The following is a 144,179-nucleotide window of genomic DNA, read 5'->3' as shown; positions in this document are numbered from 1 at the left end:
CCTCACCTCTGATCTCTAACCTCAGAAATCTTCCTTCTTTTCCGTTTGTTTATTTGTTTAGGGGACTAGTAAGGGCTGGAAATCTGGATAGAAATGGAGATAGATGGAAAGTTAGAGGGAGGACTGATGAGCCTTTGTTTCCAGACACTCCTAAGGAGATTGTTCTCTTTTTCTCCCCAATCTACACCATCAGTCAATTGGAATGAAATATCTGCCTTCAGTGAAAGGAGCTCTAATACACACACACACACACACACACACACACACACACACACACACACACACACCCCATCCCCCATACAAAGTGCTGAAATGCCAGCAAGTCAACAACTCAGAAGAGGAGGAGCCCATTGACACACAACCATTTTTAAGGCCACATGAGGCCAAATGATATGCAATAGGATAAGGTGTGTGGGGGCGGGGCACAGTTCACTACACTATTGAGGATGCGGCTCAAAGTGATGGATTACAGGACCTCATTTCCTTTGGTTGGAAAACAAAAAAGTTTGTATTCAATAAAAGCCGGAGGCATGACGCAATCCGGCCCTCGAACACTCAGAGTGTAGCTGTTAATAGCTTCCTTCCCCAGGACACTGGTTTACCCACTCACTTAGTGACTTTGATGCATTAGTAAAAGAAAGTATCAGCCCCTCATAACTCTCAGAAATGATACAATACATCACTTGAAAGTAAGCTAGGATCAACACATTGTTAACTGTTTGATCTCTCAAGTCAGAATTAATGATAGGTATTTTGCACAAAAAAAAAATGAATGTTAAAAGCCTATTTAAGTTAACTAAAGACATCCCTATAACATCAGGGTTGAATTGGAGGTGATTTCCTGCGGCACAGCTGTTGTAAGTTTGTTAGTCTGCGGGTGGCAGAAACCAGTAATCATAACCAGATTGCATGGGGGTGGGGGGAGGGAGAAGAGGAGAGGACTAGAAGATTGGGGGGAGACATGGGGCAGAGTTGGGTGGTGGTGAGGAAAAAGAATCATCTTTAAAACAAAAATCTAAGTCACTTGCTAGCAGAAGTGGGATATGTACTTAGGGTTTGGAGTCAACCTTCTTAGATCTTTGGAAAGAGCTGATGCTCTTCTTGGCACATTCTTCCTGGAAGCTGGCGGTATAATAGCTAACTGTTGGCTACTGGAGAAGCCAAAGGCAAAATGATTTAGAGTAACCTTTCCTCTCTCCTACCATTTCCATACCAACAGTGAGATGAGGAATGACACATGACATAGAGTTCCATTTTCTTCACCGGGCCAGAGCCACCAGTCGCCAATGAACTTTCAAAGCACTATCCATTGCCGTGAAGGTGTTGAAGTTGAAATTGGGCAAGGATTTAAGATAGAAAAGAGATTGGGAGAGTTAGAAAGTACCAAATTTAAGGAGAAACATGTTAAATTGCCCAACTGGTTCCCCAGAGAGTTACAGTCCATGAAAATCAAACACACTTCTCAAATTGCTTCATTCCTCAGTTAATCTGACCGCGAGGAACACTCACTTGGAGGACCCTTTAATTTCTCTGATACATCAAATTTGCAATATCCGCCAGAGCAAATAACATGTTTTCTGGATGGAATTAGAGAACGCCAGAGAGGGCTTCAAAGCTGGGTCAGCTTTCTTGTGTTAGGGGTAATTTTCTAGTCCAACAGAAAGCCGTGGAATTCATTTAGGGTCATCCAATCCAGTCAGCTCCAAAGACTGGCAGAGACAGGAACTAAAAGACCTATCGAGTCACCTGAAACAAAACTGATAGTCATAGACATTGGGGGCAGAATCAAGGCAAGTTTCATGTCAGAATCCTTCAAGTTTCATCTTAAACTCATTTTAAACTTGTTAAATTCTAGGAATTCATGAGATCATAGATTTAGAGTCAAAGGATATATTAGGAACAGGAAGACCTGAGCCTCTCATTTTATAAAAGAGTACATTGAGGCCCAGAGAAGTTTAGTAACTTGCCCAAGGTCACACAGGTAGTAAAATGGCAGAATTATTACCCAGCTCCTCTGGTACCAAGTTTAGTGCACCATACTGTTTCTATCACTAGGTGCACTGTTTATTTCTGAGCCTGTTATTATACTATATTGTGCTCATTATCTTATATCATATTTGTAGGTCAACCAGTATAGCTAAGCAATGAGGAAGATAACTGGTTTAGATAAAACACAGTCCTTTCCCAGTGATGAGTGCAAATAGGCCACAGCATGTTGTTGTTGTTTGTCTTTCATTCTCAAAGATGACCATGACATTGGGGTGATGTCATGACTTGCACTGAATTAAATTTAAGTGAGGGAGGGCTGTGCAAGGTCACCAACTTCACTCTCTCCTCCAGAGCCATCTGGGTCCAGTGGCAAGATATATATCAGAACACCTGAAGATAGCCCCAGAAGTTTAAGGCAATTGGGGTTAAGTGACTTGCCCAAGGTCCCAAAGCTAGTAAGTGTCTGAGGCGAGATTTTTAACTGAGATCCCCCTGATTCCAGGGCCACTGCTTTATCCACTCTCCCACCTGGCTGCCCCCATTAATACTAATAGCAATGCTACTGACAGACTCAAATGTTTACAAGAATTTTGAGGTACGTCACTGAAGATTCAATAAGGAAATGTACAAGAGAAGCCATATAGACTTTATCATCAGAGAAACATATGACTCCATTAAGGGAGGTGGGCTGGTCATATGGCAAGAGGGAAGGCTGACTGGTGTGTTCCATTGATACTCGTGCGAAGGCAGGAGATCTAGAGGAAGGTTGCCATGACATTGGTTAGATACCTGCTCCCCAAGAGGATTTACTGAAGGCCATGGACAAAGTCTTACAAGATGAGTAGTCATGGATGAGTTGTCATCTGTATCACTGAAGGGAGTATCTGTATCAATGACCTAACAGAACTGGCAAAGTATAGAAGCCTAATGATGGAGTGGAGTAAGGTGGAAGAGAATACAATATGATATTATATTGAATTGGATAACACTACATTTATATGGTGCTTTGTTTCTATGGCCATACGTTCACATACCTTATCTCATTTTCTCAATGAAGGCTCTGATGCCTTAGACTCCTTATCTGACGGAGGGGACAGCTGGCCAAAAGCTCCGATGAGACCCTTGAAAGAGAAAAAGCTGAGCAATGTGTTGGCTGTTCAAGGACCTTAGCCTAGCTAAGTGTGCAATGGCTTATCACTAGAGGGCTAGCCAGGAGAGGATGATTTGTAGAGGAGAACCACACCAATTCATGAAAACTGCTGACCAAGGCAAGGAGGTTCCATGTTCTATGTCAGTAGAGGGAGTGTCTACACTGTTGAAATAATGGGTCTTTCAGAAGTATTAAAGAAGTTGATTGTCACAACAATCCTATAAGGTGCTGGATACAGGTAGTGTTATCTCCATTTGGCAGATCAGGAAACCCAGACATAGAGGGATTAACAGATCAGATTGCTAGTTAGTGGCAGAGCTGGCACTAGAAATCAGATTTAACTTTCAGTACAAGGCTTCCCACCACCACCACCACCACCATTTTGAGAGATATACACTCAGGGGTGTGCTAGTAACAACCTGCTTCCTAGTGGGGAAAATGCATGGCCCACACTGCCTTATTGATATTTTCTTCATCACTTTTAAAAGTCTGGACAATGGGCAGCTAGATGGCGCAGTGGATAGAGCACCGGCCCTGGAGTCAGGAGGACCTGAGTTCAAATCCAGCCTCAGACACTTAACACTTACTAGCTGTGTGACCCTGGGCAAGTCACTTAACCCCAATTGCCTCACTAAAAAAAAAAAAAAGTCTGGACAATCAACAAAACAGAAAATAAAGCACTGATTTTGTAGTATTTGTTGATTTCCCAAATATAAAATATTCACACTGATAATTTAATGATTAGTTTTCCCAAGCAGATTTCTACCTCTGTATCCAGCTTAAAATTTACCTTCTTAAACTTGTGGTGTTTTTTCCTCTTTTAGTCCTAGAAGACATTGAATCTAAGCTCCTTAAGGACTGGCTCTATGGTCAAAGGACCTGGTTTTAAATCCCGCTTCTGACACTTACTACCTGTGTGATTCTGGACAAGTCATTTAACTTTTCTGGGCCAGAATTCCCTAGGCTCTAAAATGAAGGAGTTAGATTAAATGGCCTTTGAAGTCCCTTTCACCTCTCAAAGCTATGATCCTATGAATATTTGGCTATTTCTGTTCTGTCTTTGTAACCTGGTGATTAGTCCAGTTCTGGCACAGAAGAGAATTGAAATAAATTATACAAATAACGAATAACAATAGGATTTAGAGCTAGAAAGGACCTTAGAGATAATTAAACCCAGTTCTTTCATTTTATAAAAGAAAACTCAAGCCCAGAAAGATGAAGCCTTTTTGGTATCTCCTCCTTTAGAATCCAAATGGAAAAGTACCAGCCAGGGCCCCATTCAGCTCTCCATCACCAAGTGAGCATTTTTCTATTTAATCCCAATGTTGTTAGTCCTTGTTGTTTTGTCAATTAGTCATGTCTGACTCCTCATGACCCTATTTGGGGTTTTCTTGGCAGAGCCACTGGAGTGGTTTACCATTTCCTTCTCCAGCTCATTTTACAGAAGAGGAAACTGAGGCAAACAAGGTTAAGTGCCTTGCTTAGGGTCACCCAGCTAGTAAGTGTGTGAGGCCAGATTTGAACTCAGGAAGATACAGTTTCCTAATCCCAGACACAGGGCTCTATCCACTGCACCACTTACCTGCCTAGTTGGCAGTGCCCTTGGTTCTAAACTATTCTGTAATAGCAGAGGTTCCTCAATATTGCTTTTGTTTAGCTTTCTGGACTCAAGGCAGATAAATTTTTGTCTAAGCAAAGTTTTCTTGATTATAGTAAACAAAAGTATGTTTGAGTTGTACAATTCTTGCATTTCATCATGAGATAAATACATTTTCCCATGGTAATAGCTTTGATCAAGCCAAAACCTTATTTACACAATTAGCCTGTAGGATAAACATTTTTTTAAAAATTAATAAATTTGCTAGTTATTCTTTCTTCTCTTTAAACTTAAGCCAGTATAATGAACCAAAGACTTCTCATCTTCCTGATCTCTTTGACCTCACTATGTAAAAATGTTCTGTGTATTCCTCTTTCACCTTCAGAAAAGTCTGCTGAGGAAGTGAGCAGGTTTCAGAGTATAACCTCCCAGGATAACCAGATTCCCAACTGGTGATTACAGGACAAGAACCACATAAATTGGAATACTGAACCTCACTCCTTCCTTTTGGAAAGCCAATTAGGCACGCTAAGTAGATTAGTGCCCTTCAGGATGTAAAATTCCCGGGAGATAACCACAGCTCCTAGAAGTTGGCTGTCCAGCAAAGGGTCTTATTCTAAGTCCCAGGAATGTGGTTATCTTATACCAACCTCACAAGCCAGAGCGTGTTATTGCTCCCTGGGAGCTCTGATGTTATTGGCTCATGACCTCTGTTACTCTTGGCAAATCTGAATGGCTACCAGGGGCATTGGAGCCATGTTTGCTGGGTTCAGTAGCAATCCTGCCCTGTCTTGGCCACATTACATATATTGCATGTTAGAATCACAAGCATTCCCTTCTTGTAGGAAGGGTGTAACTTTAAAAAAAAAAAAAAGATGGTTGAAGTTGTTCAACTTTAGGTATTGATATTCTGGGTGATTTATAATCATAGTAGTCTTAGATATAGTATCATTTTTGATACCCTTTGAAATAGTTTAGAAAACATATCTCCTCCTTTAATTGATCTAAATCGCTGGAGCAAAAGTTCCATCATGAACCTTTTTCTTAGAGTCTCTGAGTTAGAAGAGACCTTAAAGGTCATGTAGTCCCATATCCATGAGCATCTAGGTGGTACAATGGATAGAGTGCTAGGCCTGGAGCCAGGAAGATAAGTCTTCCTCAGTTCTAATACAGCCTCAAACACTTACTAGCTAGGTCACCCTGGATAAGTCACTCAACCCTATTTGTCTCAGTTTCCTCACCTATAAAATGAGCTAGAGAAAGAAATGGCCAACTACTCCAGTATCCTTGCCAAGAAAACCTCAAATAGGGTTACAAAGAGTCAAACACAACTGAACAACGACAACAAAGTTCCAAAGCTCAACTAATTTGGGGGTCCTTTCTACAATGTGCTTTAAAGATGATCATCTAGTTCCTATTTAAATAGTTCCAGTAATAGGAGACTACTTTCTAATGCAGCCATTCCTGTTTCTAGAGCATTCCAATTTTTTAAATTTAGGGTTGTTTTTGTTGCTGTTGGTTTTCAACATTGAGCTGACTATGTATTTCTCTCTTTTTTCTTGGATTCTCTTTGGGAGTAGGGGAAAGGAGAAAAGGAGATGTCAGAGGCCCAAGTGGAGTCCTGAGTCCTTCACAAATGCATCTGTCTTTGACTACTTTAGCTCAGACTGATTATTCCCCTCTTTGAAGTCCTCTTACATGTGGGGAACAATTTCATGATAAGTTGTGGGGTCTTGACTGTTTTCTCCTCCATTAAATTTTGTCTCCTCGCCTCAAGGATATGTTGAAGCCAGTTCAAGTCTTCTTTCAAGAGCTGATTGTTAAATTTTTAGTGTGAGCATTTATACCTCAAAAATCAGTAAATGCTATGAATCTTCAAGGGTTAATATATTGTGTCGTTAATTGTCTAAAAAATGATGGAGAAAATCTTAATGTAGAGTAAAACTAAAAGTGTGTCAAGCACTCATTTTTTATGTCAAAGACCAGGTTGTTAAAAATTTCCCAGGACACTACTTCTTCACCTCGTCTGAAAGGCCATTGTAGACAGAAACCATGTCCAATACACTATAACCCCCATAGAGCTAGGGCAGAGTTACTGGCTTATTGACTGGTTAATTGAATTACTGGAACCATTCAGTCAAATTCCCTGTGGCTGCATCTCTATAGGTGCAACAAGATGAAGAAAGGGCCCATTTCCTGTTGAAATGATATACTGAGATAACCAGTTGGGATCATTCAGCCTCTCCCCACCCTCTTCCTAGTGTCTTCCCAGTACCACTTTTTACTCAGCAGCAGGCCTAAGTTTCCACAATAATTACCTAAACTCCTACTTCCTAGGAGTCACACACAGCCTGAGAGGTAACTTGATGTAACAGAAAGATAGCTAGGTTTGTAGACCGAAATGTAGGTTTTTTCGTTTCAGTTCTGTTGAGTATTCACTGTCTGGACAAGTCCTTTAAGTGATTTAAGTCTCAGTTTTCCCCCAAGTGGAAATAATATCACTAGTATTACCTACCTCACAGGTTTGTTAGGAAAAAGGCATTTTGTAAACTTGAAAGCACTGTAAAAAATGTGAGTAATTGAGTTACTGTCACTCCAAGACACACCATCATCAGAGTCACAGATACAAACTGGTAGAGCCAAAACCAGTGTCAATGATCTAGAAAATATTTGAATCGGGAGGAAAACTTAGGCAAGTATCAGATGAAGCTTCCTGGAGACCAGGAGGAGCCTGGTGCACAGTTGACGAAGGCATCCACAACCCAAGCAAGCAGCCTGCACACTCTCAGGGCTCTTACCACCAACCTCCTCAATGTGGACTCCAGATGCAAGCATAATGGAGCCCACATCAAAGTGGATAGAATCACACATGCTCAGAGCTGGAGAAAAAAGCTAGGAAGTGTAGAGGCCAGTGGTTTCTTTTTAAGCTCATGAAAACAGAGAACCTAAGGAGGAAAGAAAAGAAGAGACAACCTGTGTACTATCACACTTTCCTGGCCCTCCAAGATCATACTCAAGGGAAGAAATGGTCAGATCGGTCCTTAGAGTTGTGTAAATTCATAGAATCCTAAAATGGCTGAGCCAGAAAGGGACCAAAGAACACAAGATATGGTATGAAGTGTCAGAATTGAAAAAAAAAAAAACATTTACATAGCCTAAACTTTTGGTGGGGGGCAGGGATAAGGGATGAGGCAATTGGGGTTAAGTGACTTGCCCAGAGTCACACAGCTAGTGTCAAGTGTCTGAGTCTGAATTTGAACTCAGGTCCTCCTGAGTCCAGAGCCTGTGCTCCATCCACTGCACCACCTAGCTGCTCCCTATAGCCTAGACTTTGTCAGAGGTTGGACAGATTTTTAAAATAGAACACAGAATACTAAAGTTTGAAGGGACCTTAGAACACAGAATATTAGAACCTGAAGATACCTTGGAACATAGGACAAGCAATGTCAGAACAAGAAAGAATCTAGACATAAAATGTTAAAGATGGAAAGAATTTTAAAACACTGAGCAGGAAATGTCAGATCTAGAAGAGACTTTGAAGATCATCTAGCTCAGGAGTCTGTGAATTTATTCTTTTTTCATATTATGATAACTGAATTCCAATAGAATAGGTTTCTTTTGTTATCCTACACATTTTATTTTATGCATTTAAAAACATTATTCTGAGAAGGTCTCCACAGGTTTCATCAGATTGCCAAAGGTGTCCAAGATACAAAAAAGGTTAAGAACCCCTACACATTGTCTCTGAAATATCATGAAGCTTGAAATCAGAGGGGGTGGGGGGGAAGGGAGAGAGGAAAAAGAGAAGAGAGGCAGAGAGAGAAAAAAGAGAGGAGAGAAAGAGGGAGGGAGAGTGAAAAAGAGGGAGAGAGCTATTGCTATTTTATTTATGACACCCCAAATCATATTACCTGACTGAAATTCATAAATTTAGAACTCAAAGGAAGGACCCATGGAAGCTACTTACTACAACTCTTCATTTTACAGCTGAGAAAGGAAATAATGTGACCTGAGAGAGAAGTCTGGAATTAGTACAATCTTAGAGCGCAAGAGATTTACCTCTTCTTTTCTTTTGCCCACCCTAGCCTTGGAGTCAGGGTACCTGAGTTTTCACCCCATCTTTTCACTACTTAGCTTTGTGATCTGGTGAAATTCATTTAAACTCTATAGGCCTCAGTTACTTTATCTATAAAATAAGGACATTGTACCAATTGTCCTCTATGGTTCTTTCCAGATCTAAGATTTTATGAACTTCTGACTAAGGAAGGGAAGATGACTTGCCCAAGGACACCCAGGGAGGTAGTGTCAGAGCCAAGTTCCCAGCACCATGGACTGTTTACAGGACTATCTATGAGACAAATGTTCTTGATGGTTTTGGAAAAGGTGAGTCAGATGGTAAGGATTTGTGACAGAAGACATCTTTCATTCCCAAATCCCCTAAAAGTTTTCACCCCAGTTCTCCTGTTTCCCCCAATCTCTGCAATTCAGCACCTGTGAGGGCCAAACCTGGAGGCTACGTAAGAGAACCCCATGTCCTGGATTCCCTGTGTTTATTTGTTGTACTTAGGAAAACATACCCACTGCCAAGACCTCTGGGCACAAGCACAGAATCAACACATCAACAAATAGGAAGCCAAAAACTAGCACTTGGAACAGGCCTCTCCTCACCCAGGCCTCTCCTCTCTGTCACTCAGAGAAGAAAACAGAGGCAAAAAAAGGTTCTTCAAGGTTCTCATCCACAATATCTTCTACATCTGGCCCCTCCTCTCCAAAACCCCCACAACGTTTCCAGCTCAGTCCCTTACCATCTTTCCCTTGGAATAGAAATCAGAGGACCTTCATGGATTGAGTTGTAGGATTATAGATGTGCAACTGGATGAGAGCTCAGAGGACATCTAATCCAACTCCACTCATTTTAAGGAGGAGGAAATTGAGGCACAGAAATAGGAAGCGAGTTGTATAAGATCTCTCAGAGAATGTAGCAGAGTCGGGATTTGAACCCTAGCCTTCTGACTGCCATCATTCTCTCCCACTATACCACACTGGCTCTTACAATGGCCTCCTAAATGGTATCCTTGCTCTGTCTCTCCCCTTCTCCAATCCATCCTTTGTGCTCTGTCTAATGTACTCTACTGCTCCACTATACTGCTCCTGACATGTCTCTCTTCAAAAGCCCATTATCTACTTAGTGAAGTATGCAATACTGATTGGCTATCAAGACCCTCCACAATCTGGCTCAAATCTATCTTTCTAACCTTGTCTCAATAGTGCTTCTCTTCATATTCGTTTTTGTTCCAAACAAATTGAATGTCTCTATCCCCCTATTCTTATCCTCTTCTCTCCCAGTTCTGTGCCATGCTCATACTATCTCCATGCCTAGAATGTATTCCTTTCTGTTGTTTTTGTTGTTGAGTCATTTTAGTCATGTCCAACTTTTCATTTGCAGTTTTCTTGGCAAAGATACTAAAGTGGGTTTCCATTTCCTTTTCCAGCTCATTTTAAAGTAAGGAAACTGAGGCAAATAAGTGACTTGCCCAGGGTCTCATGGCTAGTGGATATCTGAGGTCAAATTTGAACTCAGGTCTTTCTGACTCTAGGTCCAGCACCACCTAACTGCCTAAAACCAAGGAAACCAGAATTCCTTTCTACTTTCATCTTAATGTTTAGAAGTCCATCTTTTCCTCCAAGGCACAACTTAGGTGTCACCTTCTCCTGGAAACTTTCCTTGACCCTTGAGCTGAAAGTGATCTCTCCCTTCTAAAATTTCTACTATCACTTAGCCGGGACTTCTCTTTTGCAGAGTTAGGATTAGGTTAATTCTATAAACTAAATTCTACCTTCAAATCCTATGACCTGGCGATCTTTTCCATTTCTCAACTTCTATGATTTTAAGGATCTGTAATTCTTTTTTATCTTAAAAGTATTTTATTATTTTCCAGTTACATGTAAAAATAGTTTTCAACATTTGTTTTTATAACATTTTGAGTTCCAAATTTTTCTCCTTCCCTCATTCCCTCCCCCTCCCCAAGACAGAAGGCAATCTGATATAGGTTACATATGTACAATCACATTAAACATATTTCTGCACAACTCATGTTGTGAAAGAGGAATAAGAACAAAGGGGAAAAAACTCAAAAAGGAAAAGAAAAAAGAAAAAAGTAGGAACATTACAGTTCAATGTGCATTCAGATTCCACAGTTCTTTTTTCTGGATTTGGAGAGCATTTCCTTCATGAGTCCTTTGAAATTATCTTGGATCATGTTATTGCTGAGAAGAGCTAAGTCTATCACAGTTCATCAACATACAATGTTGCCATTACTGTGTACAATGTTCTCCTGATTCTGCTCACTTCATTCAGTATCAGTCTGCTTAAGTCTTTCTAGGTTTTTCTGAAATCTGCCTGCTCATCATTTCTTATAGCACAATAGTATTCCATTACATTCACATACCACAACTTGTTCAGCCATTCCCCAATTGATGGGCATCCCCTCAATTTCCAATTCTTTGCCACCGCAAAAAGAGCAGCTATAAATATTTTTGTACATGTGGGTCTTTATCCCATTTTTATGATCTCTTTGGGATACAGACCTGGTAGTGGTATTACTGGGTGAAAGGGTATACACAGTTTTATAGCCCTTTGGGCATAGTTCCAAATTGCTCTCCAGAATGGTTTGATCAGTTCACAACTCCACCAACAATGTGGAGTGTTCCAATTTTTCCACAGTTACTACCACATTTATTATTTTCTTTTTTTGTTATATTAGCCAATCTGATAGGAATGAGGTGATACCTCAGAGTTGTTTTAATTTGCATTTCTCTAATTAATGGTGATTTATAGAACATTTTTATATGGCAATAGATAGCTTTGATTTCTTCATCTGAAAACTGCCTGTTCATATCTTTTGACCATTTCTCAATTAGGGAATGACTTGCATTCTTTTAAATTTGATTTAGTTCCCTATATATTTTAGAAATTAGCCTTTTATCAGAAACACTGGCTGTAAAAATTATTTCCAGGGAAGCTAGGTGATGCAGTAGATAGAGCACCGTCTCTGGATTCAGGAGGACCTGAGTTCAAATCCAGCCTCAGACACTTAACAATTACTAGCTGTGTGACCCGGGGCAAGTCACTTAACCCCAATTGCCTCACCAAAAAAAAAAAAAATTTCCCAGCTTTCTGCTTCTATTCTAATTTTGGTTGCATTACTTCTGTTTGTACAAAACCTTTTTAATTTAATATCATTAAATCATCCATGTTGTATTTCATAACATTCTCTGGAGGCAGCTAGGTGGCGCAGTGGATAGAGTACCAGCCGTGGAGTCAGGAGGACCTGAGTTCAAAGCCAGCCTCAGACACTTGACACTTACTAGCTGTGTGACCCTGGGCAAGTCACTTAATCCCAATTGCCTCACCAAAAAAACAAACAAACAAACAAACAAATAATATTCTCTGTCTCTTGTTTGGTCATAAATTCTTCTTTTCTTCATAGATATGAGAGGTAAACTATTCCTTCCTTTCCTAATTTACCTATGGTATCACCCTTTATGTCTAAATCATGTGCCCATTTTGACCTTATTTTGGGATACAATGTAAGATGTTGGTCTATGCCTAGTTTCTGCCATACTATCTTCCAGTTTTCCCAGAAATTTTTTTCAGAATGTGAGTTATTATCCCAGAAGCTGGAGTTTTTGTTTGGGGTTTATCAAACAGTAGCTTACTATAATCATTTACTACTGTGTCTCCTGTGCCTAATCTATTCCATTGAAGATTCTATAATTCTATAAATTTTAAGCGTCTCCTGGGGGCAGCTAGGTGGCGCAGTGGATAGAGCACCGGCCCTGGATTCAGGAGGACCTGAGTTCAAATCCGGCCTCAGACACTTAACACTTACTAGCTGTGTGACCTTGGGTAAGTCATTAACCCCAATTGCCTCACTTAAAAAAAAAAAAGAGTATCTTTAGTGGTTGTGAAAAGTAAAGTCAGCCAAAGTTAACCCAATTTCAGTAGATTGAATCAATAGTTATATGCATGGTGTAATTTAAATGGTAGCAAAACAACCTTCCTATAGACTTTTAATGGATGTCTAAAATTTCTCCATTAAAGACTGATTCCTTTTAACTATTAAACCATTATTAATCATTCACCCTTCAATGCAAATGAGTTTATCAGATCATTTGCAGAGTGAAAGTTGAGTTAAAAACATTTTCAATGGAGGGGACTCCTGGAGAAGTTGCTCAGACCTGGTTAGGAGAACCTAGGGAGGTATGGTGAGATGAAAAGATACTGAAGGGGAGATAAAAGAGTTTGTCACAGATTGCCACAGATGGGCAACCTTCCTCCATGATAGGAGACTGTGCTAAACCATAAAGGGCCAGATATAGAACTTAAGCCAAATCTTATGGACACATCATTGGCCCTCACAACTCCTTTTAGGTGTCCTTTTCCTAGTGTCTCCAGAGACACAAGGGACCTGATCACAAAAAACACTAAGACTTTGTCTCGGTTTCCCTTAATGTTCAAACATAATAGTTGCCCTGAAATGTCCTTGGCCATTGTCTGCAGAGCTCTGTGTTATGGAACCATGGGAGACACAATGATGAAAGATACTTAGTCCTTGCAGTCATGTAACGTAGTCTAGTAGGGGACATGAGACCATATAAACCAATAACTAGAATAAAAGAAAATAGCTGCCTAATAAGGAACATAAATGATTGCTTGTGAATTTATAAAAGGGAGATATCATTTCCAGTGGGAAAAAGAGGGAGGGATCAGCAGTATTATTTGAGGACATTTCATGGAGAAGGTGATATTTGAGTTGGACCTTGGAGTGTTTTCCATTGTCAGAGATAGGAAGAGAGGTAGAGCAATACTATCAATATCACAGAAGAGTCCTTAGGGATCATCTGGTCCAAACTCCTCATTTCCCAGAAAAGCAAAGCTAGGCTCAGAGAAGTTAAGCATTGTGTCTGATGTTACAGCAGAGCAAGGGTTTGAAGTCAGGCTCTTCAGGTACAAATTCAGGTCTCTTCTGTACTACAGTATAGAACAGGAGTTCTCCCCCCCCACCACCACTTAATAGTATTTTATTTTTTCCAATTGCATGTAAAGATAGTTTTCAACATTCATTTATTTTGATGGAGCAATGAGAGTTAAATGACTTGCCCAGGGTCACATAGCTAGCTCCTGAATCCAGAGCCAGTGCTTTATCCACTGTGCTACCTAGCTGCCTCTCAACATTCATTTTTATAAGATATTGAGTTCCAAATTTTTCTTCCTCCTTCTGTCCCCTCCCTCCTCCCTAAGGCAGCCAGCAATCTGTATATCAGGGGTTCTTAACCTTTTTTTGTGACATGGGTCCCTTTGGAAGTCTTGTAGTCCCCTTCTCAGAATAATATTTTTGATGCATAAAATGAAATACATCGAATTACAAAGGAAACCAATTATATTAACTTATGGTCATCAAAAAAAAATTAGAATCCATGGAGTTCCTGCTGCAGACCAAGCAAAGGGGTTCATAAGCAAGAAAGGACAGTGGAGATTCAGAGAATGACACATAGTCCTTTGAGTACTTTCTTTGGTTCTCAAAAGTAAGATCATAGAATCTAGAAGGCATCTAAATCAAATTCCTCATTTTATAGATGAGAAAACTGAGGGCCAGAGTGGGGAAGGACTCAGCCAAAGTAACACAGCTAGTTAGTAACAGAGTCAGGACCTTATACTCCCATTCTCTTCAAAGTCAATGCTCTTTCCACTCCATAGCCTCCTAAGAGTGTGTGATTCTAAGAGCCCAAGATTCTGTGATTCCCAGATTCCAGCTCATTCTGAGTTTCTAAGATTCTCTGAGTAAGATTTTTCATTGAAACTGTTCTCTCTTTCTTTTCCCATTTCTAGACACAGAAACAAGCAACAGCTGTCCTGTCAGGCGGATTACAGATAAGGATAAGTATCATCTAGTTTGACAATGTTTGGAGATTAGCTTTCATAACATGGTGGGAGGACAGCTGAGCATTCAAACCAATAAAGCAAATCTTGCTCTCCATGCCTATGCCTGTCACGCTCACTGCCTGCAAAGGGAACTCCATCGTGTTAGGAGAAGTTACTAAGGATTGAATGAGGGGGAGGGAAGGACAGAGAAGGGAGAAGTAGAGAGTTGTGTTCTCAGTAAGAAGTGTTTCTGGTTTCTTCTTTCTCTCGTATGGGATAGGCTTTTCTTTCTAGCAGGTTCTGCTATTCCCTCCAAAAAAAGTATAGGAATAAATGACAGCATCTTTTTATATTCCCCAATCTCCATTCCTGTGCCTCCTGTCTCACCTGCCTTCATACACACACACACACACACACACACACACACACACACACACACACACACACACACACACACCTCTGTCAAATTATTACTTATCTGGTAAAGCTCAACTCAAATGTCACCTCCTCCATGAAGACTTCTCTGATTCCTGATGCATGGTAGAATGAAAACAATAGTGGGTTTGGAGTTAGAGGACATAGGTTCAAATCTTGGGCAAATCATTTAACACCTCAGGGTCTCAGTTTCCTCATTTGTAAAATGAAAGGGTTGGACAAGGTGTCCACCAAGGTCACTTCCAACTCTAGATTTATGATCCCATGACTTTACAGAGCACCTTTTTCTGAAACTTTCCAAATGCACTTATCAAGTGTTATTGGGTATTGTTGTGATGTATGCTTGTGTTTATCCCCTTCATAGTCATTCATGGTGTATGACTGTGGTGCAGGTATGCTGGCACACTTCATGGAGGTATGTGTGTGTGAGAGAGAGAAAGAGAAAGAGAAAGAGAGAGAGAGAGAGAGAGAGAGAGAGAGAGAGAGAGAGAGAGAGAGAGAGAGAGAGAGATCCCTATTAGCCCTTCCCTTGCAGAAAGGCCCTCAAAGTGTGCTGGCACACCCCACACCCCACCCATGCTCTACATGTGCCTATGATCCCCTCTTAGATGACATGCTCCACACTAGCCAAGAATGTGTCTTATCTAAATTTTGTACCTCTCCCCAGTGCCCAGCCCAGAACTCTGCCCAAGCACTTTATAAATGTGTGTTGAATGAATGAATGATTGAATGGATGAAATAGAATGCTAGAGGCTGGAGACACTAAGCCATCACCATTCCAAGGAGGTCTTGCATATTGGATGAGGGTTGAAAGAACCATTTCCTCTGGAGCCAAAGTCTAAGCTTTATTTTCCATCTTAAGGTGCCAAAGAGACAACCGAAGTCAGGCCAATTGACCAGCCTCTGGACTGGAAGAATAGTGGAGCCTTTTTTCCTTGTCTCACTGAGGTAACCCAGAACAAGAGGGAAATCAGGAGGGATGAGAAGACCTGCCATTCCAATCTTTCATCTTGGGTGCCAGGTGGTCAGTGGAGGTGGTGGGTGGGACGTCATCCTCTAGCTCCACTGCTCAGTGGTGAGTAACTTGTTCCGTGTACTTCCATGTCTGTCATTAATCTCCAGCCCTAATGACCATCCTAGTTCTTTCCATTTCCAGGTCTTGTTTGAACTGGCACTATTTAAAATGCTGGTTGTAATTACAGTGGTTTCTGCAGGCTGGGACTTAAACAGCTCAGATTCTATTGTGAGTGGATTTTTCTTCTTTGCTTAGCAATTTCAGTAATGATAGTCATTCATGTCATTTATCATTGGGGTTTTCAGAAACACAAAGACTTTTTCAGACACTTGACCCCATAATGAGAGTTGAGGGTGGGATTCTAACCCAGATCTGAGCTGGCCTGATTCTAAGTCTAATACTTCCCATGATATTATATGCCAGCTATCATAGAGTAAAGCCATCTAGGGAGTGTAGAAGATATATTGTGTATATAGGCTCCCTCCATTCCAAATATCATGCCTCAAAAATGTCACACATTATTGCCAAGTCAAGCTCTAACACAAAGAAACCCTGTCCTAAGTAACATAGTTCAGGCAATCACCAGAGACATGTCATAACTGGGACTGCCACTTAACATCAATTTGTGTGACACCTGCTAATGATATTAGATGGGATGTCTCAGAATTATGGGAAGTTGGCAATTATCCAGATATCTGAAGACAGCCAAGTCAAAGTGAATTTTTTTTGGCCCCAATTATCAGGTTTGGGCAAATTCAGGGATCAGATGAAGTATATAATTCTCAGATCTCCACTTCAGTTCACGTTACAGAGATGGTTTCAATATACCCCTTACAAAACAGTTCTCTCAGAGACTTTGTACAGTGTATATCATATACACACTAGGCAGAACAAGGAAATCAGCATGAGATGCTGGTTTGCCAGGATTCAGTCCAAAGCCCTGCCATCGTGATTTCTAAGTGATTGACCCCCTCCCCAGTGTCACTTGACTCTGGCCATCAGTGTAGTAGAATAGAACAGGGCAAAAAGGTCCAAGGGTCAAAAGACCCAGGTTCTCATTCCACTTCGGTTTCTAACTGTGACCTTGGGAAGCCATTTCCCTTCTCTATGATTTAATTCTCATGTCTGTAAAGTAAGGAGGGTGAACCAGATGATGTCAAAAATCCCTCTGATCCATGACATTCCTATGTGGACATTGTTAATCCATAGAGTTTGCAACAGTCACTTCAGGGCAAATTCATACTTCTGACTCACCAACTAGCCTGTGAGGAGCAGGGGCAAATGTGGCTAAGTGGAACTCAAGGAAAGAAGGTGAGGGCCAAGTTTAGTTACAAGAGGAGAGATTTTGTATTCTCCCAGAGCCTACCGAGCTCACCCTTCATCAGCAGGAGAGTCCAGAGGACAGCCATTCCTGATTTATAGGCTAATCTTTCATCCCATATGTTACATCCCATACAGAGGCTTTCAAAAGCAGCATTGTGTATCTTCCTCTGAACATAGTATGCAGAAGATGTATTATTTTCTTTGATTAAAAGCCAAGGGAGGCAGGAAAAGGAGATTTAGAAGCACACTAGACACATGGTTTTACAACAGGGGCCCAAAGAAAATGGTGATTATCAGTTGGAGAAAGAGAGGGGGGGTGGAAGGCAAACTGAGCAAAAGAAAACCTTAAACTAAGAGGTGAGGAGGAGTTTGGGGGTGGGGTGGGGTTCAATTTCTCTTCATTGTATTGATTTGGTAATAACCCTTCATCTCCCTAGTGTAACTCTCACCTATCTCAGCTTGGAAAAGGACTTGACAACAGAGGAGGTGGGAAAATATGCCCTGTTGTTTCTTTGCTCACAGACAAAAAAGTTTTACAAAGTCTGTGAGTCATTAGCTGAGAAGCCCACACCTGGATCCCAAGAGTTTGGGTTTGGATTTTAGAAGCCTACATAAAAGAACTAAGAGACCTTAGATTGTAGAGTGTCAGAATTGGATTGAATCTCAGAACAAAAAACACAGAATGTCAAAGGAGAAAATGTCTTTAGATCAAAGAACATTAAATGTCAGAGCTAAAAGGGACCTTAGACCATGGCATGTCAGAGATGGAGGAACCTTAAAACACAGAATGTAGAACTAGAACTGAACCTTAGCAATTATCTAGACCTACTTTCTCATTTTACAGATCAAGAAACTGAGGTTCAGAGTAGTGATTTGCCCAGTGGAAGAACTAGAATTTGAGCCCACTTCCTCTGCTCCAATTCTCTATTCTCTTTATAACACCACTTCTAGATGAAATGTATGGTAACTAGAGAACTTGGCTTTGTATATGGGTGTATGTGTGGAATAGTTGATGTTACTGTATTAAACATTACATTCTAGGCATCTCCAGGAACACTTACACGGGGCATTTGTTATTCAGTCATATCCCACTCTCCATGACCCCATTTGGGGTTTTCTCGGCTTACCATTTCCTTCTCCAGATCATTTTAGATGAAGAAACTGAGGCAAACAGGGTAAAGTGACTTGCTCGGGACCACACAGCTAATAAGTGTCTGAGGTCAGATTCGAACTCAGGAAGACTTATCTTCCTTACTCCAGGCCCAGCACTCTATCCACTGTGCCACTTAGCCACTCTCTACATAGGACTAGAATATTCTAAACATGTGAATTCATATTCCCTAGATATCCTTTTTACCACTACCCACTTCAGGGTTTGGCAAACTACTATGGCCCAGGGGCCAAATCCAGCCAGATACTGAAATGTTTTGTACAATCCCAAAGATAAGAATGCTTTTTACATTTTTAAAATAAAGTTTTATTGTATTTTTAAAACATAAAAACCATTCTTAGCTCTCAGGCTAGAACTAAAACAATGGCAACCCCTGCACCACATCCAGAGCTATATTTCAAAATGTGAAAAACCATTCTTAGCAGAGAGGCCATATGAAAACATGCAGAGAGCCACCTTTGTCCCTCAGCACATAGTTTGCTGACCTCTGCTCTAGTCCAGTCTATCATGCTTGGTAAAAAATCCTTTCTATAACATGCCTAATAAGCAGTCATCTCATTTTTTCTTGAAACCCCACAATGAAGAGAAACTCATTACTTTTGGAGACGGTCCATTCTATTGTTGCATGGCTCAGATTATAAAGATGTTTGTTTTTTTCTGACATCAAGCCTACCTTTACCTTTGGGGAACTTTCATCCAGTGCTCTTAGTTCTTCTTTCTGGGGCCCTAGAGGAAAGGTCTAATTCCTTTTCTGGATGAAAGTGCTTCACATACATGACAACTTCTCTTACGCTGTCCACTCCTGCCCCTCACACAAAGTTTTCTCTTTTTCAGGCCAAACATTCCCACTTCCTTCAATCAGGACTCATGAGGACTGGATTTGGCTCTTGGGCCATAATCACTGAAGTCCCTTCCAATTAAAAAATTCTGCATTTGTGACTGTATAAGCTCTTCCATCTCTAAATATCTTGAACCTGTGAACAAAAGACCTTAATAGGAATGAGGTGGGGCAGCTAGATGGTGCAGTGGATAGAACACCGGCCCTGGAGTCAGGAGTACCTGAGTTCAAATCTGCCCTCAGACACTTAACACTTACTAGCTGTGTGACCCTGGGCAAGTCACTTAACCCCAATTGCCTCATCAAAAAAAAAAAAAAAAAAAAGGAATGAGGAAGATGGAATCAATCCCCATAGAAACTGCATAGTACATAGTACATTATTGATGGAACCATGACTTGGTCCAACTTTTATGCAAAATAATTTGGAATTATGCAAGAAAAGTTACTAAACTGTCCATATCATTTGACACAATGATGCCACTTTTTCTAGGCATGCCCCAAGGAAGTTAAATGCAAAAATAAAAGTCTCATATGTACCAAAATAATCAAAGTAGGTCTTTTTAAGGTAACAAAAAACTGGAAACAAAGTAGGTGCCACTGGCTGGGGGATCGTTACACAAACTGTGGTATTGAATGTAATGAACATCATTGTGCCATAAGAAACCATGGAAAAAGTTTTATGAATGGATGCAGAATAAAGAAAGGACTAGGAGAATAATATAACAAAGATGAGAATGATGTAAATTAAAACACTGGAAAAGGACAACTGAATTCAGATTCAATTCAATGACCAATATTGATTCCAAAAGACAGGTGAAGAAACACACCCTCTCCTTTAAGTAGAAACACCAAATTGTCAAGTGCAAAAAGTTGTGGTTCCTGTACTGTTTAGTCTTACTTGACAGTTTAATATCACAAGGGAGAGTTGAACGGTAGTCCTGGAGAAAGTACTGAAATGATGATGTTGTTAAAAAATAGACATCAGGAAAAAATGAAAAGGGAAGGAAAGGACAGTAAGGAGGAAGAGAGAAAAAAGGAAGAGGGAAAAGAGAAAGGAAGGAAAGAAGGAAGGGAGTGAGGGAGGAGGGAGGAAGGAAGGAAGGAAACAAGGAAGGAAGGAAACTAGGAAGGAAGGAAACAAGGAAGGAAGGAAGGAAGGGAGGAAGGAAGGAAGGGAGGAAGGGAGGAAGGGAGGAAGGGAGGAAGGAAGGAAGGAAGGAAGGAAGGAAGGAAGGAAGGAAGGAAGGAAGGAAGGAAGGAAGGAAGGAAGGAAGGAAGGAAGGAAGGAAGGAAGGAAGGAAGGAAGGAAGGAAAGATACCTACACTTAAGAGGAACCCAGGCAAAGGCCCTTCTGTTCAATTGCTGCCTTCTTACTCTCCACAAAGAGAGGTGGTTAAGTGGTTTTCAGAAGGGAACTGAGAGTTGGATCCTCTTGGCTTCTGGCTAAGTGGTCAAGTCACCACATTTTTAAATACAGCAGGCCTCCAAGTGTGCCCACACCACATGGGTGGTTAGGACTGGCCACAGTATCTAGCACTCCAGAAAATCCTCTGGCAGCAGAACAAGGAGATGAGGAACAGAGAGAGAGAATCTTGCAGACATTCATAGAATATTGAAGGTGGGAGGGCCCTTACACATCATCTTGTCCAGTGCACACTTCCCTCTCATTTTTACAGAAGTAGAAACTAAGGCCTGGAGATGAGGGTAATTTATCCAAGGTCACAGAGCAACTCAATGACAGATCCAATCTGGAACTCATGGATCTTAATTTCTGGTTTGGATAAATAGCAAAAAGCAAAGGGTTTAAGCTCTTTTTTATCTTTCTTCTTGGTCTTTACTAGTACTGCCTCCTCTTTCCTACCTCTGAAACTCCCAAGATTTTCCTTCAAGAAGAGGTTTCTCAAAGATTTTGCCATCTACCTACATGTCACTCTTTTGCACAAAATCCTATTGCACACTAAATAAAATTTGAATAACTTTGCTTGGAGTTCCAGGTTTTCCACATCCAAGCATTGCCCAACCTTTCCAGTCTTAGCTCATATTACTTTCCTCTATGCTCTCTATTCTTCGGGTAAACTCAATTACTGCCCCTAAACATATACTGCCTCCCCTGGTTTCCTTGACTTTGCTTCTGCTGTTCCCAGGCCTGAAGTATCTTCTCCTCTACTCCCATGTCCAGCCCTTCACTTCTTGTCCATAAAACCCAGCTACAAAGTTCCCTCCTCCAGGAAGCTTTCACTATTCTCCAATAGCTAGTAAAGCTCTTCTCTCAAACTTCACAAAACACTTTGTTTTACTACTCTCTGATGGACTGGTCAGGCGCTATTGTGCATTTTTAATCAAAGAAAATATATCCATCTGTGTTAATTATTACCTTACTCCCTTCCTGTGCTAGAGACTCCTTGAGGGGGGGGGGGACTATATCTTCTCTAATTGTTTTATCCCCACTAATACAGTGTTCTATACAAAGTAGAAATCTGTTGTATGATGGGAAAGAGGAGAGTTCCTCTATTTTGGGGAATGGGAACAACTGGCTCTGTGATGTTTTGGTTCCTTACCTTGAGAGGCCCCTAGGCAGGATTTGCCCATATGCTCCCCAAAGATGGGTGCAACCACTTAGCTGGGTAAGTCTAGGATTGGCCTTCACCACAATAGTTTCCAGCTGGCAAATGAGTTGGCCTCAGAATTGAGTTTCTTTATGGGGCCTTGCATCCATTCTCCTACTCACCATATCCTTTGGCATCTTGGTCCTCCTTATCCCCTTTCATCAAAGGTTCCATGAATTCAGTCCCCTATCCTTCACTCTCAGACCTACTTCATTCTTTAAGGTCTGAATTTCTTGCTCCAGAAGGGGAAATCTAAGAGCTGGGGCTTGTTGAAGAAGGAATTCTCAGAATAACCCTCTGGGAACCAGATGCCAATGCCATTTAAAAGAGAAACATGCAAATGTAGAAAAGGCCATTTAAAATACCATATAGAATGTTAATTTTATGGCCTGAGATTTAAATCCCAGTAATTCCTCCAGTCAGATAATAGACATGTATTAAGCATGTAATATGTGCTGGGCATTACATTAAGCACTAAAGATACTAAAAGGCACAGCAGACAGTCCCTGCTCTCAAGGACCTTTCAATAGAATGGAGGAGACAACATGTAAACAAATATATGCAAACGAACTATATCCAGGAAAAACAGGAAATAATTAAAAAGAAGAAAAGGCACTAAAATTAAGAGGCTTCTTATAGAAGGTGGGATTTTAGTTGGGACTTGAAGGAACTCAGGGAAGGTGGTAGGTAGATATGAGAAGGAAGAGAACTCCAGGAATAGGGCACCCCCTGAGAAAATGCCTAGATCACAGAGATGGAATGTCTTGTTCATGCAACAGCAAGGTCAGTGTAACTGGATGGATTATAGAGTAGATGGGAAAGTATAAGGTATAATACTGGAAAGGTGGAGAGAGGGAGAATAGGTTCTTGTGGTAAAAATTATTTGTGGTAAAGATTAATATTCCCATTTTTAGCTAACTCATTTATCAGGGGCCACACCTAGCCCACCCTGAGGTTACATATGCTACTGAGCTCAGAAAGGCAGCTTTTGAAGGACCTCCCCTTTTGGGGGAGGAGAGATTGAACATTTGCTGAAGGGAGGCTAGGCTGCTTCCGGAATGCTAGGTGTGTTCTGGGACTTGGTCTTTTTCCTGCTGGGCCCTTGAGCTGTTCATGCTCTGTCTTGGTGTGGTGACTGCGGTCTGGGTGGCACGTGAGCAACTTTAGACTGGTGGGCTGTTCAGGTGTTTGGTGAGTTTAATTACGGAAAACCCTAATAGGCTAAGTTTAGAATTAAGAGCATTTCTCTGTATTTCTATTTTCCTATTTCCTTAGCTTTGATTTTTATTAGTTTCACCTTTGTTGTTTAATTAATTCCCAAGTAATAAAATCTGATCCTTTTGTGAACCAAAGCTTAGAGGCTCCTTTCTTATTGGCCTGGGAGAAATATCTAAAAAGGGCAGTTCAGAGTGGAGGTTAAATCTAAAAGGGTCCCTCATATTTCCAGGACCCCAATATTAAGGCAAGTCATCCAAATAATGCTCCATATATCTAATTTTGGCCCTCACATTCTGAAAGGCTTTGAAGGCCAAGCAGAGAGTTTTAAAATTTATACTGGAGGCAGTAGAAAGCCACTGGAGTTTATAGACTACAAGGGTGATGTAATAGGGCCTAAGCTTTAGGAAAATCAGTTTGGCAATTGAATGGACGTTGCGCCGGTGTGTAGAGAGACTTGAGTCAGGCAGAACTATCAGCAGGCTATTGCAATAGTCCAAGTGTAAGGTTATGAGGGCCTACACCATGATGGTGGCAGTACCAGAGAAGAGAAAGAGATGTTTTAAGAGATGTTTTAAATGTGAAATCAATAGGCCTTGGCAACCAATTGGATATGGGAAGTAAGAATAGTGAGGAGTTGAGGATGACACCTAAGTCATAAACCTAAGGGACTAGGAGGATGGTGTTGCCCTCATCATTAATAGGGACCTTTGGAAAGGGTGAGGATTTAGAGGGAAAGACAATGACTTCAGTTTTGGATGTACTGCATGTAAGATGTCTAGTGGATATCCAGTTTGAGATGTCTGAAAGGCATCTTGACAAAAGCAATAGAAGATGCAAAGCTGGAAGTCAGCAAAGAGATTAGGGCAGGATAGGTAGATTTGAGAATCATCAGCATAGAGTTGATAATTAAATAAATTGGAACTGATGACATTACCAAGTGAAGTAGTACAGAGGAAGAAGAGAAGAGGGCCTAGGACAGAACCCTAACCTACAGTTAGAAAGCACGACCTGTATGAGGATCCAGCAAAGAAACTGAGGAGGGGCCTGCCTGAGAGGTAGGAAGAGAACCAGGAGAGAGTGGGTACTCAACGAATTGTTGACTCAAGGAAGTGAGGTCTCTCTTTTAAATCCAAAACTTAATATATTTTTAAAATTTTCCTTCTAATTTAGTGCTAACTTTTAAAGGACCCAACTAATTTTTATTTAATTTGGTACACTATTAATGGTTTAAAGTGACATTTTTACTTTGATTTATGGTAGAAAAAATGGCAGCCAATAAAAGTTTTGCAATGAGTTTATCATCAATCATTTTAAAACTTTGATTCCAATTAATGGATAGAGGATAGAGAGGAATTTTTTAAAATAAATTCTTAAAATTGATCTTTTAGTAGCCAAATTCAATCTTTTCTCTTTTTTCCTTTTTTTTTTTTTTTTTTAGTGAGGCAATTGGGGTTAAGTGACTTGCCCAGGGTCGCACAGCTAGTAAGTGTGTGTTAAGTGTCTGAGGCCGGATTTGAACTCAGGTACTCCTGACTTCAGGGCCGGTGCTCTATCCACTGTGCCACCTAGCTGCCCCCAATCTTTTCTCAATCTTCATTCTCCTTGATCTCTTTGCAGCCCTTAGCACTATTGATCAAGGCTGCATTAATACTGTACCAAATTAAATCAAAATCAGTTGAATCTTTTGAAAGTTAGCACTAAATTAGAAGGAAATTTTTTTAAATATTAAGCTTTGGATATGAGACCTCACTTCCTTGAGTCAACAATTGGTCAAGAGTACCCATCTTTTTCAGCCCTCCCTTTGTGAAAACAGACTTAGACTTCTATTGATGGTAAGGCCCTACTGCTACAGTCAGGTGCACTATCTGTGTGTGTTTTTTTAATATGGTCATACTCTGTTTTAAACAAACATACACGAAAATATGGAGTTACCAAACAGACAAACCAAAGGGTGTGATTATTCATTCTTTTAAAAAGGACTTCTATTTCATACAAGATGCTTCCTTTTGGCCTTTTAAATGGGATTATATATAGAAAATAGAGACATGACTTTTCAGAAGCATATGTACCTTGTAAAGTAAAATTTGTCAAAATTCCTCCTCCTAACTGAGGGATACTACCATGAGCAAACCACACCAGAAGGGAGAAGAAAGAGGCAATGTGATTGGAGGAAGGGGAAGGAAGAATAACAAAAGCAGCTAATGAGGCATTCCATCCTAGCTCAGAAGAGAAGCTTATAGGCAGACAACTCTCATCCTCTCTCATTATAGGTCAGAAAGGAAGAGAGGTTGAAGGTTATCACCCTTTTATGAACCCTGTTGACTTAAGTGGGTGTTCAGTCTGAAAAAAAACAAAAACCGACAGGCTGGGCTCCATCCACCATGTATAGTATTGAGCAATTGATATATACAAAAAAGTTAGCCTATTTATATACCCTGGAATGCAACCACTAAAGCTGGGCTTGGGCCAAGGCATGTGTATGGGGGTAGAATTAGATCAGAAATGGAACCCTTTGCCCCCGATTACTGGCTCAGTCAAGTGCTTCTACAGGAATCTGGTCAGTGTTAACAGAAGCCTCATTCCTTAGATTACAAAAGAAAAACCTGCAAAGCTAGACTAATGGTATTATTTTAGGGACAGCTCAGGGAGTGATGGAAGCATTAACTCATCTGTCATCTGTTCCTTTGTCAACACTCAAAATAAATTAAACTGGGCTGAGTTCCCCATCAATTTAAAATTTTAAAGTTTTTCAACTAGGCCAGAAAATACACCCTTTTGGAAAGCACTTTAAGAGACCATAGGATCTATGGCTGGAAAAGACCTTAGTGATCACTCTCATAGATCAAAAGAGAGCAAGCTATGGTAGATCCTAGCATAGTCATAGAGAGATCAGTCATAGCATCCGAGCATCAGATTTAGACTGTAGCCTTAAAGGCAATCCAGTCCATAACCTCACTATTTTACACATGAGGAAACTAAAGCCCAGAGAGGTGTTCACATCAGTAGTACTGGACCTCAGCTGCTTGTTTGTCCTTCAGTTTTGAAAAGGACTGATGACATCAGTCTTGACTTGCTGATGAATTGGATTTACGTGGGGCAGAGCCATCAGCTTCACTCTCTCTTCCTGAGTCATCCAAGTCCAGCAACAGGACAAAAATCAAGATGACTGGTGATGGCCTGGGATGCAGTAGATGACCCTCGCTTCTTTGACGTCTGCCCAAGCTCTAAGCACTCCACAGCACCCACTTCACCACCTTCACGGCCATTGGAACAAATTGTTTTCACCTGCCCATTCTGCTGGGGGAAGTCTTCATATGCTTGGGATAGATATCCTTCTAAGTCACCTATGGCTTTGAGGCCCATTGGTTACCCTCAACCTGATTCAGTGCATCTCCTGAAATGGTTTACCTGCACATGCTACACCTTCTTAGAGCCAAAGGTGAGAGTTGGGTGAATCAGGTGGACACCACAGGTAGATGAGCAGCCCTGAAAAGGGCTCAACGAGCCCTCATACTTGAGGTGCTAGTACTCCTGAATACCCCAGAGACCCAAAGGGAAGGATCAGGCAATGGGAAGGTGACATTTGTTGGGCTTCAAAGAGAGCCCACAGTCTCTAGAAAGAGTGTTAGAGACAAGCCACAAAGCCACCTGACCTCTGGCCTGACTAATGAAGGCTAATTGCTCAGAGTCGGATAAGTTACCACCTTACTTGCCATAGATATGTCAAGCTGGAAGGGGGTGGGGTGAGAGAAAGGATGGTTTCAAATAAAATATCTTGAAATGGAAAGGCCCAGAATCTGGATTTGGTTAGAAAGGGTCAAAGCTCAAATATGTAATTTCTCTGTTCTCTTCAGCAATTGAAACCATTTTATGCAGCCTTTATATAACTTAATTAAATATGATATGCACAAGCAAGGGTAAAATACAAAGATGGTGACCTCTGGGCTTTGTAAATCATGGTCAAAGCCATTTTCCCCCGCCTGAGCAATGAAAGTATTTAGTCTGTTCCTTTGTGAATTGCTTGTGGCATTAAACAATCAGAGTATTCTAGTGTAACAAGGATCTAAGCTCAAATTCATCTTTCCTGACTTCCCAAAACCACTTGTTTTCTTGGAGCAATGAAATAGGAGGAAGCCATTACAAAATCTGGACGACAGGTCATCATTTGCCTCCATGCTTAAAAGGTCTATGATTTAGTTAGTGTACATGCTCTCTCCAGTGACACAGAGAGAGACACCTTCCCACCCCTGCACTATCCCCCTCCCCCCAAGAAAAACATCTTAGCGGGTGGGCTTTGAAATCACTGTGACTGAAAAATTCCTCAGCATGGATCCCACCCAGGACTGGGAATACAAAGACAAAAATAACATAATCCCTGCCCTCAAGGAGATGCCGGTCTGCTGTGAGAGAGAACATGTACCTAATGAGCAGACTGCTTATATATAAAACAGAGCCTCTCTTTGTAGAATCTCCCATACCTTGCCCTCTTCTGACATTTGCTGACATGCTTGAGCACACTTAAGCACAAGTGTTGGGAAGAAGACTTTTGGGGAGGTCTTCAAACTTGTTGTTTGTTCTTCCTTCTCAAAGATGACCATGACATTGGGGTGATGTCATGACTTGCACTGAATTGAATTTAAGTGAGGGAGGGCTGAGTGAGGTTACCAACCTCACTCTCCTCCAGAGCCATCAGAGTCCAAGGGCAAGACATCAAGATGAATGGAGATGGCCCCAGATGTTTAAGGCAATTGGGGTTAAGTGACTTGCTCAGGGTCACACAGCTAGTTAGTGTCTGAGGTGAGATTTGAACTCAGGTCCTTCCAACTTCAGGGCCCATGCTTTACCCACTGCGCCACCTTGCTGCCCCAAAAGGTCTTCAAAGTAGGCCTTTAGAGGCAGAACATCCATATAAGTATACCTGAGAAACTTTCAGCTCGTGATTTCAAAACACAGCTTAAAAATGAAATCAAAATTTTGGGGAGTAGGAAGGGACCTTTGAAAACACAGCTTAAAAATGAAATCAAAATTTTGGGGAGTAGGAAGGGACCTTTGAAGTCACCTAGTGGCCTAAGGGGAACCAGACACCAGGGGGCAAAGAAAACAGCCAGAAGAGTCAGAAAAGAGACAAATTTTTATTGAAGGAAGATTTGGAGCTTGCAGACATCCTAGAGTTTAGTTGGTCCAACCCCCCTCATTTTAAGAATGGGAAAACCAAGGCCAAGTGAGGCCATTTGCCCAAGGACACAAAGAGCAGCATCTCTGAAGACAGAGAATTCAGGTTTAAATCCCTCCTTTGGTGCTTACTACCTGTGTGACATGGGACAAATCACTTAACCTCCCTGGGCCTTGACTTCCTCACTTATAAAATGAGAAAGGTTGGATTAGATGGTCCCAGAGGTCCCTTCTACCTCTAGATGTAGAATTCTATGATCCCATGATTTGCCCAAGGAAGCCATGAGATCAAGAGGCTGAGACTCAAAAATGAGGTTTCTACTTTGGAAGGGACATATTTATTCTGACTAAAAAGACAGGTCGGAAAGCTTTATAAGGATCTGATCTCAAGCAGAATTTTCTATCTTCTCCAGGTACTGACTTGCAAATCCTTTGTACCTATCTCTTCCTTCAGGATTGTAGCAATGGTGATGATGATGATGATGATGATAATAATAATAATAATAATAATAATAGTTAGCATTAATATACTATCTCATTTAATCTTCACAATAACCCTGAGAGGTAGGTGCTATTAATACATTTTTAAAGTTTTTTAAGGGGCAGCTAGGTGGCACAGTGGATAGAGCACTGACCCTAGAGTCAGGAGTACCTGAGTTCAAATCTGACCTCAGACACTTAACACTTACTAGCTGTGTGACCCTGGGCAAGTCACTTAACCCCAATTGCCTCACTAAAAACAAAAAAACAAAACAAAAGTTTTTTAGGTACTGCAGAAGACTGGCCAGAGACTGCTGCAGGAGATACAGAGAGGTATGTTCCCAAGACCAGAGTGACAGGGGAAGTCCAGGGAAGGCAGAACATGAAGGAACGGTCTCAAATTCCTGAAGAATACAGCCTGGCCTAGAATATCCCAAAGGAAGATGGAGATTCCTTTACTTCTCTTAAAAGTTCTGGATTCCAAGCTGCCAAGAAGCTAGCATTGCCTCCTTGCACTGGGAGGATTACTACTCAGGTTAATTGGCTGCATAATTGCCCTTGTGATTGCAATTACTATTGTTTGCTGGATTAAAAAAAAAAATCTCCTGTAATGAGCTGGTAGCAAAAGGGATCGAGTAGGGTTCCAGGAAATTCTAGATTTCCTCATCCTTAGCCCTGAAATACTGAAACCCAGCCCAACCTGAAGGGAAGCAAAAAGAAATCAGAGGTTGTAGGACCTGACAAGGAAATACTTTTTAAAAGCTTTGTTTGTTCTAGATGGAATGCAGAACTGTGGGTACCTTAGTTCACTTTTTTGGCTGGAGGAAAAGTGAACTGGAGTTTATAACGATGGTCCACAATTATCCAGCAGTAACCTAAGCCCCTCCTCCTCCCTCAAGAGGCCCTTAGCTGGCAAAGTGCAGGTGGAATTCATGTTAAAGCAAACCCAATAAATGAAAATTCAGATGCTCATGAAAGATAAATTAAGAAATGATTCTTCCAGTTATAAAATGACCCATTGCAAGTGACCTTTGAAGAGTCAACTCCTTAAGGGCATTTAAAATAACATTCAGTGACCCTGGGCAAGTCACTTAGCCTGTTTGCCTCAGTTCCCTCATCTGTAAAATGAGGGTAATAACAGTACCTACTTTCCAGGGTCGTTCTGAGGAACAAACGAGATAATAATTATAAAGCACTCAGCACAGTGCCTGGCACATAGTAAACGCTATAAATGTTAGCTATTGGTAAATTATTAATTACTGAATTATTCAATTAAATTCTTAATTTACTGAATTAATTGATATTGAATTATTAAATAATGAATTTACATCAGGCTTCCAGGAACACATTTGATGCATAAAGCAAAGCTCACCCTAAATAAAAGACATGCATGAGCCAGTTCGAACCTCAAAACTCACCCCCTCAAAGCCCAGTGTTAAACTTTCAGCACGATCATTTAACCCACACAGAAATTAATTCAATTTAACAATTAATTAAGAACCTACCCTGTGAAAATCACTCTGTTAGGTGCTAGGATATAAAGAGAACAAAATGAACCAGTCTCTGTCATCAAGAGTAATTCTACTAGGAAGGGATATGGGGTCCACACAGATATGTCTACCATAATGCAATCTGAGAAGGGAGAGAACGCTAACAAGGGGTGGGGTGCAGGGGGAATCAGGGAAAGCTTCATAGAGGAGGTAACATCTGAATTAAGCCTTGAAGGATTCAGAGAGAGGGAGGAAAAGAGGAAGTGCACTTCAGGCATACAGTACAGCTGGTACAAATGCAGGACCAAAGGGAGATATGATGTTGAGGTCTAATAGTCCAGTTGGACTGGAATCCATAAGACATGAAGTGAAATAATGTGAAATGAGCCTAGAAATGGAGGGGGGAGTTAAAGAGTGGAGGGTGGTCAATGACAACTTGAGCAGTTTGTGTTTTATGCTTAAGCTAGGAGAGAACCATTGAAGGTTTTGAGCAGGGGAGTGCTTGCTCACACTGTACCTTAGAAAGAGAAATCACACCCATGCTTTATTGGGCAGCTGTGTTGAGAATCTTTTGGAAAAGGGAGAGCTTGGAAGCAGAGATACCAGTCTGGGAGACTGTTACAATAATCCATGAAGTGATTGGACATAAATTAGAATATTGAAGGTCAGAAAGGGGCAGATCTGAAAGCTGTTAACGAAAATCAACTCAACAAGACTTTGATAATTTATCAGATACAGAGTAAAAGAGAAAAAATAGTCCAAGATGACTCAGTTTATGAACCTGAAAAGATGATGGAGCCTTTGACAGAACTAGGGAAGTTTGGAGAAGGGGCAGGTTTAGAGGGAAATGTTATAAATTGTGCTTTGTACATACTGATGCCTGTAGGGTAGCCAAACAAAAGTATCTTGCAAGCATTTTGCATATGTGGAACTGAAGGGAGGGAACAAGCATTTATTAAAAAGAGTCTACTATGTGCCAAGTACTTTTTTTTGTTGTTTTTTTGTTTTGTTTTGTTTTGCTTTGAGTTTGTTTTTTTTTTTTTTTTTGCAGGGCAATGAGGGTTAAGTGACTTGCCCAGGGTCACACAGCTAGTAAGTGTGTCACATGTCTGAGGCCGGATTTGAATTCAGGTTTGAATCCAGGGCCGGTGCTTTATCCACTGCACCACCTAGCTGCCCCCATGCCAAGTACTTTTACAAATATGATCTCATTTTGATCCTCACTACAACCTTGGGAGGTAGGTGCTATTATTATCCCCATTTTATAGATGAGAAAACTGAGGCTGAGAGAGAGGTTAAGTGACCTGCCCAGACTAATAAGTGTCCGAGGCTAGACTAGAGCTTGGGACTTCCTGATTCCAAGCTTGGCTCTATCCACTGCAGCACCTAGATGCCTCTGGAATTGAAGTTCAGAAACCATTTCTACTTCATTCTCTCTGCACCTTGGTCTCACGGTGACCTTATTTGTACTAAGCTCTCTCAAAAACTAATAAATATGGGGCAGCTAGGTGGTGCAGTGGATAGAGCACTGGCCCTGGATTCAGGAGGACCTGAGTTCAAATTCGGCCTCAGACACTTGACACTTACTAGCTGTGTGACCCTGGACAAGTCACTTAACCCCAATTGCCTCACTTAAAAAAAAATTAATAAATATGTAATGAAAATAGATAGGAGAGTGCTGGCTGTCCCATAGAGGGATGCCTGATTGTCACAGACCAATCAGATAGCTAAAAACTGAAGGGCTATGGGTTTTTATTTATCCTCCCACCCAATATCAAAGAGGCAGCTTCCTACCTTTCCAATATTCTCACACTTTACTCCCCCATTCTTCAACCCAGTCATACTGCCCTGTGCAGTTCCTCGAAAATGACACCTCATCTCGGATTGCATGCCTTCCCATCAGCTGTGCCCCATACCTCCAATGCCTTCTCCTCTTACCTCTGATTCTTGGCTTCCCTGACACCTTTTAAGACTCAGCTCAAAGCCCACAAGGGAGGTCTTGCCTGCCCCTCCTACCTGTTAATGCCCTCTTTTAGACTTCTATCAGCCACTCTATATATCTTTTATGTAGTTAGTTATTGGCATGTCCCTCCCCCCATTAAAATATAAGATCTTTAGCAGTAGATTTGGGTTTTGTTTGTTGTTGTTTTGAGGGAGGTGGAATTGGGTGGTTTGCCCTGCATCTGTCTCCACACAGCACAGTTCCTGGTGCTTAGTAAGGGCTGAATAAATGCTTATTGCCTAAAACTGACTACAGTCGTGATTAGTCTTGCAAGTGACATGGGCTCTTCATCTGTAAAAAGAGGGATAAGATCAAATGATTTAAGACCCTTTCAGTTCTATGATTCTATAGAGAAACCAGCTACATACATTAAACTATCAAGTCTATAAAATTAAGGGATTGGACTAGATGAATGATCTTGAAGGTCTCTTTCAGACCTAGATCAGTAAACTTAAGCTTAGACCCAAGTCTTTGGATGCTTGGTATCCAAGGCCCAGTACTCCGTACTCAAAGAATTCACACTCCAGAGCGGAGATGTCAAACACCGGGCCACGCGTGGCCTGCCATACTTCCTAAGTGGACCTGAACCAGATTAAAATGTAATTGGTGTGGGGGGCGCAGTTAGGTGGCACAGTGGATAAAGCACCAGCCCTGGATTCAGGAGGACCTGAATTCAAATCCGAACTCAGACACTTGACACTTACTAGCTGTGTGACCCTGGGCAAGTCACTTAACCCTCATTGCTCTGCCCCCCCCCCAAAAAAAAGTAATTGGGAAATATTCAACAAAATAAAAATAATTATAACAACATAGATAATACTACATGTTAAAACTAAGTCAATATACAGGTTCAGAGATCCTTAGGTACAATTTAGTGGCCCTGCTGTGGGTCTGACACCTCTGATAGAGGAAACAAAACTCACAGGCAAAAATAACTAGAGAATAATTAAATGTAAACTAGGCAATACCCAAAAGGAAGAGATTAGTATATACTAGAAGAGTTGGGGAAGAAGTTGAATAGAGGGAAGGGAAATGTGAGATCATTCCAAGTTGGGGAGGAAGGGAGGGGAGAGATGATAGAATATGAACAAAGGGCAAAGTGGTTAAAGGGGTATATGTGAGGAAGCCAGGCCAGAGAGGCCTGTTCTTCAGGAAAAACGACAAACAAGGCCTCATTGATTCTACAGATAAACAAATGGGAGAAATCAATCCTGAATCTAAATGGCTGGAATTTGTCAGGGAGGATGGTTGGTTCATTTTTGTCAGAGAGAGTCCTTCAACCCAACAACCATTACCCACACTTCTTCAGGTCAGGGATTTTGTTAACATCAATCAGGGGACTTCAACTTACCCTTCAAAGCCTCCGGAAACCCTCAATGTTATTCTATGCCTCAAGTTTTGTCTTAATTCTGTATTTAGACAAGGATTTTTCAGTTGCCTCCATGGAAATGCCTGTTGTGTCCACACAGAGGGAAAGCTTTCTGCCAGCCGCATCTCTAAAATATGCTCTAATGATCCACGTTAGAAAATGTCAGCTCTCTGGCGACGGCTGCTTCAGAGTTGTTGTTGTTGTTGTTGTTTTTTCCTTTCTTGTGCCTCTATAATTTTATTGGGATGACTAAATCTCTGGACTATGTTAGCCGTAAACAGAACTAATTTACCCCCTGCTTCTTTGAAACAGCTGCTGACAGCTGCACTGTAATTCAATCAAGGATCTTTGTAGTTGAACCTACCAAACATTCGGTGTTTTTTGTTGTTTCGTTTTGTTTTGTTCAAGCTCTCCTATACCGAGACTCAAAACAGCTGCATCAGAGACTGTCAAGTGTCCATTCACTCCCTAGGCAGAGTAAAAGAGTCTACTACTGGCAGAATTAAGCACAGGCAGGAATCAGCTATATAAAATATAGCATTTTATAGGAAGAGTTCAAATATTGTAACCTCAAAAATCCATCAGGCAAGTATGGCAATCACCATCATTCCCATTTTACAAATGAGAAAACAAACTGATGTTAAATAACTTACCCAAACGGGAAATTCATGATCTGGGTTTTGTGACTCAATCTAGTGCTCCTGGCACCAACACCTTAGTTTGGGGTACAGATTTTTTAAAAATATTTTGATAACTATTTCGATATGTAGTTTTCTTTGTAATCCCATGTATTTTATTTCATGTATTTAAAATTTTGAGAAGGGGTCTATAGGCTTCTCCAGACTGCCAAAAGGGTGTTAAGGACCCCATATTATTTGGTGAATGATACCACTCTCTTTCACATCACCTACCTCCTAATCCCAAAGGCCAGGTTTAGGGGGGAAATGATCACAAACCAAGCTTCTTTGCAGTAAAAAGTAAAAATGCTTTATTTTTCTATTTTTGTACAAAATTTCTCTAAGGACTGCTCTATTGGAAGGAGGAAAAAAAAACCAGAAGTGTACATATCTGTCCAACTGTTAAAATAAATATTTTCTTAAATAAGGAAACAAAAAAGTGTTTAAAGAGATGAAAATCATTTTCCTGAACAAGTGATTAAAGAGGAAACTGGGATGGAAATAAATAATTTTTCTGTCGTGACAACTATTTACACTTAAACTGTACAAACAAACAATTAAGCTAACCCAGTGGCCACAAGAGCCTGGTCTGGGTAAAGGATTGAGACAGTACTGATTATGGGACTGCTTTTGCCTAGAGTCAACACACTATGACCCTAAAGTCCTCAGTTCAGCCTAACAGAATATTCTGACCACAGTTGATGAAGCATCACAGACTGACCTACTGGGAAGCAGCAGGCGACTGGAAGCCCAATATTCCTGGAAGCCAACTTAGCTAAGGGATGAAAAAAAATTTGTTACCCTTGAAATAAGTATTTTTCAATGTCCCCCCGTGACTCCATCTGAGATAAACTTGTCCTTTGTTCTCACTACTTGGGATATAGGAACCATTGGATAAAGTCATAATATTTTGCAAGTTGACTCAAAACAGTTTTAATAAGGCGCATGGTACAGATTTGGATCATCACTTTGAAGGTTAAAAAGGCACTGAGTCACCCTTCCCCCCACCCCCATTCCATTAACATCAGGAAACTAATCAGAAGAGACAGGCAAAGACTGAGGGACGAAAGCACAGCCTTGACTTCCTTACTTCAGGATAGCATACCACAGTCACAAAGCCATGTTTGATGCGTATGCCACTCCACCCTCAAATGCAAAGGAGGGCCTGGCAGGTTAACCTCAAATCTAGTTTACAGGCTGGAGATTGTTTTAAGCATAAACTAACTATATTGAAACATCTGAGACATTTTCAAAAAAGGTCCTTTGTGGAGATAGGTTCCTAATGGCTGTCATTGGAACCTCATGCTTGGGTAATTGACATACAACATAAAATGGAAGTGGCCTCTCTGAGGTCTGAGATGCATGACACTCACAAGGGCCTTTATTGGACCCCAGATTCAGAAACTATTTTCTAAATCTCAAAAACTTGATGACTCAAAAAGGCAGCTCAGAGGCCACTGCCTTGGGGACCTGGTAGTAGCTTCTCAGAGCTCCTGATTTTTTTAGTTCAAACATTATGTAGCCAGTGTATCACCCAAAGTTCAGATCACATAAGTGATTTGTCACTTAACTCCCTGGCCCCCCTTGATGTCAGACTTAAACATTTTCCCTCCATGATTGCAAATCAGATTTCTGCTGGTATTTAACATGCCTATTTAATCTCTGGCACACACAACACAAATACAGAGAGTGAACACGTCCTTTGGAGTTTATTTACTTTGGATTTTTCCTTCTCCAATCAACGTCAACACATCCCCCAGAGTGGAAATTTATTTTCCCCTCTACCTACTTGTGTTTTGAGTAAGTAAACCCATACATGCTTTCTGTTCTTGTGAGTCAAATGCCAAGACCTTTCTGGGAGTTGAGGGCCCTCTGATACCTGGCCACAGCTTCTGTTTATGAAGTTGGGGTAAATAAAAGAATTGGGATAAATTGTTTAGGAAATGTATCTAACATCCTAACCATTTTTCATTCATTCGTTTTATTGTGACTTTTATTACAGGAATTTCCAAGTCATTCTTACTAAGCACATATAGACGTGCACACGCGCACACACACACAGACATACACACCCCTACCCTACTGGGTGGCCTCGATGAAGGGGTGTTCATAATTACCCCCAGAGAGTGAGTCATCTCTGGGTTGAGACTTAGAAGCCAATCGCCGTGGCCAGGTTTTCAGTAAGACTGTTTCTGTTTTGTTTTTCTTGTGCCAACTTGTAGCATCTTGCTCTTGAGATTTTGCTCAATCATCCCTGCACCTTTTACACACATGCACGCACACACATACACGCTCACATGCATACACCACACCCTTGAAAATGGCAGCACAGTGTGGCTCCTTTCAAAAGGACGTGTTGTGGAAGGCCCCAGTTCTTTGCCAAATGATCCAGAACGGAGTTCCTTCTGCAGCACGAGAAGATCTGAAACCTGAGGCTAAACTGATACAAGCCTAATGGCAACCACAGGCCCGGACGACCATGTTCCTATATTTTTTTAGAATGACATTGGAGCTATCGTCAAAGTAGAGAACGGAGATGGCATTGAGTTGGGTTGGAGCACAGCACGGCTTCGGAACGGTCTCTGGGTTTATAAAATGTACCTAGAAAGGAAGAGAAAGAAAAAGAAGGGTAAAGTGATCTCCTCTTAGAGGTGTTCTTGATTCTTCTCTCTTACAGGCATCATTTACATATAAAATAGGGGAGAACATTAAAAAAAATCCTAGATCTCTACACTGAGAAATATGGGATATCTGTCTTTGGAAAGCATCCAAGACAAGAAAGGTCAAATTCCCTTCTGGTCCAAACCACATCTAGAGTATTGAGATTAGAATTCTGGGTCCCGCCCTCAAAGACAGAAATTTACAAATGGGAACATATTCATAGGAAAGCAAATGGGAGAACTAAAGTCTAGAAGCCACATCATGTAAGAAATGATTAAAGAAACTAAAGATATTCAGAGCTTCTTCAGGAAATGACTAAGGGGCAGAGGGAAAGGGATGAGAGCTGCTTAATATATCTGGAAGGCTAACATTGCCAAAACTCTTCTGTGTGGCTCCAGAAGTCAGAACTAGAGCCAGCAGGGAGACCTTCCAAAAAAAGGCAAATTTCAGTTCGTTAGAAGGAGAAATATCCATTTCAAGTTGTAGAACAAAGGAGTAGGTAGTAATCTCCTACTCACTGGAAATGTTCAAGCCCAGACTGGTTGACTATCAAGATTGTTGTAATAGATGACTACCCTTGAGCGAGGGGTTAGTTGTATTAGATGACCTTCCAGGTCCCTTCCAACTATGACCCTTTGAGAATGATGTCCTAAAGAAGTGGAGCATAAGCCATAAATAGTTCTACTTGTTAGGTTCTTCCCAAAGTCTTGCCCACAAGCTTTGGACCACTAACGCTAACTATCCCTCCATCTTCCATAGGATAAAAGCAGGATTTTTTTAGCAGTAGGGGTAGATCTATACCAATTTATCTATTATTCCTGAATTGGGTTCCCCTTTAGACCAATGACAAAGTCATACTTAGGAAGGAAGAAGAAGAAAGCAGGGAAGCTGGCAATGCAGGAAGTATGTTAGTAAGGTATTAAAAGAAAAACTTGACCCACATTGCAATTTTAGCAACAAAGAGAAGTCATTTCAGACTAACAACTCTTTACTAAGCATTAATATGTGTAAGGGACTATACTAGACACTTAGGAGGTCTCAAGGGCTGAGTATCCACCTCTCCCAGGTAGATTTTATCTAAACACCAATTTTATCACATAGCTTTCCTGCTCAGAACCATTCAATGGCTCCCATTTTCCTATCCCATCAAGACTGAATTCCTCAAACTGGCTTTGAAGACCCTTCACAATTTCATCTCATCCTCATTATCCAAAAAACTCCCATTGCTATCAAATAAGGACTGCAAACTGGTCTTCCAAGAGGAAGAGGTATTTTCTTCTGCTTCCATGTTTTCACTACAGAACATACTTCTTTGTAGCACATAGAATACTAGAATCAGAAAGACCCAAGTTTAGCTCCTGCCTCAGATACCTACTAACTGTGTGATCCTGGACAAAACATTTAACCTTTTTCAGCTTCAGCTTCCACATGTATAAAATAAGGAAAACAATAACACCTCCCAGGGTTGTTGTGAGGATCAAATGAGATAATATACCTAAAGTATTTTGTAGACCTTAAAACACTACATAAAAGTTAGCTCTTCTTATTATTCAAGGCCCAGCCCAAGCTCCATCTTCTCCTTGAAGCCACCCTTCACCACCATGGTCCTTTATGCTAAAACCTCCATGTTGTCTTTGCTTCCTCCTTCTCCCTTACCTTTCATCCACTCAGTCACCAAATCTTCTATTTCCTACCTCAGAAATCTTTTTCATATGCCCCCCATCTTCTCTATTTTTATTGCCAAAATTCTACTAGAGGCTCCATTTCTATCAGTCTGAACTGTTTCATCAACTTCCTAACAGGTCTTCCTTCCTACATCCACTCTCTCCCCTTTCAAATTCTTCCCCCCCCACCCCATCCCCCACCCGAATCATGATCTGAATCATGTAACTAATGTACAGATCTAGTCAAGGCTTTACTTTGTCAATAACAATGATTCATCAGAGGCTGTTAAGCAGGAAAGACTTCAAAGTCCTTAGTTTTGCATTCGGACTCCTACAAATATTTCCAACCTCAGTTCAAAGTATTCCCTTCCATACACTCCATTTTCTAGTCACATTAGACTACTCACCTTCCCCTAAACCTTATAACTATTGAATTCCTATATTTCCTTTCAAGTTCACCCCAACTGTCACCTCCCCTATGAAGTCTTCCCTGGTTGTCACCTCACCACTACTTTGTAATGATCACTGTTCCCTCACACCTCACATAGTTAATTTGTATCTCTCATGTACTTTAACTAAAATGCAAAATAATACATGATATTTATGTATGTATCCTATCCCTTTACTGGACTATCAGCCCAACGATAGGGACCATGCCTTAACTTTGTATCCCTCCCTGTGCCTACAATGATATTTTGCACACCAGGAGTGCTTAATAAATGTCTATTGGGCCGAATCATCCCCTTCCCTGAGTCTTATGAATCAACACAAATCATATAACATTTTTTGTATTCCCTGCTAATCTTTTCATGTGTCTATAATATCTCTCCAGTTAGACCGAGCTCCTAGAGATGTTCTTTGGCTCCCCATGCTCCTAGTATGAAATTAAGTATGCAATAAGCAACCAACATATGTATGACTCATGTTTCTGAAGTTTCAGTGAATCTTAACGACTACAACAGAGCAAATCAGTTTGGGCTAGATACAAGCCTAGGCACACTCTCTGTATTTATCTTCTAGCAAGGGCTGGGAATGCCACTCAGAACCCAAGTTTCCCAGCAGATGCTGTCCACTGGTACAATCTCCAAAGCTGAACTTGAAGCATTTGCCCCCTCACCCCCAGCTCTAACCCACCCACTCACTTAGAACAATGGGTTCTCTTTTCCCCTAATTTGAAAGTCGCCTTCCAGAAGTACTGCATTAGTCTGCTACAGAGTCTTCCCATATGCACTCTCTACCCTTCCACAACATCCTTCAAATACAGCCAGAAGACTATTTCTTAGATGTGGTCCTGTAACTCTTCAGTGGCTCCTTACTGCTTGCTAAGGAAGGTTCAAACTTCTTTGCCTGAAATCTAAGGCTTTCCAAAATCCAGTACCACTAAGCCTTTCTGACTTTATCTCAAATGATTCCCTCTGTCAAATTCTCTCTGCTTTTCTTTCTTTCCTCTTTTGAGGTTTATGATACACAAATTTATCACCTAATCCACATCCTAATGACCTTCATTTACCAATGCCTAAGACATTTTCCTTGCTTTCTCAATGACTTAAGACTGATTCACAGTCTCCTTCTGTATCCCAGTTCTTATCCTCATGCTATAATCTTCTCCATTCTCAGTTCCTCAGTCTATTCAGTTCTCATGTCCTACTTCTTCACTCTGCCTCAATCACACGTGAAACACTTTGTTTTGTTCTTCTCTAATATGTTCATTATAGAATTAATTTATCATTTATGACATAAAATATGATCACATTCAATCTGGAGCTACAAAGAACCTTAGAGGTACTCAAGTCCAAATCTCTGATTTTACAGATGAAGGAACAAAGGTGGAGAGAAGCTTAAATGAAATGGGTAATAAATCGAAAGGCTAGAATACAAATCCAGATCCCCTGACTCAAAATCCAAGGCCCTTTCTATTTTATTCAGTTGTCTGTCACATGTAATATGTACCATAATATTTCTTATTGATGTTTATTATTTACTTAATCTTGTATCCTATCTTTTTCCTAAACTGTATTTCTAAGTCTAAGAATTCACAGTATTACCAACCACTCTCTCTCCCAGTGCTCCACATACTGGTCTAAATCCAGTAGATACTTAATTAATGTTTGTTGAATGAATTAAAGTTCAGACATCTCTACACTGGCTAGGTTGAAACAAAGACCCCAGTCTCTAGAGGCAGATATGGAGTACAGCCATTTATCACTTCCTTTTTTTTTTTTTTTTTTTTTGCAGGGCAATGGGGGTTAAGTGACTTGCCCAGGGTCACACAGCTAGTTAAGTGTCAAGTGTCTGAGGCCGGATTTGAACTCAGGTACTCCTGAATCCAGGGCTGGTGCTTTATCCACTGCGCCACCTAGCCGCCCCCTATCACTTCCTTTTGAACCTTCAAGGCCAAGAGCTCCAAGGACAGGGCAGCAGACATAAGACACTGACTACATGGGCACAACATTGGTAAAGGAGCCACTGCCGTACTTTGACAAGGACATGGCCATCAATTTGATCCTTCCCTGAAAATCTAGACCAGCAGAGGGTCACCTTCCAAGAGTCTACCTAAATTTAGATCCTTCTTAATACCTACAAAAAAGAACATTTAACCCCATGCACATTTTTACTCTAACTCTAACCCTGCATTGACTCAAAGGAGAGCAGACTGTTATTTCCAATACTTTAAAACAAGAGACAAGACAGTTCATCCTCCTAGTGCAAAATTGCAGGCTGATTTTTAGCCAGTTGGGCTTAATCAGGAACAAAGCTCTCAAAACAAACAGGCTTAGGGTGATGGAGACAGGAGGAACTTACCAGTGTCTGAACAATAGCATGGTTTGTGGCGTTCATGTAAGAATTCAAGGGAAAAGCACATTCTCCTTCACAATAGTAGGCTGCATAACCTTCAGGGGCAATTATCCAGTCCTGGAGAAAAGAGTTGCTTGTTTAATAACCCACAGGGAAGATGAAGACAGAGGGAAATAGGGCAATGATATGCACCTTATGTTTGCTAGTCAGAATGAGGAATACACAGGAAGCAAGAGAGATGGTTCCTTGCTTCTCTTAGATCTAACTGGGAAGATAAATTCCAAGGGCATCACAGTGGGGCATTCTGTATCAGTAAGAAAGAGATGCTGAGAAAATGGGTAATCACAGAAGGTGGGGCTGGCCATAGAATGGATTTCAAGCTGTTTCCTCTAACAGAATGGTGTGTTGATCCTCCCTTGGCTTCCACCATTGTAGGACCCTCTCCCCAGCACTAATCTATGAGTGGAACTGCTAGGTGGTGGCATAAAGCATTGGACTTGAAGTCAGAAAGACTTGAGTTCAAGTGCTGCCTTATCTATTTCATAGCTTGTAAAGCTGGAGGAGTCACAACTTTAGTCAGCTTTAATTTCCGCATATGAAAAATGAGGATAATAATAATAGCTAACATTCACGTAGGTTTTCAAAGCACCTCTGCCTATATTATTGCCTTCCAGGGCTATTTTAAGGGTCAAATGAAATTTTGTTATCGTTCAGTTGTTGCAGTCGTGTCTGACTCTTCATTACCCCTTTTGGGTTTTTCTTGGCAGAGATACTGGAATGGCTTGCCATTTCCTTCTCCAGCTCATTCTACAGATAAGGAAACTGAGGCAAAGAGAGTTAAGTCACTTGCCCAGGGTCACACAGCTAGTAAGTATCTGAGGCCAGATTTGAACTCATGAAGATGAGTCTTCCTAACTCCAGGTCCACCACTATCCACTGTACCACCTGGCATTATATAATTCTATATAAATGAAATGTCTTGTAAATCACTTGACAAACTAAAAGCACAATTAACAAATGTTAGCTATTACTATTATGATCCTCATCATTGTTATTACTATGAGGTTCCATCAAGCTACAAATCTACTGGCATCTCATCATAACAAGGAATTCAGTAAAGTCTTGGTCCTTTCTCAAGAGAGCAAATTTCCAAATATTTTCCATCACTACCTTCTTTTACATCTTTTTACATCAGGTAATGTGACCTTGAAGCAGAGAACATGAAGATAACTCTAGGGATGCCTAAGCACCATGATGTGGGTACAGGTTTCTATTGACTAGTTTTGTATATATTTCACGTGCACTTGTTCTGATTCTCCCATTAGATTAGCATCTCCTGGAGGGCAGGGATCACAACCTACTTTTTCCTTGATACTTTTAATGTTTGTTGACTCAGGATTGTTTCTGCCATTACATCAACTGCCAGGAACCTACATTGTCCAGAGGCCTTCCTTTTGTAAAAGATAACACATCCCAGCACAGTGAACAGAAGCCACTTCTCTCAAGTAGAACACAGGCTCAGTATTTTTCTCCCATGGCCACATTTATATAAGTGAGAATCATGGCCCATCCACAATATAAGCTGAAGCCAGAAGACAAAGCCCATACAACTAACCTGCAGAATTATATGATTCCCTTCTATGGGAGTCACAAAAATGCTACCTGTGTCCCCATAATCACTCAGCACAGGGAGCTGGTGGACTTACCTGCCAGCCCAGATCTCGAAAGCTGACATACAGTTCATGTTTCTTGCAGGCTTGTCTCTGGTCACTGCTACTATTTTCTGAATCAGAAAAGGGGACAGAAATAAAATACACATCCTGATATTAACTATATTGCCACAAGCACAAAGTCACATGAACATCTTTAATTACTGGATAGTGGAGTACATGTTTTCCCAAATGAAAATTCAGTCTCTATGGACCCATTAACTGAAAGTCTCCAGCTCCCACTGTTGACACAGTTTGGCCAGAAGGTTCTAGGAAGGGAGGCATTTACATGTCATTACCAACACCTCCAAATCCATTCTATAAAGCACCTGTCAAATCCTCATGTGAATTTCAGTTCATTCATTCATTCATTTCATTTCACCATGTGCATATGTATGTATGTATGTATATATGTATGCATGTATATATGTATGTATGTGGTGAAATCAGGAATGGATTCAATAAAAATAATCAAACCCCCATCTGGCTTCCAGCAGCAGGCTGCAGAAGCCCCTCTCAGTGTAATCTCTTTCAGAAGGATGTGCTTTGTGTGGCCCAGCCAACTTGCAGAGAAACTACTTCCATCCCTTGGAGGGAGTGAGGGGGAATGGAATTACTGTTCTTGTGGGTCCCTCCCCCGCCCCTGCCCTGCCAATGAATCCCCTTCAGAATGTCCTGGAAGAATTTTGAAGGGCCTATGGAGTCAATTACTCTAACATTCCAGAGAGAGAAAAACCAAGGAGGACAGAGAGCTAACTTGATATGGGAGGTTGGGTGAAAGGCCTTGAGGCTTCCCTTGGCTATGTGATTCAAGATTTCTGGGTTGCCAAAAAATTTGGCTTAGAGGTTACAGGGACTTTAGACAAACACTACTGAAACTTGGACTAACAACCCTCCCCAAATCATTCAAATGGGACATCTAAGTCAATACCGATAACTGATATCCATTCCAGGGGATGGTTTAAGAAAGGAAAGGACCATATGTACTTCTAAAGGGAAATGGATAAGTGATCCTTTTGAATAAAAAAAGAAAGGGAAGAGAAGATAGGAAGGAAGGAGGAAAGAAAGACATTAAGTGATAAAAATGCAATAATAGTCAGAAATCTGATTCTATAAATGAGTTCTTCCTTGATCACTAGGTGCTCCTATATCCCCAGGATCATAGGATTTAGAGCTCGAAATGGCCTTAGATGTTGTCTAGTCCAAACCCCTCATTTTACAGATGAAGTAACTCAAGCCCAGAGAATAAGTGACTTGCACATGTAGTACTTAAACATGTAGTAAGAAGCTTCACAAGGTTTTAAAGCCAGGCCTTCTGAATCCAAATCCAGGGTTCTTTCTACTAGACCCAAATGCTTCTAACTCCAGAATCCAACACTTATTTAAGCTCTGTCAGTAAAACTTAGATATTGGGCAAGGGTAGGATGTGAGCTCACTGAGGGCACAGACTAAATAACAACTTATCTTTGTATCCTCAATACACAGTGCCTTGTGCTTCCTCCTCCTCCTCCTCTTCCTTTTCCTCTTCCATCCAGATATGATTTCATTGGTATGAAGAACTCTTAGGTACAGGAACTTCTAGCCACAGAAACTCCAACCACCAATGTGGAAGATTAAATTACTGTAATTTAGGAGTCTTAGAGGGTTTAAGTGACTTGTTCATGACCAAAGAGATAGTTTGTACCAGAGGCACAACTTGAACCCAAGCCTTCTCGACTACAAGACGGGCAAACATCTACAACATGAGACCTGGCCTTTCACATAGCAGGAACTTCATACCTGAATTGAATCTGTCCTCACCTGGCTGACCCCTTGGGAATCAAAAGTACAGTATCCTCCTCCCTAGTGTAGACTTCACTGCTCCTGTGGAGTAGTCAGATGCTGGATATGAGTCCTTCCTTCTCTCAACTCAGAACTACTAGTTCTTAATCAATCAGCCGCAAACTTAGCAAAGTTCTAAGAATCAGATTCATAGCAAAAAATGTTGCTTGCAGGCAAGTTGGTGGTGGTAGCTTTGACTTAAACCAAACTGATTATTTCAGCTTAGGGTAGAGCCCCGTGACACATCCTCCTTGGGTTTAGAGCAGCTTAGGGTAATGTCTGGCTATGTGCTGCAACACTACTTAAGATACCTGGCATATACTAGCAGGACTAGAGCATTTCAGTGGGGACCTTAGCCAATAAAAAGCAACAGGGATGTACCAAGGACTTTCCAACTGAAAGTAATGATGACTAGCTCAAGATTCATGTTTTTCTCCCAGTAGAGATGCCTAATTGACAGCTAAAAGGATGAAGGAGGAAGGAGGAAGCAAGAAGCCTGGCTAATCTGAAACCTGTGTAATCAGCCCCTGGTTAAGTTTACAATCGCTAACTGTAAATCATTATCCTTGAGCAAGATTGCATGAAAAAGGTTTAGTTTTCCAGTGTTAAAAGATGACCATATTATTTATGATTAAACTCAACAGAAATGAAGGAAGAGAAATAGCAACTGAGTCACTCATAGGTATGTAAAAGACAAAATCCAAGAAACCAGGAGTAAAACCCATGGTCTCTAATATCTATATACAAATGTCCAAAGTATAAGCAAGCAGGAGATGCAAATGTCAAAAGACAAATCTGAACACAAAGGTCTCAGGATGAAGGAGAGATAAAAGTGGGGTGGAGTCCACTATACATCAAGAAGGCATAGTTATGTGAGGAAATACACAAACCAGAGCAGAGAAGCATTGTGGAAAGAATTTAGATAAAAATCATATAGAGGAGAGTAGAAGTGAGTTTCCTATTAGAGTACACTACTGCCCACCCAGACAGAAAGAGGAAACAGATGCACTCAGGAAAAGTAATCATAAGCCTAGCACCAAAAAAAAATGATATTGTAGTCATGGGGGTGGAGGGAGGGGGAAGAGGACTTTAACAAGAGGACTTTAATTATCTAGACATTTCCTGAAGTGCGTGCGTGCTCCCTTCCCCTCTCTCTCTCTCTCTCTCTCTCTCTCTCTCTCTCTCTCTCTCTCTCTCTCTCTCCTCTCCCTCCCTCCCTCCCTCTCTCCTCAAAACAGAGAAGCTTTTAACTTCATGACTTGCCTTTTTAAAAATGCATTCTTTTAAAAAATGGAGGAACCAACGAGAAGAGATTCTATTCCAGATCTGATTCTCAATACTTGGGATGGGAGGAGACACATAACAGCACTAGAATTGATGGAAAACTTTGATGTGTTGGGTTCTGAAGGACAGGTAAAAACTCCTGGACTAAAATCTCATAGGCAAAGTCAGCCCAGAAGGAATGGGAAACTCTAAAGAAAGAAAGTCTGAAGACATAAAGGGAAACAATTCCCATGAGAAAGGGAAGAAAATGGGAGTTATATCAAAAGACTACTATAGGGGGCAGCTAGGTGGTGCAGTGGATAAAGCACTGGCCCTGGATTCAGGAGGACCTGAGTTCAAATCCGACCTCAGACACTTGACACTTACTAGCTGTGTGACCTTGGGCAAATCACTTAACCCTCATTGCCCTGCCAAAAACAAACAAACAAAATAAAACAAAAGATTACTGAAGATACACAGAGAATTTACCAACCAACTTAGATTATGAAAAAGATGTACAGAAGGTAGAGGCTATCAACTGCTCAAACAACAAGCATCTAGAAGTGCCTACTGTGTAACAGCTACTGTAGTCACTTAATAAACAAGCAAGAAGAGGAAACAAAGAAGAAATAGAAGAGCACAACACTGTAAAACTGGCATCAGAAGTGCTAAAGCTCAGAATAAGCTGAAGCTAGATAAAGAGAACAAAAAGGAGGAGGATCTTTTAAAAATTGTGTTGGGAGAAAAAGGAGGGTCCAAGGCTGGACTTGAGAGTTGCCTGAGTTGGACAAGAATAAATGATAATGGGGCGGAGGTGGGGGGGGGCGGGGAAGCTGCTGAATTCTTATGTTCTCAACAAGGGTAATGATTTTTTGTACTGGAAATGACACCAAAGAAAAGGCTAACAGATGCTTAAGATAAATAAGGAGAGAATAAGAGAGAACCCAGATGTCATTGATGAATTCAAGTTACTTGACTCAATCATTTTGAAAACCAATTCTGAAAACCGTTTGTAACCTTTGACCCAGAGATCTCATTCCTCTGCATATAGACTAAGGAGGTCAAAGAGAAAAGAAAACACCCATATATACCAAGATATTGATAGTAACACTTTTTTGTGGTAGCAAACCTAGAAATGAAGTAGGCACCCACCAACTCAGCAGTGGCTGAATGACTGTCATATCTGAATGTAATTGCACCCTAAGAAATAATGAATATGAGTAATCCAAAGAAGCAAGGGGAGATGTGCTTGTGGACCTGATATAGGAGAACAATATAACAAGGATTACTAAAGTGTCAACGATGTGTTTGTTGGTTGGTTTTCGTTCACTGTTCTTTTTTTTTTTTCTGTTGAAAAGGAGAATTCAGTGACTGGGCATGAGGGGCAGGGGAAGAAGGGAAGTACACCAGAAAAGAAATGTGACATAAAAACAAAAGACAATATTTTTTAAATAAGTACCATAACTTTAAAAAATCACAGGACTAAATAATTGACCAAGGGATGTCACTAACAGGATTTGGTTAATTCCAGCTCAAATCCAGTTGTCACTTCCTTTCCATGGTCTCACAGTCTCCTGGACCATGGGTTTATAAGAAGCACATGTGTCCTCTTCCTTCTCAAGCCCTGCCTTATATTTTCCACCAAGCCTGATACTCTGCCAGAGAGGGCTCTTGGGGAATGTTTTTGGTCAGTTCAGCTCAGACCTCCAGCACAAGCAGATGTTAATTATAGCCTCAGTTGCTTCCCTACCTTATCACCAGATAAACATTTAAATGAAGTTAAATAGAATTAAATTCTGGGAGGGAAGAAGTCAGGGTATAATGGAGAGATCCTCAGGATAAGAGTCTAAAGATCTGAGTTCTAGTCCCAGTCCTGCCATTTAAAACCTGTGTTATTATGGACAAGTTACCTCCCATTTCTGCATTTCAGTTTCTTCATCAATAAAATGAGAGAATAGGAAGGAGATTAAGCAATCAACAAGAATTTGTTAAGTGCTTAATCTATGCCAGGCACTGGGCTCAGTGTGTGGGGAGAGGGGGTGTAAAAAGAAAGACTAAAACAAGGTCCCTTTTTCTTAATGAACTCATATTCCAATGAGGAAAAGAAAATTAAAATAACTCTCTATAAACAAGATATATACAGTATAAATGGGAAATAATCTAGGAGGGGAGGAACTAGCAACAATTGGGAGGGAGCAGAATAGGAGAAAACTCCTGAAGAAAGAAGCATTTGAACTAAGTCTTTAAAGAAGCTAGTAGTTAGAGGTGAGGAGAGAGAATATTACAGTCAGGGGGCAGACAGGACAAAAGCATGGAGCCAGGACATGGAGTATCATGTATGAAGAGTAGCAAATGGAATAACATGTCTGAATTGGAGAGTCTGTGTAGAGGAGAAAAGTGTCAGATGACTGGAAAGGTAGGAAGGGGCCAGGCTTTAAATATCAGAGGATTTTATATTTGATCCTGGAGGGAGCCAATGGAGTTTATTGAGTTTGGGGGGTGGGAGGGGTTTGGTTTGGAGACCTGGTCAGAACTGTTCTTCAGGAAAATCACTTTGGCATATGAGTGGAGGATAGACTGGATCAGGGAAGCAAGTTGGGGCAAGGAGACCAATGAGAAGGCTATTTCAATACTCCAAATGAGAGGACCTGAGGGCCTGTCCAAGAGTGGTGGCTGTATGAATATTTAGATGATCTCTCTAGTCCTATACAATTCTAAATCCTATGACCATATTATGAGGGAGTTGAACTGATTTATGAAGTCCCTTTGGGAGAGCAATTTCAATTGCTTTCTGTCATTCTATTGTTGTATTTCTACAAATTTCTACTATTTTTTAACTGATAAGTTGGATCATGGCCCATTCTTAACAAAGATAGTTTTTTTGTTTTTTTTAATGGCTTCCCAAGGAACTGGGAAAGTTTTTCTTCCTTTTTTTTTAGTTCATATTTTATTAAAATAAAATTAAGAATTTCTTTTGTAACACAAGTCTTAAATATATAATAAATATTATACACACAGATATTTGTTGATGGTTATAATTTTCATATGTGTAACATAATAACAATGAATAAGCTTGCCTCTCAGTTGATTGTTAAGTATTTATTAAATGCCTAATGCGTGCCAGGCATTTTACAGATATTTCATTTGATCTTCACAACAATGATGTAAAGTAGGTACTATTATTATCCCCAGCTGAGGAAATTAAAGTAGATTACATGATTTACCCAGGGTCATACAACTACTAAATGTCTGAGGCTGGATCTGAATTTAGGTCTTCCTGACTCCAAGCTCAGAGCTCTAGCCCCTGCACTACCTACCTACAGGAGGAGACATGTTGTACTATTAGACTTGGACAATAAGGGAATTTTTTTTCTTACCCATGCATACTTGTTGAAAGGGTGGGGTTTTTTTTGGAGGGGGAGGGGGTTATTTTATTAAAATAAAATTAAGAATTTCTTTTGTAACACAAATAAATCTTAAATATATAATAAATATAATATACACAGATATTTATTTGTTGATTAAACAATTTGTAATTTTCATATTCATAACATATAATCTCAATTGATTATTTTTTTGGTTTTTTGGGTTTTTTTTATTTTAAGTGAGGCAATTGGGGTTAAGTGACTTGCCCAGGGTCACACAGCTAGTAAGTGTTAAGTGTCTGAGGCTGGATTTGAACTCAGGTACTCCTAAATTCAGGGCCGGTGCTTTATCCACTGCGCCACCTAGCTGCCCCTCAGGCATCCAAATGCCTAATGTGTGCCAGGCACTTTACAGATATTTCAGAAAGTTTTTCAAAGCAATTTAGCAGAGGAATCACACAATTACCACTGAAATGAGAGGGCTGGATATCACATTTATAGCATCCCATCAGCTGAAGGGAACCGTGAGAGATCATTTCGCCCAAATGCATGGAGTCCCGCCCCCATACAGAGGTCTATCTAAACCATCATCCAAAAAAAAGAGATTCCATCTTATTTTTTCAAGGCACAGCCCTGCATCCTAATACTCTTAAGTTTCTCTTGTCAACACATATAGTATATCAACTTACCCTCATATAAGTTTTTTGCTTTTTTTTTTTTTACCCTATGCCTAAACTGAATCCCTCACAATAGAGTAATTTAAGCTTGCTTCCTTCCTCTATCCACAATGGTGGTCCTTAGTTTCCTCTCCAGTGCCTTGGAGTTTGGGGGCAGGGGTAGGGGTAGGGGGAATGACAATGTCTTTACTACTAATCCCCTCTCACCCATCTTTATACCTGCAATATTGGACATCCTCAAGGCTTCCTGGTTCTTAGGTGTCTTTGATCTGTTTTGGCTGCGTTGTTTGCTTCCTGTAGACCGGATACTACGAAGATGTACTTCTGTGGCCTTAAAGAATGCTACCATGAATGGTTGCTTATTCTGGGGACCATGTCTTCCAACCAGACCTGCCATCTTAGGGTTGATGCTTTGTCCTGAAGGGATATCAAACACACGCAGAGAAGAGGATCACCAGGAGAAGATAGGATCAAGATTTCCAGCCATGCCAACACGATAAGAAGTTGCCAAATAATAGGCCTGGTTACAACAGTAAAAGGACTTTATAAAGAAAATGCAGTGATCATTGTATATATGTCATTAACTTCACTTGTAATCTAATACATCAGACTTAGAAAGTGGACAAATCCCATCCCCTAAAATAACAGATCAGCACAAGAGACTTCTTTAAAACCAGTGTTTAAAATAAAACTCCCCCCTCCATAATTATTTTACCTTAAATCCACTCAACATTAGATTTTTCTGCATTCCTTAGAGGGGTTTCTTTAAGTTCACCAACCTATAATTTGAAGTGATTCTATAAAAGAAACCATAAAATGTAGCCCCTAGGAACTGTAAATTCCCCCTGGAAGGTTATTAAGTAAAAATAAAAATGCCTTGCATGAAACCTTGACACGGTTCCAGATATATTAAATTTGAAATTTGCAAACAGTTTCCATCTACAGGTCTGATCTGGAGGCAGTTTGGTTATTGCATAGCTGTCAAGAATAGTTCTCAAGCCTGAAAAAGAAAAAACAACCCATGCCTTTAGGTTGTGGAAGTGCAGTGAGCCAATGAGGGCTCAATTCCTTCCCACGGCCATATCTGAAGATAATGGAGATCTTAGGACTTCTGAGTTGGAGCAGAGGAAGTGCTAAGAATCATCACTTGCACATCACACTCAGTCTGCTGAGGACAAAATCTTCCCCTAATCCTGGAGGGAGTATTTCTGAGTTCTGAAAAAAAACTAACCATGCCTTTGGCCAATAGGTCTTTCCCCGTGGACCAAACAATGCCAACCAAAATAAGAAATCATTGCTGGCCATGACCATCCAGTGAGGAAGTCCATATTTTCCATCAGCAAACAGTTGTTGGACGAAAAAAGTCACCAGAGAGCTAAAAACACAGTTGGAGAATAACCCCTTGGGCCCAGAGTGACACGCAACATGGGAAGGTAGAGGAATCATGTATATTCCTGCCCCTGTTGTTTCCTATACAATTTGAGTCACCCTTAGCATGGCCAATACTCCTACCCTCTTTTCTTCTATTGAACAAACTGTAGCAAGTTACAAGGCAGGTTGGCTCCAGGGATCTCCTTTCTCAAACACCTACTACGTTCAAGGGGATGAGAAGCACTGGGGAGGAGGAGGCTGTTACAGATTTACATATGAGCACATGGTGGTATTCAAAACCATCTTCAATCTAATTTGACAGCTAAGAAAAGCACGTGTTATTTACTACCTTTAGGTGGATAGAACAGATAGATTTGGACACAATGGATAGAATACTAGACTTGGGGTCAGGAAGACCTGAATTCAAATCCTGCCTCAGATACTTAACCAGTGGTATGACCCTTGGCAATTCATTTAACTTCTCTGAGCCTCAGTTTTCTCATTTGTAAAGAGGGGATAATAAGCACCAAACGGACAGGATTTTTGTATTAATTCAAATTCAATATTCAAACCTCTTTGCAAACCTGAATGCTAGCAATTAGCTATTATTATCTTTTTCAAAGTTCCCAAAGCATAATTTACATATAGTAGCATACATGAAGGGAGATGAGAACACAAGACAGTGACTATCTCTCTCAGAGAACATGAATGGCATTTATGAAAACAGGATGCATGGCCTATAAGAAGGGTAAAGAAAGATCCCAAGGAGAAGGTACCCAGGGAGGGAATAGGAAGTTCCTTAGGAAAGAGGATGATGGGTCCAATCACAGGACGGTGGCATTTCTCAGGACATCACTTTCTTGTTCCATACGGGCAGTACCTCAAACAACCCCCATGCCCACAAGGATTTTCCTCATGAACGTAACAGTGGAAATTATCGATTACAATAATTTATCTCAATTTCTTTACTCAACCATGGACTAAATGTCACATCAGGAAGTAGTTCCATTTTAAAGACATTTTCCCTACCACTAATTCACCAATAGAATTTTTTGTCACTTATGTACATTGAGTTCTTGGATAACCAGGCACTGATTCTAATAGTTAAGATTCATTTCCTTCTCTCCCTGGTTAAGACAAGGGAGGCAAACAGGATATGAAGCAATAAGTAATGGACTAAGGAGACTCAAGTAGTCAGCTGCTGCTCATAGGTACTGTCAGTAAAGTGTATTACTGGGCTTAGTTTGAGAGAATGCCTCCAGCTAATGAATCACTCTACTGTTTCTCTACTCAGTTGCTTCAGCTTAACCAAACTTAAGAATAACAAATTCTTCTTTAAGTGCCTTAATTCCTATTTTTGAATTCCAAGCTGGGGTGATTATGAGGGAGCAGAGTTAATGCTATCTCACAGCAATGAAGATATGTACAAGGCTCTTTACTGGAAATAACCTTCCAGAAGCAGATGAAATGTTTGGTCTACAGAGGATTTTGCACAATTAACGTGGCAGACAGGGTGTGGAGGGCAAAGCTGTAGCTAGCTGCCAATGTGATATTTGACAGGAATCAACACTGATCGAGGGGCTGCTGACTGAGGAAGAGGCCAGTCCAGAAGATAAAAGGAACTGAAGAATGTAGTTGAAAAGATCTTTTTTCCCAGATGGGCTGCCTTTGAGTTGCTCCTCCATTCCTTTTTTTTTTTTTTAACAAGACTCCCAATTGATGACATGGGATAAGGATTTTGATTCACCCATGCAAAAATAGGCAGGATACAGAATATGCCCCACCTGTTAGGTAGGTAGTTGTCCTAAGAGTTCCCTTGTCTCCCTGCTCTGGAAAGATGTTGTGGCTTGCAGATAGGTGTTCTCAGCTTGACCAGGGGCTTCTAGGCTTGGGGTTCATGAACTTGTTATTGTTGGTTTTAATTATGAAAACTGTATTTCAATGCCATTGCTTTCCTTTGCAATATTACCTGTCTTATTTTATGCATTTAAAAACATCATTCAGGGGCAGCTAGGTGGCGCAGTGGATAGAGCACCGGCCCTGGATTCAGAAGGACCTGAGTTCAAATCCGGCCTTAGACACTTGACACTTACTAGCTGTGTGACTCTGGGCAAGTCACTTAACCCCAATTGCCTCACCAAAAAAAACAAAAACCTATCATTCTGAGTAAGGGCTTTGCCAGAAATGGCAGAGGAGTCCATGGTGACATAAAAAGGTCAAAAACCTCTGCTCCAGGTGAAGCATAGGGTTTTAAAATATAAACATTTTCATGTAATAATTCAAAAACATATTACAATTTTGGTCAAATAGGTCCCTACCTGAAGTTCACTGGAGGAAAATCTCCAACTAGGGCTTGGTGTTCATACCTGATGCCTAATTTCCTACTAAAATGCTCATCTTCCTCACTTTGCATGACCCAAAAGGAAATGCCTTCATATTAGAGTTTCAAATACATCTATTACATGAAATAGAGAGATGATAAAGTATTGTACTGGGACTCAAACAGCTGCCTACCTGCTGTGTCTACCACTTCACCACTTTACTCTCCAAAGGAAATGCAAACAGAGAAGAGCTAGTGTTCATTCTTCCATACCAATATCAGCATAGTATGTTGGAGGAAAGGCAAAATCTGGAAGTCAAAGATTACCAGCATTTGCTCAGAGATCTCTGACATCACGAAGGACTGTCCCACAACCCAGAATCCAGCAAGCTCATTGATTATGCTGTGTTTCTGGGGGAATTTCTTGTACATTCTGCCATAGTGACCTCTCAACATTGAGCACCCACATTGCAAGGCCTACATTCCAGACATGAGTTGGGGGCGGGGGAGTAACCAACTCCAATGTCAGAGGCAAAGTGACTCCCACCTGAAATCTCTGTCCAACCAGCCTCCCTTCTCTTTCTATCTGTCTCTCCCTTCACTTTGCTTCCAACCAGTTGCCTGCCTCTCTGGCATAGTTGTCAAGCAGCCTAGTCATCGTGCTCTTGGTCTGATCTCAAGTTCAATCCATCTTTTTTGGGGGGGGAGGGGGACAGGGAAATGAGGGTTAAGTGACTTGCCCAGGATCACACAGCTAGTAAGTGTCAAGTGTCTGAGGCTGGATTTCAACTTAGGTCCTCCTGAATCCAGGGCTGGTGCTTTATCCACCACTCCACCTAGCTGCCCCCAATCCATCTTTTAAAAGAAGTCTATTCAGGACAACCACTCACAACATTCTCATCCTTTTTGGAGCTAAGCACCTCCTTTCAATCTTCTGATTCTTCTCCACAGAGTGCAGGTCCCAATTGGCATTGTGGTGGGATGCTACCTATTAAGTGCTTAAATTTTTTGTAAATGAAAGTCAATATACAAAGACTCCATTCTAGAAATCTCTTCATCTCTAGATCAAAACAATAAGCCTGGACCATAGGATTTAGAACTAGAAAGGACCTTAGGGGTTATACAGTGCAACCTCCTCATTTTACAGATGAGAAAACTAATCAGACCACAGAGAGGAAGTGACTCACACAAGATCACACAAGTAGCAATTAGAAGAGGTAGGATTCAAATCCTGGTCCTCTAACTCCAAATTTAATGCTATCTCCACTGGACTCCCATCCTCCAAGACAAATACCCATAACCAACCTGTCTTTAGGAAACAGGAGATTGCTTTCAATAAATTTAAGGAGATTCTAACTTGAATCAAAAACTTTGGTTCAAAGAAACCAAGCTGACTTCAGTGTCTCAGAACATACCATGGTTGTTTATCCATAAGTGCTTTCCCACAGATGAAAATGAATCAAACAGTGCCATCGTTCTTAAGTCTGAGAAAGTTAGACTTAATGTAGGGATGCTAACATTCTGTGAAAGGTATACCCCAGAGCTATCGTGTTGTTGTTGTTGTTGTTATGTGTTTTGTTTCACTTTAGTGGAGAAGAGATTAGCTTCTTAGTAGTTTTCTTCATATAAGAACTCAATTGGGGCAGCTAGGTGGCACAGTAGATAGAGCACTGGCCCTGGAGTCAGGACTACCTGAGCTCAAATCCGGCCTCAGACATTTGACACTTACTAGCTGTGTGACCTTGGGTAAGTCATTTAACCCCCATTGTCTCACCAAAAAAAAAAAAAAAAAGAACTCAATGAGAGTAGCCCCTATTATACCCAAATAAATCCTTAGATGATAGGATGATAGATTTGGAACTGAAAGAAATCTGGAATGTCATCTAATCCTATCCACCACCACATTTTACAAATGGGAAAACTAAGGACCTTAGATGTTAAATAACTTGTCTGTGGTCACACAATAGGCAATAAGCAGCAGTCAGGATTTTAAACCTGTCTCCTCATTCCAAACTCAGCACTTCTACCTCCACACCACAAAGTCACTCCAGAGAATAAAAGAAGGATGAAGAAAGAATGAGCTCTATGTGCTGATTGGTTGATCTGTGCTAGACTTATGCCTAGGACCAGCTTTCTACTTCTTCTCTTGCATCCTTCCTTGGTAACCAGCACCAGGCTATGCACAAAGATATTTGCTGCTCCTTTCTGCCATTTTGGCCCCCTAGTATTGTCCACAATAGTTTGGTTGCTAATGATTTGAATTTAAGAATTGGGTGGTTCCAGCACAATAGGGAAAGGAATATAGCCTTGTTCCCTAAGCTCTGTGCTGAACGATTCCCAGATTTTCATACCAGTCTAGTTTGGGGCCTCTTTCCTCCATCATAAGAACCAGTAACTGGGGCAGCTAAGTGGAGCACCAGCCCTAGATTCAGGAGGACCTGAGTTCAAATTCGGTCTCAGACACTTGACACTTACTAGCTTTGTGACCCTGGGCAAGTCACTTAACCCTCATTGTCCTGCAAAACAAAAACAAAAACAACAACAAAAAAGAAGCAGTAACTTGAATTAATTGTATTGATATATACAAGGCTGCTGCCATTTGAGTACTCTGTATACCTAGGCAAAGCAACATATTACACAAGAAAAAAAATGTCACTAGCCCAAAAAAGAGAATATATAGCTTTCACTAAATACTTAATCATGACTGCTTGTTAGAAAATTATTTATTAATGCTTAATAAATAAATGCTTAATAAGTATGTATGAATTAATTTGTTCATTTTGTTATTCTAATTCTTGAGGGAGAGGGAAGGAGACAACTAGTTTCTTATAGTTGCATCCTCATCCAAAAGGAAAGAAAGTCTTTCCATCTTTAATGACAGAATCCCTCAGGAGATGATATAGTATTCCGACCATATGCATCCTCTGGACACATAACACATGGACTGTGCTTCCCTTCTAATACATATTGGTCATTCAGATTTCATCATTTCACAGCATATGGTGGAAGAGATGTGCTGCCCTGTGTATTATGGATATGGAAGCCATCATGTCTGATAGGCTGAGCAGGTAGACGGACAATCAGGAAATCCACGTGCTATTCCCACCTTCCCATATGGATGGGTATGTGGACTTGCTGTGTCATGGAATCAGAGCATCACAGATGTGCAGCTGCAAGGGACCTCAGAGGCCATCTAGTGCCACTTCCCATTTTACAGATAACAAAACAGAGGCCGAAGAAGATCAAGTGACTTGCCCAGAATCACACAGGTAATATGTATCAGATTCTCTGACCCAGACCCAGTCTTGGGAAAAGCAGCTGATCTCTCTGGATATCAGTAAAAATGACTTCTTTCTCCTTTCACAAAAATATGAGCTGAATACTTTAAGTTACGTCACTTCTAGTTCTCTCATTTTGTACTTTGGGGTAAACTGAGGTTTTTTTGAGCTAGCATTTACAAAATAAGTGTATGATACACCCCCCCCTTTACCCTTTCTGATGTCTAATGTGAGCTTTAGGATCGGGGTTTCCACTGGCATCAAAAGTTGTACCCTCACATAGCTGGTAGCATGTCTACTGTGCCTTTAGCCAGAGAGTAGGGCAAAGATCCACCCAGAATGGCAGAAGCCCAGGAAGGAGCAACAGCCACCTGGATCAGGTCCATTTGGGTGGCATCTCATTCAGGCTCTCTGCCCAGCCCACAGGAGAAGGCAGAAAAACCCCAATGCCTGTCAGTCTGAGAAGTTCCAAGTGGCCTAATTCAGGCAGGCACTGGGCCCATCAGTCTTGCCAACCCCCCCCCTTCTTTAAATAAAGAAAACAGATTCAGAATTTATAGCAGATACAAGGATGATGATCTATTTCTTCCTTCATCCCCACCCCCACCCTTGGTGGGTTGGCAGAGAACAAAACCTCTAGGACCTGAGTAGATTGCCTGTCTCTGGTCTAACCAGCTCTGCCCTGACTCTCATGGGTTTGAGAGCTAAACAGCCCAAGCAGGAGCTGAATTGAACCAGGTCTCTGTGTATAAGCAATCAAAGCGCCTATGGCTGATCTCCAGGGCATCAAAGGAGTCAATCGTCTGATAAGGAAAGTATGTGGGCTTATCTCTCACAAATCACTTGAACTGATGAAACCTAAGAGCTAATCTGGGCCCAAAAAGGAATTTATTTCTTCCTATGGGTCCAGCTCCCAGACTAAGAAGGAATTATACATGACCACAGTGAAGAGATCTCAGTGGGACATCCAGGAAGCTTCTGAAGAGTAAGCCTCTGTGCTATGTCCTCTTCCAGAAATGGAGCAGGAGTCAAGACACCATCCAACAGAATATACCTCAGAAGACAAGGTGGGTGGTTTTCCTCCCAACTGAACTGTTTAATGCTTGACACCTGTCTGTGCTTCAGATTCGTCTCTCAAGAGTCACAGACAAGGGGCAGCTAGGTGGCGCAGTGGACAAAGCACTGGCCCTGAATTCAGAAGGACCTGAGTTCAAATCCAGCCTTAGACACTTGACACTTACTAGCTGTGTGACCCTGGGCAAATCACTTAACCCCAATTGTCTCACGCAAAAAAAAAAAAAAGAGTCACAGACAACCACCTATACAGTTTATACTCAGAAACACAAGTATTGGCTTTTGTTTTCTGTTGTGTGTGTGTGTGTTTTTTAGGGGGGGAGGAATGGGAATCCCATGTTTTTGAGGGGCTACTATTTCCTCCACACAAGGAGTTTTCTTGATCCTCCTCGGCTAGGAGAACTTACTCAAAATGGTCTGATAGAGAATAATCCCAGAACTTCTCAGGGGCTTCCTTTTATCTGGATACATGAATGGGCTGGATGGCTTTATATTTATGGAGAACTAGGTACTTTCCAAACTCCCCAATCCCCCCCCCCCCCACCACTACCACCACCACACACATACAAATACACATCCCTCCTTGAGAGCTGAGACTTGATAGAGGAGAAGAGTGGAATGTCCAAAATGCTCTTGGCCCAATTAAACACTCGGCAACAATAAGCAGCCACAGTTCCAATAACCAAACCCAACATTCCTATCCCCGCAGGTAAACTCCCCTCAGTTGCCTCTTGTATGTATATCCAGAAGGCCATGTTACCCTTTCACTGGGCTTCCAAATGGGAGGAGTACAGGTGGGAAGAAGCTGCTCAGAAGGAGTATCTAGCAGCAGAAAGGGCATGCTTCCTACTCCTCCCAAAGCCCCTCCCCCCATCTCTTCTTATGCCCTGACCTCCAACCTCCTGGATACCTCATTCTGGATAACTGCTGCGGAGCAACCCCACACAATCAAGCCCTGTAATACTTCAGAACAGAAAGGGAGAAAACATACACATTCACAAGCAAGCCTGGGAACCATCCCAGCTTAATTAGAAATACATTTTCTTGGGAGGAGTGACTGATGCAACCAGCCCCACCTACATCCTACTCACTACTTACTGGCTTGCCTCATCAACTCAAGCCAAAGTGTTTACAGGGATTGTACTAGATGGACTTCTCTACCTACTTTTTCCAAAGGAGGTGGAGAGAACATTGATTCCTTAAGACTAAGTGCTAGTACTTTCATTTGGGATGGGGGGGGGGGGGAGGAAGAGCAAGAGGGGAGGAGGTAAACATTGTAGAAAGTTGTTCACTGTTAAGATTTTTGGTGGGGTTGGGGTCAAAAAGTCAATAAATCCTCATGAGTGAGATTTTAGGTTGCTTTGCTCAGTATTTCTACTGTGTCAAGTTTATGGCCTTTTTCTCCCTTTAAAAATCAGCAAGGTGGTGCAGTGGATAAAGTACTGGTCCTGGATTCAGGAGGACCGGAGTTCAAATCTGGCCTCAGACACTTGACACTTACTAGCTATGTGATCCTGGGCAAGTCACTTAACCTTCATTGCCCCACCCCACCCCCCCAAAAAAATCAGGGGGTTAAAAACAAAGAAACAAATACATAAATAAATAAAAATAAGGGGTTTTAAACCTATTTTGTGCCATGGTCTCCTTCAGCCTTCTAATGAAGCCCATGGACCCCTTCTCAGAATGTTTTTAAATGCATAAAATAAAATCTGTAGTATTACAAAGGAAACCAATTATGTTGAAATATGGTTATAAAAAACATTTTTAAGAAGGTTATAGAGGGCAGCTAGATGGCGCAGTGGATAAAGCACTGGCCCTGGATTCAGGAGGACCTGAGTTCAAATCTGACCTCAGACACTTGACACTTACTAGCTGTGTGACCCTGGGCAAGTCACTTAACCCCCATTGCCCCACCAAAAAAAAAGAGGAAGAAGAAGAAGAAGTTTATAGACCCCAGGTTAAGAACCCCTCCCAAATGGCTTAGCCTTTAGCTAAGACTGTCATGCTGTGAGAAAGAGGTGGACGGAAGGGCATGTGCCTTCTAATGTTCTTCCCACAGCCTTTCCCTGGTCCTCTCTTCTCCACCATCTGATTCCACTATCTTGTCTCTCTTGCTCATTCCTCTACTTTTTCCTCCAATGAGTCTCTACCCAAGTTTTAAAAAAACAGGGTCAAAGGCAGGGCTCTTCTTGCATAAACAAGTGATAATTTAATCTCTATTCTTTTATTTAGTCTGGAAAAAAAGAGGGAAAACTGCTTTTTATTCCTACTCAAAATGCTGAAGCCATTTGGGGGGAAAAATCTTACCCCTTAATGAAACTCAAGCATAAAGCATTCAAAAGATCCCACTTAAGTACATGATTAGTGGCTGTGCTAAAACTAGTCTGGGCTAGAGCTCCTCGACACACATTTGGGCTCTCGCTGCTGACAATACGGTCTTGGAACTCACCATCTAGACTCTCCACTGACAGCTGCAGGCCGAGGTTGAGCTGTGGGTTCACCACCCAGTGATTACTCGTGGCTGTAATGTCAAATACCAGCCAACCCTCCTCCGTAGCCCAGATAGTTCGACTGTCAAGCAGAAACAAATCTGAATCCCTAAAAGAAAAAGAAGACAGGGCTATGAGTCACCTGGGGGAGTGGTTATTCAGGAACAGTTTGATCAACCAAGCAAGAAACATACAACCATGCTATAGAAAGGGTCTATATGGGAATGTAGAAGAAAGTAGAGAAAGAAAATTCTCTTAAAAGGGACACGTAAGGGGCAGCTAGATGGCGCAGTGGATAGAGCACCGGCCCTGGAGTCAGGAGTACCTGAGTTCAAATCCGGCCTCAGACACTTAACACTTAACTAGCTGTGTGACCCTGGGCAAGTCATTTAACCCCAATTGCCTCACTAAAAAAAAAAAAAAAAAAGGGACACGTAAGGTAGTCAATTGTCACTTCGATGAAAATTTCAAGAGCTTTTTTCCCCCACCATAACAAGAGAAGAAGAGGTGTTGAAAGGAATGAGAAATGCATTTATTAGTTACCTACTATGTGCCAGGCACTGTGATAAACTTAGTTTTGCAAATATTATCTCATTTGATGATGAAAGAGAAGGGAAACAGATATAGAAAATACTTTGTAAAAAAATACCCCTAGCCATTATTATGTTCCACTGAATAAAGGCCACGCAACAATGGACTGTTTACTGTGTGCAATAATAAAAATAACAGCTCGAATTTTTTACAAGCCTTTCTGAATCTCCTTCCTCACAAACTATGTAGGTTATTTATCAGAAGCATGACCGATTCCATCATGCAGAAGAGAACTAAGAATCAGAGCAGTGAAGGGATTTGCCCCGGGCTCTGGAGCCAGGTCTAGGGACTTCAAACCCAGTGATCCCTTCGCCACACCAAACTGCCCCTGAAGACACTCTGACAGGTGTCGTAGATACAAAAATGAAATACAACAACCTCTGCTACTATAATAAGGCTCGGGAGTCGAGGTTACAAAGCTCTAACTGTTCTACCAATGTCATTGCATCTCTTCTGACTTCACTTTACCTAGAGCAAAAATGAGTATAACCACAATCTCTTTGTCTGCTGCATCCACTGTCGGAAAAAAAAAATTTAAGTGCTTTGAGATCCACACATAGTTGATATTAATATATAAGGTGCAAAGAAATGTCTAAGCGAAATTTCTACCAGTCATACTGCCAAAGCTGGTTTCCAGCTGATGTCAGTTTTCACCAAGATGCTCAAGATACTTTGAATTTCTCCTCCTTATTCTCTCAGGAAAAAAAAAATCTTTTTAATTCAATCACTTTTGGGATGAAAAAGTTTTATTCTGGAATTAGGGGGAAAGGTAAAATAAAACTAAATGGTGTCTAGAATTATAGGACTACGAAGACCTAGAAATCTTTAGCCTGTGGGGTTTGATTTTGACATCTAAACAGTGATTCTTTGGTACTTAATCCTTACCTTTCCTTCCCACCTTTCACTCTCCCCTCCAGCAGGTGGTTATCTTGGAGGTCATTAAGTAGAATAAATAGCTCTCTCATGTGCTTGAATCAATGTTGTATGATCATGAATTTCCATTTCTGATTTTACTTAAATGACATTTTGGGGAAGGGAAGGGAAGGGGAGGGGAGGGGAGGGGTGGAAAATATGAAGACCTGAAAGTGAATGACCACCCAGCAGCTTAAACAATTAATTAACTGTTGTATGAGAAATGTCTACTCCCCTTCTTCAACCAAATTAGCTTATCTTGGGCACAAATCTGATCACATCACTTTAGTGTTCAAGGTCTTATAATGGCTGCCTATTGTCTAAATGCAAGTGAGTGACTGTAAGGATGGTGCTACCCTTAACAGTAACAGGGAAATTAAGAAGCGGGAGAGAGACAATAGTGAGTAGTTTTGGATACATGAGTTTTAAATGTCCATGGGGCATCCAGCTCCTGGCAGCTGGAAATGTGATTTTCTAAATTGGAGATTAGGAAAGAAGTTAGGGTTGGATAAGTAGAAATGAGAATCAACCAGCTTAGAGATAGTAATGAAACCCACGAAAGCTGATGAGATCACCAATTGAAATAGCATAAAGGAAGAAAGAGAGAAAGGGCCTAGGACAGAGCCCTGGAGAACACACGTGGTTAGTGGGTGTAAGCTGAGTGAAGATGCAACAAAAAGAGACTGAGAAGGAATAGTCAAGTTTGGGGAGAACCAGGAAAACTTAGAGAGAAGAGAGTATCAAGGAGAAGAGGGTGATAGAGAGGTCAAGGAGATGTCTTGTGGTGGGATTTGAACTTAGATCTTCCTGACTCCCAATCCAGTGTTCTATCCACTACACCACACAGCCCATTGGTGATTAGCTCTCTCCTCTGTGGGTTGTCAGAGAGTAATTTGTATATATGTCATATCTCCCACTACACTAAAAGTTCCATGAGGTGAAGGATCATGTGTCCTGAAATTTTGCATCATTCCCTACCTCCCCACCTCCCCCAGTCCCTAGTACCTTGCACAACATTCTGTACAAAGTAGGCATGTAACAAGTGCTTGGCATGCTAACGTGCTCATTGAATAAAGTTCTGAAAAATATCAATGGACCTTCTGTAGTTTTCTATGGGGACAATCTATTTTGCCAGAACACAGGAGTTACACTTGGGTGATGACTTTGCTGGAAATTATTACAGGAAAATGGGAAAATGTGAGATCTCTGGACAAGCCCATTTGGACCTTAGAACAATGACAACTTGGGGAGCAGAGCTATGTCTTTTAAACAATGAGGACCTTGCCAAAATGGTGTTAAACATTCTTTTATTACAAACCATGAAAGTGAGGGCCAGATTCGTTGACTCATCTGTGAATCAATGAGAGTTTGGGGACTAGGGAGTTTTTTAGTTTTTTTTTCCCTCTGTTTTCTCTGGTTCTTCAAACGAAGGGAATTGTGTACAATTTTTAAAATGTGTTTGAGAGGGCCAGGGCAGTTAAAAGATTGGCAATAGGCACAGAGTTTAGATGGGGGTGGGGGGAATCTTTCATGCTGAAATTAAGTCCCCAAAGGGGGAGAGGGAAGTTTTCACATGCTTGGGATAGACATCCCCCCTAACTCACTGACAGGTTTGATGCTTGTTGGTTACTCTTAACCTGGTTTAGCCCATCTGCAGAGATGGTTTACCAGGGTGTGGCTTGCTATATAAGCTTGTATGCTTGTGAAGCCACAAGAGAGAACTGAGTGCCAGGCGGACACCAAACTTGTGTGAGCAGCCCTGAAAAGGGCTCAAAAAGCGCTAACACCAGATGGCTTCCCCTCCCTGAACACACTGTATCTTACCCCCACCCGCCTCCAGCAGAATGGGCAGATGAGAACAATTTGTTCCAATGGCCATAAATTTGGCTGAAGGGGGTGCTGTGGACCTCTTAGGGCTTGGTCAGACATCAAAGACACCAAGGCCATCCACTGCATCCTGGACCATTGCCAATTGTCCTGACTTTTGTCTTGCCACTAGACTTGGATGACTCTGGAAGAGAGAGTGAGACTGATGGCTTTGTGCAACTCTGCCTCACTGAAATCCAATTCACCCAGGAGTCAAAATATCGCTGTGTGATGGTATCGGTCCTCTTCAAAAAGGAAGGCTAGATAACAACAAGGCCCCAAGCTCTAGCACTATCAGCTAAAACAGAGAGTATCAAAGAGCTGTTTGGAGAAACAAGTCACCACTCCATTCCATACTTCAAAAGCAATTTTCCAATAACTATCATGTCAAATCCTCTTATCAACATAAACTCTGATCTTTCTCCTTCCTCACTATGCCCATCTCCATGACCTTTTTCTCCAGATATCATGTGTGTGTGTTTATTATACACACACACACACACACACATATTATATCTCTAACACTACATCAGAAGTTAACCCAGGTTTTGCTCCAGGACACTGACATAGAGAAAGAAGACACTTCCTCCCTGAAGCAATTCATTAACGTGATTACCCCCATCACTGGGTCATTATTATGGACCTGCCTTCCCCAATATTATAGCCTTCCCTTTTTTCCTCCCATTCTGTGCGACAGGGAAGCAGGCTGCCCCCACTCCTGACACAGCTATACCTGACTGGAGCAGAAAGGCAGTGAGAGACTACTGACTTTGCCTTGACAGCATAAACAAGACCCACTGGGGAATGTCATCTTTTCTTAACACCTTGCCGAACTTAAGGAGGATAACCCTTTGTACTATGATCCCCATCTTAACCAAAGAAATAAATCCATATCCCATAACTTGTCTTTTTCCCCCACCTACACTGCACTAAGTACCGAAAGATAACTGGATTGAGTCCAAAGATCTGGGTTCCAATCCTGGCTCTTCCACTTAATACCTGTGTGACTATGGAAAATCATTTAACTCCTCTGGCCCTCAGTTTCCTCACCTGTCCCTTCCAGCTCTAACTATACCATCCTTCTATATAAATATATCATGCACTAAAAAAAATTTTTTTTAATTTAAAAAATTAAAAAATATATCATGAATTTTCATCAAGTGCTAACTAATTATAGCACAAGTATGGGTGTATAAAAAGGATGGGTTTGAGTTTGGTGGTTCCTAAAGAGCTCATATTTTATTCCTACATTCAGAGGTGGGCTGGTAAATATTGCACAACTGGTTCTCTGGAAAACAATAACATTGACGACAATGATGACGACAACGACAAAAAACAAAAAAGTGCCCACAACACACTTATAAATTTAATTTGTATTATTAACATTTTCTCTATCACGGTCAACAAAACAATAAATTACATCCTGAAATGTAGCATGTGCTACAAATTTCCAAAGTGTCCATGCTCACACTGAGAATTTAACAATCAAGTTTTATCTGTCTCCAGCATACCCCCTGCCTGTATTCCACAGGTAGTCATGCCCCTTACTATGTATAAGGTTCTATGCTAGGCACATGAAAAATTCCTGAAGGAGTATAAGATTGTCTCCTGAGTTTACAATCCATTTGAGGAAACCAGACATTTGAACAAGCCAAGCAGAAACTAAGTGCCAAAATGAGAAGTGAGAGTTTTAAGTGTACTACTAGCTTAGGGAATAGGAGTGATTGGGGGAGTAGGAATCTTTGGAGGTGTGATAGAGCTGAGGTGGAGCTGGGCTTTCAAGGATGAACAGCATTTACAGAGACAGAGAAGGGCAGGGAAGGGGTAGGTGAGGGTTGGGTCGGTTTCTTAGCAAGAAGATCAGCCGGAGACAAGGTACAAAAAATAGAGACAAGCACAGTCCAAGGCTGAGTTCAAAAGGCTGGAAAGCTTTGGTTTAGGGGAGTGTCCTCTTCTGGTGTCTTCTTTTTCACTCTGGGGAGAGCAGGAGCAAAAGGGAAAGAGGTAGATTGAGACAGTGTCCAGGGACTGAGAGAACATTAGCCAGGCTGAAATGACACAGCAGCAGTGTGGTACAATGGAAAGAGGTCTAGATTGAAATTTGAGGACCTGGATTTGAATTCCCAAATGGGCTATTAACTATCAGTGATATTTTGGGCAAGTTAGTTAACCTCTCTGGACCTCGATTTCTCAATCAAGGAAAAAGAGGATGTTGGTAAGAATAAAATTAAGTTGACCACTGTAACTGCAGTATTTAATCTTGGCTCTGGCAAACAGATGAGGAAATAGACCTCTCTCCATTCATTGGAAAAGTGAAAGGCTGGGTGCAGGGTGTTGCATATGTTCTTAGAGGTGGTTGCTATATTGGTTTATTTTGCTTAACTGCTTTTCTTTTCTTTTTCTAACATTGTAAGAATCACTAGGGTGGTATATGTTTGTGTGTATATATCTGGAAATGATATGTAAAAACAAAAAGTATCAATAAAATTTAAATACATGTATGCATATCTGCAGATATACATGCATATGTGTGTGTGTGTATCTTAGTTCTAAATCAATGATCCTATGATTAGAAAACACGTATTATAAAATAGGAGGCAAAGTTGGAAGAACCATATTTTGGAGGGCCTTGAAGGCTAGGCTTATGATTTTAGTCTTAAACCTGTAAGGGCTTTTGAACAAGAAAATGGTACAATGAAAACTATCTATAGTTCGAACGATCACAAAATTATTCTCCATTCTCCTTGTTGGGGAGGCCAGGAACAAACAGAAACAGCGATCCAAGGACTATAGTTTATTAAATATAGTAATCATTAAGTTTTTATTAAGCTTTTATTATAATTTATACCAGGCACTGAGAAAACAAAGACAAAAATGAAATTGTCTCTGCCCTTAAAGAGCTTCCATTCAATGGTGGAAATGTATACACATATAAGTATATACAAAATAAGCATAAGATAATTTGGGGGGGGGTTGGAAAATTGAATTAGCAGATTGGGGGAATCAAGAAAGGCTACATGTAGAAAATGACACAAGTTGCCTTGGAAAGAAACCAGGGATTCCAAGCAGCAGAGTTGAGGAGTGAGCCCATTCCCAACATAAGGAAAGGCCAGAAAGAGTGTCATGTGTGAGATGCAGCAAGGAGGGTAGTTCAGTTGAATCATTGAGAAAGGTTAAAGAGAATGGTATATAACAAAGCTAAAAAGGTTGTTTGTTTTATATGTTTATACATATATAACTTATTTTAAATTCTTACCTATTTAGGGAGAGGAGAGGGAAGGGAGGGAGAAAATTTGGAACTCAAAATAAAATTTTAAATGAATGTTAAAAATTATTTTTACATGTAATTGGAAAAAATAAAATACTATTTAAAAAAAAAGACAAGTTTGGGCAAGGTTATAAAGTGCTTTAAATGCCAAAGAAAGGAGTTTATAGTGATCCTAGAAAAAACAGGGAGCCACTGGCATTTGCTGAGTAAGTAAGATCACTTTAGTATCTGTGTGGAAAACAGACTGTAGTGGGAGAAAGACTTGAGAGAGGGAGATCAATTAAAAGGCTATTGCAATAGCCCAGGCAAGAAGTGATGAGAGCCTAAACATAGGGTGGGTGGCCATGTAAGTGGAGAGGAGGCAGATGTGAGAGATGCTGGACATGGAAGCAGCAAGAATTAGAAACTCAACAGATATGGAGGAGGAAAGAGACAGAGGGGTTAAATGTGACTCCAAAATTGCAAATCTGAGTGACCTGGAAGGATGGTAGCACATTCAACAGAAATAAGGACATTAGGAAAAGGGATAGATTTGAGGGGAAGATAATGAGTTCTATTCTGGGACATTCTGAGTCTGAGATGCTTATGAGACAGCCATATGAAAATGTTCAATAGGCACTTGGTGATACAGATATGGAATTTGGAAGGGAGAGACAGCCTGGATATATGGATCTGGGAATCAGAGGAATAGAGAAGATAATTGAATCTGCAGGAGCTGATGAGATCACTAAGAAGGAATGAAGAGAGAGAAAAGAATACTCAGGACAGAGTCTTGGGAGCCACCCACCGTTAAAGATCAGGACATGGATGATCAACCAAAAAGTGACTCTTTGAAGGTATGATGAGACTAGAGGAGCAGAACCAAGGAAGTACGGTGTTACAGAAACCAGATAGGAGAGAGAGGACAGGAAAGGCTGACGTCAATATCAGTTGCTACAAAGGAGTCAACAAGGAGAGGATTGAGAAAAGACCATTAAATATGGCAGTTAAGACGTCATTGGTAACTTTGAAGATAGAACTTTCAGCTGAGTAATGTGATTGGAAGCCAGATTGTAGAGGGTTAAGAATGAGAAGAAAGGAAATGGAGGCAGAGAACTCAGACGGCTTTTTTTCTAGGAGTTTGGCCACAAAAAGGAAGAGAGATAAAGATAACAGCTTGAAGAAATGGGGTCAAGTGAGGGGTTTTTGTTTGATGGTTTAATTTGTTTATTGTTGTTAAACCAATTTTTCCTGTGGCCACCTGGAAAAGATCCCCATTATTCCTGCTGAGTTCTGGGCACTGAAGGGGCTCCTCTCAGACACTTTGCAACTAAAGAGTCAAGAAGCCCCCAAGAACCCAAATTACAAAACATTCTACCGCTGGTATCCCCTGTTTCCCAAGAGACAAACTTTCCAAGAGACTGACTGTGATGAATCTTAAGTGATCCTAACTGTCCTTTATTGGGAGACATTCAAACACTGCCACATTTAGCATCAAGGCCCATTTTTTGAGACCATGAATGAATCAAAGCTATGACAATCAATCAATTATTAAAAATTTATCAGGTGACAGGAACTATGATAGGCACTGAGGGTCCAACAACCAAAGGAAAAACCGTTTCTGCCCTCTAGGAACTGAGACAAAATGTATATTGGCACATTCAAAATATGGAGGAAAAAGCACCAGCAGATGGTAAAGGCAAAGAATGGAATCAAGAAAGGTCTCATGTAGAAAGCAGGATAGGAACTGAGCCTTGAATCGAGCTAGGGAATCTAAGAGGTAGAGGGAGGAAGGAATACATTTCACATATAGGAGCTAGCCAGTGAGACAGTAGAGATGAGAGATAGGGTACCATGTTTGAGAGACACTTTGTCTGGATTGTAGTATGTGTAAAGAGGAGCAAAGTGCAGGATTACACAAATTTAGAGCTGAAAAGGACCACAAAATTCATCTAATCCAACTCCCTCATTTTATAGCTGAGGAAACTGAATCTCAGAGAGGAAAAAGTGACTTGCCTGTGGTCACACAACTAGAAAAGAGCAGATCCGAGATTTGAACCCAGGTCTGCTAGACCAGGCCTCTTTGTACTTAGACTAAAATGCCTCTCATATACAATACGCTAGTAGAGCTACTACTCGGAACTTGATTTGAGCCAGAGCTGGTGCCTCTAAACCCAGGTCACCAGGTAAATGGGTTGTGCTTGAAGGCCTCTTAAGATCTTGAGAGACTATGGGATTGTAAATGAAGGGTCAATAGCATTTTATTCAACTGATAAAAAGCTTGGGACTACTGATTTTCCCCATTCTAAACCTAGGCAAAATCTCCAGGTTCTAGTGGCTAGACTCTAACAGCCTCACCTTAGCCTGGATGTTCCCACCCTAGAGCCACTTTCTCCTCTGCCATTTTGCTTCTCGGTGGGCTGGCTGCAGATGGAAAATAAACATGTTTAAAGCTCTACATGTTTCTGCAGTAACACTGCCTTCAATTCCCTAAGATAAAGTGATACAATCTAGGGAACCCAACCAGACCACGCAATACATGGGTGCTGGGGCTGAGTCAGTCTGGAAACCATGGAATCCACTGGAGAGTCTGTAGTTTTAGCAAACTTGCAAACAATAAGCCTGGAGGGGAAACCCTCAGTGAAAGATCAAAGACAAGTACAGAAGGTGTTCATTGTCCCACCCACGCAGACTAAGATACCTATTCAGATCCACAGTCAGCTCCAGTCAGCTTTTCAATAAGGTAGACTGATGGTAGGAAAGCCAAGTCAACCTCCCCATTCCTCCTCCTCTCCCCTCCCTTTCCTCACCTCTCCCTTAGTCCAGCTCAGAATCTGAGAAAGTCAGGTCTGGGCAGGACCTTTGATTTCAAATCCTATGCTCTGCCACAAATACCTGCATGGCCTTGGACAACTCATTTAATTTCTTTGGGACTAATTTTTCTCATTTGCAAAATGAGGGAGATGATCTCTGAGATCCATTCCAGCACTAAAACCTATGATCCTTTTGCAAAAACTGAAGCTAGCCTCTTTATTTGACAATGGGGAAAACTGAAGCCCAGAGAAAGAGGGGGGAGTAATTTGAAGTCCCCCAGCACCGTTTGCAGCAGAGCTTGGGCTAGAACTCGGACCTCCTGACTCCCCAGCTCATTGCTTTTTCCATGCCTCCTCCATGAACCCACAGGACAAGCTAAATGAGTGGTTTTGCTGGATCTAGGTTTCCCCAGAGATTTCAGGGAATGCCCTGCTCAACCCCCCCTTCTCCTCCACCACCCCCTCACACTCACCAGGATACCAAAATAGTGCCCACCTTCCTGGAGACATAAGGAAAAAGAGAGTCATGCAGGTCTGAGGCTTTTAAAGCATATCCCCTTTAAAGCACCAAGAAGCCAGGAAAACTAAAATTAAGTCATTTAGAGGAAGGTGGAAAAGCCAGCATGAACAGCAATGTTCCATCCACAAAATAGCCAGGGCTCCTTCCTCCTCCTCCTTCTCCTCCCTCCCCCAGGCCAGATGCTCTTCAGGTGTTTTTCTACATGACCTCCTCCTTGAGACGAACAGACAAATTTGCTGCAGGATTGGCCATCCCCAAGACAACAGTTAAGAAGCTGGAAGAGACCTTCCACATCATCATGTCCCCTCTCAGTTTACAAATGAGGAAACCAAGGCCCAGAGAAGTTAATTGATTTGCCCAGAATCACATAAATAGGGCGTAGGATTCCTTTCCATGTCCTCTGACTGCGACAGGTCAAAAAGAAACCTTTGTAGAAGTGAGCTGATTTCATCCTGTTCATCATATGTTCCTTCATTGCATTATCAGGAGCCTTCTTTAAATCTGCATTTTCATAGCTCAGCCCATTTTTAATTTTGAAGACCTTTACTGATCAGGTTAGGCACTATCTATACACATAGCAGGCAGTGAACAATCGAATGGTTCCTTTTGACCCCAGTGACGCAACGACTCAGGCACAAACCGCTAAATATGGTCCACGACTGAATTTTAAGGCTTGTAGATTTAGCCCAATTTTCTTGGGTAAAATTAAAACACTTTTAAAGATTTCCAATTATTGAATAATCTATTTAAGTAGCAAGAGATCGCCAAAGAAATGGAGATTTCTAGGTCACTATTAACTGAGACATATACACAAACCTTGATTCCTGTAATCCCACTTTGACAGCAAAGATTATGAACCAACATGCCAGTATTCTGTCTGTAGCCTAAGAGAACCCAGGAACAGGAAAAACCTCATATGGGGGCACAAAGTGGTCCAGTCAAACTGAAAAAGGTATTCAGGAGCAGGCTGAAGAAGGCCCTAGAGTCCTTTTCATCAGAGAGCTAAGAAGGCATCAGACTTACACAGAAGCAAATGTGCCCATCCTTTCCTAAGGTCTGACACAGTAATCTGTAGCCTAAGCTGACAAAAACAAGGGAGTTAAGAAAAAAGGAAAAAGCGCAGAAATAGGCCTTTTTAAAGGTCTACATCAACTAAAACCAAACAAAAGTGAGGAATGGGGTTGGAATTCAGCAATATTTGTGACTTGATTGGTATGAGGGGTGGGTAAAGTGGACAGAAGTCAGCATTCCCATAAATACCTAAAGGTGACCTTCAGCTGGCTTCTACTTTGGGAGGGTGGAGGGAGAGATGGATTGACAGGAGAGGTACTGGCTCCATCCCGGGTGGGGTGAAGGGGTGGAGGATCAGGAGCAGAATCATGGGGAAAGCCCCATTGGCTGCCCATTCCAGTGGGGTCCTTCAAAAGGCACTCATGTGTACTAACATGCTAAGCTGGTAAACTCTGCCCTAAACCACACACAGAAAACATCTCCTGGAATCCTCGGCAGCTCTACCTCAGAATGTGTTACCCAGTCCCATCCTACAATCATGCAGCAGACTGGCGTGGGACTTGGTAACAGCCAAAGAAGTTGGAGCTGCCCCTGGAGTGTCCAAGAATTTCCCAGTTTTTTAGTTGTCCTCAGCCTCTCCCTTTTCCCTCTCTTCTCTTCCCTTCCTTTCAACAGAGCCAAGATACTGGCCAGCACATGTGGCCACAAATGCTAATAAGAGAAAGGTTGGAGAAGCCAGGGGAAAACAGAAGGAGAGGGAGCAGAGCAGGCAGCAGGAACAGGCAGCTGGAGAAAAGATAGCTGACTTGAATATGGTTTTTGAATCTGACCTCTTTGCCTGATTTAAGATTCCAGAGTTCAGGCCATAGAATTTCTGTAAAACCAGAGGCCCTCTTACTCCACTCAACCTAAGCCTCAATCCATACAAGAAATCTGATAACAAGAGGTGAGCCAAGCTGCTGATTTCTGCACTCTGGGAAATATTTGTGGTGAAATTTAAAGATCTGTGGGATTCCCCCCAAAAAAACACTTGGCCCTGCGGGTGGAACCAGGAAGCCTCTGAAATGCCACAGAAGAAAATTACTAGCTGATCAGCTGTCCACTTTGGGCATTTGCAGAAGTGGGTGGATGGGGAAATGTGGACTTCAAGACTGCTCCTTCCTCACATATTTTTTTCCTCATCGCCCCCTTTCCTCCAGCGACTCCAGTTCTTGACCAAAATAGAAATGAAGTAAGTTTGGGATCTTTCAAATATACTCTAAGGAAGTAAACACACTGAGATACGTGCACAGACAATTTCAAGCATCATTTTCTAACTTTTTTTTTTTAATGCCATGCCAAAATTAAGAATTATGTAACTTGAAGGAAAGAAATGCAAGTCAAGTGAGATCCTCAGGTGCAAACACAGGGAAGGAGAAAAGTGAGTCGGGGGAGGAGAGGACTTATTTCCAAGTTTTTACAACAATGACAAAAATTAGAGAACTGGACTCTGATAAAGAAAGGGAAAGGATGGGATCCAACAAAATGTTACACATGTGCTGATACTAATAAATGTTTTCCGAATTGAACTGAGAATGGAAGAGGCCAACAAGATCTGAAATTAGCTGAGGAAAGGGGGAGGGGAGGGAAGGAATAAGTATTTATATAGTGTCTACCATGTGTCAAGCACTGTGCTAAGAACGTTACAAATATGATCTCATTTGATCTTCACACTAACTAACCCTGGGAGGTAGGTTTTGATATAGAAATGGGAAGAGCAGAGAATGGATTTTAGCCATTTATTTGTGGGATAGGAAGTGGGATGAGGTCTGGCAGAAAAGCTGAAGATAAAACAAGGAAGAAAGAAAAGTTATTCCTACCCATTGAGGACCATTCATTCATACATCATTCATTTAATTCAGTAGCTGTGACCTAGCAGGCCCCAGGGTGGGTGCTAAGAATACAGAGAGAAAAATGAAATAGTCTCTGCCCCAAAAGAGCTTCCCTTGGGCAGTACAGGAAGACTAATACTAAAAAGAGTTGGCCGGTGAGAATGTGAGCTTGTTTACTCCTAAGGTGTGGGAGATGTGGAAGAGAAAGTTCAGAATCTAGTCAGTGAAAATACCATGGAATCTTATTAGAACAGTTGTGTCAACAGAAAGGTTTGACATGTTTGTTTGTTTTTAAACTTCTAAAATTCAATTTTATGTTCAGTTCTAAATTCCCTTCCTCTCATCTCTCTTTCCCCTCCACCATTGAGAAAGCAAGAAAATTAAACCTGTCACAGACATGTATGGTCAAGCAAAACAAATTCTTGAACTGGCCATGTCAAAAAAACAAAAAAGTCTCAATCTGCGCTCCACGTCCATTACCTCTCTTTCTGGAGGTGGGAGGTGGGTAACATGTTTCATCATGAGTCTTCTGCAATTGTGGTTGGTCATTACTAATGTCTGTTTTACAGGCTGTTAGGGGTAAAGGGGGAAGAAATAAGTGCCTACTATGTGCCAGGCACTGTGTTAAGAGCTTTACAAGTATTATCTCATTTAATCCTCACAACAACCCTGAGAGGTAGGTGTTTGTTATTATTAGACCCATTTTACAGTTGAGGAAACTGATGCATGTAGAAGTTAGGTGACTTTGCCCAAAGGTCACACAGCTAGTAAGCATCCAAGAATTTGAACTCATGTCTTCCTGACTCCAAGCCCAGCACTCAATAGGCTGTATACCACCTCAATCTCAATCTGTTAACTGATGAAGGGTTCTTAGCCTGGAGTCCACAGACTTCTAAATGAGTCCATGGATAGATTAAAGGAGGTCCATGAGCTTGGATGAGGAAAAAAAAAGTACATCTTTACCTTCACTAACCTCTGATTTCCTTTACAATCCTGCATATCTTATGTATTTGAAAACTTTATCCTAAGAAGGGGGTCTATAGGCTTCACCAGATTGCCAAAGGGATCCATGAAATAAACAAAAGTTAAAAATCCCTAGAGCAGATGAAATTATGTCCACAGAGACATAACTTGGCCCACGGTATTTCTAAAACCACGTACCAAGCTGTGCAACAAGATTCCAACCACATTAAATGTTCTAAAAGAAATTTTTTTTGCCACCTGTTCTTTTTTACATGATTTAATAAATGGAGAATTTGTAGTTGGAAGGGACTATTTTTCCACCCCCTTATTTTAACCTGAATCCCAGAGAAGTGAAGTAATCTGCCCAAGGTCAAACAGCTAATTGGTAGGAAAGTCATGACTAGAACCTATGTGCCCTGTTTCTTAGTCTATTTCTTTTCCCACTATACCATTACTATATGAGAATTCCCCACTTTTTCCTCCACCCTTACACAAAATCCAGTTCACAATCAGTGCTACAGACATTCAAAGAACTACTGTAAATAGGGGGTGATCAGGGACATTGGGGTCAGGCCATGGAGAACCTTGATTGAGTCTAAACTCTATCCTATGGGCAATGGGGAACCATTGAAGGCTTTTGAGCAAAGGAGTGACATGATCAAAGCAATATTTTAAGGCAATCTGGCAGTATGGAGAAGGGAGTGACTAGAGGTGGGGGAAACCAGTGAGGACTATTGTAATAGTCCAGGCATGAAGTAATAAGGGCCTGGACTAGGGTGTTGACTGAGGGAATGGAAAGGGACTTTTTTTTTTAAAGGTCCTTTGTCCCTCATCAGGCCTCAAGAACCCTATTCCTGACCTTAATTTGAAATATCAGCACAACTTTGCTAAGTGAGTCAAACACTTAAACACTCTGAGTAAGTATAGATTTAGCCATAATCTTTATTGATAGCCCTTGCTCATATTGGTATGTTAAGATTTGCACAGTACTCTGCTACAGATGACTGCTTATGAGGGAACTGAAAAATATTAATTCTCTTTGCCTCCTGCCAAAAAGTTGAACCAATTACAGGGCTCTGATATGAAATGCAGATGTTAATGCATTTGGAAAAATAGCCTTCTATAGACAAGTTGAGTTCGAAGTTCAAAATGCTTTCAAGAATTAAATTCTGGATCAAAATGTATAGACCACAAGCCTTTAGCATAAAAATAAATTCTACTAACATTTGTTATAAAATAAATAAAGGGGACATTCTGATTGCAAATATCAAATATGTACAGGATAATTCCCCCAGAGTGCTTGAGAGCCCAGTCTGCTATTGTGTGTCCTGTTGGCACTCAAACAGCAAACATAATTATAACAATCAGAGGAAAACCTCCATGGAATTGAAAAGTATTATAATTATGGGTAATTTTCACTTTTTGGAAATTGGGCTCAGTTAGACATTGAATAAAGCTTTTTAAAGCTAGTCTCCAGTTTCAGTTCTGAAAGAGCCAGCTACATATTAGAAAGACCTGCTATACCAGACGACAGAAAGCCCTGAGGGCTATGCCACCATCAATGAATGACACAGAAGATAGGATGAGGCCCTCAGACTTGAATAATTTTTCTTCCCAAATGAGACATCAGAAAAAAAAAAACAGGCAATAATCGGGAGACCAGAAATTCATGGATCCACCCCTGTGTCTGGTCCTCATTTACAGCTGTGTGACACAGGCCAAGAACACCTCAGTTTCCTCATCTGAAAAATCAAGCACCTGAGCTGCCCTCCCTTACTCACCTCACCTGCCTCATACACCTGCAGTTCTGACACTCATGCTCTGTGTGACCTTGGGCAAATCACTTCCCCACCTCAGTTTCCTCCTATTTAAAATGAATAAGTTGCACTAGAATCTTGTGAAGGTCTTTGAGCTTGGATATTTTGAAATTTTGTGATTAAATAAGAGAACCTGAGGCAGACAAATAGGTAAGAAATCATTAAATGTGGTTTATATTGAAAAGATTTTCCCCAGATCCAAATGTCATGTTTCTGACTGATATTTTCAGAGACCAACATCCCTGTTTTCTCACAAAACAGGTGTTTCAGTACTAAGTAAGGACCTTTCTGAAGCTTGAGTTCTTAAAGAGACTTTAAGGCTTCCATTTTCCTCTTTTTCGGAAAGAAACTCAGCTCCCTTGCACTGGGAAGAAGGGCACAGTAAGGCAGGTATATCTCTGCAAAACCACTCTGAAAATGCATCCCAAATGAGAAAGAAAAGGATGGTATATCATCAGAATTCATAGCTGAAGCTGACATGGGACCATAGATTTTGAGCTAGAAGGGACCCCTCATGATTATTTTTTTTTTTTGGTGAGGCAATTTGGGTTAAGTGACTTGCCCAGGGTCACACAGCTAGTAAGTGTTAAGTGCCTGAGGCTGGATTTGAACTCAGGTCCTCCTGACTCCAGGGCCAGTGCTCTATCCACTGCGCCACCTAGCTGCCCCCGGGGCCCCTCATTTTACAGATGAGTAACTGAGGTCGAGAGAGTTTACATCCCTTGCTACAGGGTCCTATATCTACATGGCACCATCAAGACCAAGTTTCCAAAGAATAGCAGAACTGGGAGGGAGCTTAGCCATCATCATTTGACAGGTGAGGAAGAGAGGGGGAAGGGTTTTCCCAATCTCCTCTTAATGCCTGACTGGACACATGTACCTCTCTAGCATGCCTCTCCATTAGGGCCCAGCTAGATGAAGCAGAATATGAGTCTGCCCAATTACAGAACAAGTCCCCTCCCCTCCCCCCCCCCGCCCCCCCCCCCCAGGGCCAATGATGAGCAAGGTTTCTCAAGTGACACAAAGATGCTTTCAGTTCAGCTTGAGTTCTAATGAGGCATTCCACAGGGACTGGGGAGAAGGGTTGTCCTTCCCTACCCCCCAAGAAGAGGAGTTACTGAAGCTTGGAGGCTTCAAGGAAAGTAAGCCTACCCTTTTGATGGGGTCCTCTTGAGCCCTAGAAATGTCACATTAACTCCTCTGTGATAGTTGGCTGGTTACTTTGAAATGTGTTCTCTTCTTGGTCTTTTAAAAGGTCCTAATGCTAATGGGAGGGGTAGGGAAAGCCAAAGAGTAGAGCTGAAACCAGAGGCCCCAGGGGAGAAAGCAAATAGGATGGGGGTCAAAGGTTGGTAAATTGATTCCCACACACCCACCGGGGAAAGCCGAGGCACTAGGAGAATAGAATGTTAGAGCTGGAAAGGATGCTATGAGAGTTCAGCCACTTGTGCCATCGACTTCATTTTACAGAAGAGGACATCGAAGCCCAAAAAGGGAAAGTTGTTTTCACACAGCAAGTGAGTGGAAGAGCCAAAGGTAGATGCAAGGTGTCTGGGATTCTAGGCTAGCCCGGCCTTTTGTGGGAGTTAGATGGTAGCTCTGGACTAATATTCTCACAGATACTTTCTGGAAATCAAAGCCAACAGGGGATAATTCAGGCAAAGGAGACAGATACCCTTCAATAAATAGAAGGGATTTCTCTCCCCTTTACAATTTAATTTAAAAAAACCAAAAAACCTATGTATCCCCAACACAGCAGTTTCTTGTTCACAGTCAGCACTTGAAGAAAATTAACTGATTTTTTTTTCCATTAGCAGATATGAAAAATGCCTAAAATACCACCTCCAGGTGAACTAGCCCAATTTGAATCCACAGGAGATGTCCCAATTCATTTGGATCCATATTATTTCTTGGCCTCAGTGCGTTCTACATGCAAGGGTAAACATCCTCAAAGGGTTCTTTTTCCCATTTGCCACCACATGTGTGTTCTTCACTCATTCTCCCCACCTTCTCTCCGCCTCCTCCCAGTCCCCTGGGTGCCATTGTACTAAGGGAAGAGACAGCACCATACAAGCATACAGAGTGATCTCATCCAGACAGTTCAGCTTTTCTCCCCCACTACACTTACCCCAAAATAGGGTCAGGAGGTGGCTATCGACAGGGCAGCAAAACCAGCTCAAAATAAGTCACTTGGGGCAGGGCGCTTGTTCTCCCTCACCAACACACCAGGCCCCTCCCTGTCTCTGACAATCCACCTAAAACCCCTCCAGCCCTCCTCCCACCTGCCCAAAGCCTTGAGTCATTCATTCTTCAAGGCTCAGCTCAGTTCCTACCTTCCCTGTGAGGTCTTCCTTGACCTCAGCTGAAAATCGCCTTCCCTTCCACTGAACTCACAGAGCCTGTGGAGTGACTCATTTAGCACCTGTGAGAGATGGCCTCACAATGCAAGTTCTTGTCATGCAGGCAACGCAGTAGCAGAGTACTGGATTTAAGAGTCAGGAGACACGAGTTCAAATTCTAACTCTGACATTTTCTAGCTGAGTGTGCTGGGTGGGGGGGAGGGGAATGCCCCTTACCCTTCATGTGCTTTACCTTCTTCATCTATAATGCCTTTTTTTAGGGCTTCTTAGAAACTTTAAAATTCCATAGAAACGAGTCATCCTATAAGTTTCAACTCTCCCACTAAGCTAAACTCCTAAAAGCCAGGGCTGCATTTTATTTCATTGTTATCATGTACCCACTGGTCTGTCTGCCTTACATGCAGCAAGTGCTCACTAAGGAATTATTGAAAAGTCTGAGATTCTTGACCCCCCCCCCCAAAAAAGGGGGTAATGGAACATATACCAACATACCAGAAAGCCTAGGGTTGGGAGGACCTGCAGTTTCCTCTTCTGTCAAATGAGGTGGTTGGCTGAGATAATCTCTAAAGTCCCTTCCAGCTCTAAAGTCCTACAGTTCTATGTTTGTACTTTTCCAGCTGGGGAGGGAGGAACTGCTTTGGCCTGGCTTTCTGAAGAATTCTTGGTCTATTGATCAACAAGCACTTATTAAGAGTTTCTAATGGGCCAGGCATTCTGCTAGGTTTGGGTGGTGCAAATAAAAAGCAAAAACACTCCCCCAGCCCCCAGCCCCATCCCAAAGGAGCTTATGTTCTGTTAGGGAGACAAGATGTACATATATAGGTAGAAGCAAGTAAAAACAAAATAGGTAGAGGGGAGCCTTAGAAGGGAAAGCCCTGGCGGTTGGAAGGATGGGAAAGGTCACCTCCAGAAGGTGACATGTCATCTGGGATTTAAAGGAAACCAGTAATTCTGAGAGGAGGTGAAGCCACAGGGGACAGAATGTACAAAAGAATATAGATGGGAGGTATAGCACTTTGTGTGTGGAACCACAGAGACGAGTGTGGCTGGACTATACAGGGTGTAGAGGAAAGCAATGTATTAGAATGCAGGAAAGATAAAAAAAAGGGGTCCAGGTTGTGAAGTATTTTTTGTTTTGTTTTTGTTTTTGTTTTTGTGAGGCAGTTGGGGTTAAGTGACTTGCCCAGGTTCACACAGCTAGTGTCAAGTGTCTGAGGCTGGATTTGAACTCAGGTCCTTCTGAATCCACAGCCAGTGCTTTATCCACTATGCCACCTAGCTGCCCCCAGGTTGTGAAGTTTTAAATGCCAAAGGAGTTTATATTTGATCCTGGAGCATAAGAAAGCCATAAAAACTTATTTAGTAGGTGGGATGATCAGAAAATCATTTTGGCAGTTGTATGGAGCATAGAACAGGCCAATAAGAAAACTATTTTTATAATCTATGAGAAAGATGAAGAGGGCCTGAATTAGGAAGGTGGCTCTGTGAGTGGAGAGAAGAGAACATACACTGGAGATATTTGGAAATGGAAATCAACAAGATTTAGCAATTGGTCAGCTATGTAGGGTGAATGAGAATGAGGAGCTCAGGATCCAAACCTGGATGAAGAGGAGGAACAAAAATAGAGGGGTAGGTTTGTTGAGAAAGAAAATCAATTGTTTTGGACATAGTGAGTTTGAAAGGCCTTGAAGGCATTCGGTTCAAAATGTCCAGTAGTTCATAATGTAAGACTAGAGCTCAGAAGAGAGATGAGAGTTACATAGATAGAACTGGGAGATGTTCGCTGAAGCCAAGGGATGTGATGAGATCTCCAAGTGAGAAAGAAAAGAGGACCCAGAAAACAAGCCTTTGAGGGTAGACCCACTGTTAATGTACATGACAGAGAAAGGTCCAACCTGAGAAGGAGCTGTCAGACAGGTAGGTAGGAAGAGGACCAAGAGTACAATGTTACAGAAATCCAGAGAGGAGAAAGTATACAGGAGGAGGTAGTCAAGCATCTGGAAAGCTGCTGAGGTCAAGAAGGATGAGACCTGAGAAAAGGCCATTAGATTTGGCAATTAAGCCTCTTTTTTTTTTTTTTTTGTGCTATAGATTAGGGTTCTTAACCCTTTTTGTGTCATAGTCCCTTTTGGCAATGGATGAAATCTATGGACCTCTTCTCAGAAGAATATTTTTAAATGTATAATAAAATCAGATTACAAAACAAACTAATTATATTGAAATACAATTATCAAAACATATTTTTTAAAACAAGTTCATGGACTGCAGATTAAAAACCTCTGCTGTAGAAGATATTTCGGCCTCAAATGTTGTCACAGGTAAGGGACATATTTGAAGCTTCAAGATGTCTTCTCCCTTATCCTATTCTATTTGGAAATGTGGGTGGGAGACTGGTTCAACTGAGCTCTCTTATGGGGTGAGAGCCTACAGGTTTAAACAAATATATATCCTACAGGTTTAATAAATAAAATATATACGTTTACTTGCATGAATATTCAAGCTAAAAGGGAGATCCTGCATTAATTTGCAGATAATCTAAGGTTGGAAGCTGCTTCCTACCTCAGTAGAGGTTTGCCCATCTTATTTACCTGGGGGTAGGGGTGGGAGAAGTAGAATGCTCCACCTCCTGTAGGAGTAGATCGAGTAGATCCATTCAAGGAATAAAACAAATCAATCCAGCCCAACCCGTCCACTTCTCTGGCCAGTAGTTCAGTGCCCCTGGGGAAGGCAGCTGTCTGTATTGTTAGTTACGCCCTGGGTGGTGTAAGCTTCTATGTCATTATCTCCTGAGACTGAGGACTTTTGTTTCATCTCTAATCCTGTGTTCCTATTACTTACTGTTAGGCTGAGGGGAGAGGTCAGCCAATTTTAGTTTCTATTCTTTCCCTCCCCTATTCATAGTGTATATTGGAGACACACTAGTTCATTAAGAGTGTCAGCAAAAAAATATTTTCTAGACTTGACTTGTGTTCTGAATGCCAAGACCAGGGTGGTAGCAAGCTGCTCTGCTCATGACTTACTCTGAACCTACCCTGATTTTGGTGGGAATCTAAGGGAAAGGATCTGCTTCTCTGGAACAAACATGGCAACTTTTTCATCCAACTGCCAAGGATCATTTGGCCTTTGGCAGGCCCGGTCGTTGCACGACTTCATCCTTGGACCAAGAGAAACCCTTACTGGTGGATTCTGCAATGTCACCAGGGTCGTATCTGCTGCCCAGATGTCCTCCTGCCCTTTCAGCTGGATCAAATATCCTGCCCCTGTGAGGCTTTTGGAGCACGGCTATGAAGGAAATGCCACGTTCTACCCAGATGGAGCTACACACCAGTGAAGGAGAGCCCATAAGATGCTTAAGAAGCTTCAGGGATGAAAGGATGGGCAGTTCCCATTGCAGGGAATTAAAAGGTTAATAGCATCTGACTGAGTTTTGTGTTTCTCCTCTTTTCTAATAACACCTGCCCTGTCTCCCCACCCTAATTCTGGCTCTGAAATCGTCACCTTGATCTAGAAAAATCAAGACTCAGCAGAGGAATAAATCCCAAGGTTCCTGAGAGCCTGGAGTCCAAACACTTTCCTACAACCTAGGTGATCCTTAACCCCTCTGGGCCTCAGTTTTCTCATCTGCAAAAAAAAGGTAAGGTCGTATAGCAGACTTCAGACTTATGCTAGCAGTGTGACCCTGGAAAAGTCACTCAGCCTTTTAAAGACTCAGTTTGCTCATCTGTAAAGTAAGGGGTCGAGCCCAATGGCCTCTAAGATCCCTTCTAGCTTGAATTCCATGTCCTATGAGAGGACCCCACCAGCTCTAAGTCTATGATCCCATTTGAACTTTTTCTCAATCTGTAGTCTCTGGATTTAGAAGAACAGTGTTCAGCGTATGGTCCAGTCTCCCCTGTCACTTCCCAGTTTTCTTCCCTGGTTGAACCTCTCCCTCCCTCCACCATCAGGCCAGGACTGCTGCCAATGGCCAATGGCCCGGAGTTCTCATTCCTAATTTACACTACAGTTTCACCAAGACCCTCCTCCCTTCCCCACTCCAGCCTGGTCTTGTCTGGTCCAGCCTGTCTGAGTCTGCGTCCTCACCTTAATGAGCAGCACCAAAGCGCTAGGCCTGGAACGCATGCACAAGGACTTATTATCGGAATTTTATCTGGATAGAAGATCAAGAGGAGTCAAAGGAAAGTGACCCCCATGAGGGAAGAGACAATGCAGCCAGGTCCAAAGCCGGTTAATCCCAAAGCATCCCCAAGGCTTTCGTGGAGCGTATACAAAGGTTAGCCAGAGAGCCAGATGCTCCAGCTCTTCTACAGCTGTGCAGCTCAGTCATGAAATCTCAGTCAGCACACTGCGTGCCTTCTGCAGCTAATGAGCAAGGCTGCTCCCCTGGCCAAGGCAGAAAGACACAAGAGAGCAGAAACAAGCAGACAAGGGCAGCAATGCAAGAAACAGGGTGAATTTTTTTATGGTCTTGGACTCTGTTGCTGGGAGTCATCTTTACAGCACAACCTAAGCTTCACAGGGGACAAAAATGGTTGGGTCCCTAGCATGCTTCAGACCAATTGGTGGGGGTGGGGAAATATAAAACCCTTTTACACAAAGGCCAGGAGTTTGGGAAGCTGAGCTGGTTTAAAGGTCTTTTTTTGTTATTGTTGGCTGTTCAGCTTGGCCCCGATTAGTGCAACAACAACCCCCCCCATTACCTATATTTGAATTCACACTATTTGAAGTTGTGATTATGTAAAATATGGTCATTGTTCCAGTCTAAAGGAAATATGCAGTGAGAGGGTGAATAAATAATATGACCTTATCACACTAATCAAGACTCAGTTATAATTGAAAAGTTTAGGAGTATATTCCACTTGGGTAGGAGCAGAGGGGAGGGCTGGGGGAGCAGGGAGACTGCCCAGCAATCCCTCATTATCTTCACTCAGAGATGCATCATCTAATGAAGTATGGCAAAAGAGGGTTATTTGGCTTCAGAAAAAGATCACTCCTGGAAAATTACTTGTGAGCAATTCCTTTCTCAGAGACCCAGGCAGATTTACCTTTGAAGGCCTTAAGCTTGTAAAGCTCAGAGGCAGAAATCCCAGGCAAAGGAATGGGTCCCAAAGGAGCACTTCTCATACCCAAGTAATCTTGGAACAGAACTGCACATCAACGTGCAGCATGTTATGCCTGGCTCCTGCCTCCTCTTGCCAAGGAAATGCCACGCAAGACACCAAATTCATCTTCAAACAATAGTGACTTGGGGCCTCAGTGTCCTAGGCTATAAATTCAGCCTCCTGATGACTCCTGAGCAGGATCAAATAGGTAGACAAAGTGATTCAGGATGGAACTAAAACCCACAGAGCTTTGACAATTAGCACAGACAGTAAAAGAAATCACAGGAAGACAAGAAGAGGTTAAAAGAAAGTGTAGGGGCAGCTAGGTGGCGCAGTGGATAGAGCACCGGCCCTGGAGTCAGGAGTACCTGAGTTCAAATCCGGCCTCAGACACTTAACACTTACTAGCTGTGTGACTCTGGGCAAGTCACTTAACCCCAATTGCCTCACTAAAAAAAAACAAAAAAAAACAAAAAGTGTAGAGAGAGGGTGAGAGTGAAAGAAGAAAAAGGATTTTCTAGCATGAAGATATGTTGCATTATTTTTTTAAAGAAGTAAGCAGGAAGAGGAGGAAGAGGAAGAGGAGGAAAAGGAGAATGAAGAGGAAGAGGAAAGAAGGAATGAAGGAAAGAAAGAAAAGAAGAAAGAGAAGGAAGGAAGGGAAAAAGGGAAAAAGAGGAGGAAAGAAAAAAGGGAAGAAATGAGAAGAAAGAGGAGGAGGAAGGGAGGAAGGAACGAAGGAAGGAAGAAAGGAAGGAAAGACCTAAGCAATTAAAAACAAACCCCAACAAAGGCAAAGCTCTCTTAAGACTTGGGCCTGTATCCTGAGAATTAAAGAGAAAGACTGAGTGCTGTCTATACTGGATTATGCGGAACAGCTGAGTTGAGCATGGCCCAGCATTCACACAGGCTAGCCAAATTCCTGAGATTAACTTCTTGACCAATATTTTTGAAGCAAGTTTTGTGAACATAACGACAACAAGCTTTTATGACTGCCAGTGGGCTAATGGTGTAAGCAAGCATCATGCAACAGAACTGATTGAGTGTTATTGATAAATGATCTTTGAGGTTCTTGTAGTCCCAATTAATCAGCCTAAATGAGAAAAATCAAACATATGGTCTTGTTCAAGGACCCTGAGGGATTTGTCAGAGAGTAGAGAATACATTAATAATTGCTTGGAATGGGTTTAATGGCTCATCTTGTAATTTTGCACACGCAAAACAATAAATCAATGGGAGGACTGAGATGTGGTCTGTATGGGTTAATTAGGGTGCCTAAATGCCTTTGCTAATAAAGTGCTGCAATTAAGATACTCTGTAAGTGAGAGAGAACAAGGGCTTCAGCCTGCCTCAGAGAGTACCTCCAAAAAAATGTCTGAGGTCTCTTTCTGAAGATGTCAATCTGGTCAACTCTATGGTGCTTTTCCACTCTAGCCCTTAATCAATTTCCCCAAGAGGATCAAAAATATTTGGCTATGGGGAAAGGTAACTCTTCCCTTCTTAAATCAGGAAGGGTTTTTTAGAGTCAGATACCTCTGTCCTCCTATAGAGAAGCTGTTGGTAGGAATGGTTCCTGTTTAACATTTCCCCCCAAGTCTCTAAAGCCAGTGGCAATGTGTTATACTATAAGACTTTATTAATTCAAACTCTACTGATCTGAAATTTACAAATAATACCAGCATTTCTGCAACTTTATGAGCAAAAAGTTAGAAATGATATCTCCTTATGGCTTTTTTGGATACTGTCTACAATTTCAAGAGAATCTGGTCCCAAAATTAATATCTTTTCAAGGTAAGAAATTGTTTTTGAAAGATAAATGTTGAATCAATTGACCATGGAGGCCACTTCCAACTCTGAGATCTATGATCATGTCTCTAATTTCTGGCAATTTCAGCTCTTGAAATGCAAAATAATTTTTGTATTTTATGGTAAATGACAAATGTTTTTGTTAATTCACCTAACTCTGTTCTCTGTCTTCAACTCTTCTTTATGTTCTCCACACTATATCCCCAGTAACACTTAGAATAATATTGACTACAGAGTAGACAGGTTAACTGTTTGAATGAAATTTGATAATTTAATGAACATCAACATGGTCTTTTTTCCAATAGTTTTAAATAAATAAGTTTCTGCAGCAAATTTTGTCCAACAGCTTTGGCATTTACAATGCAAACTCGGCAACCATACACAATCCCCTACCTGCCACCATCCTCTTCACCCAGTTCTCCTCATAATATCTGCCAAAGGTCAAACCTTCTCCCGTTCAGAACCTCACCTCCCTGTATGCTCCTGAAGCACCTGGTAGACACTGATCCGGAAAGTTTCATTATCAAAGCGCTCTCGGATGTAATCCTTGTATATCCTAAATTCAGCAGCAGTCACAGCTTCTCCCTCTGGGATCCTGGAGAGATCAAACCTGAATTCCCGATGATGATAGCGCTGGTGGAAAAACTCTTTGTCATGCTCCACTGAGGGGGAAAAAGGAAAAAAAGAAAGGGTAAGTGACTTTCCATTTGTAAATCTTCCAGCAGGTACTTTCTACATTGTCCCTATCATTTCACTTTAGAGAAATAGGAAGTATGATGGGAGCAAGGAGCAAGTTGTTGTATTTCCCACACTTCTTTACCACTTCCTGAATTGGAGACCTAGACAATTCCTGTTTCTTTTCCTGTCTGTACCAGTGACAGTTTTCCTTTGGATTCTATGGTATAATGTCATTAGGAAAGAACTCTGGATTTGGTATCAAAGGCTCTGGTCTTGAATCCCAACTCTCCTACATCTTACCTGTATGACCTTGGACAAATCACTTTCCCTCTCTAAATCTGTTTCTTCATCTTTCAAATGAGTTTTGGATTTAATGACCTCTTAGGTCTCTGTCTAGCTCTGAATCTTAGGATGCTATAAGTGCTCCAGGCCCACTTTCATAATTATTAATTCAACAACTTACAAATTCTTGGACTAACCACAAAGAGAGGCCAGATACATAACAAAGATACTTCTGAAAAAGAGGACTGGCTGAAGAAGAACCTATCACAAAATTTTGCTAGAGAGGCTGAGAATTTATACTTATCCTCAAGACAAACATTACTGTTTAAAATCATGTTCTGACAGATGGCCAAACTCAAAGAAATTAGGCAATTCACGAGAGAGAGAGAGAGAGAGAGAGAGAGAGAGAGAGAGAGAGAGAGAGAGAGAATCCCTTCTACATGTAGAAAGCCAAATGCTCAGGTGTTCAAGTTCATTCTGGATGATTGAGTCGAAAGATATGTCAGAGCTGAGTGAACTACATACACACAAATAGTACATGTATGTGTTTAGCAAGAGTGAACATGTTAATTTTGAAAGAGGGAATAACAATACTCATTAGGCTAGCCAAAGTTTTAGGCAGGAATAATGGAGGACAAGGATAGCAGAATGAGAAGCTAGCAGGGACCTTAGACCATGTAGCCCAATCCTCTCATTTTACAGCTGAGGAAACTGAGGCCCAGAGAAATCAATCAAGACACAGTTGAGGGTGGATGGATGAAAGGAAGTAAGAATGGGGTGAGAGGGAAGTGGACATTTTTCCAGCCCAATGAATTTTGAAAACTCTAGGATTAGGTTAAACTTCTCCCTAGGATCAGAATCATCAGGTTGTATGATAAAAAATAGGCTGGTTCCCAAGGAAAAAAAAAGAATTCCTAAGGTTTCTGAAAACATTTAGGACTATAGTTTGAAAGGATTTCTTTAAAAAAAAAATGCACCCAAAGCGGGCCACTCATTTGTGCATGCAGCACAGATAAAGTAATTGCTCATTTAATTACTCTGAGTCTATGTAAGTGGATATACCCATGAATTCTGAGAGGCCCTTTGGAAATGTGATCTTTGATATTAACACACATGCTTCTCTGAATGCACTGCAGCTGTTGAAATCCTGGTAACATGTGGGAGAACGGAACTCAAAGGAATCTCAAGGAACCATTCTTCTCCCTGTTTACAGTTCCTCCCCTTTCCCTTTACACTCTGCCTCGATCTCCTGACCCAGAAGTAACAAATCTTTTCAGACCTAATTTATGAGAAATACTGACCCAGAATCCACATATTAGATCAAGATAGTAAAATGTATCATTTATAATTAGAGACAAAGAGAAAGGGGGGGTGGGGCAAGAGAGATGGAGGCGGGGCCCCAGGAAAGAGCAGCAAATAGTTTCAAAGCAAAACTGTAGCACATGTGGTGAGTTAAGATCATGCACTGTTTGGTGACCCTAGCAATACCTTAAACACAACAGCATGAGGTAAGCACGCCACGGAGCTTGAGCCCTTAGGTCTGAATTTCCCCAGCTTCTGTGGGTGTAAGCTAGCCTTTTGACAATGTGCCATGGAGTCTGATTAACTGCCTGGGGTGGGGGGTGGGGGGTGGGGTGGAGGGAAGAAGTTGGCTTTTTTTTTTAAGAAGGAAAGAAAGGGGAGGGGAAAATCTGTTCCATGTGGGGGATAGACACTTAAAACCAGAGCAGGTTCCAGGAATCAGACTCAGCTTGCAATGGTTCTTTCTGGGCCTCAATGACCTAACAAGGGTGGGGTGGCTGCTGATACAACATGATGACAATTTTGGACCCATTCTAGCTGGTCATGTCAACATCTGCTGCTATTCCCCTATACCTGGGGGAAGAGGCAGGAGAGCCTCAATCCCTCCTGCTTCCAGCCATAGAGATGCTCAGGACGTGTCCATAACTGTAGATAACACTCAAATCTCCCATGCTTAAGCTGTGTTCCTCAGGACACTAGGGTAAACTGGCAACTGGCTCTTGAGTATTTCAACCTAGTGACCATTCAGAAGATGCCAAAAGTTCCCTCGTTGATTTATTAGTTAACAGGATTTCTATGCTGGGAGGGAGGAACATAAGAAGTGTTCTGTATCTAATAGAAGTTTTTATAGCCCAAAAGGTAAAATAACATTTGAGTGAAAGACAAAGAATAAAGATGCCCACGTCATATAAAGCATATAAAAGGAGGGCAAGGGAATAAGCATTTATCTCATGCCTACTATGTGGCAGGCACTGTGCTAAGTGCTTTTAGAAATATTACATCAGTATGATGGGATTGATAAGGGGGAAAACTGTTTTTGCAGACATTTCCATTGATTCTTCAAATTGAAACATATGCTGGAGACAGCTATGTTTGGCAAATCACTAAAGTCGTAATGGTACAATATGTTTTACTAGTAAGTCTCCAACTAATCTGTATTTAACTCTTGGCTGCTCTCTTAATTAGGTTTTACAAACATATGCAAACAGTATTGGTCCTGACAAACTCTACTTATTCTTCTGTCATTAAAAGAGGTGGTGCTTTATTTTGTTTGGTGGGGGGATGGGGTATGTGTGAAAGTCTACTAAGAAACAGCATGACTAATAGCATTTATATAACACTTTGAGGTTTGCAAAGTACTTTAAAAATATGATTTCATTTGATCCTGGGAAACAGGAGCTGTTAGGATCTCAATTTTATAGATGAAGAAAATAAGGTAAAGAAGTAACCTGCCCAGGGTTATACAGCTGGTAAGTGTCTGGGGCACAATTCGAACTCAGATCTTTCTGACTCCCAGTCGTCAGTCTAGCACTCTATCCACTATCCAAGCCCAGGTCATGACAAACTAACCTTATTTCCCTTTTTCTGTACAGTGGCTTGGCAAATAATTGTCACTGGACAAATGAGAGTTGAATTGTCATTTGAACTGAAAGGGTTACTAATAGTTACTGGTAGTTCAGAGGAATGCCATCTAGTAAGTATACCTGGATTTCAGCAAAAGCATTTGATAAAGTCTCATGGCTTGTCAGCCAGATAGAGGGAGGTAGACTGAAACAGTGTTGGCTATTGTCTTTTTTAAAATATCAAAATATTTCATAAACACCTCCCCCTAAAATGATAGGACTGTAATATTACTATACTCAGAGTGAGAAAATGCATAATAACTAACAAGTACTGGGAATTCAACCCCACTTTTAAGCAAATTTATATCTTATTAATCCCGGCAATATCTACATATATTTTTTAAAGTTATACATGTATGTACAAGACATTCTATACAAAGTTATAAGCTGCCTATTTTGTTGGAACCAAGCACAGATCAAAGTGACAATGTTTGATATGAATATAAATTCAAGGACTCCTTTTTAGTAACTCTATCAGCCCCCACCCTTCCACAAGGTCCATAGCACACACATTGGAAACTCAACACTAGATGAGGGTATCATAAGGTAGTTTCAGAACTGGTTAAGTAGAGAGACCCCAAAAGTAGATGAGTCATTGATAGCTTAATATCAAGCTAGTTGAAGGTTGCTGGTGGTTTACACAGGAATCTGTCCTTGATCTTGGGTTAATCAACATTTTTAGCAGTAATTTGGATGAAGGCATAGATAGCAAACATGAGATTTACAGATAAAATGAAGGGTGATATAAGAAGCCTGTTAAATGTCAGACTCAATCCAGTAGGCTAGAGTGCTGATCTAATAAGATGAAATTAAATAGTGGAATGTAAAGTCCTACACTTGAGTGTGTGTGTGTGTGGGGGGGTGTTTAAACCCACTGCACAGGTTTAAGGTAGGACAGGCTATCTTTATAATAGTTCCTGTGAAAAAGATCTTGGGGTATTAGTGAACTACAAGCACTGCAAGCCAATAGTGTAATATGGCTACCTAAAAAAGCAAATGCAATCTTAGGCTACATTAAGAGAGATATAGCGTCCAGAAGAAAAAAGGTAATAGTTCCATTGTATTCCTCTCTAGTCAATCATTCAACATTTATTACGCATCTACTATACGTCAGACATGATACTAAGCACTGAGATATAAAAAAAGACAAAACACAGTCCTACTCTCAAGGAGTTTGCAATCTAATGAGGGAGACAACATGCAAGCAAACATATACAAAGCAAGCTATATCTAGTATCAATTAGAAATCATTAGCAGAGGGAAGGGACTAGAATTAAGAGGGGTTGGGGAAGGCTTCCTGTAGAAGGCAGGACTTTAGTAGAGACTCAGGAAGCCAGGGAGGTCAGTAGATAGAGCTGAGGAGGAAGAGTGTTCCAGACATAGGGGACAGCCAGAGAAAATGCCTGGAGCTAACAGGTGGAGTGCCTTATTTGTGGGATGGCCAAGAGTCTCCAGCATCATTGGATTGAAAGAGTATGTGGCAGGAGGAAGGTGGAAAAAGACTGGAAAGGTAGGAGGGGGCTAGATTTTGAAGGGCTTTTAATGACAAACAGAGCATTTTGAATTTGATTTTGGAGGCAATTAGGGAGCCACTGGGATTTTTGAGTTGGAATGGGGCTGACATGATGGGATTTATGCTTTAGGAGAATCACTTTAATCGATGAATGGAGGGTGGACTGGAGTTGGGAGACTTGAGGCAGGCAGACTCACCAACAGTCTATTGTGATAGTTGAAAAAACTGTGGGTATTGAGGAAGAAAAAGAAAAGACTTGGAGAAATATCATATGGAGTCATTGGATGAGAAATTTAGAGCTCAAGAGGACCTTAAACACCATATTGTTCAACCAACTCATTGTCAAGTAAAGCAACTTATGCTCTGAGAATTTGTGACCTACCTGAGGTCATGTAGGTAATAAGTGACAGGGCCAAGATTTGAACCCAGATCTTCTGACTCCAAAGCCTGAGTGCTCTTTCCACCATAATATGCTGCTTCTCAGGCAAAGGGGACTATTCTTGGTCTTCTTCTTGGCCCAGTGGGAAACAACAAAACCAATGTGTTTAAGTAGCAGAGATGCTGACTTAAGATCAATGCAAAGAAAATGTTCCTAATTACTAAAGGTGCCAAAGAGAAGACTAAGTTATCTCCATAGGCAGTAGATTTCCCTTCCTTTAAGGTCTTAACTAGTCAGGGATGGTATAAAGGGAACATCTTTTCAGGTAAAGGTTGAAATAGATGACCTCTGAGGTCTCTTGCAGTTTAAATCTTGTGAATCTCTCTATATTACATATAAAATAAATAGCAACTCACATTTGTAGAACATTTTACAATTATGAATTACTCCTCCAATAACTCCATTTTTACAGATAAGGAAGCTCATCACAAACTTTAAAATGAGAAGCAGTATGGCATAATGGATTGAGAACTGGCTTTGACACCAGGAAGACGTAGGTTCATGTCCCATCTGGCCATGTGACCCTGGGTGAGTCACTTAATGTCTGAGTGTAGTAGGTAATATACTCTAAGACTACAAGTTGCAGAGAAGGTGCCAACCTGCTTTGGTAGGGAGAGTTTCCTCACCTAGAAATCCCCTCTATCAATGAAATCATAGGCCCAATTCCTATGCCTATTGTACAACTGAGAAGTAAGAACCAAGTGAAAATTCCAGTAAGAACACACAATGGCTACAATAATGTGAATGAAAACAACACTGAAAAGCAACTGAGCTCTGATAAATGGTAATGACCAATCTTGGTCCCAGAAAACAGAAGAGGAAATGCATTTCACTCCTATCTGTAAGGAAGTTGGAGGGGGGTATGGATGCATAATATAATATACATAGTTCTTTTTATAAAAGGCAAGTTCAAATGATTGTGATGCAAAAACAAAAACATCCATAAAGCTTTCAAATAAAGCACAACTGAACAATCTAATCCTTTTTAAGATGGAAAAAAGTCAGGATCCTTATAAATATCAACACAGGTCTAGAAAAGCCACTCTGATTGAACTTTGGGGAGTTTGGATTCTGGAGAAATGACTAATAACTATATATTTAACAACATTCAGCATTAAATGTTAAATTATTATTGTTCAATTGTATCCAACTCTGTGACCCCATGGACCATAGCACATAGTACACTACTACAATTCATGGGGTTTTCTTAGCAAAGATACTAGAGTGGTTTGCCATTTCCTTCTCCAGTGGATTAAGGCAAACAGAGGTTACGTGACTTACCCAGGGTCACATAGCTAGTAAGGGTCTGAGACCATATTTGAACTCAGGTCTTCCTAACTCCAGGCACAGTGCTCTATCCACTGAACTATCAAGCTTCCTCTACTGGGCAACATACAAAATTTACTCTGCCCTCATGGAGTTTATAATCTCGTAGGAGTATCACACACACACACACACACACACACACACACACACACAAATCCCAGATAACTAGTATACTAAATAAATGCATTAGGGAGTTACAAAGCAAAACACTACTTAAAGTCCAAGAGTGTGAAGTAGAAATCAGGAAAGACCATTTGGAGAAGGTGTCATTTGCTTATATATATATATATATATATATATATATATATATATATATATATATATACACACACACACACACACACATATATATATATATTTAACTGATATAGCTTGTTTTCAGACTAATCAGAAAACAAACATTTATTAAGTAACAACAATGTACCAAGCACTGTGCAAGGCTATGGGGATATAAATACAAAGAATAAAATAATCCTTACTTTATTTTATTTCTTAATATATCCCTCACTAGCAAACTACCTGTTTCTTTTGAGAGACGCAGAGAAAAACAAAACCAACCAATACTACAATTTTATCTGACAACACATGCAATATTCTATACCCATTACCCTCCCACAAGATGTCATTTGAATTATACTTTGAGGGTCAATAGGAATTCACAGAATTATAGAATTTATAGTTGGAAGGAAGTTCAACAGCCATGTAATCCAACCAACACCCAAAAGGAATATCCTCTCCAACCTCTTTGACAAGTGGTCATCTAGCCTCTGCATGAAGACCTCCAATGAGGGAAAACCCACCAAATCTCAAGGCATCCCATTCCACTTACAGATATTTCTAATTGTTGGGAAGTCTTTCTTAGTCCAGCCTAAGTACCTCCTACCATTCTTCCTGGTCCTTCCCTCACCAGTCAAACAGAACAAGACTAATCACGAAGAGTTAGGCAAAACTGAAAAACGACTGAAAAACAAACATCCCTCTTCTCCTTGACAAACCTTCAAATGCATGTGTAGCACCCACTCTAGAGCTACTCCCAACTTGGCACCCAGAAGTTAGCCGTCCCTTGGGGATGAGGTCCAAATGACTTTGTGGGTCCATAGCTCCTGAACCTCACTGGTACACTTAACTTTTAATGGTCAGTAAGTAGACACAATTAGCTCAAAGCAAAAGTATTTCCTGAGATGCCAAAAGTAAGAACAGTAGCTACAAAACATCCCCATAAGCCTGGGGCATACTACCCCCAAAATATACACAATCAATAGGAGGAATGGGCACATACTTAAAGGATACTGGAGGAAATGCATACAACTAGTGAATACATGACCAAGGCAACTCATGCCTCCCACACTGCAGGACCCTGAGGCCCTTCCTCTTCTCATGGTATTCTCATGCTGCTACCCAGTGAGCATAGCCTCTCAGCTAGACAGTGATGAGCTGGGCTCCCTGGACCTGTCCCTCTCAGCAGATGGGCTGCTGCCAGGCAAAACTATTCTTTCTCAAATCCAGGGCTGGCTCACTTCTCTGCTGCCAGGGGCCACCCTCCTCAAGGCTGTCTGTCTCCTGCCTCCACTCTTCTTTTTCTCTTTTCCCTGCTGGATTTTGTGTCTCCTACCAGGAAAGTAGCCATGACTGAGGTGGGGAAGGAAAAGGAAATCTCTACCTCCCCACCCCAAGGGCTAAGGAATGATTCCCTTAAAAGAGCAAAGTTCTCTTTCAGAAATGGCTCTTTTTAACAACCAGAGTTCACATTCCTCAGCACCACTTCCGGCCTCTACCAGAGCCACTTGGGGAGCACATCACCATTTTTTTTAAGGGCCACAAGGTATCTGGGCAATCCTTCCAAACCAATGGCTTTCTGCCCTCTAATCCATCAAGAAGGATTTCTTCACACCTCATAAAAGGGTGACAAAGTCAAAACCTTCCTTTGTACTTTTCAGACATTAAGACCTTGTTGTCTCTGTTGTTTTTTTCTTTCTGTGATTTCATCCACTGAGGGTGGGGTGGGGAGGGATGGGGTGGAGAAGAGTTAGAAAATCAACTGATCAGAGGCGTCCAATCAACTCCTCCTACGTTTGATTATAGCTATGATGCCCCTCCCACCCCCACCTGCCAAGTCTTCTCTTTACCAGGCTGAAGTCCCCAATTCCTTCCACCAATCCTAATGAGGTACAAAGTCAATATCCTTCACCATCCTGGCTGCTCTCTTCTGAATTCTCTACAGCTTAACAATGGCTTTATTCAACTGTGTCCTCCAGAACTGGTCACAGTACCACGGATATGTTCTGACCAAGGAGTATTACAGAGTGATTATCACCTCCTTATGGTGAAACCTATACCCACTACGTCCCAGGCCATTGCCAGTCATCTTGACATTTGTCTTTCCATTGGACTTTGATGACTCTGAAGGAGAATAAGGCTGATGACTTTTTGTAGTTCTGCCTCACTTAAATCCAATTCATGTGCAAGTCAACACATCACCCCATGATGTCATTGGTCCTCTTTGAGAAGGAAGGACAAACAACAACAGTTGTTTGATGGCTACCCCATCACACTCCTTACTTATATTGAGCACACAATTCATTAAACTTTTCAGATCTCTTTCAGGCAAACTACAGTACTGACTACCCTATACTTAGGAAGTTAATTTTTGGAACTAACTCTTGTAATACCTTCCATTTATGTCTATTGAATTTCATCTTCTAACCCATCAAGATCCTTTTGGATTCTAACTTTTTATCCAATGTATTAGCCATCCCTTCCAACTTTGAGTCATTTTTAAACTTTCATGAACATGTCATCTATTCTTTTATTCAAGTCATCAATAAAAATACTCAATAGCACGGTCAAGTGAGGTATTCCATTGTAGCCCTCCTGCCAAGTCATCATTGAACCATAATGACTGTTCTGTGCAGTATAGCCATTCAACCAGATCTGAATCCATTGATAATGCAATTGTTGTTCTCATCAAACCCACCACCCTCCATCTTTTCCACAATAATAGTGTGCTATGCTTTGTCAAAGGTTTTTCTAAAATCTAAGTAATCAAAAGCTATAGCATTCCATTGACCCATGATCTAAGTAACCATGCCCCACCCCCTGGTGCAAAAAAAGGATAGTATGGCAGGACCTATTATTTTTTTTCAATCTTAATAGTATTTTATTTTTTTCTAATTACATGTAAAGATCATTTTCAACATTTGTTTTTATTAGATTGAGTCCCAATTTTTTTTCCTTCCCTCCCTTCCCTTTCCCCTGGACAAGACAGTAACCAATCTGATATAGGTTATATATGTACAATCATGTTAAGGGCATGACTTGTTCCTAAGGAAACCATGTGGGGTTCTTTTAATCCCTCCTTTGCTTTCTAGAGCTTCAACTGCCATCACTTTAATGATCAATTTCAGAATTTTCCCAGGAATTGAAGTCAAACTCACTGGCCTATGGTTCACATACCATATTCTCTTCCCTTTCATGAAAATTAAGACATTTACCCTTCAAATATCATCAATAGTGGCTCATCATTCATATTTGAGGATCTTTTTAGTTGAGGATGTTCAGATGGATCTGATGATTCAAATTTGTCAAAGGCAATTTGGTGGTCTCTTGTATCCTTATTTTTCTTGGGTTCCTATTTGGCATTTTGTTTCTTTGGTTTTGTGTGTGTGTGTGTGTGTGTGTGTGTGTGTGTGTGTGTGTGTGTGTGTGTTGCTCATGCTCTCCTGCCCAAACCTACCCTATATTTATTTATTTTGTATTTATTCTACCTAGGCTCATATCCAATCTGTTGTCAAGTCTTGTCATTTCTACCTTTGCAACACCTCTCCTATACATTTCCTTCTCTTCTGTGATGCTGCCACTACAGGACTCTCACCCAGACTATTGCAACAGCCTTCTTTTTGGTCTCCCTGCCTCAAGTCTCTCCTTTCTCCAGTACATCCTCCACTCAGCTATCAAAGTGGCCTTCCTAAAGTCTCAGGTGTGATTGCAGAAAGTACAAGCCTGACTCTGTCACAACCTCCCTCCATTCAATAAACTCCATTTACCTCCAGGATCAAATATAAAATCCTCTATTGCTTCTAAGGCCCTTCATAATCTGTCCCTTTCCTACCACACCTTATCCTTTCTACATACTCTGTGATCTAGTGATACTGGCCTCCTGGCTGGTCATCAAACACAATACTCCAACTCTCACTTTGGTGCATCTTGACTTTCTATCTCTCATATCTGAAATTCTCTTCTTTGTTGCTTCTACCACCAAGATTCCTTGGCTTCTTTCAAGTCTTTCCCAGTCTCCCTTAAAGCTAGTGGCTTTCCTCTGAGACTATCTCCAATTTATCCTGTTTGTACATAGTTGTCTATCATCCTATATATCTTCTTTGTACATGTCCCCCATTTGATTATGAGCTCCTTGAGGGCAGGAGATTTTTTTGTGTAACTCTTTGTATACCTTGTGTTTAGCACATTACTAGCCTATAGTAGGTGTTTAATAAATGTCTGTTGACTTAATTTGTTGACTCCATACTTGTATATGTTGTCTCCCTGATTGAATTTAAACCCTTCAGGGGCACAGTGTTTGCCACACAGGACATACTTATTCTTCTTGGCAGAAAATACAGAAACAATAAACTACTTTTGATTGTCAGTTATTATTGTGTATCCATCTCCAGTAAAGATTCCATACCTTCTTTCATTTTCCCTTTCTCAATTTAGTTAAAACACACACACACACACACTTTTAGCTTGTTTCCCTTTCCAGACTCAACTCCTTCTGAGCTTTATTATGACTTTCCCAGGGTCATCCCATAGTCTTATTTCATCCTTGGGTAACTGCCCCTTCTTCCATCACCCTGGGTCTCTTCAAACAAATTTTCTCTTTTTCCTCCTCTTTGGAATTATTTCCATTTGTTTTTGGAATTCCATTCCTGAGGGTTTTCCATCTTTCCTTGAATGAATTCCTCTGTAGAATGTTAGTCTAAGGGAGAAATCTTAATTTTTCCTCTAAATCTTCTGAAAACTGTTCTCCCCAAATCTAGGCTACATGCCAGACTATGCCCAGTACCTTTTTCTTCTCTGTCCCAGGCTCTAATAGGAAGTGGTCACTTGCCCACAGGCTTCCCATTATTTTCATCACAGTAACAAGTTCCTATCCATTAGAAAGAATCAAATCCAGTACAGAATTTCTCCGTGTTGATTCCTCTACCTTTTGAAGGATCAAATTATTATTAAGGCAGGTCAAGAGAGATTAGGAAGGACATTTCAGTGAGATGATCTGGGTTCAAATACCAATTCTGCCATTTATTTCCTATGTAATCTCGAGGAACATTTCTTGTCTCTTGACCTTGGTTTCCTCTGCTATAAAATTGGGGAATAGATGTAGATGACCAGTAAGTAGACCCTTTTCATCTATAATACTTGAGAAGATGTTTCAGCCCCAAGGGCTAGATACATTCAGAACACCAGCTTTTTAATTCATAAGTCACCCTAGTCAGTGACTTTAAAAGGCATGCAAAGTGCTTTACATACTTTAGATCACTTGATCCTCAGAAAATCTGTGAGGCAGATGCTATTATTATTATTCTCACTTTAGAGATGAGGAAACTGAGGCTTAGAGAGTTCACACAGTTAGTAACCCCCCAAGACAATATTGAGATGAGGTCTTTTTGATTCCAACTCTAGAACTCCATCCCTTGCATCAAGTGGACCCTCTTCATCCTCATATTCTTAGAAAACAACAAAATGGATAGCCTTGGGTCTTTAACATAAAAGTAACCCTTTCATCCTTTAATCCAAAGCAGTCACCAGCATGCTGCCATTTCATAGAATTCTAAAGCCAAGGTCCTAAGAATTACAGAAAGTGCTTTTGGGGAATAAAAGGATGAGAAAAATGGGCCAACTGCTGATTTTAATGAAATAGCTATGTGTTTGAACTGAATATCAAACAATGATTTAAGACCAAAAGTTACCTTGGAAAAAGTTTCTATCTTGAAGTGCTCCCAGTATCTGCATAAATTCCATGCTAAGAGTTATTTTATTTATTTATTTATTTATTTATTTATTTATCTGAATGTTGTTTAAATTGCATAGAATATACATAAATTCCATGCCAAGGGTTATTTTCCTATCACAAAGATAACTTGATAATCACTGCCTAAACCAAATGCATGTCTATCTATAAACTTTTATGACAAAACCTCTTCTTCTTTTCCTTTACTTTGTTTTTTGACTTCAAAAATGTTCTTCCCAATAACGAATTATTATACACAAGCTCATGAAACATTTTTGTATTCCACCCCACATGATAGAGAAACACAAATAAATAAAAGTTCTCTGATGGAGAATACAGAGTTGGAATTCTATAAGCTTCGTTTCCCTCCCAACATTCCTGTCCCAACCCCCCAGAAGGGCTGGCAGGGATTTGCAAAGGACTTTAATCTTTAATCTTTTTAAGGACCCAGATTCCTGAGACCAAAAGATAAGTCAAAGGATAATGCATTCCATAAGACAACCCTGTTCTGACAGAGTCTGTGGCCATGTGACTGACTGTCACTGAGGTCAATTCTAGGCACACAAAGCTTTATCAAACTCAACAATCCCAATACTGGTCAGGTGAAAACAAAAAAGCAGATTCTATGTTCTATGATGGATACTAGAATCATCTATTTTGAACTGGGAGGGAGCTTAAGGAGCCAGCAATTCTAATACCTATCATTGTATAAATAGGGAAACTGAGTCACAGTGCAATTAGATGACTTGCCCAGGATCACATAGCTAGTAAGCATCTGAGTTGGGATTTTAACCCAGATCTTGCTGATTCTAAGTTCAATGCCCTAACCACTATAACACTGCCCCAACTTTTCTTATAAAATGAACAGTGAAATTTCTGGAAACACAAATCTTTAAGTTTTTCCTTCCATGACTACAACTCTGTTTTCTAAATTGATGTAGGCCAATAGTAATTTTTTTAAGTAAAACTTTCCTGAGAACACCAATGAAGGGGATCCTTCCTATATTTTCTATTTGCACTATAGATGTTCTTCTATAAGAATTTTAAACATCTAGAAATATAACCTATCAACTTGGATTTCTCTGTAGTGAGTATAAAGTGGATTACAATAATTACACATCAAAGTCTTTCTACCTCATTGTTCCTGTCATTATATACCTATGGGAGATGAGTTACCATGGTACCTAAACCCACATCAATCCTTGTTAGGAACGGGCTGTAGTCCCCATCAGGAACAGAGCCCAAATCATACTTGTTCCATTATTATGACCACCAGTGGGGTTGGGGCAGAAGAGCTAATGGAGAGAGGTCATCACTAATCAGTCTTCAAATGGATGGGGGGGGGTGGAGCCCGTTGGCAATATGGTGGAAACTATGAACCCCTTCTCAGAATAGTGGATTGTTGTTGTTTGATATTTGAAGGAAATGCTGAATTTCAATTAGAGTTTAGTTAAAATAAAGATGAAATTGTTTTCCCATCCAAATTTATAGAAGTCCTGATATCTATATCCCAGGTAAAGAATTCCTGTTCTAGAGACAATTTCCGATCTTAAAAAAAAAAATCACTATTGGGGGCGGCTAGGTGTCTCGGTGGATAAAGCACCGGCCCTGGATTCAGGAATACCTGAGTTCAAATCCGGCCTCAGACACTTGACACTTACTAGCTGTGTGACCCTGGGCAAGTCACTTAACCCCCATTGCCCTGCAAAAAAAAAATCACTATTAATTGAACTAACTGTATTGAAGGATTTCAAATATCACCTATACTTTTCATTACCATAATAGCACTCTTTGCAAATAATTTTTCCACATATTCTTCTAGAAGGTGAATTATGTAGAGTCCTCCAGAAGGTGACCTTGAGTTGTCAAAGGCAGCATATTATAGACTCTTGCAGCATCCATCAAGCTGAAAAGGCTTCTGATACTCCCAGAGACTGAGGACCAGCTTATCCAAGTACAGAAAGGTTCACACCAGAAGACTAACTGCTAGGTGCTGAGTATCTTGGCCCTCACCACTCACAAAAATACAAAATGGTCCTGGGGCCTATGCAGATTGTTTCCCCTTTCTCTTTTTCTAAACCAACAGTTTCAGAGTTCAAAAGGGGATGAAGGGTATCAAGAATTACTCGACTTTTATGCCAGCTGCAAACACTGAGTTAAATGCTGGTATCCTAAATGCGTGTGTTGTTCGTGTGTGTGTGTGTGTGTGTGTGTGTGTGTGTGTGTGTGTGTGTGTGTGTAATCTTTCGAAGAACTGAATCACATGCACAGTGACATTTTCACTTCAAAGACACAGGGACTCACATCTTCTCTGATCCTTATCATATCCATGTGGGGTAGTTAGGGCAACTATATCAGGCTATAACCTAGGAAATTGAAGTGACTGGTCTAAAGTGACCAAGTTAGTGGCAGAAGCAAGGTCTAGAGCCCAAGTCTGATACCCATCTATTTCCTTTCTTCTACTTTTAGCAGGCTCCTTCCTCTCTATCTTTTAGAGACAGCTGGTCGGCAGTTGTTACTGGTGGTGATGAGGAAAAAGAGCTCTCCCTCCACAATGATTTTTCCTCTTATTGATGCCCACTAGGGCTGGATTGGAAACTGGTTTGTTGTTTTGGAGGGTACTGCTATTCCCAAAGTGCAGTGTTTTGCATATAGTAGTGCTTAATTCCCATTTTATTCAATCATTCATTCATTGCCAAATATTGCTGTTTGCCACAAATGGGGGCAAAATGAGAGCATAGCAATGGTTCACCTCAGACCTGTCCCTACTACTGGAAATATGACTATCGAGTACACATCTTACTTCTGGTGAGTGAGGAATGTTCTCATCTATGAAGGAGCTTACACTTATTCCCGCCTCAATATCACAAACATATGTAAAGAATGAATTCACAAGAATTCCACTAATGGAACTAATTCCATTGGTTCACAATTTCCACAAAATAAAAAGGCAAGCAAATGTGCCTTAAGGGACGTTGTGAAGAAGACAAAATTCATGCCCAAGGCCTTCATTTGCTGTTTGAAACTGCTCTGTTGGCTAGGAGTCTAGAGAGCTGACAGATGAAAAATAAACAATTTTATTTCCCTAAAGGTGTTTCTTTCGGACTTGTGCGTTCTTAAACTTCTTTCTTCCAACACTGTAAGATTCTTGAGATATAGTTACCTCACTTTTTTCAATAGCATCAACTTGTGCTGGGGCAAGTGTTGTTTTAAACCTCATTTGTAGAAAGAGAAACTACTGTATAAAAGGAAAGTGATTTTCTCCTAGATAATAACCACAAATAAGGAATGCCTACATTAAAAGTCAGGCTATTAGCCCATAGTTCTAGCTATATCCCTGCCATCCCCCTTTGTCTTAGGTGCATCAGAAACAGCTTCTCACTACTGGTTGCAGAAATTAAACAAACATTTCCATTTCCCCTTGGCATTGATGAGGCTGTGGGAACTGGAAATTCAGCCCAGTGAGCCCTGAAGTTTCTTAGGCCATCTATCTGGAAGACTGCACATAGCATCTTTACAGAACTTTGACTGTTTAACTGTGAAAATTCTTAGGACACAGATACCCTATTCCCTTGCCCTACCCCCCTTCCCCACTTCTCTCTCCCCCAGGGCTCCCATTCCACATGGATGCACTCAACTGGGAATAGGGTGTTCTCAGGCATATACTTACTTGTTGGATTTGACAGAAAGAGTTACTGGGACTGCTGTTGGGGTGAATTTATTGCTGCAGGACTTTGGGAATGTGAAATTCAGTGATTGGTTTTCATTCATTCGACCCCCTTGACCAAAAGATTTACATGGTGAGATTAGGGAGCTTGGAAAAAGCAGCTGAAGGCACGCAATAAATTGAGAGTTCTGGAAACACAGCAAATGTACAACTTTAGGGGAGTAACAGACATGAAAATGGTCTTTTAATAACACCACTAATACAGAACTTGGATGAAACTATGGTATCTGATTGACTTTTATTATCCAGTTATTCTTAAAAAATGGCTGTTCAAGTTATTTAGAGAAATCCTTGACCCTTTGTCCCCCCAAAACAGATCTAGGAGAAAGTCTACACTGCCTGGAAGACTTTGGGGTTCACGGACTCCCACTAGAATGCTCCCCAATGATTGTGTTCTATCTGTAGAAACTTGGCAAATTCCCCAAGTGGCCAAGAAAGAAGCCTTCAGTTGCTGCCTGGCCTCAATAAGCATCAGAATAATCCCCTTTAAAAAGGCCAATAGCTTAAAGTTACTTTAACTCTACTTCTAGCCAATCTGGCCATGCCTATCTCCTAATGGAAAATTGGGCATAGAACTTCGGTAATTTAGGGCAGGGGGGAGGGTGGGGAGAGAAGACAAGCCCTTCCACTGATAATATTTCCTCCTTAATTATTGCTTCAGCTTTTCATCTTTCTACCAAATGTCTCAGCTGCCAACAGGACCACCTGGAGCACCACCAAACTGAAGGCTCTCTGGGGAGTCTTCTGAAACACTGATTCCTTGTTAGGCGTTCCACTGTGCTAATAGCAATGGTGCATAGCACATCTGTGCCAGGCTCCAGGAATGGGAAAGGCCGCCTCAATGGAGTCTGGAGAGCTCTACTTGGTCCAGCTAGTCAGCTATCAGAGTTAGCAGCTCCTTTGTCGCCCTCACTCTCTATCCTGCACAGAGGGAAGGGGGAAGAAGGGGAAGAAGAAAGAATGGAATACTGTACCACAAGATTAAACATTTCAGTGTCAACACGCGTGCTCCCCTGTTCTGAACAATGTTATCATTGTGAACTGAATGAACCTAAGGGATGGGGGAAATGTGTGTGTAAGGGTGGGTAGGGGGTGAGTGGTGGGAAAGATGGGTTTAATTATCTCTAGAGCTCTGGCAAATCGTTTGTAGAAATTCGAATGCTGGCAAATGAGGATTCCTAGTTTCAAAAAGCTGTTGGAATATGTATGTATGAGACATGGTGACTGAGGAAGTGTGATCAGCTCTTGTGATTATAGACTCATGGGACCACAGAATGTCAGAGCTATAAGAGAACTGAGAGATCTCTAGCCCAACCTTGTCATCCTCTGGTAGGGTTTTTTGTTTTGTTTTGTTTTTGTTGTTTTTTAGTGAGGCAATTGGGGTTAAGTGACTTGCCCAGGGTCACACAGCTAGTAAGTGTTAAGTGTCTGAGGCTGGATTTGAACTCAGGTACTCCTGACTCCAGGGCCGGTGCTCTATCCACTGTGTCATCTAGCTGCCCCTCTCTGGTAGGGTTTTAATGTCAGACTAAATTATTTTGTCATCTTGTGTACTTCTAGGGGACCTCCTGACACAACTCTAGGTGAATTCAAACAGTACAAACTGACCAGTACAAGTCACATAGCACAGCTGTGATTTCGTGGGAAGGACACTAATATCAGAGCCAAGAAACTCAGTCTTAGTCCTGGTTTTGTGTTGCCTTGGTAAAGTCATTTCACTTCTCTAACCCTTAGTGCCCTTGCCTGTAAAATGGAAAGATTGCATCATATAACATAAAAGGACCCCTCCAAAGCTAACATCTATGATCATTAGAAAGGCAAATCTACCCTGGTTATAATATTTTAACTATAGAAATTACTTTTGTATTATCTGTGATTTTAGATTATTCATCCTAGAGGTTCCTACCACTGGTTAAGTGTACTTATGGAGACATCATGGTATAGTCGATAGTGAGCTAGCCTCATAGCCTGGAAGACCTGGGTTCAAATCCTGCTCCTGACAAATAAAGACTTTGAGACTATGGACAAGTTACTTAACTTCTCCATGTTCCAAGCAACTTTCTAAGATTATAAATTACAGAGAAAGTGGCAATCTGAAGTGGTAAAGGGAGTTTCCTCACTAGGGAGTTCTCTATGATCACTAAAATTACAGGTCTCATTCCTATCACTATTCTTTTAAGAATTGAGCTGGGGCAGCTAGGTGGTGCAGTGGATAAAGTGTCGGCCCTGGATTCAGGAGGACCTGAGTTCAAATCCAACCTCAGACACTTGACACTGACTAGCTGTGTGACCCTGGGCAAGTCACTTAACCGCTACTGCCCTGCCCCCCCCCAAAAAAGTTGTATTATAATAAAACAAGCATTTCTATAACACAGTATAATAAAAAAATTATTGCACATGAAACTATAAAACTATTATATACAACTTGCTCTTCCTTTTAAATACATAACATTGAACTTCCCTACTACCCCTTTACAATATGAATAGAACTTTTTCACACCAAGCCATTATACAGCTAGCAAAAGAGAATTCATTTTTCAAAACGTAATGTGACAGGCCAGTCACAGTTGTTAAAAACAGCACAATATTCTTCTATAATGACAAGAAGCCACACTTACCAAACTTTTAGAGGAATGTCCTAAATCTATGTCCAAATACTCTTCTCCTGTACCCATAGGTGGAACTCAGACTTACACTTTGGCATCATGCCACTCTAATATTTCTTTGTTCTTCTTCCTGAGCCATCTTTTAACCAGGCTCCATCTCCTATGCTAAGGGTCTTTGTAATTCACTATGATTGTGGGTATATCATAGCTTACACTTCTATAACAATTAACAAAGGGCATTCCTCCTCCCAACTCTTTGAGACAGGCCATGTGAATATTATATTCTTGATTATATGGAGGAGGAAACTGAGGCTCAGAAATGTTAAATGACTTGCCCCACACCAACCAGCTAACAAGTTCCAATCAGAATTTGAACCCAGATCCCCTGACTCCCAGTCCAGCATTCCTTATAAAAATAGCATGAAATGGAACTTCAGTTTGTGTAACCAGATATTCAGATTTCTTTCCCATGTAATAAATATAGGCTAAAACACGTTCCCCCCACCCCCACCAAGCCAACTGTATTTACCTTTTTGCTTTAACTTTTCATATGAATTGTGAAAGAGCCCACTACAATTTCTCAGTCTGTTATGCCATCACTTTCTGCTTCTTTTTTTGGGGGGGGGGGGGCGGGGAAGGGAGAGGATCCAATTGGGAAGAAACCTTGCTATATAGCATCATCTTTTTTTTTTAATTTTCAGTTCCAAATTCTCTCCCTCCCTTTAGTTTCTTCCCCACCCATTGGAAAGGCAAGCAATACATGTGTATGTGTGAGGTTAGAGCATCTATCCTTAAAGTCAATGTTTGAAACTTCTTTATAAAAGAGGCAGCCTCCTATAGAATAACAAAGAACTTTGGCATCTCATTGGCAGTCCCTTTTAGGAGAGTATCCAAGATCAACAAATATTTGAATGTCTACCCAAACTGTGGACCCACTAAAAATAGAACTCTTGAATAAATATAAAAATAACTTTTCTGAAAGCACTCATATATCTGTTCTGATCTAATCTCCCACATCCCTGTAGAAATACATATGATTCCCATTTCACAGATGGGGAAACAAAGACAGAAATTAAATGAATTTTCTAGTCCTACAGCAAAGGTAGGACCAAAATTCTGATCTCCTTTTTTTATTAGCAGAACTTCAGTGGCTCTCTTAAAAGTTACTTCTTCAGGGAAAGGTCTCAAAATTAGCTGGGGGGGGGGGGGCGGGGCGGGGCGGAGAAAACATTTAAGAACAAGGGTAGGGCAGTGGAAAGCTTCCTAGAGTTACCTTCTCATCTGGTTCTTCCTGTCTGAATTGTGCTGTCTTTCTCTCTCAGGTTGTAGGCCCTCAAGGTAGAAGACCAAGTTTTGGCATGCGTTGAAAGGCTGAAACACACCACTGGCACTCGGAGAATAAATAAAAACAGCAACAAAGACTTGCTCTGTGATACCTCACAACCTAAACTGCTAGTGTTCCCTAATAGTGATACACAGATCTATTCCTTCAGAGCTTCAGAAAATCAAGTAAAATGCTGAGTAATGCTGGATATAGGACATGGAAGGGGTGGTAGGGAAGTTTAAATATTCTGGTGGAGAATGATTGGGACGTGGAGTTAGGAGCCATGGACACTAGTCTCAACTCTGCTAAGAACTACCCTATAGTTAAGTCTATAGCCTTAGACAAGTCACTTAACCCCTTTGTGGCTCAGCTTCATCCTCTATAAAACTAGAATACCAAGTAATTAATATGCATTAATTAAGCACCTGCTATATGGCAGACCCTTCGAAGTATAAAGGATTTTTTAAATTGGTTTTTCAGTCATGTCTGACTCTTTGTGACCCCATTTAGGGTTTTCTTGGCAGAGATACTAGAGTGCTTTGCCATTTCCTTCTCCAGCACATTTTACAGATGAGGAAATTGAGGCAAACAGGGTTAAGTGAGTTGCCCAGGGTCACCCAGCTAGTAAGTGTCTGAGGTCAGATTTGAACTCAGGAAGATGAATCTTCCTGACTGCAGGCCTGGCACTCAAGGAGCTTAGGTTCTTTAGGAATAACTACTGCTATTGACCATATCTACTTCACAAAGTTGTGGGAAGGCTTCAAATGAAATGATGTATGTAAAGTTCTTTATAAACTTATCATGAAACAAAAAACACACACTACTCTTATTATAAGCCAGAGTTGGTGCCAGGCACTGTCTGTGCTGTATAGTTCAGCCTTATTTCAGTTAAGAAATCTTGCCTGAGTTCCTGGAGAACCCATGTTGTGGGGGTTTCAGAGGATGAACAAATTACTCTCCTTCTCTCACAGTCATCATCATCATCATAGCTAGCATTTATATAGCACTTTAAGGTGTGTGAGATGCTTTGCAAATAGTACCTCATTTAATCCTCACAACTACTCTGGGAGATCTGTGTGATTAATTATCTCCATTTTACAAATAAGGAAACTGAGGCAAAGGTTAAATGACTTGCCCAAGGTCACACAGCTAGTTAGTATCTGAGGCAGGATTTTAACTCAGCTCTTCATGACTCCAGGTCCAGAGCTCTCTTCACTGTGACACCTAACGGCTTCTCTTTCTCACAGATTTCAGATCACAGCTCTTATGAGAGGGGCACACCATCCAAAGGCTTTTGCAAGCCCTAACAGATTGGGAGACCCTGGAAAACTTGACTCATCCCAGAAACTTCTTCTAACTTTTCTTCTTATCCTCACACTTGGGTGAAGGTGAATCTGCAGTATACTAGCAAGGGAACAGTGTTCCATGGAGTGGGACAAATTGGGGTCCGGTTCTGGTCTGTCTGAAGAACTAAGGCCCAAGAACTTGGGCCACTGCAAGGGGAGATTCAAAATCATTTACCAAATCGGCCAGGGAGGACTGAATTCTAGAGTGGCACAGCTGGCTTAAGGCATTTTAGAAGTAAATGAGAATTTATAATCCTTCCTGAGGTCTGGATTCCATCAGCCTAAACTCATTAGGCAGGAGGGTACAGGTGCAGTTAAATAAAGGATTGTTCTGCTTTTCCTTAATGCCACAGATTTGCATCTCTCATTCAAAATAAAAGTCTTTTAAAAGCATATGCGGACATTGTTCATCTATTGGCAGCACTTAAAACGGGAGAGATCACTTGATAGAATCTCTAAATGCTTTGTTTCTCTAAATGGAATGTGCACACATTTGCACTAATGTGGAATAGACACTTCAGGGGTAAGTTTGGCTGAAACACTATCTTTGTTGTGAAGTCTTGAGTTCGTTCTGTTTTCAAATTTTTCCAAACTATGAGGTATCATAATTATCCTAACTTAGATTTCTTCTTTTGTATTTTGTTGTTGTTGTTGTTGAGGAAATCTCGGTTAAAAAAAAAACAATTTATAAATTTATAAGCCATAAAGTGGATTTTTAAAAATCAGTGCCTGAGAAAATCAGTTCTGAGAAACAAGCTAAGTTTCTAAAAGCTTCTCAATGTTGTTAAAAATAAGGTAATTCGGCATCGATCCTACTGAGTTGGTTACTTATTTCAAATCTCCATCTATTAGATGAGGGTTATAAGTCATTATTACTAGGATTGTTAGAACGAAATCATGTCTATGATACATGTCATGGGTGCACTGAACACGGCTATTTTGTTAAAGAAAAATGTTAGCACAAGAAGGGCGCCTGTTGAATTGAATGTAATAGTAAATTAATTTTAATTGGACAAGTCATTTAACTTATATAAAATAACACCCTGTCTAATTATCATAACAAATAACCCTTTCAATTTACACAGGAAAGTCCACCATTGATTATTCTAGCAAATCTTTACCAAATACCTACTATGTACAATATTATCCTAGGCACTTGAAGTTACTTCTGTTTGTAGGGGAAGAGGTAAGTTCATAGAAGATGAATCTCTAATTCATAAATCAGAAAACTGGACTTAATAATACCAGTTCTTACTGGTTTATTAGTCACAAAACCCTAATTTTAGCATATTAAAAGACCCAGGCTTAGAATTTTTACTCACCAAACTCCAAGGAGAAACAGGATGATCACTTATTGGAGATTGGGGGGGGGGGGGAATTATATTTTCTACTGAGCTATGACCTGGGCTAACTGACCTCTGAGGACCCTCTCACTTCTGGGAGTTTAATTGCTTAAGGCAGTAGTGTCAAACAAATAGAAATAGATCCCAGTGAGTCACATATCAACATATAATAGGGCTTCTTAAACTTTTTCCACTCACAACCTCTTTTCACCCCAATTTTTTAATACCACCCCAGGGTATATAAGTATATAAAATAGATAGATAGATAATAGATAGATAACCTTTTACTGTTGCCAATTTTTTTTGTGATTTCCACATTGCTACATGACCCCATGTGGGGTTACAACCCACAGTTTAAGAAGCTTTGAATTAGAACACCACAAATAAACCTTATCTATGTTTTACTGTATTTTTATTTCTTTTGTTAAATATTCCACAACTACATTCCAATCTTCAGTCCATACTGGGAGTACTGCTGAAAGTATGACACTTCTGGCTTAAGGTATTTAATGCTGTGTCAAGTCTAGAAGCATTTATTAAGCACCTACTAGGTGGCAGGTACTGTGCCTAGCACTGCTGATAACAAAAAAAAAAATGGCAAAAGACATTTGCATTCAAGGAGCTCACAAACTAATGGTGGACACAATGTGAAAACAGCTTTGTACCAACAAGATACAGACAGGAAAAACAGAAAGGAAACAATCCCTTCCCTCAGTCAAGATATTGTGAATTTACTAAGCCTCTTTTCTCACCAAAAAACAATAAATTAAATTTTTTTTTACCAATATAATGACCAGTTTTTTTAAATAACCCTGTATTATATTAGGAATTGATAAGCTAACAAATGAGGGACTACTCATCGCCTTGCCTGGGAGGACAGGGTGAAACTAGAAAAGGAGAGCAGGTTTCCTGCTTCATGCAAAGGAAGCAACTGAGGATCCTTAGCCAAGGACTTAGATTTAAGTTCCAGCCCTGATATTTCACAAACAGGAACCTCAGTTTTCTCGTTTGTAAAATAAGAGAGTTGACTCAATGACTAAATGAACTAAGATTCCTTCTCCCTCTAAATCTCTGAGCCAATGACATTTAAACAATGACACTCAATTTTTTTCCAATTGGTAACACCTTATCTATTTGCTTTCAATAAATCAACCATCCAGTCTTTAAATGTTGTATGCCAAATGTTCAAGGTTAGGGTGAGTTAAAATTAATTTTTTGAGAACATTTCAACCACACTCCCTCCCGATTTTTCATAAATGGGTATATCAGTAAACAAGCATTTTTCAGGAACCTAACATGTCAGGTACTATGCTTGGTATTGGAAATGCAGAGATAAAAAATGAAATTATTGCAGGTCTCAAGGAACTTACATTCTAGGTGGTGCAATGGTTAGAGTATTGGACTTGGAGTTTGAATCCAGGCTCAGACAATCCTGCTACATACATTTGTTAGTTATTGTTAGTTTTTTATTGTCCTAGGATATTGCCTGGGCAGCTAGGTGGCACAGTGGATAAAGTTCTGGGTCTGGAGTCAGACAGACTCATCTTCCTAAATTCAAATCTGGCCTCAGATATTTCCTATAACTGTGTGACCCTGGACAGGTCACTTAACAGGTCAGTTGCCTCAGTTTCCTCATCTGTCAAATAATCTGGAGAAGGAAATGGCCAACTATTATAGTGTCTTTGCCAAGAAAACCCCAAATGGGGTCATGAAGAGTCAGACCCGACTGAACAACAAAGGATATTGCCCTCCCCCCACCCCAGAAAAAAAAAGGATTTGGAATCAGTTTATCAGCATCAGCCCTACTTTAAAGAAAGGTTTTGGAAAGGTGTTACAAGGCCTTAAATGTCCCAAATCTCTCCCAGTCAGTCCAGCTCTAATTGCACTGAAATTTTCACAATTAATAGCAATTCTTGGGATAATATTCTTGGGAAGGGTGTTGTGAATATCAATTCATTATAACAACTCATTATTATATTATCCAAAATCAGAGTCTGATGAGGCAAAATTGGAGTGGGGATTTGGGTTTTTGGGGAGGTGGGATAAGGGGGATGGCATGAATATAAAGGTCAGGAAAGAATACCAGAAGTCTGAAACAGGAAGCTGAGGAGACATATTAGAAGACCCTAATTAGTCAGGAGGTCCAAACACCAAAGCTGAAGTAATGAATCCCAAGACAAACTTACCTTAGGTCACAACTTTATCACAGATGAGATGAATTATGTATTATTATTATTATTATTATTTGAGTTTCCCCATGTTGTAACAGATGCTTACATAACACCTTTAGTCTCAAAAATTCCATAAGAAAAGACCAAGAGTGAAGGGGTCACTCTCCCCATTCTACATGCTAGCATCCTCTTGATAGCGAGTTGTTGGGACAAATCCAATCCAGTGTCCATAACCTCCACCTGGCCCTGATGATCAGCTCTCAAAAGGTCATTTAGGGAGACCTGTCCGTGCCTCAACCCAGTTGTTGAGCAATGACTCAGGGAAGCATTTAGTGGGGAATAGAAATGAGGGGAGCTCCCAACGGGTGCTAAAAAGGAGAAAAAAAAACCTTGTGTATTGAGGGGAGCAACTAGGTGGTGCAGTGGATAAAGTACCAGCCCTGGATTCAGGAGGACCTGAGTTCAAATTCGGCCTCTGACACTTAACACTTACTAGCTGTGTGACCCTGGGCAAGTCACTTAACCCCCATTGCCCTACCAAAAACAAACAAACTTGTGTAGTGAGAAGAGTGATGAACTTGGAGTCAGATGACCTGAGTCCCACCCAATTCTTCTAACTACTAGGTGTGTGATTCCCCTACCTTCAAGGACTTTGCTCTCTTAGCTATAGAATGAGGGGACAGGACTGTTCTGTGAAAGAACAGAGTCATATAACAATCTGTGCTCATGAACATGATAGCAAAGCAGATAGTGGCTGTTCTTTCTACAAACTGCCCTCAGGTTACATGTTTTGTGATTTTTCTCCCTTAAAGGTTACCCTTGATGATCCTCTTAACCTAATTTCATGAGGAGATGAATGTTGGAAAAGAGGGCCCACCCAGTGTGATTTGCCCAGGGCCCTGCACTTCCTAGAGATATCCCTGAGCACAGTGACTGGAAACCAGATGTTTCATCCAGAGCTGATTAAGCACCAAAGAGTAATTTTGGTGGCCTAAGGAAGGGAACCCATGGCTAGCTCATCTTTAGGGTAAGCCCCCATCAGTGCCCAGACCTGAAAGTTTCATAATTCTCTTTCATCCAGATATTCTCAGTTTCAATAGTCTTCGCCTAAAATGTGAAAAGTCATAGAATCATCCATTTAGAACTGGAAGAGACTTCAGAGGTCTTATAGTCCACAAACCACTCATTTTATAGATAAAGAAATTGAGGCCTACGGAAATTAAATGATTTCTTATTCAAGGTCAAACTGATTATAATCATCAGAGGTGATATTTGACCCCAAGTCTTCTTACAAGATATTGCAAGCTCTTCCCTATGTACCACTCTGGTTTTTTGGGAGAATATTAGGAAAGAAGGGGGGCAATGTATGTATGTATATATGTATGCATGTATATCTATTATACAGAGAAGTTAAAAATACTATACAGATACTATATAAAGAAGTTGAAGACATAAGCCCTGCCTTCCTGGATCTCCCATTATTGTTGGATAGAGAAGGCAATAGAAAAATATACCCATCTACCCACACACATACAGGGCACCTAGGTGGCACAATGGCTAAAGAGCCAAACCTGGAATCAGAAAGACTCAACTTCCTGAGTTCAAATATGGCCTCAGACATTTACTAGCTGTTTGACCCTGGGCAAGTCACTTAACCCTGTTTGCCTCAATTTCCTCACCTGTAAAGAAAGAAATGGCAAACCACTCCAGTCTCTTTGCCAAGAAAACACTAAATGGGGTTACGAAAAGTTGAAAATGACTGAATAACAACAACAACACACATATATGTGAAAAGTTGAAGGCTTTTCCTTCATAGATCACCCTATTTTTCTACTGTATTCTTTCTCCACGATACTGGGAGATCCATTAAGGCAGAGATTGTCTTTAACTTCTCTGTATAGTATCCCTCACAGACTACTACAGTGGATACACAACTGTTTATAGAATCACAATCATCTAGTCCAACCCATGCCTGAAAAAAAGAATTACCAATACAAAATACCTAATAATTGATCCTCCAGCTTCTACTTGAAGACTTCCAGTGATGACATACCTACTACATCTTGAGGCAGCCAACTCAATTTTTGTATCACTCTAATTGTTAGGAGTTTTCCCTGACATCAAGCCTTTTGTTCCTGGTTAGAACCAATGCTATTCTTGATTTGAAGCTTCACTCTCATCCAGTATATTAGCCATTCATCCAAGCTTTACATCATCTACAAATTTGATAAACATTCCATTTATATATTTTTCCAAGCTATTGGTAAAAATATTAAACGGTAGAGTCAGTCAGTCAATGAATGTGTGTCTACAATGTGCCAGATACTGTGCTAAGCACTGGGAATAGAAAAGAGGCAAAAGAGGGAATACCAAAAGAAGCAAATGACAATACTTGCTCTCACGGAGTTTACAGTAACAGGCCCTGGAATTCTTCTTCAAAGCTGACACCAAACCAAGAGAAGCAGCTAGATGTGAATAGAGTACAGGACTTAAGAGTCAGGAAGTCCTGAGTTTAAATGCTGCCTTGGATTTTACTAAACTCTTTGACCCTGTGCAAATCACTTAACCTCTCTCAGGCTCAATTTCTTCATTTGTAAAATGGGGATAATAATAGCACCTATGGAAAGAAGTTTCTAAGCCTTAAAGAACCATAAAAATGCTAGCCATGATGGTGATGATGAACAAGAACAAGAAGAAAATGATGATAAAGAAGCAGGAGAAGCCATGGTAGCAATTTGTGATCATTACTTGTTGTTTGTCCAGGAACGATGACATCATGTCTTGACTCCAGTCTGAATTGCATCTAAGTGAGACAGAGTTGCACAAAGTTGTCTACCTTACTCCCTCTTCCAGAGTCCTTGAAGTCCAGTGGCAAGACAACATTTGTTGAATGGAGCTGATTTTCTAAGAATGATAATTTTTAAACTAGCCATCTGGGCTTCAAATCACATCATATCATATCTAAATAAAACATAGCAATATATGTTTTAAAAATTCTTTTCATGAGTAGAACTGATCATCATGTTATGCTCAAAGACCACTGGTATTTCCCTATTGCCTTCCAAGTTCAAACTCCTTTGCATGGCATTCAAGGCTCCCTACTACCCAAGCCACCTTACCTTTCATTTCTTTCTTATTGTTTCCCTTTCTACCACAATGTTCCAACCACCAAAATCAACCTTTCCTTTGTGTCTTTATTCAAGCTGTATCCCCTAGACACTGAAAGACTTTCCTCTCCCTCTTCAATTCTTTCCCATGTTTTAAAACCCAGCTCCAATGCCACTCCTTTGATGAAGCCTTCCCAGTTCCCTCCTTGGTAACAATGTTCTCATTTTGGACCTCTAGTAACACTTTGTTTTATATTTTTTGTAAGGTACCTCAGGCTGGGAACTTCTCTGTAACTTATCAAGCAACAAATCTGATTAACTCCCCACTATGAGTCAGGCACTGTGCTAGGCTCTGGGAATACAAAGACAAAAATGAATTACTCTGGGGCAGCTAGATGGCACAGTGGATAGAGCACCGGCCCTGGAGTCAGGAGTACCTGAGTTCAAATCCGGCCTCAGACACTTAACACTTACTAGCTGTGTGACCCTAGGCAAGTCACTTAACCCCAATTGCCTCACTAAAAAAAAAAAGAAAGAATTACTCTAATGTCAAGGAAATGTTTATTCTATTGGGGAAGAGTTGTCTAAGAAACTGAGAGGTTAAGTGATTTGTCTATGGTCACAGAAGTAGTATGTGTCAGGGACACATACTTAGGTCTTCTGGCCACTTCTAACCATCACATAATATTGAGTCTTATAGGGGGCAGCTAGATGGTGCAGTGGATAGAGCACCGGCCCTGGATTCAGGAGGACCTAAGTTCAAATCCGGCCTCAGATACTTGACACCTACTAGTTGTGTGACCCTGGGCGAGTCACTTAACCCCAATTGCCTCACCAAAAAACAAAAACAACAAAAACAACAAAAATATTGAGTCTTATAGTAAGATGTACTTCTCACTACAACCCCCACCCAGACTCTAATCTTCCACAGTGCAGCAACCATTGTCTTATCTAATTTTTTTTCTCTTCCAGCACCTAAAATAATTCTTTGCACACAGTAGTTACTTAACAAATGTTGTTGATATACTGAATGAGTGAATGTTCTCTTTTCAGAACTTTTCTTTATTTTTTCAATTAATAAGTATTTTTTCTCTCCTTTGCACCTTCCCCCTCTCCATTGGAAAAAAAATTAAACCCTCATAATAAATAATCATAATTTTAAGCAAAATGAATTCCCACATTGGCCATATCTACAAATGCATATCTCATTCAACATCAACATCTCAAGCCCATCACCTACCTATCAGGAAGTGGGTAGCAAGCTTCATTATCAATACTGTTTGGTTATTGTTCAGAATCACTGATCACAAGTTTTTAAATATTTCAACATTATTTATCATTATCATGTTGTTATTGCATTGTTTTCCTGGTTTTATTCACTTCACATTATATCAGTTCATACTAGTCTTCCCAAATTTCTCTGAAACCATGTTTCATCATTCTGCATGGTATTCTATGCAGTCATTCTGATAGTAAGTGGCTACCATTTAGCTGATAGGTACCTCTTTAACTTCCAGTTCTTTGACACTAAAACTACTATAAATACTTTTTGTACATATACATCCTTTTCCTCTTTCTTTGATCTCTTTCAGGTTTAGGCACAATAGTATCACTGAGTCAAAGGTTATATATAGGTTACTATCTTCTGGGGCATAGTTCTAAATAGTTTTCCAGAATAGCTGAACCAATTCACAACTCCATTAATAGTGTATTAATTACTGTGCTTGTTTTCCCACAGCCCCTTCAACATTTGTTTATTGATTAGTAAATTTCTTTACTGATTAGTAAATTTTCTTGTTCATTCACACAGATTTGGTCAAAGACTATACCTATGGACAAGAGAAGAAATTCCTCTTTGGTAAATCCCTAAAAAATACACTGAAATCAAATTACTTTTACATAACTCTTAATTGGGTGGTTTTTTGTTTTTTGTTTGTTTTGTGGGGCAATGAGAGTTAAGTGACTTGCCAAGGGTCACACAGCTCTAATAAGTGTCAAGTGTCCAAGGCTGGATTTGAATTCAGGTCCTCCTGAATCCAGGGCTGGTGCTTTATCCACTGCACCACCTTGCTGCCCCCTTAATATAGTTTTACTTATAATCTATATACAAAATAATTTAGGGAAAGGACTCACAAAATTCAGCCAAAGCTGATTATCATTCCAGCTAACTATCAACATGTTTATGCCCCCCCCCATTAAAAAAAAATCTTGCATGTGTAGACACAACCTCATTTAAGCTGCCTTACATTCCTTAGGCTAAAACAGAGAAAAGACAGTTTTTAATCGTAAGAGCCAACTTTCTAGTAGAACAAGATCTAGAAGAGTGAACCTAGTTTGCCTTGTGTCTAACTTTCAACACAAGTAATCTTTCATTTTTACCTTGGGTAATCACATTAAAGAAAGCTATTTCAAGATACAAATACATTTGGAGGCAGCATGGTGGGATGCAAAGAATAGTCATCTTAGTGTCAGAAGATCTGTGTTCAATTCCCAGCTCTGATAGGATGGAATTTAGACACACTATTTCTGAGATATGTTGCCTTACCTCTTTGAGCCTCAGTTTCCTTGTCTATAAAATAGGGACAATATCTGTACCACATTACCTTTCAGGGTAGTTGTGAACAAAGTACTTGAATATGCATTATTATTCAGTACTAGGATTCAATAAATACTTATATATACCTATGCCTTCAATAAATATGATTCAATATTATGATATTATGGTTCATATTATATATTATGATTCAATAGATACTTATAAATACTTATGACCTATACCTTGGGAGTTATAGAATACTTCCCATTTTGTTTTCCTGATAAAGCCTTAAAAAGTGAGCATCTAAGGATGGGAACTCTAGTGGCTAAAACAAGAGACTGGGCTTCTGAGTCTTTTAGTGGGCCCCATAAGGAAGATAATGGTGATGATAACTGGCATTTATTTATATAGGGCTTTAATGCTTGCAAAACAGTTTATATATTTGTTTTTCAAAACAACCCTGTGTTATAGCAGCTCTCTTTGGGGTGGCAAGGAATTGGAAATTGAAGGGATGCCCATCAATTGGGGAATGGCTGAACAAGTTGTGGTATATGAATGGAATGGAATACTATTGGGGTGTAAGAAATGATGAGTAGGTGAATTTCAGAAAAACTTGGAAAGACTTACAGGAACTGATGCTGAGTGAAGTGCGTAGAATCAGGAGAACATTGTGCACAGTAACAGCAACATTGTGCAATGATCAACTATAATAGACTTAACTCTTATCAGCAATACAATGGTCCAAGACAATTCTAAAGACTCATGATAGAAAATGCTCTCCACATCCAGAGAAAGTACTATGGAGTCTGCATGCAGATCGAAGCATACTATTTTCATTTTATTTGTTATTCTTTTGGTTTTTTTTTTCTTTCTTGTGGTTTTTCCCTTTTGTTCTAATTCTTTCATAACATGACTAATATAATATGGAAATATGTTTAACATGATTATATATATATATATATATATATATATATATATCCTATATCAGATTGCTTACTATCTTGGGGAGAGGAGAGAGAGAAAAATTTGGAACCCCAAATCTTACAACAATGAATGCTGAAAACTATCTTTACATATAATTATTAAAAATATTATTAAGAAAAAAGAAAAAAAAAACCTGTTAAGAAAGTGCTATTATTCTATCCATTTTACAGGTGAGGCAGAGAGGTTAAATGACTTGTCCAAGGTGGCACAGTGGATAGAGCACCGGCCCTGGAGTCAGGAGTACCTGAGTTCAAATCCGGCCTCAGACACTTAACACTTACTAGCTGTGTGACCCTGGGCAAGTCACTTAACCTCAATTGCCTCACTTAAAAAAATTCATTTAAAAAAAAAATGACTTGTCCAGAGTCACATAGGAAGTATCTGAGGCAAGATTTGAACTCAGATCTTCCTGACTCCAACTACAGTACTCTACCCACTGCATCAGCCACCTGGATAATTTTTTGGTTTTGGTTTGTTGTTTTTTTTTTTTTGGTTGGGCAATGAGGGTTAAGTGACTTGCCCAAGGTTACACAGCTAATAAGTGTTAAGTCTGAGGTTGGATTTGAACTCAGGTCCTCCTGATGCCAGGGTTGGTGCTCTATCCACTGCACCACCTAACTACCCCTAGATAATTTACTGTTGTCGTTCAGTCTTGCAACTCTTCATGAACTCATTTGGGATTTTCTTGACAAAGAGACTGAAGTGGTTTGCCATTTCCTTTTCCAGTTCATTTTAAAGATGAGAAAAACTAGGCAAACAGGGTTAAGTGACTTGTCCAGGGTCGCAAAACTAGTAAGTATCTCAGGCCACATTTGAACTTAGATCTTCCTGACCTCAGACCCAGCTTTCTATCCACTGCACTGATTTGGGCATGGAAAGGACCTCAAGAGAATCCTGTAGTATAATACTCTCATTTTACAGTTAAGGAAACTAATGACCAGAAAAGGTAAGTGGTTTGTCCAAAATTGCACTGTACTTAAGAAAATCAGGTTTTGAATGGAGGCTTCTGACTCCAAATCCACAAATACAAGCCAGTAACTACTTGTTCCAGTTGTCTCAGCCCAAAACACCAATACTTTACTTCAATATTAACCATGCAAATACTTCAGCCAGGAATGCTGTTTTTGCCCACAAACGTTTCAAGGACTGAAAAATTGTCATCATTTCCATGAAACAAAACATTTGTTCTGGTGCAGCTAGGTCAACCCAAGGAAGTTTGGCACAAATGGACTCGTCATAACCCCCTGCAAACTTTCTTACTGGGCCAGGAAGTCTGGAGGCACTTCAGAGATTTCCTGGTGGAAAAGTTAACAAAACCAGTGGGGCAGATAGGCTGGCCTTAGAGTTGACAAAAATGTTTGCTTGGCAAAAACTTACAAGCATTGCCTATAACCCTATTTAAATAATTGGGGGGGGGGGTGGAGGCATTGGGGTTTTCTATTTTGTTTTGTTTTGTTAAGATATGTGTGTTCCTGTTCCATTTTGCTTGCCAAGGAAGAGGCCAATGACTCAGCCTGGTCCTGACTATCTTAGAATTGAACAATCCCTTTCTACACCTGGAGAAATTCAGAACTTCCTTCTCTCTCCAACAGAGGAAGCTGCTACACTAGGTAACCCCTGGCACTCTTCCATACCAAGATATTTGCAGAGGTCAGTTAGGAGAAACAAAGGTTGTATGATCATCCAGAGAAGAGAAAATACCAGAAATAATAGCATCTGTCTATAAAATGAGGAAGACATCTTCCTGAGTTCAAATATGGCCTCTGACATTTACTAGCTGGGTGACCCTGGGCAAGTCACTTAATTCTACTTGCCTCAGTTTTCTTATCTGTAAAATGTGCTGGAGAAGGAAATAATAAACTACTCCAGTATCTTTACCAAGAAAACCCCAAATTACACCACAAAGAGTCAGACATGACTAAAAGACTGAACAACAACATATATTTAGAGATGAAAAGGATCTTGGAGGTCATCTAACCTAACACTTTGATTTTGCAAATTAGGAAACTGAGTTTCAGAAAGTTCAAGTGAATAACCCAAGGTCACACGGATAATAAGTGGCAAACTCTGATTTGAACCAAGGTCTTCTGGGTCCAGACCCAGTAATTTTTCCACTGTACAGTGCTACCTCATCTTCAGGTGAAAACCCTGTAAAAACAATTTTGGCTAAGTACAGAGATTGTGATGTGCTAACAGGTTTGCCATCAAGGCAGAATCATATTTATTCCTGTCTCCATTTCTTAGTCACCAAAAAGTCTTAGTCCCAAGCAGTACTAAGTTCCCAAGAGAGGGCTCACGTTTTGATTACAATCTGTGTTCTCTTCAAGCGGAAAATAAAGCAGAGACCATCAGCCTTGAAATGCCATTTTTTCCACTGCTTCCATGTGAAAGGGGAGTGGGGGAAGGAGAGAGAGGGGAGGGAGTGTGTGGTTCATATTAAAGCCTTCACCTCAATTTTCCAGGGTCCCATTTGAGAAACAACCCAGCACCCAATTGGGAGGAATTTCCAAGACACAAAACAGCCAGAGCCACAGTAAGAAAACAGAGATGATTTTTGGTTCTTCTCCCCTTCAATTTATTAAGTGGATATAAGGCAATTAAGAGCCCAGTGGTAAAGTAGTTAAAATGCAAGTAGGTGCCTTTATTGTTTCCTCCAAAAGGAAACAGTCAACCAGCAACCTATATCAATAAACATTTATTACTCAATGTAGATTATGAGACCCACAGCCATTTAAAAGTCTTTTTCTCAATGAATGTTCAATTTCAAGTCAAAAAAAAAGGAATTTTGTGGGAAGGAGTGGGGAACAGAGTGACTTCATAAGTTTCAAGCAAAAAAATAAAAATAAAGGTTAAAAAATCCTTACTGACTTCCTAAAGGTGTAGTTATCATTGAATAGTGTTGGTACATACTATTTCTTATCTCTCTTTTAGAATAAGCTCTGTGCAGGATGCCTTATCTAAACTTGTAACTTATCCGAGACTGAATTCAATGCTTTGCACACAGCAGTTGCTTAATAAATGGACTTTCCCTAATCTTCCAGCAATAAAAGTAGCACTTTAAGGTTTTTTGTTTTGTTTTGTTTTTTGTGTTGTGGTTTTTTTTTTTTTTTTGCGGGGGAATGGGGGTTAAGTGACTTGCCCAGGGTCACACAGCTAGTAAGTGTCAAGTGTCTGAGGCTGGATTTGAACTCAGGTACTCCAGAATCCAGGGCCATTGCTTTATCCACTGCACCACCTAGCTGCCCCCAACTTTAAGGTTTACAAAGCATTATCTTCATATGACACTACCTACCTTGTGTATATAATTCTCATTTTACAGATAAGGAAGATGAGGTTCATTGAGAACTTCAGCTTGAGAGGGCATCTTCATGGGCAGTTAGCTAGTAAGTGTCCCAAGCCAGAATTTGATCCTGATCTCTTGACTTCAAATACAGTATTTTAAACTTCTACTAAATATATTTTCTTTCCTTTCAAACTGTAGCTGCTGTCATTTAATTATCTCCAAATTCTTGATTTGGCAAAATTTCTGTTTAATGGGAAGAAAAAGCTACCTCTAATCCTACTAGAAAATGAGGGTCTTTCATTCTTTCCATGTTTATTTCTTGGACCCAGTGGCCACCTTAACTACCAAGATAAATCTGGGATAGGGGTTGTGGAGGAGTGCTATAGCTTTCAAATCATTTCAATATTTGCTCAGTCTAACTAATACATCGTTTTTAAGGGGCTAGAATGAACTATTAGCATGTTTGGCTCTTTAAATCCCAATGCTAGTAACTTTGAGGTTTCTAGAATAAAAGACCTTACACAAACCACTATTTCTCTCCCTTCTTCCACCTATATGACTATGGGCAAGTCTCCTGACCTCTAAGACCTCAGTTTCTTGATTTTTAGAGTAGGAATATTAATACCAATAGCAACTACCTCATGGTATAGTTATGAGACTTAAATGAGATAGTGTATGAAAAATGTGTTGTTAATCTTAAAGCATAATATAAAAGTTAGTAATTATTTTTTAAAATCATTTTCACAGGTTGTTTTATTAGAGCATCTCTTTCAATCTCTTTAAATGAGTATATCACTCTGGGAAGAAGTCTGCTCAAATAATCTCCTAGTATCTTCTCACTGACCTTGAGCTTGATGAACTGGACACAAATTAAGGTGGAAGGATCTGAAAATCATAAGAGGACAAAATGGGGAGATTGTGGGGGGGATAATACAGAAATAAGAGACTTATTGTACAACTACACATTAGCTCAGTTGATTAGCAAATGAGGACCAAGGTCATGGTTCAATCCCTACAGGAATTGGACACAATATTATCAGATCAAGTAATAAAAATCTATAATTTTTAAATTACTAACAAAGCAGCAAATTAGAAAGTAAGCCTTGATCTATCCACCGGCTAGAATGCCCCCTAATACCGGCAACCTTCTTCCAAATATGTGCCCTCTGTCAGAAAGGGCACTGACTGAGAAACTGCAGATGGACTGATACAAATCCATGCCTACTACCAGCAAAACCCAAAGCTCATGTTCAATTGATACTAAGTTAATAATATCTCCTATGTGATGGGGGAATGTCGATCTCCAGAAAGGAAGAAAAGACAACCTGGCAAATGCTCAAGTGTATCATGAACTCAAAAAAAAAATCAGGAAACAGTTTACATAGTCTAAAACTTCTGATGCCAAAAGTACCTGAGAGGGATGAAATGTGCTAGATACTATGTATCTGGCAGAAGAAACAACTGAACTCCAAAAACTTCAGTCGGTACAAACAACACAAAATCTGAAAGGGTCACCTAAGGTCCTATTAGAAAAGTGTGGGTCTTTTCATTCATTCTGGACAGTTACCTCTCAAAACCAAGGTCAATGCTAACCATGTCTCTGTTTCTTTCACTGAGTACAAAGTAAAACTGAAGGAATGCTACTACTTTTTAAAATATCAAAAGTGGATGAGCACTTTAATTGGTGAAATGGGTTTCTGCTTACCCAAAGGGGGGAATAGCCTAAATAAAGACCTATGAAGTCATACAAATCAGAATGGAAGCGAGTAAATTTTGCTTGTGAAACCTTCTGCTGTAGCATTCCCCTTACAAAAACGACCCATGTTTTCCTGAACCAAGAAGATCCTATAGTGCCTGTATGCCGGGTTCCCAAATGTCTGTAATGTAATTCATTCACATGGACCAACAAGGCTTTATTCCTTCCCACCCCCATAGCCCATAAGTCAAGTATCTACAAGTCAAGTATAAAATGCCCCAACTGAAATAAAAGACCTTTGTCTCCTCAGCACAGAGTATAATGATGCAAGGCCTTTGCCTCTCTAAATCTGAGAATTGCCAATGCTAAGTCCTACCTTACAAGATTCTGAAATCCTTTTATCAAGCATGACTGACTTTAAAGTACCATCAAAATCTAAATCAAATTGTGAAAATGAGAATACGGTTGGCCCTAGGTTCTGGAAACAGTGAAAGTTCTCATTCCCAGCCAAATTTAATTAAACCAGACAACAACAAGGTTCTAACTTGAAAGCCACTCCAGGAAGATAAAGATGTTAAAGACTACCACGTGAGCCCAGAGATGGATGGAAACTTAATACTCAGTGGGTTGAATTTTTCAAAACAGTTTAGGAATAGCTGAAGGTAATTTATGGAAGACTTGAGTGACGAAGCACATGATTTGAAGTGCCTTTCCTTAGCTAGGCGCTTTTTACCTTCTTTCTCTGCTCTCAGAAGACTTCTAAATTCAGTGAACCAAAACAACACTTTGTTTGTTGTTACAGCATCACACCGGTACAGAGGGTAGATCCCACACCTGTTGCAATAAAGTGGGAAAGTTGGGAGAGGCAAACTAGAAACATTCATTAACAGAACTTCAGTTGAAGTGGGACAATTTGTACTTTGATTGTCTTCCAGAAAGGAAAACTTCTCTCCCCACCCCTCCCACTTCCCCCCAGGATCAAATTAAAATATAATAAGACTGACTTCTTTTAAAAGGTCAGGATGACAATATATCTCGGACAGGGTACTTCATTCACTTCACACCAGATACCCTTCGGGCATTAGTTTAGCTCTCAATAACAAACAAAGACCTAACTTGACTTATCAAAGTATAGTCAGATCAAGTAATAAAAAAAACAAACCTGTAACTTTGAATTATCAACCAGGCAGAAAATGAGAAAAAACTACGACTCTCAAATAACACTCAAGAAACTATTGCAACACATCATCATGAGAAGAAGAATATAGAGGCTGTAAAGCACATCTAAGATGGTCAAGGAAATTCACTGATAAAAATCATAGGAGTAACAATGGGCAAATAAACAAAACAACAAATAATTTGTAACTGTCTAGTGTTTCTTCCAGGTTTACAAAGCACTCTCTTCATCAGCCACCCCCAGGACATAGGCCATTGCAAAGTTACTATGATTCAAATAAGAAACTGAGGCCCTGGGGCAGCTAGGTGGTGCAGTGGAAGAGCACTGGCCCTGGAGTGAGGACCTGAGGTCAAATCCATCTCAGACACTTGACCCCTTACTAGCTGTGTGACCCTGGGCAAGTCCCTTAACCCCAACTGCCTCACCAAAAAAAAGAAAGAAGAAACTGAGGCCATGAGAAGTAAAGTGATTGGCCCATGATGATACCAGCTATTACGGATCTTGAAACCTAGGTCCTCCAGAATGAGAACGCCAAGTTCCTTCCACTCTCCTACTCCACAACCAAGGAGCAGCACCAGTAACATCCCTCTTCCACACAGCGCATTAGGTACAAAAGGTCATGAGAAGTCCAGGGACATTCCTAAGCATCATTGAACACTGGGAGCTGTGCACTGTAACAGCCATTTATATAAAACTGTGGTTGGCAGCCCTCACTCTTCCACGGGAACAAATTAACATTGGCATTCCAAACACAGGAAAGTAAGGAAATTGGAAACACAGTTTATATTAGGCCCGCTCTTTGAAATACTGTACCATGCTACCGATGTCAATTAATGAAAGCCGAATTTTTCTGAGAGGGTCTGGTTTGGAAACACATTAACACACGTTAAACATGTTTGCACAGGAACCAGATTAATAAGCATCTTGGTTCCAAAACAATAAAGCAATTACACTAAACTTGTACTCTCCGAGTGCCATTAATTCAATCCACTCACTCTGGATCAGGGAAGGCTTTCCGCTGCATTCAACATGTAGCTTGACACAAATGCTGAAAGAACAGAACTCTACCATGCTAGTCTGAATTTTACATAAGTATGTGTCAAACTTCATGTACTTGGAATATTCCTCAAAATAATAAACACTCCTATTTTTCTTTCTATCTGGAGAAAGGGGAACCCAATGTTTATTTGCATTGCTAGTCCACTTTTGATGCTGGCAAATTTTTCATCAGTGTAGGTTAACGATACCAAATATCTGTTTTGTATTAAGAAATATCAAGTCACATTTTTGTCAAATATTATTTGTCAAATACTATTTGCTCCAGGAACCAGAATTCGACTGCAGCTGAACACCATCGATTCAACTGCTAATAATCAACAGTCAGTATGGTGATGGCAGTGGTTTTGCATTGGGGGATCATTTGCAGCAAAAAGCAACCTCTTCCTCTAAACAGTCTCAAGATTAGCAAAGAAAACTATTTGAAGCCTAGTAATAAAATACTGGGCCCTTGATTTACTCAGCGCAAGGATCCCGTCTACTGTGGAGCTGAAACCCATGTTCCAACTCAAAACAGCTGCACACTAATTTATTGGTGGATTTTTAAAGAAATGATTTTTTAAATGAAAGGCAGAATGATGAATTGTGAACCTCAATTAATATTTTGATACTGGATCAGTGCACAGAGGTTAAGGGTCGCTCTACCATTCCTAAAATAGGCGATTTGACCTGTGAAGATAGCACAGCCTCAGGAATCCAACACACCTTTCTCTGGGTACTAGGCATCTTCTAATAGTCTTTTTAGATTGCCATCATTAATATATGTCCTTTCACTGTGCCTTTGCTCAAATGACTTCACTGTGTCAACTCAGCATTGCTCTGGTATTTATCATGTTAGAGCAATTTGGATGTGTAAAGCTAAATGTGTTATCATTTTCACCGCAAATTAACAGTTTCTATGTAAATATTGGCATTTCCTCACTCACTGGGAGAAGAGGAAGGCATAATGGTACTAACAACATATTTGATTTAAACTAATTAAAAACAGAGGGTCTTGCAATTTAATATATTGATTTTTACCAGTGGACTTAAATCTTTTATAATAAGTGTACACAGCTGCACCACTCACCCACCACCACTTTTAAGCCTAATCCCTGCATTCCTTCTGACAATAACATGACAGGATCCACGCATCCCTGTGTCAGCCTTAACCCCAGTGACACTGCCAAAATGTATAAGGTAAAACACAGCAGTGTCCTGCAAAAAGGAGCCTGTCAACAGTCTGACTAGGCCTTACTAGTTATCTTTAAGAAATTAATGAGTCCAGCTTCTCACAGTACGGCTCCCTCTTTCATGGGAGAGAATCACCCTAGCTGACTGTCCAGCCTGGCTGAGACAAGAAAGGTCCAAGACACACATCATGCAGCGGACCAAATGTAGCCTAAGAGAATGATATTCACACTAAGCAGTAATCAACTAAGATGGTGGTTTCCCCCAGAATTCAATCCTCACTTGTCTCTCTGGCAATTTAGTTTCTTGGCTATGTGATCGTTTCCTCTCAGACAGGAGAAATTCTGATAGAGCTATAAATTGTATGTAAATATTATATGACTACATTTATCAAGATGAATTTGGATGGTCTATGTGCAAAGAATACACTTCATCTTTAAAAAAACCCGAAACTTTGTCTTTCTTCATATCTTTTTGACTTCTTGTTTGCATTTGTTTTTGTTTTTCCTATCTCTTTTTTACTGAAAAAAAAATCTGACCATCGGGCCTAAAGTATGGACTGAATCATGGGATTCTAAACTGGCACGAGGGCCAAGATTTAATCAGCTTAGTTTCAAGTGGGAAGTACAGGAAGATCAAATAAGTTCAAATCCAGGTCAAATATTCTCCAAAAAAAAAAATCTTTGATTTAAGAAGAGGAAAATGAGGTTTAAAAGAAGTGATTATGAAAGGGTTACTAAAAACACAGCTGTATGTGCACTCTTATATCTAAGGCTCTCCACAGAAAAAACTGTGTGACATCTATATTAACCTTTGGCTACACACCAATGAAGGCCTGTAGTGTGCTGGAATGCAAGAGCAGCCCCTTCCAAATTTTAACACAAGCCAGGTTACAGCTGCAGATGCCTGTAGCCCATGCTCACTTTATAAAGTATTCCCTGAAGGAAATTTTTAAACTGTTACAGAATCTTTTTCTAATACCCTACAGTGGTAGGGCCTGTTATTAAAGGGCAAAAGGATAGTTCCTTATGCCAAACACTTGTCAACAAAAGGATAGCCAGATGGTATAAAATAAAATAATAATAATAATTTAAAAAACTTAGAGGCTCTCAGGTTTCTTGATTATATTAGCAAAAGCCACTCTTATGCGTAGATTCCAAGGAGGACTAATTTCAACTTTCTCCTTTCAACTTCAAAGATGAAACTATTTACTTCCTTTATAACCTGCACCCGGGATATAAACACTAAACGCACATCCTGACGCTGGGGTTCTTCAGAAGAATTATGAAGTGGCCTGACTTTCCATATGAGAGCGGGATGGATTTCCAATTGATTCAGTAAGAAACCATGCATTGCCCTGGGACTGTTTCTAGTGAGTAGCCTGTTTTGAATTCCAAAATTAATCTACACAGAGAAGTCGGGGGCTTGTTAATCAAACCAGTTTACAAATCTTGCTATTGAACTCAAATATCCAGGCCCATTAAAATCTGAACGTGAATTAACTGTCTTACATTACATTCTGCTTTATTGTAGAGGCTGCTCTTAGTTGGAAAGCTACTTCTGAAACCTTTATTCCCATCACTTCTGGCTTTCTGGTAATTTTGCCCTCAATCTATTATATTCCATATCTGTCCCTCTCATGTACACAAGCTCTTAATTCCAAGAGCAGCAATTTATAGAAAAGGGTTATGATATCACTAGTACGCAGAGAGGACATCAATGCACTCAGTGGTTCCCCACCCCTCCCACTACAGAGAAATGGGCATTTTCTTTAGACTTAAGATATTCACATCTTTTTCTGGTTCTGAGAAGAAACAAACTTACCTTTGAAATAGTCATTTGTGGGAATTGTCCCTCTTAGCAAACTGGGATAAGGTTTAATACAGACTACACCTAACCTTTCATTCATCTTTAAAAAAAAAAAAACAACAAACTCCACCCCCACAATATCTCTTCTAATTTGCCCTTGAAGTACCAGAAAACTACACACATTGGAGCCAGGAGTGTTTGAATGTGTATTCTAGCTGGTAGCTGGTCTAATTCATTAGGACGTCCACAAACAAGTCAGTCTTTGTCCTTTAAAGATGAAAGCAGCATGAGTATAACGGGTTGAAAGGTGTGCACACAGTGATGAGGAAAGCACTGGGATCTGTGTCCTTTTTAAGCTTGTCCCGGCATGCACCCATGACAAGGGAACAAAACAGCACAGATAAACCTCTCAAAAGTGCTTGTTAGCAATCATTCCACCTGTCCATAAAGCCGAGTGGAGCTGGCCTGCCCAGTAACTAATGACTGACCACGCTGACAGTAATTCAATATAATGGAGCCTTCTCCACGGAGGACACTTTCATGCTTTCAGAGCTGACTACAAAGCCAGTCAGGGTTGAACAAATGTCTCCTTATGGACCAAGTCAGGATTTTAATATAGAGCTTCGACTTCCCTACTTACTTGGCGCACTCTTTGAAGAGACTTCCACACTGTACTCCTTTCTCACTCCCCCTCCCCACCCCCACTCCCAAAGGCACTAGTTAATACAGCGATTATACAAGAAGATGAAGAGGAATAGCCAGACATTCATATTCCCAAAGAAGTTTAGAGGAAAAAAACGTATTCTGGTAGTCTAAACTTAAAGAAGTTCAATGATTATGGTGGGGCGGGGTGTGAGATTGAGATGAATTTTTAAAGACAAATTATTTCCTGGGCACTAAACTTTAACAAAAGCTCCACCATATAAAGTCCATTCAGCCTACAAATTTTTTTTCTCACCAACACCTGACGTTAAGTATTACTTTCCCAATTTACAAATGAATAAACTGAGACTGAGAGAGGTTAAAAACTAGCCAAGGGTAGACCCAGTTAGTAAGTGTCAGAACTGGGGATGTGACAAATCACATGCTCTTTCCATTAAACCTGGCTGCCTCCCTAAAACCTAAGAACTTATCTGGAGTAGGAAATAACATTTGCCCTCCCTCCAATTTTGGTTTAGTAAGGTTTGTATTGATTTAGTATTATTATTATTTCGATGTTTGAACATACACACACATCTGTTAGCTTAAGTGCCTTTTTCCAGTTTTCTCTGTGCTATGGTAGTAGCTTACACATGTAAAATGAAAGTCACAGAAAACAGAAACTCTGATAATAATGTTATCTCAGAAGCCAAATATTTGAACACCAGCTCTACACTTTGCATCTTAAATGTCTGGTTTGAGAGAACAGTCTGGCTGAATATGATGAAATGGGAGGAGGAGGGGAGAGAGAAAGAGCCACAGGTGGAGGAGTAAGAGGAGGAAAAAAAGAAGAACCCAGTGGGAAAGTACAAAGTTGAGAGCCCTGAACTTGGGCATCAGGAGACTCTGGATTCACATATTGACTCTGACCCTTAGTGACTGTGTGACCCTGGACAAGTAACTTTGTGTCTCTTCACAGGATTCTGTAAATTGTGTGAGGAAGTGAGGGGAGCACTTTTGTAAACCTTAAACTCAACTTCAATATTTCAAGTGTTACATTCACTTGAACTATAAATATTATCATTTCTGCCAAAGATGAGAAGCTCAGAGATGGAAGTTTTGAGAGAGAGAGAGAGAGAGAGAGAGAGAGAGAGAGAGAGAGAGAGAGAGAGAGAGAGAGAGAGGTTTTAAAAGTAGAGGGAAGATACCACCTTTCCAAGATCCTCCCAGCAGGTGGCCTCCACCTCTGAGGCCAGAGGAAGAGGCTGGACAGCCATCTGCTCTCTCTCTCTATATATACACACACACACACACACACACACACACACACACACACACACACACACACACACACACACACACCATGGCATCTCTCCAAGCCCCCAAACCCTCCTGCCATTGTGGATGCCTGGTGGAGTCTTAACGTGGGGCCCATTCCCTAAACTACCCTCCAGATTCAGTTCCGAGATTTGGAGACACCCAATCTCTATGTTTGGTGGTTTGTGAGCCACACGTGATAAATGCTTAAAATGGATTCAGTAAGCCAGGGACCTATCATTATATATTTTAAATAGAATGCTTGCAAGGGCAATGTTTTCACTCAAACTTGGCTGACTCAAGAAGGGGCATTGCTGTCAGAAAGCAAACAAAATCCATCTGTCCTAGGGAGCCCAGTTAAAGGGGTTCAAGGAAGCCAAAGGAAAACGCAGGTACAACTTTATAAAGTAGTAGAAGGAACTTCCCCCATAGAAGCCTGGCCAGAAAGGTATGTTAAATGGCCACAATTGGATCTCGGAGGAGATTGGGGGGCGGGGGGGGGGGGGGGAGAAGGGTGAGAGAGAGGGAGAAAGGTAGGGAGAGAATAAGGAGGGAGAGAGAGAGAGAGAGAGGGAGGGAGGGAGGGAGGGGGAGAGAGAGAGAGAGAGAGAGAGAGAGAGAGAGAGAGAGAGAGAGAGAGAGGAGAGAGAGAGAGAGAGAGAGAGAGAGAGAGAGAGAGAGAGAGAGAGAGAAAGGAGCCATTAGGAAAGCAGGTTAACAGAAGCTTGGCCCTTTAAATCTGGCTAAGGCAGCTTCCCCCAATCCACTGGGATCTGTCCATTTGCAGTTGCCTTAGCTGGGAGCATTCACATGACTCAAAGCCTGATGCTTTGAACTGTGCCGAATCTCACTTGCTCTTTGCCTCTTCCCCAAGAGGTGCAGAAAGACTTCAGAAGACCTTTCCTGTATACACACACACACACACACACACACACACGCACGCACGCACGCACGCACACACACACACACACACACACACACACACACACACGCACGCACACACACACATACACACTGGGTTTCCCTACCTGGGAACGTTCCCAGTCCACGTTCGCCTTAGACCCGGCAAAGAAAAACATCCGCTTTCTGTTTTGGGAAGGAGGAGGAATTCAGGTGGGAAGAAAGGTGTCTGGTGAGCGGGTGTGGGGAAGAAGGGGAACTCAAGACAGTTCAAGGGGTATGAGTTCTCATTACAGCAAAGAGAGAAATTGAGCCGCTTCAAAATGATCTCAGAAAGAAAGTCAGCTTTTCTCGGATCTGATAGAATAAAATGATGAGACCTTAATATTGCCAATCCTTGCTATTTCTATCCAATACCCAAATCCCCTTTCCTGTTCACCCTCTTGACCCCCCCAAAAGGAGATGGGGATCTCCTTTACCCAGTAAACAGCCTCTTCCCCATCATTTCCCCAAAGGGGCACCTTGGAGCACCCATACCCTCGGGTCCCCACCTTGTGGGAATAAGTAAATTCCATTGAGCACCATCACCCAGATGACGAAGCTCATGACCATATTCGGCATCAGTTAGAAAGTTACTGTCCTGCAGACTGGCCAGAGGAGGCCCCTGGGTGCTGAAGATGGGCTTGTAAGGGTACGAGAAGCCCTGGCCCTCCTCCCCGCCGACCTCCTCTTCCACTGACATGGCATTGTAGAGATCCAGCATGAACATGGGGGCTGAGTTCTGTTTGCCATGGAGGTGGGGCCTGGGCCGGTGGGGCAAACCCAGGATGGAGAGGATTTCTCGTTGCATCTCCCGGCGCTCTTGGCTGCGGAGCCTCCTGTGGATGAAGCTGGAGTGCACCTCATTATCCAGGGTGAAGTCCGCCAGGATGGAGCGCAGCAGTAGGAAGAGTGGAGTCCAAAGGACCAGGAAGCTGGGGGGTCCCGGCTTGAGCCACACTATATGCATCTCTCCTGCTTCACAGGGCTCCCCAGGCAGGGGAGAAAAAGAGCAACTGGGCTAGCCTGGGGATCCAAATAAATACTTGACCATTAAATACAGCTAAAGTTTGGAAGGAAGAGGGAAAGAAGGCTGCCTCAGAGCCTTGGTCACTTGCTACACAACTTCCCCAGATAGCCACTGCAAGGCATTTCTCATGGCTCACTTTTTCAATATTGCTTTTGTTCCTCCTTAGATTGTAAAATCCACATACAGACGACAGAGATGAATCTTCCCAGCGGACTGGTTTCTGCTCTCAACTCTTGGGGGGGGGGGATGTCCTCAGCTCTGCTCTGCTCTCTTCACTTCTCACACACACCAAGTCTCAAAGTGGTGTTTGAATGTTGCTTTGCAGACAGAGGCAGCGGGAGGTTGTATCTAGTGGGAGGAGCAGCCAGTAAAACTCAGAGCTCTCTCTCTCTCTCTCTCTCTCTCTCTCTCTCTCTCTCTCTCTCTCTCTCTCTCACACACACACACACACACACACACACACACACACACACACACACACACAGACTCTAAACTGCTTAGAGAAGAAAACCATGTTATGACCCAGAGCTCACCGGGTTTCTTTTCAAGATGTTTGGAGGCTTCAGGCTCAGAACAGGGTGGGCTCTTCACAAGCAGTTAAATTAACCTAAGTGGTTTAGAAGCTGGTTTCAGACTGTGCCTGGAGCCTTTCAGAACTCAGTCACAATAGTTGTAAAGAAAGGCAAGGGGGCAGAAATACAACTGTGCCCCCACCACCCTCCCACCTGAACCTACTATCTTCTTTTTACCACCCTCCCCCCTCCAACTACCGTCCATAGAAAGAGCTCACAGCCACCTCCCACCAGCACCAGCACCAGCACCAGCACCAGCACCAGCACCAGCACCACTACCAGCACCAGCACCAGCACCAGCACACACACTTTCCACTCCCGCCCAAGGGAAGAAACATTCTGGGCCGGAAAGCTGCCAACAACGACACCCTTCTGCCCCACCCACCCACCAGCTGCTGCCATCAGTGCCAGGGGAGGATCCCAGGGAAGCACTTCAAGAAGGGTAGCTGCCGTGTGTGTGTGTGTGTGTGTGTGTGTGTGTGTTTTCCTGTGAGCATGTGCGCGTCTGTGTCTGTGTGTGGTGGTTTTTTGCTTATAGTCTGCCCTGACCTACATAGAGAGTTAGCCCAAGGTGAGGAGAGCTGGAGGATAGAGGACCAATCAATTACTATCTCTCTTCTCTGCAAGGAACTGGAGCTTCAAGGTTCAGCAGGTGAGCTGGAAGTTGAGGTGGTTTCCCTTTAGGGTTCTTCTCAGTCCCCCCACTTCAGAGGTAGTGAGATCCCAGATGGGACCCTTCCTTCTAGTTTCTAGCCATAGACTGTTCTCCCAAATGGGGAGATGCACACATGAATAGCAGAGGAGCAGGTTGAAGCTGACATTTCTCTGGTCTTTCCTCTCCTGGATAGGTCAGCTCCACCCTGTAGGCCTCTCATTAGGAAGGCCAAATATGACCAATAGGATCTCTAGCTGAAGCAGGGGCCTGGACAACATGAATAAAATAATACAGGATTTACTGAATACCTACTAACTGTACACTAGCCAATGGTAGCGTTACACAAGTTGAGAGAATATAGGGTCCCAGCAAAAGGAGATTAACTGGGGGCGGGCGGGAAGGAAGGATAAAACACCAACAGAGATAGCTAAATATACAATATTACTCAAGGGCATTAGAGAGCTACAGAATGAAAAGTTATGTAAAGTCTAAGGGAAGGAAGGTTATTACCATTTGGGGACAATTAATTGACATTTAAATAAGGCCTTAAAGGTGATGTAGGTAGCCACCTAGGACATAATTTTAAACTCTACTACCTTTCGTGGATTCATATAGTACTTTTTCTGAATAACTTCAAATGCTAAGTACCAAGGGAAATATTGTCCCTTTGAAGTAAAAGGACCCCATACTTGTACAGACCTTTGTGCTTTTCAAAGCACTTTCACATGCAGTAATTGTGTCACCTGACTCACACCAATCTAGTGAGGTAGGAAGGGCAGGTAGTATTAGTCCCATGGAACAGAAGGAAAACTGAGAGTTGAAGTAGCTTGCTCATATTGGCAGAATGAGAAGTCAAACCCTGTTGTCCAAAAGGTGTACTTTCCATAGTTCTATGATACTTTGTCTCAACCAGCCCTGTTTCCCAGGCAAGCAGCTGGTCAACTAGCTATTTTCTTAGGCATGCTGTCCTTTCTAATGCAAGCTTCAGAGTCAATGAACTCGTGGTTATTATCTGAGACCTTTGTCTAGATAAGAGCCCCTTCCTAAACACCACAACCCTTCATTTGACTTATCTTTTAGGTCCATCAGGACTGAGGTGGTAGTTGGCTTCTATGCATCATTCCCCAAACATTTCATAGCAATCACAGTAGGCCCACAATAAATGCTTTTTGGGTGAATGACTATGGTTGTATTGCTTAAGGCAGCAAATCTAATAATAGTTCACATTTATATAGCTCTAAAGTTTTCCTCACAACTCTGTAAGTGAAGTAGTATGGGTGCTATTGTCCTCAGTTTACAAATGAAGAAACTGAGGCTCAGAAGAGTGAAGTGACTTGCCCAAGGTTATACACAACCAATGATTGTCAGAGATTGACTGGAAGGAATACAGGTCTTGACTCCCAATTGAATAGAAGGGAACAGGCTGGCAGGATTGAACTGAGTACAGTGAATCAAACAATCTTGGAGTTTGTAGAGACCTTAACAAGCGTCAGTCCCAGGCAGCTCCTACAAGCTGTGGAGCCTCTGGTCAAAAGAAAATAAACATGTGTTTCAAAATGTACTCAAAGATCTGATGCATTCCATCTGTGTGGGTCATCCCTCCCCTGATACAGAACATAAACCCCTCCGTACTTCAAATGACGAATCACAGGTCCTACTCCATGCACCTAACGCATGAATCCTAAGAAATAACCTGGACCTATAATAATTTGAATTTAGACAATTCAGAGTTATAATTAAGTAAATATGGTAATGGTTCCAGCCCGGTGAACAACATGCAAGTGAATTATTTAATGAGGAGACTACTTCACTAGATCATGATATACACTAATAGGGATCTCACTGTAGATGTGTAAATTGTCGAGTGTAGAGGGGGGTAAGAAAAACATCACCTAATGACCAAACTCCTGATAATAAGCTTCTCTGTACTTAGATCTTTAAAACATGGTTCATTACCAGAAGTCTTTACAACTTGAAAGGATCATAGAATTATAGAAATTAGTACTGGAAGGGGTCTTCAGATAATTCAACCCCCTTACTTTACAGATAAGGAAACTGAGGTCCTAAGAAGTGAACTGAGTTTTAATTCAACAAGTGTATATTGATTATTTAAATCTGTAAGGTGATTGATGTGTGTGTGTGTGCCACAGACCCTGTTCCCAAGGAGCTTCCAATCTAATTGGGTATGGAGAGGGAGGGAGACAAACATACAATAATAATAATTATTATTATTAATAATAAGGATAAGGGAACATAATAATAAGGATAAGGATAACAGGAGAGAATGATGATGAGAACAAAGGAAAGAGACAAAGTTCTATGAGAAATGTGAGGAGGGAAAGGTCACTTCAGTTGGGGAAAGGGGTAGTGAAGGAAGGCAGCTCAGAAGAGGTAGCATCTGAGTTGAGCCTTGAAAGTGGGGGCCAACAACAAAGATAAAGGTCACTTCTATGCAGGGAAGAGACAGGTCTTAAAAACTAAAGGATCAGTCAGGACGTCAACTGATGCAAGAAAAAAAATTTTTTTTTTGCTTGATCCTTTAGGGTATTCTTAAATTACTGTCCATGTAGTTCTGTAAACTCTTTTAAAGAAAAAGAATCATTAATTTCTCTAACTACTTCTTTTCATGCCATGCCAAAGGATAATTTATTAATAACTGACTGGCCACAGTAAACTATAACACGTTTCCAGAGCACTTTAAGGTAAACTTAAAGTACTTCCCTCACAAAAAATTTAAAAAAAAAACCAACAACCTTGGGATGCAAGATTTCTGAGGAGGGGAATTTTCAGCACATAGAGGTTAATTGACTGGCCCAAGGTCACAAAGATCTCAAGTGTTAGAATGAGACTCAAATCCGGGACTTCTGACTCCAAAACTCATTTTTTGGCTCCAGGGCCCTATTCATAACATGCGACTTACTGCCTTTCTCAAGAAAAGAAAAAAAAAAGGCTTTAGGGTGTGAGGCTGAGGAACATTTTCTTTGAGTGCATTTCAGTCTCTCCTCTGTACTCCACACTTCCTCCAACCCCCATTCCAGGCAGCAACCCCAGTCACTTTCGTGGGGCCCATCCAGTTTCCTCTCAAGCTTTCTCTCTTGGTGGCTACTTCTGGAGCTGGGATGGTGAAAGCACCCTGCGCTTCATCCCAGAGGGGTGCAATCTGATATGCATATTAGTCTACTCTGCACCTGGGGGTTAGGTTCTCCTGGATGAAAGACAGATTGTAACGTCAGGTATTGTTAGGTTGTGTCTACTCAGTCCACCCACACAGCCAGCCCTCTCCCTATTCTCCAAGTGCTGGACAAGGATTTCTCATTTCATACATCATCCGTCACAGCTTACTGAAGGGATCTTGACTAAGTCAGCATATGTCTCTAAGGCAATAAAAAGAAGAAAGAATGCTGTTGATGTGTGCATTACTCAGGCTAGGTATGGGGCTTTGTTTTCATCTGTAATGATAGAAAATCAGAGAGAAGCAAAAATGAAGTGTTCATCCTTGGCAAGGCAAAGGCTCTTTCCAAAGAGGGAGGGGCTTTCTTTGGATCACTTAGCCCGTGTGTACCTCAGTATCCCCACATGTAAAGTGGGGATGAGGCTCGGTATTTGTGTGGGACCCAGAGACCTCTGGATGAAAGGAGATCTGCTCTGGAAAGTCAAATTATTTTAGCATATATGAAATTCAATATTATTTTCCATGGAAATCTTTCCTTTCAAGGAAGGACAACCTATATAAGCTACTTCACCCTGGTGTTTTCTTCACCCAGAACCAGTTAAAAAAAAAAGTGGTGGGGGTGGGTGGTTAAGAGTATAAATGTCTTTTGTCAGGTTAATGTACATGTGGTACAGACCACAATTGCAAATGGAAATAAAACACACACATTTCTCCAAAGAAATTTGATTCCAGAGCCATGATTTCAAGTTCTGGTCTCACAAACAGCTGCCCAGGGCCACAATGCTGTTTGTTATCATCACCATTATCATTATCCTTGTATGTTATTTACATTACATTTTGATTTGAGTTTTGAGCATTTCACATCATTAGCTTCATGTATGGAGCAAATACAAGTGAAGCATTCTATTGAAGCACTGATCACCCCCCCCACACACACACACCTTTGTGTGATAGTTATATGTGTTCTTTGTCTTAGCCAGAGGCAGATGACTAGGTGGTGCAGTGGGTTCAGGAAGGCCACAGTTCAAATCCAGCCTTAGACACATCCTGGCTGCATGGCCCTAGACAAGTCACTTAACCTCTGTCTACCTCAGTTTCCTCATGTATAAAAATGGAATAATAATAGCAACTACCTCCCAGGGTAGTTGTGAAGATAAAATGCCATGATGTTTCCATCAATAAACATTTATTAAGTTCCTACTGTGTGTCAGACAGGCAGCTAGGTGGCACAATAGATAGAGTGCCTGGCCCTAGTTAAGAAGACTCATCTTCCTGAGGTCAAATCTGGCCTCAGTCACTTACTAGCTATATGAGTCTGGGTAAATCACTCACCTTGTTTGCCTCAGTTTCCTTATCTGCAAAATGATCTGGAGAAGGAAATGGCAAACTACAAAAGTATCTCTGCTAGGAAAACTCCAAATGGAGTCACAAAGAGTTGCACATGATTGAAATGACTGAACAAAAACTACTATGTGTCAGACGCTGTGCTAAGTTCTGGAGGTACAAAAAGAGGCAAAAGACACAATCTGCCTTCAAGGAGTTTACAATCTAACAGACAAGACAACATGCAAACAAATATATACAAAGTAATGTAAATACAGGAAAAATAGGAAATAGGCTTCCAGTAAAAATAGATTTTAGGGGCAGCTAGGTGGCACAGTGGATAGAGCACCAACCCTGGAGTCAGGAGGACCTGAGTTCAAATCCAACCTCAGACACTTAACACTTACTAGCTGTGTGACCCTGGGCAAGTCACTTAACCCCAATTGCCTCTCACACTCTCTCGCGCGCGCATGCACACACACAAAATAGATTTTAGTTAGGAGCTTTGCAAATCTTAAGGCACTATATAAATGCTAGTGCTTATTAGTATTATTACTAATTCTCCTTCCTGTACTCCCAGCTCCCTGAAGGCAGGAAACTGGGCTGGTACCATATAGGATTGAGAACTGGAGAGGACCTTGGAGAGCATTTGGTACGACCTCCTAATTTTACAAATCTCTGCATCCTTTCTCCTGTGCCTCAGCCAGCACCTCACACAGGATGCTACGTACCCTAAGGCTCACAAACATGTCTGTTGAATGAATGTAAGTAAATGCACACCCTAGGTGAGTCACATATATCAAAGAAGAAATCACCCCTTTGTGGTTCACTCATTCACATTTTACACAATAGGACCCAGAAACATTTCTATCATTCTAAGTGCTTGTGACTTGGAATGTTTTGATCTTTAAACCAGGAAATGAGGGAGTCAAGTAGCAGTGTAGAGGGGCCCAAACACTTTTCACAAAAGGATTCAAGCAGCAGCATTGTATCATGGAAAGGGACTAGACAGTAATAATCTGGGGACTTGGGTTGATGACAATCATTTCATTTCCTGGAGCTTAACTTGCTTCTTGACCACAGCCAGACCACTCCATCTCTCTGTTACCCCCATTTCCTTATCTAAAAATGGAGATTATAATACCTTACTTCCTCTTAAAGTATTGATGATTTCATTTGTGCAGGCTCTCCCTTCACCAACACAGCCAGCAACCTCTCAAAAACTTAGGAGAATGGCTGTGGCCACAACATTGATTGAGCCATAAGCAACCAGTCAAGTTGGAAGATGAGCCTCTCTGAGCTGAGCTAGAATGATCCTCAGGTGTCAGGTATACAGGCCATCACTAGGCTCATCCTCAAAGCATTTCAATCTTTGTAGTTCTTGCCAGATGTTGGCATAGCCTTGGAAATCCAAGGATAGCCAGCCTGTAACAAGGACGCATTGGAAAAGGATTTTAGTAGATGTTATGAGCTTCAACCTAAAAAACAGTTATGTGGGCAGCTAGGTGGCCAGTGGATAGAGCATCGCGCCCCTGGAAGTCAGGTGGACCTGAGTTCAATCCAGGCTCAGACACTTGACACTTAGTAGCTGTATAACCCTGGGAAAGTCACTTAACCCTCATTGCCCTGCAAAAAGAAAAGAAAAGAAAAAAACAGATATGAAGGTGCCTAGATAGCTATAAAAGGATACACATCTATAAAATATTATTTTTTTAAATAATATTTACTTGATTCTAATTATCTGAAACTTATTTTTGGTCAGCCTGAAACCTTTTCTAGCATATTTTCAATCTAAAGGTCACCAGCAAGATGCCAGTGATTGCAACACAAAATTAAAAATTGAATGGTCACTAAGAACATCAATGTAGCCCTTCCAAATGTGCAAAATACCATTTAGAGAGATGCAGTCAACCTGGACATTCTCCCTGATGTTTTGCAGTTTGTATGCACCCTGTTGCTTTTTCTCTGAGGGTAATATGTAAAATAGGTCCAAAATAATGCTACTGTAATCAAGGATTTCATTGGCCATTTCTCCTACATGGTTATGGCCAATGATAGCTCTTATAAGGAAATGCTCATTTGAATGATTTGTGGGTGTTTTGGGAAAAGGGTGGATCTTGAGAACTGAAAGGATGATTTATGGTGGGTTCAAAAGACTCATTTACAACCAGAAAATGTAATTTATGGACATTTGGTTCTTTGATATTCATGAAGAAAAAAAAAAGCAATGAGTTTAGCCATATTCGGTTCCCCTTGGCTTCCCAGTTCCCAGTCATCTCTCACTTCAGAAACTCTTTTTTTGGCATTAAGCAGTAAACAAAACAAATCCCACACTGGTTTTAAAAAGCATTACTATCTCTGAGACAGCATTTTTATAGAACAACAGAACATTACTCATGGAAGTCATGCAGTTGACCCAGTGCAGACTCAATTCTTTTTATCCAGAAGCCTATTAATACACATCTTTGGGCTTTGGGAATTTGGTGATCTTATAGCTTGCTCAGAATCAGAGACCTCAGAGGTCATCTAGTCCAACCCATGCCTGAAGCAGGAATCCCTACTGCGACTTTCCAAATGCTCTCTAGCTTATGAGTGCCCTTCCTATAATGTTTCATTTAGCGGGCAAATATAGTACTACAGAAATGGTCTCACCTAATACAGTATCTCAGCATCCCTTTGCTTTTCTTACTTCAGTCAAAGATCACATTGGTTTTCTTGGTTGCCATGTCACACTGCTGGCTCATTTGAGTTTGTAGCCCACCAGAACCCCAAGATGACCCTTAGTCAGGAATGGAATGAAGCATCCTCATTCCCAGTCTCTGCTTGAAAATCTCCAGGGACAGGAAACTCACAGCCTCACAAGAGGCAGCCCATAACACCATTGGAAAGAGGAAATTATTAGAAGCTTTATGGTTGTGGTGGTTGTTATATTTAGCCAACATCTGACTTTTCTGCAAATATTTCCTATTCTGTCTTTGTTCTCTGTCCTATTTCTTTCCTCCTGGGACAAGTAGAACAATTATGAACTCTTGTTCACATGACAGCCCTCCAGATCTCTGAAGATAGCTATTGGGTCTCTCTCCCCATCTTTTCACCACCACCACCCCAAGTCCTGTCTAGTTCCTTCAACTGATCTTTGGAGTCCCCTGACAATCCTGCACATATGGTGGTTGCACATATGCTGATTTGTCGGTGTCCTTCCTAAAATGAGGTGGCCAAAAATGAAAACAATACTCAGAATGGGTTCTGACCAGGGTAGAGGACAATGAGATTATCACATCACTGCTTGTTGGACATTCTACTTCTATTACTGGAGATTGCCCATTTAGTGGAAGCAGCAATGGAATTGGGTATCTGTGCTCTTCTTAGTACTTCATATGCCTGGTTCTATACTGTGTGGCCAAGCAAAAGCACACTATTCATCCCTCTGGTAATAGCCCTTCAAATATCTGGATACAGATATTAGGTCCTCTCTAGTCTTTTCTTCACTGTACTAGACATCATAGACATTTCTCCTCGTTTGCCTCTTCTGGATGCTTTCCCTCTAAACAATGACTTTTCTAAAATGCAATGCCCCAAACTGAACATAGTACTACAGGTAAAATCTGACCAGGAAACAATATAGTAGAACCATCCCCTCCATAGTATTCCTATATCTTTCTTTTTTTCCTGATAAAAGGATTTTTTCCAGTTACATGTAAAGAGAGTTCTCAACATTTGTTTATACAAGCTTTCCGATTTCAGATTTTTATCCCTCCCTCCCCTAGACAGCAGGTAATCTGATATAGGTTATATATATATATATATATCATTAAAAATACTTCTGCATTAGTCATGTTATAAGAGAAAAATCAGAGCAATGAGGAAAAACCTCAAAATAGATAAACAATAGCACCAAAAACAAAAGAAATAGTATGTTTCAATCAGCATCTATACTCCACAGTTCTTTTTTTTCTTCTTTTTTTCCTGGATTTGGAGATCCTCTTCCATCATGAGTCCCCTGGAACTCTTCTGTACCATTCCATTGGTGAGAAGAATATAGTCCATCAGAGTAGATCAACACACAATGTTGATGATACTGTGTACAATGTTCTTCTGGTTCTGCTCATCTCACTCATCATCATCCCACAGAAGACCCTCCAGGTTTCTCTGAACTCCTCCTGCTCATCATTTCTTACAGAACAATAGTATTCCATTACATTCACATACCACAACTTGTCTAGCCATTCCCCAATTGATGGGCATCCCCTCAACTTCCAATTCCTTGCCACCACATAAAGAGCAGCTATAAATATTTCCTTTATCTTTCTTAATACCAACTAAGATTTCATTAGCTTCCTTAGCTGTTTCGGCCAACTCCAGGCTCCTATTAAAACTGGAGGCCACTAGAACCCCCAGATCTTTTTCAAATGAATAGCAGCCCAGTTTACAATCCCTCTGTGTCCTCTCTTGGGTGTCTATTTCCATATTTTCCCATATGTCCTCCACTACAGATCTACCCAACTCTCTGGAGAATACACATTTCTTTAGTGTTTAGGAGTGACAATGTACTTCTCAGGCTATCTGTTGTCTTTCATTCTTGCTCCAATAAAAACCAGGTCCATTTTCTAGTCATAAATATTATCAATAATATCTTACATAGCATTGCTTGCATACATTTAGTCCTTAGTAACACCATATGCTACTTATACCCACCATGTATCTTTACATTTACTTTTATAGCTTTATTTCTTCTGAGCTTCCACAAAGGTCCTCCTCTGAGGGCTTTCTTTCTAGAAAGTCATTCTTGCCACTAGAGCAAATTTCCCCAGATTTCCTCTCTTTAATAATAACCAGGGACACCACTGAAATAATACTTAGGTTAATCAATTCACCGCCTTTCTTCCAGCATTCTGGCTAAAGTCCTATATTCTGAAATGAATGTAAATTGAGAAATTCAATAGAAATGAATAATTTGGGGTTTTCTTACAGAAAAAAATAAAATTAAAAACCTCTCAACCAATAGAACAGTTTATCAGTCAGTTGAAACTACCTATCTTCTCTTGGATGTCTTAGAATAGGAAAATAAATGTTTCCCATGCTATATGTCCAGTAGGAGTTTACTTTCTTTGATGATCATATGTGTGTATGTGTATATATGTATATATATATACACACATATATATCTCCTCAAATTCAAAATTATCACTACATATTTGCCACATGAATTTAAAAAATACTTCTACAATTATCTGGAAGTTTGTTACAGATGTATTATAATAGAAATTGTTCCCAAAGTCAAAATATGTAAAGCACAATTAAAATTTGAGCCACTTGAATGCTCTGAATGTTAATTAATAGCTACTCTTCTTAGTAAACAAAAGAAAGTTAAAAAAATGTAAACTCCTCCTCTGGGTGCTTTATCATGGCATACAGGTGACCCTGCTTCTAAGATGAAGGCCTTTAAACTCTGAAAATTTTTACCAAGCTGGAAACAACCTGTGACAACCTCTGTGATGAAACTAGAGGGAGGGTTAGCTAAGTTTGGAAAGGCTGAAAGTTGGCAAATAGGTGATGAAGTTGGGGTTACAGCAGCTCCTGAAACCAATTACCTATCAAAGCATGAGGTGGTTCTATCTATTTTGGTAGAGGGAATAGCCACACTGATGAAAATCATGGCTTTTTGGAAAGGATTAAAAATAAGCAATCTTCTTAAGCATAGCATCCTAGATTTGTAGCCAATAAGCTTTGTAAAGAGAGAATATGAGCAGGAAAGGTGGATATTGCCAACATTTAATCAGAATCTCTTTCATTTGGTCCCCAAGATTTCTAAGAATCAGTCTACAACAACAACAAAATAAATTTAAGTATCTACTATCTGCTAGGCACTGTGTTAGGTGACTGGATAGGAATACAGAGATAAAACAATGCCCACACTCAAGGAGCTGATAGTCTAATGGAGGAATGCAATAAAACATAAATATAAGAGAATAAAGGCAAAATGAATAAATACAAGGTAGTTAAGGAGAACACTAGTAGTTGGAGGCATCAGGACAGTTTCATGTAGGAAGTTAACACTTGTGCCAGGTTTTTGACGGGAGATTCTATAAGGTAAAGGGGAAAGAGGGCAAAGACAAGGGGACAGCCAGTGCCAAGGCTTGGAGTCAAAGAGACGGAGTATACTGAGTGAGGAATGGAGAGACAGCCAGTTTTACTGGATCACAGAG

At 40.8% G+C, this 144,179-nt stretch overlaps 1 protein-coding gene across 1 annotated transcript; it reads right to left on the bottom strand.

Annotated features, from left to right (window-relative positions):
• Positions 1 to 34,814: 34,814 nt before the first annotated feature.
• On the bottom strand, positions 34,815 to 132,522 carry BMP7 (bone morphogenetic protein 7). Its single transcript, XM_043986009.1, has 7 exons — positions 131,771 to 132,522; positions 86,295 to 86,487; positions 60,907 to 61,055; positions 50,634 to 50,831; positions 43,286 to 43,362; positions 41,586 to 41,696; positions 34,815 to 37,059 (listed from the first exon to the last, which is right to left on the bottom strand). Exons 1-7 carry the CDS (start codon positions 132,189 to 132,191, stop codon positions 36,910 to 36,912), a joined length of 1,299 nt encoding a protein of 432 aa, XP_043841944.1. The 5' UTR covers positions 132,192 to 132,522; the 3' UTR covers positions 34,815 to 36,909.
• Positions 132,523 to 144,179: the final 11,657 nt, after the last annotated feature.

The sequence above is a fragment of the Dromiciops gliroides genome, chromosome 2 (genome assembly GCF_019393635.1).
Source record: "Dromiciops gliroides isolate mDroGli1 chromosome 2, mDroGli1.pri, whole genome shotgun sequence".
NCBI classification, from domain to species: Eukaryota; Metazoa; Chordata; class Mammalia; order Microbiotheria; family Microbiotheriidae; genus Dromiciops; species Dromiciops gliroides.
This window is presented reverse-complemented; position numbering and strand designations above follow the sequence as displayed.

Coding starts and splice junctions, on each gene's coding strand:
- BMP7 (XM_043986009.1), bottom strand. CDS start 132,191: ATGCATATAGTGTGGCTCAAGCCGGGACCCCCCAGCTTCCTGGTCCTT. Junction 61,056..86,294: donor CTTCAGGAGCATACAGGGAG/GTGAGGTTCTGA, acceptor TTTTTCTTTTAG/GGATTCAGATTTGTTTCTGC. Junction 41,697..43,285: donor TTCGAGATCTGGGCTGGCAG/GTAAGTCCACCA, acceptor TCTTTTCTCCAG/GACTGGATAATTGCCCCTGA.